The 135415-nt window shown below is 39.2% G+C and overlaps 4 protein-coding genes across 4 annotated transcripts; 2 read left to right on the top strand and 2 right to left on the bottom strand.

The window, feature by feature from the left end:
* Positions 1 to 4361: 4361 nt before the first annotated feature.
* On the bottom strand, positions 4362 to 12173 carry dkk3b (dickkopf WNT signaling pathway inhibitor 3b). The gene is made up of 7 exons (XM_053319315.1): positions 11979 to 12173; positions 11227 to 11352; positions 10916 to 10996; positions 6011 to 6103; positions 5138 to 5282; positions 4835 to 4985; positions 4362 to 4623 (listed from the first exon to the last, which is right to left on the bottom strand). The coding sequence occupies exons 1-7, from the start codon at positions 12171 to 12173 to the stop codon at positions 4599 to 4601; spliced, it is 816 nt and encodes a 271-aa protein (XP_053175290.1). The 3' UTR covers positions 4362 to 4598.
* Positions 12174 to 12662: 489 nt separating this feature from the next.
* On the bottom strand, positions 12663 to 19827 carry LOC128359490 (dual specificity tyrosine-phosphorylation-regulated kinase 4-like). The gene is made up of 14 exons (XM_053319983.1): positions 19705 to 19827; positions 18221 to 18610; positions 18026 to 18134; positions 17757 to 17926; positions 16858 to 16994; positions 16612 to 16749; positions 16309 to 16447; positions 15669 to 15753; positions 15361 to 15533; positions 15206 to 15266; positions 14980 to 15094; positions 14701 to 14807; positions 13766 to 13903; positions 12663 to 12676 (listed from the first exon to the last, which is right to left on the bottom strand). The coding sequence occupies exons 1-14, from the start codon at positions 19825 to 19827 to the stop codon at positions 12663 to 12665; spliced, it is 1899 nt and encodes a 632-aa protein (XP_053175958.1).
* A 22119-nt stretch (positions 19828 to 41946) lies between these two features.
* mical2b (microtubule associated monooxygenase, calponin and LIM domain containing 2b) lies at positions 41947 to 84617 on the top strand. Its single transcript, XM_053319982.1, has 35 exons — positions 41947 to 42210; positions 45265 to 45472; positions 48225 to 48341; positions 48915 to 49016; positions 49687 to 49842; positions 49988 to 50088; positions 53057 to 53314; positions 53437 to 53552; positions 55209 to 55335; positions 55550 to 55640; positions 57705 to 57852; positions 59618 to 59817; positions 62190 to 62275; positions 62665 to 62733; positions 62910 to 63044; positions 63927 to 64100; positions 64298 to 64579; positions 64692 to 64826; positions 65902 to 66339; positions 67206 to 67307; positions 67467 to 67559; positions 69587 to 69773; positions 69969 to 70042; positions 70660 to 70741; positions 75834 to 75995; positions 76742 to 76792; positions 78074 to 78193; positions 78380 to 78576; positions 78774 to 78949; positions 79133 to 79500; positions 80211 to 80371; positions 81979 to 82072; positions 82711 to 82816; positions 82936 to 83009; positions 84382 to 84617. Exons 1-35 carry the CDS (start codon positions 41947 to 41949, stop codon positions 84615 to 84617), a joined length of 5490 nt encoding a protein of 1829 aa, XP_053175957.1.
* A 2165-nt stretch (positions 84618 to 86782) lies between these two features.
* On the top strand, positions 86783 to 109294 carry parvaa (parvin, alpha a). Its single transcript, XM_053319536.1, has 13 exons — positions 86783 to 87052; positions 92505 to 92594; positions 92908 to 92978; positions 93451 to 93553; positions 97050 to 97190; positions 100010 to 100125; positions 100322 to 100380; positions 102819 to 102838; positions 102957 to 103018; positions 104219 to 104287; positions 104491 to 104592; positions 106616 to 106688; positions 108846 to 109294. The coding sequence occupies exons 1-13, from the start codon at positions 86917 to 86919 to the stop codon at positions 108920 to 108922; spliced, it is 1119 nt and encodes a 372-aa protein (XP_053175511.1). The 5' UTR covers positions 86783 to 86916; the 3' UTR covers positions 108923 to 109294.
* Positions 109295 to 135415: the final 26121 nt, after the last annotated feature.

Genomic DNA, 135415 nt, shown 5'->3' with positions numbered 1-135415 from the left:
CTTGGGTTATTCCTTTTTGTCAACTGCCGTCCGTCACCTACAGGAAATACATTAACAGCAGCATATGGAGGGTGTTGACTCAGAGGCGAGGGCGATCAGGACACATCTGTCCACATTATTCCAGTAAGAAATGACAAGTTCCGGCTTAGGGAACAAGTTGTCTCAACACCATAGAAACCACCTTTAAAAAGTCATCTACACTACTTAGATCAGACATGAGGAAAAACCACATGACCACAACATTAAAAGAACTCATCTTTCCTTACGAGAATAGGAGAAAACACTTGAATCTAGTAGGAATGAGCTGGAGATTGGCATAATGATAACTGAATGAGTTTAATACTTGTTGTGTGTGTGTGTGTGGTTTCCTGGACCAATCAGATAAAAAGATAGAAAAGTAGCATCTGACTGCAACTAACCAATCCGCAGAGCACTAACACACTTCAACTTTTTAATCAGTGTAGTACAGATCTAGCTGGGTGTGTATTGGTAGAAGTATTTAACCACTAACTATTCACATATGAAATGTAGCTTGTAGCGTTTCCCCCTCCAGCCTTCCACACCCTCCCCAAAAAAAGCCCTGCCCAGCACAGTACTGCAACGAGACACTCTAAAACAGTAACGTTCCGGATCCGGTGGGTTTCTACGAAGCAGATGTGCGTTACAGAGCAAGGCACAAAAAAAAAAAAAAAAATAGAGCCCGGCGGATCCCGTGATTCTCATTACACACAGCTGCCTCACATCATTACCAGTCACCACTTACCGTCCATTTGCACAGTGGGCGACGCTTAAAACCACACCGACTAATGTTTGGCTTTGACAGCCTTTAATGTGATTACTGCGAAGCAAGGGAGTAGATTAAAAAGGAGGAAAGGGAAGGGGAAAGGGAGGGGTAACATTAAATTAAAAGTGTCTCCTGTGCTACCGTCAACCTTGCTTATTTAGGTGTTTGAACTAACTGTCGGTTGCATGGAGGAAAGAGAGAGAAAAATAGTGAGATTTAAGATTACTGTTTAGCACCGTAGGGGGGGGGGGCCTCGGCGGGTGTGGAGATACAGTGGTGACTATTACTGCTGTGACATTTATATGTCTTTGGTAGCGAGTAACTGGGGAGGAAAAAAGATGAGTATACGGTTAATACACCTAAGTTGGTAGCTCTATCTGCGTATATATCTTCGAACAGCGCTACAGTAGTGCTGTGTTGAGCCGAGCCACCCCTCCTCTTCTTCCTCCACCACCTCCTCCTCCTCCTCTTGGCGCATCTCTTCCTACACGCTGTCACACGCTGTCACAAGCAACAACCACCTCTTTAAAAACCCGCGAATGAGCGCCACGTTTCAATAGCCACAGGGGCACACACACACAACCACCACACACGCGGTTACCGGGCGTTATTTAAAGGCTATACATACCCGAAGTGTCGATGTTTTCTCCGGCTCTGGAAGTTGGGAGTGTGTTGCCGTGTTAGAGGAGCAGCAGCAGCAGTGTGAGTGGAGACTCAGCAGGAAACCAGCAGCCAGGGCGGATAAATGAGCCGCCGTGACGTCAGCGAGGACAGATAGAGAGAAGAGGGAGGTCTCACTCCCCATAATTTCCCTTCACTTTATCAATGAATTAAAAATACTTTAGCACCACCTGATGTATTTTTTTTAAAGATATTAAAACTTTAAGGTTATTAAGCGACTAAACATACTGCATATAATACAAATTCTGGCATTGCAAAATGTAAAATGTCATCTTTTTTGTTCATTTTTTGTTTTCTATTGTCTACGTATCAGTTATCATCTGTAAATGAACATCTGTACGTGAAAATAAAAGGAGGTCTCACTCCTCACTATATTTCTCGTGTTTTAAAGATCCCCTCCAGACATGTTCTTATATACAGTCTATGGTTGTAAGGCGTGAAGTACTTGAACAATAGTTGTGTCTGATATGGTTTTCTGGTTAAAATCTTTAAAATCACATCTTATCTTTCTCCCTTATAAAACAAAAAATACATCTAAATCTATGAATATATGAATAATCTCAGAAGTGTAGTTACTGGACACAGGATGTCTCTTACTTCACATCCATCCATTCTTAGTGTTCGTGCACTGAAGGCTTCAAGTGTTTCCACATCACACTTCTTGAGGTTGAATAATGGACCAGGATTAGTTTCCAAACTATTTGTTATGTCAAAACGCTCTAAAGAAGGCCCTGTGCCAAATACACCAGTGATTTCCTATTGTGATGTGAGTCAAATGAACAATTGAAATGTTCCTCCTTGACAAATTCTTGACTCCAGGAAATTGGAGATGGGGGACTTTAAGAAAAATTGCAACTGGTGACATAAATCTACACGTGTACACGGGTTTCACTATTGGTGCATTTATTGTTGTTTTATTCAACTAGGCTAATCATTATTTGCAGAAACTCAAGAAAGACATTGAGGTAAGCTGTATCTTTTGTTGAGAGCTCAGAGAAGTGCAGGCACATTTATTTCGGTCTTTCATGTTGATCCTCACAAGTTACTTTAGAAAAATATATTGTTTGGATTCACTGAATGTGACAGGAGTCTGTTCACAGTTCTGTTTGATTAATTTGCCTTTACTATTTTGACCAAACTTTATAATCACAAATCCAAATTCTTAAGCAAAAAAACTGGTCAGAGCTGACTGTACATAAAAAACAATACATTTCATCAATATCTGAATGCACAAACAAAAAAGCTGTTCAACCTCTGTAAGCTTAAGATATGTATTTAACCACTTTAAAATATATAATACAACCTTTGTCCCCCTGGCATGTCTGTGATGGTAGACTCTAATTATATACACAAAGTGCTGTACAGTAAACTTGTTGGACACTTGCTTCAATAAAGCAGTATAAAAAAGGTGTAGTTCAGGGCGACTTCAAAGGGTACTTTAGGAAATATTCTGCTGTGAGTGAATCCAAAACATTCAAACTGTGTTTCTACTGAAAGAATTAAAGGTAACATTTTAGCATTTATCTATATCCCGTTATTGTAACTTGTGGCCACTGCATATTCAGCAAGTTGCACAGTTTCTCTTTAAAACAAACCCTCTTCTGCATTTGACCCATTCAAACTATTTTTAGCAGTCATGTCACTCAGTTTCAAGTATCAGTGTCTTAGTAAACATGTGAGGGGACCAAATATAAAATGTGCTGTTGGGCTCCAAACAAATTATTAATACTGAAAATTTGACTTTTTCACTGCAATTAAAATTATGTAAGAACCCTAATTAAAAAATTGGATTTCTTTAAGTTTTCTTTTTTAATAACATGATATTTCAGGAAGAATGGTGAAATATATCATATTACATAACCTAAATCTATATTATAATGATATCACTAAAGAGGCAACCTTGTTTGCCAAACACTTTTGATTTGTCCTGCTACTTGTCCATTCTACAGGTTTCCATGTTCAGCTGTCTGGAGGATTGTGTGAGTAGAATATTTTGTTGAAGATATTTTGCATGATAAGCATCAGCTTTCAGATGCAAAGACAAACCTACCTATTCAAAATGTACATGTTAAAAAATAACAAGACTGATGAAAACAACATTGCAAAAACTAAAATAAAAAATGAAAATGTAGTGTCTCTTCATGGAAAAACACACAGTGGATGAATCCCAAATATATTTTCATACTGAAGTCATGGTTCATTGTTTTCAACAGTTTTGCTATCTATAAGTGTGTGGTTGTGTGTGTGTGTGTGTGTGTGTGTGTGTGTGTGTGTGTGTGTGTGTGTGTGTGTGTGTGTGTGTGTGTGTGTGTGTGTGTGTGTGTGCGTGTGTGACAGAGAGAGAGAGGAAAACATAGATCTGTATCAGTTTGCACAATGATCATGTGGGTATGAGCTTCATCCTGAATATTGTCTTTGTGTATTTACATGAATCTCTCTCCTCTGTGTGTGTGTGTGTGTGTGCGTGCGTGCGTGTGTGTGATAACCAATTTCAGTTGACCACTATTGTGAGGACATTTCTATGCTGTGAGGACAGTTTGGCTGGTCCTCACAACTTCAAAGGGCAATTTGAGGGTTCAGACTTGGTTTAAAGGTTAATGTTAAAATTGGATTGAGGATCAGTTTAGGGTAAGGGTTGGGTTTAGGTATTTAGTTGTGATGATTAAGGTTAGGGTAAGGGCTATGGAATGCATTATGTCAACAAGTGTCCTCATAAAGATATAAAGACCAGCATTACAATGTTACATTGCCTGACACACAGAAAAGAGACAAAAGTGTGCCCTCTAGTGTTCCCCACTGTGTTCTGCAATCATTCACTCAGCCAAAAAAAAAAGGAAAAAAAAGAAAAGAAACACATCTGTGTCAGTGAATACCAAAATATAGCTTTTCTTGGCTCTCAGTCAAAACTAAAAACAAGTCTTTTATTTCCTTTATGATATATGTGATACACATTGGTAGTAAGGCATAAATTACACAGTGCAAGTCCTGTCCTGAAGCAACATCCTATTGTTTTATGAACTGCCGATCAGCAGGTGGATGTTCCTCGTTGAATGATCAGTAAGGACGCTCGTAAAGCTTCTGGACAGAGTAATTGGTTTAGCATAACCCCCTCATGCTCTCTTCATGTCCAACACTACTCCCCACAAACAGATCCACGTCTGTAAGAGGAAAAAAAGCAATTCAGGGAAATAGAAAATTCACTGAAATACTTTTGATTGCTTATAAACTTTGGTGGTTATCTCAAGTTGTATGATGTGTGTTACACATCTCTAAAGTGAAGATTCACATAACACTATATAACCTCAACAACCACACTCCTTCACTTCTGGGGATTTGTACTGTAAATGATACCATCGTGTTTGCTCTCACCCGTGAGGTCGGCACTGGAGCTCGTCGGCACAGGGGCAGTGGTCACGGGGACCCTCCAGGTCCCAGGCCAGCATGTCCATCAGTAGGTTGGGGTGGTTCAGACAGGACTCACCCTTCCCCGGTTTGGGGTTACACACTGGAAATAACAGCTCTGGAGAAAGCGACGGAGAGGAGAAGAAGATAGAGATCTCATAGATAATCTCCTACAATGTGTATTTTAGCTCGTACTGGATATGTGGGAGATTACATTAACTGAGACAGGATGACTCTGTCATTTCCGGGCAAGTCACTGTTGAAGCTCACCTCGTTGGAAGGCACAGCAAAGGTCCAGTCTGCAGTCACTCTGACCCTGACAGATAGTTCCCTCTGTACCTTTGGTGGCATTGACAGTGCATTGGCCCCATACACACATCTGATCTGAACAACACTCCTCATCCGTAGTGCAGGGCTAAGTGGGTACACACATTCAGATATGCAAACAGGTATTTAAAGCACACATGGTCTGTTGCTGCATTAATGTATTTCTATACATACTATGGATCCCTTTGTTGTATTTCTCATCAAAGGCACCATGTGTAGCTTTTTAACAGTGAGATATTTATGACATTATTAATGCTGCTTCACTATACACTTTAGCTAACCTTGTTTTCACAATTTTTTGCATTGTTTTGAGACTTAATTGTCAAAAAAGCACATTTATATGACTTTATATTGTTTAGGATAGCCGCCTCTACACAGATTATCTGATGCTGGATTGCTTTATTTTAGGGGCCACTTGAGGAAGCAAACTTGTTTAGCTCAGTTTTGGTCTCCAGAAAAGTCTTTTTAGCAGCTGAATGCTCCATTATTTTTACTAGCTAGTCACCAACTTTTGATAGAAATGGAGTTTATAAGAGCTGCGAGACTCACTTAACCAAACAAACAAAACCAAACAGTGTGTCAGCTGGAAAACCAAAACAATGAACTGAGAGGTTCAAAAACAGTCCACAGAGCTGAGGAGCTGAGGAGTCAGGTGATATTTCCCTGTAGGTTTGTCACCACGAGTCACACCTTTCACATTATAAATAATCATAATCATACATAATCGTTGAAATAAAAAATACTGATCAGTCTGGTTTTAAGTAAAGATTTAAGTAAAGAAATATCCACAAAAGACAGCACAGACTGAATGCATACCATATCTGTTGGTATGCAGGGCAGGCACTTGGAGTTCTCAATCCCATACAGGCAGTATTTCAGGTCACCACAGTCTTCATCTACCATGCACTCCTGTGGGTTTAGAGATAGTAACAGTTGGCTGAGATATACATATAATCAGTGACAGAACAGAATTGAAATGAACAGTGAATCACAGTAAGTGGGTTGTGCAAGGCTGTAGATGGGGACTCCATTTACATATTACCACTGAAAATCATCAGTTTCCTCAATGACGTTATTGTATAGAAAGAAAAAATGACCACATACATTTTTGACTTTGGATGAGTTTCTATTTGTTATACATTAAGACAAAGTGATTGAGTATAAGTAAACCATCAGCTCATCTAATGACTGTAATATACCACACCACAAAGAGGCACTCAACCAATGTAATTATGGTTCACATTTTCCTTCATCGGTTGTATTTCTATTCCTCTGAAGTCCAACCTAATGAGTTCCTAGTGTTTGTTGATTTCTAGACTTGTGTTTGTGCCAGCCTCCGTCTCATTTCCATGGAAACTGTTTGATGGACAAAATCAGTGACATCTGAATGGAACAGAAGGGCTGAATCTCAACTGTCGTCTCTCTTTTACACTTGGTTTCTTTCCCACGGTGCTGATAGAATGATGATATCATTTCCTGGGCCATTGGCAAAGAAGGACAAATTGTTAGTCGAGTAAGACCTGCATTATGGCTGCATTGCATTCTTCTCTGTTACAGCTACTTACCAATACTTTGCAATGTGGATTTTTTCCTTTGACAAAAACTAACTGACTATTAAGTTGGACCACTTGTGGAATTCTGATTTAATAAGTGTGATTCAGGTCAGCTCCTTTCCAGTGGAGAGAGGAAACAGTGTCTGCCAAAAACAGCACCGGATTGTGAACTCCCCATTTTGATGTTTTTTTAAAAATATCTTTTTGTGTGTGCAGCCTCTGGGAAATCAGCATTGAAACTGAGCCAAGTCCCTGAAACAGTAATATTGAGGCTGACTGGTCTATGTCAAAGTCAGAGACAGGTTCAGGAGCCTATGGGAGAATTTGTTTAACATTACACACGGTTGCACATGACGATACATCTCTGTAAGTATATTATTAGTTCTGTGATGAGTCTTCCAAAATATATGCTTACTCATGGTGCGACTGTGTGTCTCAGATGTAAACACAGCAACCACACCCATGGAAACATAGGCATACACACAAATTGTTTAGAGGACTGGGTTTCTCGATTGTTTCTCTCATGAACACATTCAGTCTCCTATAAAAAAAAAGTGCTTTCCGCTCACTCCCACCTCAGACAACCCCCTCCCCACGTCAACATTCTCTCCTCTACCAGAGACATACAGTATTTTACAGCACCCACTGGAAATATCATGGAAAGTACAAGAAGAATTTTAACTGTGCTGTTGTGAATATGTACGTCTGCAGAAATAGAGATGTTATTTCTTTCTGTTGCAGAGACACACTGAAAGCTACAACTAGGGGCTGCACTACCTACCATACCCTACAATTAGCTTGATAAATTCCAGATGAATACAGCTGGTATTAGTTTCAAAGGGCCAGTAGCAATCTATTACTGCCTATAAAAAAATATTTTCCGCAAATTACTTGGCAGAAAAAAAAGGAAAAGAACTGTAACATAGTCTGCTCACTGAGCTATAGACTCCTATAAACATCTCTGTGATTTGCAGCTGCAGCTGGCCAAGCTAACCCCCAAATTTGCTATAAAATTAAGCAGCTAACCCACATTTTGAAGTTGGCGGATGTTACATTGATGCTGTTCATTCACACAAACCACCACATGAATTATTATTATTTCTCATATGATACTGAACTCTGACGTTTAGAGGACTGAGCCCATGGCTGATATTTTGGCTAGCTACCCACAGTGAACAGTTTTTTTTCACCCAGCTGCATGTAGCTAATTTTGATGTAGTTTTGGGTTAAACCATCATGGAAACTGTAGATGCAGGGAAAACAGTCAATATTCTGGCAAAATGAATCCAGAGTAGGCTATATGTTACATTGCAGGCCACACATAGCGTTACCAACATAAATCTTAAGGGGGGAAATCTAAACGCTACATTTTATGTATTATTTAACATCTCACAGATGTTGTACCCTGAATGAAAACATGTTTGAACCCATTAAAATACACTACAAAATGTATTTCTACAGACTGTGCCACTGCTTTCTTTGTTGCTGGATGTTCATTAGCTAACATAGCTAACAGCAGTACAGTCTTTGGAAATGTTGATGTTAACTACTCAGTTCAGATGTGATTTAATTTTGACTTTTAACTTGACTCGTTTTTAACTTGTTTATTAATTAGATTGTATTAGCTTTAAATTATGAATAAATATGAGTATTTTTTGATCAAGTTTACACATCAAGTTCAATGTATGCTGGCCATACACCAATCTTCGTTTTGTCGAGATTGGTTTGGTCATTTCTCTTGACGTTCCGCTAAAATCAATCATGTTTAATATTATTGGTAGTTTTCAGCTCATGCAAATAGTGAAGTTAAATGACATGAACATTGTCAATAACCAATTGGTGCACTCTCTCCAGCACCAAACAGGAAACAGCAAACTGGGTGAACATGGCGTGGACGCCACAAGAACATGAACAAATCTCAGTTCTCTTGAACTGTGGAAAATTGATGGAGTTGTGGAGTGAACAAAAATGTCTTTTTCATGTGTCCCCCAATTTGTACCACGAAAAAAACAGACAATAATTGCTGCTTTCAGAACAAGCCACTGCACACACAAGGGCAGCTAAAGCCAAAGGCTGCTTCTGTTTCTGCTCCACTGTTCAACAGTTTTTCTTACTGTAAATTTCACCAAGAGCAAGATGGGAAATTATCTCAAAAGCAATCTTGTTGTAGTCTTGCAAATAGTCACCCTGTAAGATCCCTAGTCATTGCCAAATATCAGTCAATGACTCAAAACTCAGTGACTTATTACACATTGAGCCTCATGCAAGAGGACATAAACAAATGACCTCCTATTTTCATTTGTATCTTTGATTGGTTCTTATTTCGTTAGTACCCATTGATTTCTGGGATTCACCAGCCTTTTTTATGTTTGCTCTTCTCTTAGGTAAGATAAGGTTTTACAAGTGCTTGAGAGCATTTAAGAATTGAAGTTTATTTAACAGTATTATTAAGTATTGCACACAGCACAACAACTGCCCTTATATAGAGTTTAGGGGGTATTACCTCATCAATTACACGCCTCCAATTTAAGATCAAGTGGGATCCCTCATTCAGAACACCTGAGTAAGAGTACATTTGGATGATTACGAATGTTTGCTGCACCTGGAGTTGACTTCTTTTATTTTTTCTCTTGACAGAAATTTAAAAGAATGTTGCTGCTTGAGGCCCATTGTCTTTAGATGTGAGAGTGTGTCATTAGCTTTTTAAAAGTCTTTTTAAAGTATTCTAGAGGCTGGTATCCATTAGTCATCATGGGGAGCACATACTGTGAAAACATTTGTACCATCTTTGATCTGGAGGGAGCTTTCTGAAGTCTAAGAAGACCAAGATAGTCACCAGTTATCTCAGTTTGGGATTTGAGATTACAGCTTTTTTCTTTCCTTTTCTTTTTCTTTTCTTTTATAGAATGCCTACATTACAACCCATTTGTATTTTCAGCACATTTTATGAGCGCATGTCTTTGAAAGGAGTGCATGGCTTTATTTACAGCTTTCCACTTTCTTTTAGTTATGAAACATTGATCTCGTCTGAATCATAATGATGAAATACAGAAAATACAAAATGTGTGTGTGAAATGTATAAATATGTGAAATGGTAATTACTTTTCAATAACAGCAAAATATAGTTAAATGAATATGTGGTTAAATATAAAGCAAGTACATAGTTGGCCAAATCTCCTTTTACCTTTGAATCACCAGACATTTCAACCAGATGTATCGCAGATTTTGCTTGGACATCTTTTAAAATCACCTAAAAATGTACTGATATTTCCTATAAAATAATACCAAGTCAATAATTACCTACACAGTAACTTCCTTGAGTTCAGTGTGATTTAGAGCGGGGAAATTTCTACATGTATAGTATTACAGTCAGTCGTTTTAGAAGAGTAGACTGTATCCTGCCTGGCTTGCAGGCCTGCTTGCTTCCCTGGCATTTTTTTCCAGCAGCAAACTCTATTAACATAACCACTTTCTGTACAGCTGCCAGGAAAGCAAAAGATCAAGACCACCGTTGTAAAGTAAAATGGCAAAACAGGCAGCAGGCAGTGATAATGACCTCAGTCCTCACTGGTCTGCTGTTGGATAACGATGAAAAGTATACGGTCTGTCTGTTTGCAGGATGATCTCACTCTTTATAAAACAAATTGAGACAGTACAGTCACAGTTTGAGAAAAGGACTCCACCTCTCTGCCTCATCCTAAAGGAACCATGTGAAATTTTACAAAACTGAGGGAAAATGCCTACAAAAAGTAAGCCAGGATAAATACTGAGGTTAAATTTAGCATTCTGGGTTTTGGAATAAAAAAACATATATGACTGATGCTTGCTGGAATGTGATTCAACATGATAATGGCTCCACTAAAAAAAGAAAACATTTGGTTGAAAAGTGGGGCAGTTAGATTTGTGTCTCTCTCTAAAAACCAAACACAGGTTTCTGGAACTCCTGAGTCAACAGGCTGGAATCAGCTAGAAAATTAGACACGCATTATCACACTGCTGCTGCCCTTTAGCTCACTAATAGATCTGATCGATTATTTTGTGCAAGTCTAATGTCAGCATCAGGTTGGAGTGAAGCCAAATTACTCAGATGATTACAGTCCACAATACAATATTGGCTCCGTTGTTTATTTATCATTCGTAGACTGTAGAAGGAAGGCTGAAGACTCACGTGATCCACACTGTTCCACTGGCCAGTGATCTCCACATGGATGTGTGACATTTCAGTCTCTCCTGTTTTATTGTTAGTTTCCTATGACAACAACAAAAATATCCACAAACAAAAAAACAGTTAACTACCTTAAATAGAAAACTATTACACTGGGTCTGTTTTATTTAATAGCCTTATTTCTAAGGCACAATCAGTCTGTGTGTTACTCATATGCTCCCATTCCTAAACCCACTCCAAAATAAAACAGTGTCACAATATAAAAGATGTGAAGAGTTTTGCATCAGTGCATCTACACAGATGTTAATTCCTACCTTGTCAGTTCTATCTAGGATTCTAATGCTTCTGTCTCCGTCCTTTAAAGTCTTCTTTGTCTCATTGTGGTAGTTAAGAAGCACATCCAGCGGCATTAAAGATGATTTTGCACTCTCAGTAGTTATCTGTTGAATTGAATGTTAGGATACATCAATCGGTTCATAACACCTATATAAAATACTGCATGGCATCTTCATTTTGTTCAAGCATTCATTTTCCATATGGAGGAGATCCTCACAGCAGCTGGAACTTGACATGCAGTTGATATACTGCTCGATATTAATATCAATTTCTCAGATGACACTGAAGGAAACCTTCCCAGTAGCTCATAAATGATCAAAACCAGACACAGACAGCTGGGACAAAAGCAGAGTAATAAGACCTGTTGAAATGCACTTCCAGGGGGGAAAAAAACAGTGCAGCCTCCCAGGAGTCAAATCAAATATAATATCAAAAATAATATGTATAGACACAGTGCAGTAAAGCATCTCATCCTCAGTGAGCACACAGGATAATCTAAGTAGCTGTGGTAGAGACTATTAAAAGTCTTTAGACATAATGAAGGTCAGACATAAAGCAGACATGGAAACTATGTGTAGTGTTGCAACACATACCTAAACATGGTAGTCAACATTAAGCTGACCACCAAATAAACAATAAACATGTGATATCACCCACACTGACACTAATTCATAATAAAGTGATATATACACTGTATGTAAAATATACAACACAAAAATATGACGCAGACCTGGTCCACCGCCTCCTCCAGTATGTGCTGGGTATCCTCCATCAACTCCTCCACCTCTCGGAACATGTCGTTCAGGCTGGCCGGACCATGCTCCAGGGCGTCCCGCAGGATCAGCGTCCCGCTCCGCGCCAAGCCGCCGGTTGCCCACAGCAAGCACAAGCTGAAAGAAACCGACAGCAGCATGATACCGGACATCTTTGCTTCTCTGTCTCTCTATCTCTCTCTCTGTTTCTCCCCTCCTGTATGCGGAGCAGTGTGACGCACGGAGGGCGCACAGCCGCACACAGCTGGATCCGTTTTATTTGGAAAGTCTGAGGAGGGGTAGGGGGGTGGTGGTGGTGGGGGTTATAAACTGGAACGAATGAGGTTTAATAGCGTGGAAAAAGTTCAGATTGCTTTTTAAGAGGTCAATGTCAAAATCAAACGGATGAGGCTTGAAAATAGGACGCAGTTGTGAAGTGTTTACTGTAAAAACATATGTTAAGAAGATCAGATGTCACATGTTAAGTGCAAAGGTAGATTCACCTTTAACACTGGACACAATCTATTCATCATACACCCCCATAGGACCTGACAGGATCAGTCTACAGCTTTATGCGCAGTTTTGTTTTGTTTCTGCGTCCAGAATAAAAAGCTAAGGGGATTTTGCAGAGCGTTTCGTGGACATTTCCCTACAGAACTTTTTTAACGATCATTTCCTAGACAGGAAAAACAGCACGAATGAATCATGCAGAATTCCTGCAGGAATCCTGGAGGACTTTATCCTGCAACAGCATTGCATTAAGACTTCCTGCATAATGCCAACACATTTGCACCTGCAAGATTTCAACAACACCGAAGCATAAAGTATTTAATATTTCACAATCACATCAGTATCTGTGAAATGTGTGTAATTACTACTAAATGTAATCTGTTGTGCAGGCAGTGGTTCAATAAAGTCACAATAACATCCACATTACAGGATATTCACAAGAATATAACATACATCTAATAATAGACATTTAAATAAAATAAATATGGATAAATAAACATGATTTTCCTTGTTTTGCAGAACATAAGTATCAAACCTATTTAGATGTTATTTATGATAGAAAGTTATTATAGGCTATTAATAAATACAGATACCAAATTATGCCTTATGCCAGATTTCAACATGTAATGTCATTTGAACTTGGGCAGTGATTACATTTGTCCACACAACATAAAAAACTGTTAAGGAGTACATTTAAACTTAATTCCTAGACAGAACTTGTCATAGTAGGAAAAGTACAAGTGTTACCAGTAACATTAACAATGGGGTCTATTCAAGTGTGACTGTGAGCCACTATCCACAATACCAGGACCCTGAAACTGAAGCAGCTATGTCAAATTCAGCCATCATTAGTTCTATATTTTACACCTGTGCTTTTCCTACTGTGACATGTGAAAATGTCTTATTGACAGTTTGTAGGTTTCAGTATTTGTGTGCTGCTGGTACTCCAGGAGTATTACATCGCTCTGTTTCTATCTCAGTTCATGAGTTTAGTTTTGATTACAATAATATCTTAATAAATATACATAAGTAAATTAATACATATTAAAATACTCTATAAGTAGAGTTCAACATGAATATTTTAATTGAAAAACTACAACATTAGTCTTGACTTTTTTTTACAAGAAGCAGGCATATTGATAATCATAGAGTGTATATGGGCAATTTAGAATCTCCAATTCACCTAATTTACAACCACTGAGCCAGTATGTCATCTTAAAAAGATAGGAAATAGAGGCATACATATTTGGCTTACCTTTATACATCCTGAAGTGGTTGGTGGATAGCACCTGCAGACTCCATGCAGGCCTCCACACCAAAGAGAATGAGGAGGCAACAGTCTCGCACATTTCGCACACAACAACCCCTACCCCGCCCCCCACAATGAAGGCATCTGTGTACACAAGTGGAGAAAAGCATGGAGTAAAGCACTGCTAGTAAAGATTAAAAGTAGAGAGAGCCAATCAAAATGATAAGTGTGACTTTAGTGATTGTTCTACATACCTTTATTTGCCTCTTAATTTGCCCCCCAGCTTTGCTTTGGCCGTTTTCTTGATCGGCGGCAACAGTGGTAGAGGCGTTTTTTCTCTTTTCAGCAAGACTGGCTTAATGATGCTGACAGACAATGTGTTTTCTGTGTAAAAGTGGACGAAATAGTTAAACAAACAACAAATACAACTAAATGAGTACATAAATAACATGATTTTGAACAAGACAACCACAGCAATGCTAACGTATCAATGTATCAATTTCTATAGTAAGCTTTTGAGACATTTCACTCAAAACCAAAAGTCAAACTCATTGCCAATTCAACATGTAGATATATATATATAAGTGAACATTTTGACCTGCTGGTAGCACTAAGTGAAAAGTTAAGGAATCACCAAGGTCATGCGATTTCATCCTCTGGGGAAGATGAATGTCTTTACCAAATTTCACGGAAATCTATTCAATAGTTGTCAAGATATGTCGCATTGAAGGAAAAAGCCAGGTGATGAATGTCAGCTGACCATAAGAGTCATATACAACCTATTTCCTAATCTAATCTCATGGCAATCTGTACAGTACATGTTCAAAGGTTTCTGTATGGGCCAAAGTGGTAAACCAATCAACCGACTGACATTGCCATCCCTACAGCATTTACATTGCTGTGAGAAAAGGAGCAATAATTGTTTAAGAGAGTTGACTTACTTGTGCTTGTTGGTTCAGCATCTTTTACAGCTGCAGTCTTGTCTTTCTTTTGAATCCATGGATGCTGCAAGGCCTCTTCTGGTGTTAGGCGCTTTCCTGGATCATATCTAAATAATGAGGTATAGGCATTAGATTGACAAAAATATATGCAAACTGTGATAAAAACAAACAAACAAATGAATTCAGACAATTCTACAAGTGTTATATTCATATTTCTACACTGCTTTTTTGAGGTGTGTGTGTGTGTGTGGGGGGGGTGGGGGTGGGGGGGTTACTTACTCAAAGCAGCGTTTAATGAAATCCAGAAAATCAGCATCCTGAGAGTTCAGTTGTTGGTGCAGAGTGCGGTGGTGGAGCCTTATGTCTGCAATCTTTAGTGGTACTCCATCAACATCTGCAACAAATTTTAAAGGTAAGTTACAAGATATCCTGTAAGGTACAACATCATTATTGACCCTGTTATGACAATAAACGGTCAAATGATTGCTTGAATGCCTTTGCTCACCAAAGAATTTCTTTCTTTTGGGTGAGTCCACCAGCAGTTTAGTAGGGAAGACACCCAGAGTCTAAAAGAATTGTTCACACACTTTGCAATGGTTCATCTTGGATAACAATGAAATATTGAGTCTTACAGGCAGAATTATCTCTCAATAACATTACCTTCATTATAGAGCTGAAATGTTCTGCATTGTTATCACCACAAAAGAGAGGATGACCACGCATGAGCTCAGCCAATATGCAGCCCAGGCTCCACATATCCGAGGCTGTGTTGTACACTTGGCCAAGAAATACTTCCGGAGACTTGTAATACAATGTGTAGATGAGGGGTTGATCTGTGGAGGAAGATGTAGGAAAGAGATTCATTAGATTAGATGGTCTGCAGTGTTTCATTTGCTTCAAATATCAAATATCTGCAAAGAGCAACTCTACAATAAACACACAATGTGAATTTAAAAATGTAAACTCACCTCCGTATCTCATAAAACAGCTCCCTCCAAAGTCAGTTACTGCTGCATGGTGGACACTGCCCTTTTTTTTGAGGAGAATATTTTCCTGAAAATGAAACATGCATGTAGACCATTACTTTACCTATAGTACAGCAATGTATTCAGTATGATGACAGAGGATTGCCTTAAAGCCACTATGTGTAGAAGTAGAAAGTTAACAAATTTGGCACCCCCCATTGGTCAAAAAAGGCTACTGTGCCTCTTTTCCCCAGCCACACAGAATGAATGGGCTGAAAGCCACACACCAGCTTTCACCAGGATGATGACAAGCTCATGCCATCATAATTTTAAAGATGCTACAAAAATCACACAAAAAGTTTACACATGGTGGTTTTAAGTGAAAGAAAACACTCTGACCTCTATGTATCAATCTATTTTTCCTTCTTTTAAAATCAATTTTATGTCTAAAAATCTCATTGGAGCAAACCCATTTAACTGCATGGTTTTACATCCTCAAATTAAAAAATCACCAAAGTTATTAGAAATTGTTCTTAAAAACAGACATTATTGTAATGGGAATAAAAAACAACAATCATAGTGATAAGGTTCAGATATCCCACACTGTAATATGCACTTTTTTTTAAGAAGAAGTGGTTCCTACTGGTTTTAAGTCGCCATGGATTATCTTGTTCTTTTTGAGTGTCTGTAAACACTTCAGCATGTCTATGGCGTATTTTCTGACTTCCTTCTCATCAAGGCCCCGCTTGTTGGTCTCTTTTAAGGCTTGATATAAGTCCTTTCTGCAAGTTAAAGTCACAGGCTTCTTGTAACTGTTGTTCTCAGAGAATCTGCACTGCTACTCACAGTTCATGTTAGTAAGTGTTTCCCAAAACTGTTCTGTGATTGAGTAAATTGGCCTGGTCATAACAACAGAAAGTGAACAAAATGTGTTATATGAACTTACTCTAAGAGCTCAAAACTGATGCAGATGTGATTGCGGAAGTAGAAGTGATCCTTCATTTGGACAATATTGGAGATGTCCTCATCTGTGTTTTGCAGGGTTTTTAAAATCTGCACTTCTGTCTTTCCCAGCACGTTAAAACTGAAAATAATTGGACCACAGCAAAATATGACCTCACTGACCAAGTGGACTGCACTTTACACCTAAAGTATTAAAGGTACTCTGTAGAGTTTGATGAAGATGTTTTACCTGAATTCGTTTCGAATGACCTTGATGGCCACCACCTCCATGGTCTTGTGGTCCATGCATTTGAGGACCTGTCCGGAGTAGCCTACTCCAATTTTCTGCAGTACCTCATAGCGGTAGGCCAAGTGGTCATTCATGACCTATGGATTAAAAGATTCTAGGTTTGCCAAAATTATTATGGATTTTTTTTTAAAAATGTAGCACAAAGACCAGAAGACTGGAAATGATGCAGAGACCAAAAAGAGCTAAACAGAGATTGAATAATGAATTTAGATTCACTGGATGGAAACACAACACCAAATGAAGGCTGAAGTTGTATGTGTAAATTAGCAACAGTTTGCTAATGTGTCAATAATAATGATTTTTAAAAGGTATTGAAGGATAGGATGAACTGTGGTGGAAGTATAGTAACAAAGGAACTTTGGCACTAAAAAACTGAAACTTTGAAACATATCTACTTGATTTGACTCATTTGGATGGCTGAAGCTTCATATTAGCTTTAAAATACATTTTTACACAGATTGAGGACTGTGGATTTTGTTCCTTGAATTGTAAGTGATGTGGGACAAATCCTCTAATGGTCAGTATTAACAGGAGGAATGATTACAGCAAGAAAAAAAACTGTTGATGTTTCTTTGGGCACCTGACTATCGCTTTAAGACAGACTTGAAGAATTTTGGAACTACCCCTTAATTGGCCAATGTTGTGTTTTCAGCTTCACTGCCCCCAAGTGGCCAAAATATTTCTCTCCAAAATATTTGAGACTAGAAAGTCATTAATTGAGGAATCCTCTTATTTGTCCCATTATCATGTGTGAGTTACCAATAATAGTGAAATATAACAAGATGCTGCTTCAAAGATTAAATGTTGTCCATCTGTACAGTGAAGAGTTTAGTACTTACTACTCTGTAGAACCCCTCCTCATTGTCAAAGCCAAAGTTGGTGGACTTCTTATCTTTGTTTGAGTATCGACTTTTATGGGCTTTCTCTCCCAGGAACCACACTTGTTTGTATCCCTTGACTTCTTCCAGCTCATAATCTGTCAGGTATGACTTGGACTCTCTCAGAACAGCTGTAGGGGATAAACAGATATTTGCTCTCATGCTTTCTGAAGGAAATCACAAAACATTCTCAACTCAGGGTTAAAAAAACAAGTGGAAAAAGTTCTTACTTTCAGGGGTCAGGGCTGTTCTTTCCACAGTGGGCTTCTCCTTAACCTTCTTCTTCTCCTTGGGTTTACAGACCTTCTTGGTTTTGCTTTTCTGTATATTCCCTTGTTGCTGGTCACATAACCAAGCAAACATATTGAAAAAAATATCCTAAGAAATGTCATGCTGATACAGGTAAATGAACTAGTGGGACATACCTGAATAGCAGGGTGATGGAAGGTTATTTTCTGGGTGTGGGCTTTTGGAGGCACACTGTTCTGATGGGGGCTGAACATCAGTTGTGTTTTCTTAGGGTACTTGAGAATTGGTGGCAGGACAGGTAGCTCAGTGCTGCTAAAATCCTGCTGGGTTTTCAGAGAGTCCTTTGTGATTGTTGGCAGGACAGGTAGCTCAGTGCTGCTAAAATCCTGCTGGGTTTTCAGAGAGCCCTTTGCGGCTGGTGACAGGACACGTAGGTGAGTTTTCCTGAGATCCTGCTGGGTTTTTGGAGAGCCCTTTGTGATTTGTGGCAACACTGTCTGTTGGGGATTCTTTAAAACATCTTCAGTGACGGCCCGCCGTATGATCACAGTGCCTTTTCTGGCATTCTATAAAGCAAAAACAGAGACAAACTTCAAGATATTGTGTGTAGCAGTATAATTGCATTTGTTGCAATTGCACAGTTACATTTGGTGCATTTGTTACATTTGTACAGATTTTAGCAGTACAGTGGCACAGAAAACAAGCTATTTTATGTCATCTTTTGAAAGAGTTCTGTTGTTTTATTTATATCTTGCTTTAAAATTCATAGTGCAGCACAGTCATAAAAAGTAGCCTGCTTCAGAAAATTTAACAGGAAAGTTGCTCTAAAACAAAAAATTAAAGATTTATATTGTTCTCATCTGTCCTTCAAAACAGTTAATTCAGCAAAGACAGGTTGCTGTTAAGTTTTTGGGTTTTTTCCAAATTTAATCTTTCAGTGCTTTGAGGAGCACAAACAAAACTCAGTTTCTTCCATTGGTATAGAGTGGGAGCAGACATTTAAATGGCATATATTTAAAATCTTCATTATATAAAACCAATATAAATCATGTTTTTGTGAGCTGTAGAATCCAGAAAAGCAACATAGAAAATGTAAAATGTACAACTGAGTAAATTCAATACTTAATGTTTTTAAGAAAAATTACTGAGACATCTGGTAACTTTGATCATCATTTATCTACTGTAGTAGGCTATTAGAAGTAAAATTGGATATATTGTTCATTTTTTCCCTGCCTGGTTTCACTGTGTTTTCTGGGTGCATCAGCCTCATTAGTCCTGTCCTGTTCTAGCCAATCAGCCTCCTGTCTGTTCACCTGATCCCTCATTAGTTCTGTCCAGTTTTCATTTCAGTCTTTGTTGAATCATCTGTTTGTTTCTGAGCTACAGTTTTTAATAGTTACAATAAATAGCTGTGCTTTATCTGATGTGTCCTTGACATGAGCCCATCTGCCTGCACTCCACTGTGGTACATTATGAATTGAATTGTGATTAGTCTACTGAAGTGTATAATAAGCATTTAAATGTTATAGTAAGTTGAGGTGGAGCTGGTACCATATGAATTGAAGTAAAAAGAGTGAAAAGTCCTTCATCAGAACATCTCATTAATCACATATACTATCATCATCAACAATTGTAGCTTTTAGTGAGAAATCAAACCAACCTTGTCTTGTTGTATCATGGGTCCGGCCATGTTCTCTATTTTAGGTAAAAGCTTCCCAGGTGCCTGTTTGTCAGCTCTGGTACAAATCTTCTTCTTGGAAACGTTAAATACGTCCCGAAACATGTTGAATGCTTTTTAAAAAACAATATATTCACTCTCCTGTTAATCGGAAACAAGTGTGGATCTCTCTCACTGAGTTGTGTCTAGTAGGTAGTCAATGGAAGATGTGATGAATTCCATGGTGCAGAACTTCTAATGGTGGCACAATGCATGGCATCACAGACACACATTCTATTCTCTACATGTGTGTTCCATTCAGGTCTGATGTCATCAGGCCAGTGACACCTGTGCATGAGTCTGTGGGAATATACTGTTTGATTTCCCCATTTTCCCCATTTCAAATGTTTTATAACATTTTTTGTAACATACTGTATGTCAGGGAAACAGCCTATAATCTGCTCAATGTGTTTACAGCCACAAAAGCAAATTGAAGTTGTTTTTTTATGTAGCTGGGAGTAAATATGGTTCATTGACAAATAGTTATTCTTTATATTCTAAAGTAATGGAAAAAATAATGAAGTACAAGATTGCTTATTACAGTAAATCAGTGGAAAACAATTAACAGTACAAAATAAAACAAAATAAATCAGGCCAAACTGAATCAGTTTTAAGTAGTAAGAAAAAACAATCAACTGTGGAGACAGAAAAGGGGAACCAATATATAGCATATAAATTGGTTGCACACTCCTTAAAAAACAAAATGAAAACCTTAGTATTACTCAACTGTGAGCACAATATAAACTGAAATAATTCAGTCTAGTGGTGCAAATTGAACAAAAACCAAATGACACACATGAACATGATCAGAGGTTTTGGGCCTCCAGGGCAGTTGATTGATATTTTTCAAATTGTTGGTGGGTTCCGGGGAAAAAAAGTGATATTCCTGTTTGTAATGGCAATGTGTCCTTAACTTTAAAAAAAAGAAAGAAAAAAAACAAACAAACCTCAAAATCAAAAGGCCACTCTAAGGAATGAATCATACACAGGGGGAAAAAGAGTATAGTCCAGGCAAGCATGACATTTCTCTTGGTTTATTTTACCATTTTTGCAAGCAAACAGATAAAGAACAATGACAACCATAAACCCTATACCCTAAACCTATAGAAATAAATTCACCTTGAGTGCCCAAGCTGCCCAGTACCTTCAAAACAAAAGCATCAACCAGTACTAAAATTAACTCAAATGATATTATTATAATCAAACTAATTCAGCTATATTCCTCAGAATAAAACAACAACAAAAATACATAAATGAAAGTTTAATCATTAAATCTAACAAGAACAACATATAGCTCCAACGCTGTTCATTTGCAGGAATATTATTGTATATAGCTGCAGGTGTTCTCTCTGTTCATTTGATTAAACACAAATTGATTTAGTAATATACACCATTTAAGCTCCGTATCAGATGAAATAATGAGTTTAAAACTAGATTTTAATGATGTTTTAATTCCATCTAGCTGCTTGCTGGTATTGTGCATGCTGACTCACTGTCATGACTTACTGAAAAGCACAATTTATTAGTAACAGTTGTTCTTTTCCTACTGTGATAAGTCAAGATGTCTGCTGTGGAAAAGGGTAATTCACCAAATAGCAAGCCCCACCTCGAGGACCTCATCATGTCAGTGGGGATTATAAATGAGTGGAGCATATTCCCAAACAGATTTACAGCTAATCAAACTCAGCTGACACACAGTGATCCTGGGGCTTTTGAAATCTGTGCCCATTTTGCTCAGTTGGTAATCCAGTCTTGAGTAAGAACCTCCATCCAACCTCATATCATAGCTTTAATGGCATCAACAGAAACATGTATTATAAATGAATATGTGATAGATTTTTTTTATTGATTTTTCTGAATTTTTAACAATCTGTGCTTCACTGTCACTGGATAAATATGCTCTCGGTTGCACTCTTTCAGGGTGTCATAGTAGCCCTTTACCACCTGAGGGCAGAACAGGACAAAACATCCCAGACAATTTCAAATATGAAGAGAAGTGCATTGTGTGTGGGCTCTTATACACATGCACACATGTCTGTGCTACTTGGATGTTTGCCAATAATTAGCCAGGTGTTGAGGCATTTGCTGATAGAATAATTCAGCCTGTTCTTATATTTATAGTGCAGCAATCATGCAGCCTCACACATTCCTTGTAAACCAGCCAGCAGAAATAAGCAACCGTTCATGCATCGCTCACATATTACAGTGTCAGGTATGCAGTGAATCTATCGTTATCTCCTCACTTTCTGTATGAGTGAGATACACAAAGCATGTTGAACAAGACTGCAGTTGTTTTTTTTTTCATCTTGGAAACCCTCTGACCTCAGTAGACAGCTGTCACTGAGCAGTAAAAGGCCCCACCATCCTGCAGCTGGTGTGGAATAGGGAGTGTTTCTGTGGTGTTATGGCAATTATGCAAGGAACAAGGAGAGAGTGTGTAAAAGTGATGTTCACACCCATACTTTCCTCTGTGTGTGTGTTTGTGTGTGTGTGTGTGTGTGTGTGTGTGTGTGTGTGTGTGTGTATGTGTGTGTGTGTGTATGTGTGTGTGTGTGTGTGTGTGTGTGTGTGTGTGTGTGTGTGTGTGTGTGTGTGTCTTCCTTGTGTTGTTTGCAGATGATCCTACTCACATCTGGTCATGAGTTGCATCCACAGGCTGGCACATAACAAACATAATTTGATTTTCCTTGCCAAGAAACTGAACAAATCAACACATATAGGCGAATATATTTATAAAAGAACACATTACATTATTAAAGAAAAGGCTGTTATTCAAAAATCTATCATAAGGGAAGGGAGTGTTTAAAAACTGGTTTAATCTAATTTGCTACAAACAATAATTTTAATATAATGTAATATTAATTTAATTCAAATAATAATAATAATTTTCCACCAGCTCAAATTGGAGTCGGGTTCTAATTGTATGCTGCATGCCTTTACAGACTGTGAAGCGCTGCCTTTTTCAAACTGTGCAGCAGAGTCAGCTAGACACAATCACACACTACTGCACCGGACATGAGCAGATTAACTTTCAGAATAAAAGTGGGTTTTACATGACAGCCTTATTAGATGTTCCTAATGTAACTGAACTAGCCATCAAACTGTATTATTATTATTTTTAACAATATGAAGTGTTGTTACTTTATTATATTATATTATTGTTGTTTAGGAATACATTAGGCTGTACGAAATAAAACATTGCTTCACATTGTCAGTGCGCCAGATTTGAGTTTCATAATGACAAACATGGACATGAATTATTTAATGGCCAGTTTATATACTTTTTCTGTGTGACAATTTAGGTTTATATAGCAGCAGCCCTGATGATAGTTTGTTAGGTGTGTGACAGAATCAACCACTAACACAATGGATTTAAAGTAGATCTGGATTCATTATATGGTACATCTCTGTTTGGAACAGGGATGTAATCTCTACATTTAAATCAGATTAAGATAGAAGGATTAAACTAGAAACAATTAGCCTAATTTAGTTAATAGACTAAGTAAGGTGTAGTCGCTTGTTTTTTAACCAGCTAAAATCTTTCAACTACATATTTATAAAAATGAAACAAAAGTGTCAGCAGTCACATTTCTCTTGATGCGTTAATAACACACATGACTCATGGGATATGTAGTTGATTGCCAATAAGATGCCTACACTTTACTGAACATTTATTTATCTTGACAGTTGACATGCAGGCAATCTCTATTTTCATGTTTTAACCTTTCATAAAGTAGAAAATAAATATCTGCAAGTCTTCCTGTAAGCTGTAGCTAGCTTAGTTATGCCATTGAGAACATTTTCATTGCTGAAAATAAGTTATTAAAGGGTCAATTTTATAGCTCTGCCAAAGTAAAAGTAAGCTACCTATATGTGACATGAACATGGTATGAAAACAAATTAAACAACTCTGAATCTTTACAAACATATGCATTCAGACTTTATTTATATTTATATCTCTTACAGATATATTTTGCTGGGTAGAAACTATGAATAAATTAAACCTCACTTCCTCTCACTTTATTAGTAAGAAGGTAGTTTTATACTGTTAAAAACACTAACCGGAAGTGTGCTGCACTCAGACTTGACGCAGGTCTACAACACGGCGGTCCGCACTCACACTGCCGCTATCATGTGAGGAGCTGCTCTGTGAACGACAACATGAGCGTGTCAGTGAGACAATAGTGAGGAGACTTCATACTGTGGATAACAAGCAGCAGGACTCCGGCGGGACCGCTGTCATCATACCTAGTGTTTATTTGTGAGAAGTTGAGCCGCACACTTCTCTCTGAGCGTGACTGAACGACTGTGCGCAGATCAGGTATGATCTTCTTACATGCTTCATATCTGACATTCAAGTCACGATACTGGCAGACAAATTACCTTTCTTGTGTTGTGTCTTGTGTGTCATGCGTGTGTGAAGGTGTCTGTTATGTGAGCGTGCTGCTGGTGACGGCTGTAACTGTAGACAGAGCGAAGGTGCAACAGGTGACTTGGGCCCAAACAAAGGCTTTACTGCTCATTTGGTTTTCAAAAGCTCCTCCGGTTTATGATGAGAATTAACAACTAATATGAACACAAATACTTTTCATATTGGCGCTAATTTGCTGCAATTGACGATTAATAGGGCTGCAACCAGTAGTCGATGAATTGATTAGTTGCCAACCATTAAATTAATCGGCTGATGATAGTCTTTTTTTGATTTCCGATTAATCGTTTTGAGTCACTTTTTTCCCACAGTAAAAGGTCTATCTTTTCTTAATCTAGCTTTTCAAATGTGAATGTTATCCGGTTTCTTTATTCTTATATGCAAGGCTGCATTAGTTCCCCCAGTGGACCCTGGGCATTGAAGCTCATGTCCTCCAAACAACTTTTATTTTATTCTGATTGGATAACGCTGCTGTTGGGTGGAAACCTTGTAACTCACATTTAAACTCACATATTTTGTTTTTAGACATACTAGTTTCCTGACAGTGACCATAACTATCGACCTCAAGAGAATAGGTTAAGCCTTGTGTTGTATTTCTGTTGAGTACCTTTTTTTCCCCTCCCATCATTGAGGGCCCCTTTGTGCTCAAGGGCCCCTGGTCACTTGCCCAGATTGCCTGTTTGGTAGATCTGGCCATACTTGTATGATAGTAAACTGAATATGTTTGGGTTGTGGACAAAACAATTTGACATTTGAGGACATTACATTGGGTTTTGAGAAACAGGGGTCAACATTTTCACCATTTTTCTCTACTCAACTAATTGATTAATGGACAATAATAGACAGATTCATAAGTAATGGAAATAATCCCTAGTTTTAGCCATACATTGTAATGATGAGCTGTGACTAGGTGTACTATAAGCCATAAAGATGTGACTGGCGATAACATTCATACTCCACCGATAAAAAGTTCAATTTGAACTTTCATTGCATGGTAATATATAAAAGGAGAGGGTTGGTTCTAATGACTTTATCACATAATGGAGCAGTTGCTTGGGTAAACCTCACCTATTAAACAGCCTGTGAAGTGACAGACATCAGTGCAAGTAGATAGAAGTTGTAAAGGAGCCTTACAGTTTCACATTTACCCATGGCCTTTGGTGGCACAATGTTGTATCACAGTAGATTTTCCTTCAGAGGTTGAAATGTGGTGCATCTAAACTTGAAGTGCACATCAATAATCAACTTACAGTGATATTGTGTGCCTGCTTTCATCTTCCACTTGATTCCTGTGTGTAGCAGGTGGCGTCATGTCCTCCAAGACCTGAAATCCAGTCAGGCGAGAAGGCTCATCTCATCCTAGAAGCCCCCAGTTGCTGTGGACTAATGTTTCAGTAGTAGGATAAACTTTCACTCAATTTGCACTTGAGTAATATAATGGATTAGTCTTCATTAGAACTGGATCAGCATCCAAACTTAATGAGTGCTTCCCCTTTTTCTTACGTAACCCCACCAAGCAGTGCTGAGGCAGAATACCTTCTGTTTGCTGCCACTGGTCTGAAGGAGCGAGCAAGAAATGGGAATACAGTGTTCATACGCTCAGAATGTGTTTTTGTGGCACTGTTTATGTACATGGATTATGGATTTGCTGTAAGTAAGCATCAGGAAGAGCAATTGTTGCAAGTAGCTTACTGTTGATGAATGTGAGTGTTGGTCAGAAGCAGCTTGGTCAGCATAAAGTGCTGGGGTTAGAGGTCCTGGACTTGGACAAATCCTTGCTTAATGGTGGTTTTAAACTGAAGTAATTGCAAAACATCGGGAGACTGGTAAAGGGTAGTGAAAATGACCTGAAGGAATCTATGAAGTCAATGTGCAATTTTCTGATCAAATTACGGCAAATCTGCAACGGTACAAAAGACTGGACTGTCTTGGCTCTTCGTCACATTCAAGTAACATTTGATTCACTGCTGCTAACTTTTTCATAAATGGCAAAACAGTTTGTCTCTGGTCTTGGTTGTCACGTTCGTGGCCCTGTCAGAGACTCCTTTGTGTGCAGAAGTCATAACTGAACTGAAAACTGTAACTATAGTATATGGAATTTCTGTTGTTTTTTCCCTTTCATGGTTTGATCTTAACTTCCTACTGTTGTAGCCAACCCTGGAGATGTTAATCTCACAACATTTCATGTTCCTACTTATCTATCCCATGTTGCCTATGGGACAAAAAAAAAACGTTGCACAAGCTGTCACTTCCCGGAATGAGTGGTTGACTTATAAGGGGCTGTCACTGCATATCAGCCCAGAGAGAGCGACAGCAAGACAAAAATACACCAGGGAGCAGAGTGTCTCTGTCACTGGTTGACCAGATGGGCTGCTGTCAGATGAGAAAGGCCAAGTTGAGCTCTACTGGGTGGGAGGATTTTCCAAAGGTTAGGTTGAGGAAAATAAGTGAAAAGTAGGAATACATGAATAGGATAGTAGGGTGACTGAAATGGGTGCTGGGGTGAAACTGTAAAGTCTATTTTTCAATGGATATTTTGGGATTGTACAGTTCTCACACTATACGAAGCTATTTTTAAAGTTCTGATTTCAGCACCTTACCAAATCTATGAAACATATGTAAGGCGAGTGAAATGGTGGTTTGCAGATTACAGACTTAATTAATTCTTCAATTTTAACATTTAATCAAGTGACTGAGTGATCTGAAAGCATTGCTCATAACTCATCAGCTCTATGGGGATTTCTAGTCCAATATTGTTGGGTCTCATGGCTCTCATCGATGCCAGCAGGCTATTGTTTCTGGATAAAAAGCACAGATAAACATGATGTACTCAAACTGTCTGCGCCAAACAGCAGACAGATGAATATAGATTAGCTGGTGAAGAAAGTAAAACGTCTAGCAATTTAAGGGCCCTATATTTTTCTCAGGACATCAAAGCAGAGTTAAAAGGGGAGTGAATATTGGACTTGCATTCATCACGTGGTCAGAAACACTGCTCTAAATGAATGCTAATGCTGCTCTGTATCTGCTGGATGTGTTGCTGAGATGTTAGCCATAACAACTTGATAAGCTGTTGAAGTGCACATGTCATCATCAGCCTGTTTCTATGTTTTTCTGCCATCTGGTGGCAAAAATTGATTAATGCTGCTCTAAAAACACACATTTTTTAACAATTTTGTTTTCCAATGTATAAAGATGGATGTACTAAAGCGTGACGTCACCTATTGCTTTGCATTGGAGCATTTACGAAGCACAGAGTTACGAGTTGTGGTCTGCCCCATCTTTTCCATGTGGAGCCAGGACTTTCCAAATAAGGAGTGTAGGATGTTTCCTTACCTCAGACCAAAGCTAATACTAGCTTAGTGGGAACAATGAGCTGTGCACACCTGGGCTAATGTTAGCTAATTTAGCTAAATTCTATAACAGGCCAGGTATCGCTATCAAGCAACATTCAACTTACCTCTTGTGGCAATGGTTGGACTTATTGTGTATCTTTTAGATCTTAATGGAGCAATCACCTAAATTACCACAAGTGCTCTTTCAGAAAGGACAAATTTAGTGATAATGACTCATTTTTTGTACTACTTCAAGAGAGAGGTTAATGCTTTTTAAATGAGAGTCAAATGGAGCCTTGAGACCAATTGAATTAATATTTGACTGCCCTCACATGGCAAGTTTCTCTGGTGTCTCCCACTTTTTTGCCCCTTGAACACAGTCCTTTAATTAAGTAGAGGTATTAGTTAGTTAGAAAATGTGATCAATGAAGACCAAATGTAGAGCTGTAGTTGTATTGTTTGCACCTTGTGGGTGCAGCAGAGGATAAAGCCAAGGTGCTGATTTAGTTGAAGAATTCAGAATTCATTTTTAGGCTAGTGTTAGCAATATTTTTTCAGTTCTCTATCAATACAAACAATTGATGTCATTACGAAACATATAGCTGATGCCAACAATGCCTATGTAGTTCCTGTAGATAAACCTTTCCTTTTACAGTCATATTGGTTTAATTGGTGTTTACTAGACATGTGGACACTCCCCTTATAACCTTTGTACCAAAGGTGAGAATTGACACTATGTCCTTATTAGTAAAACCTCACTCAGACAAACAGACCAAGTGTGATAGAGTAAACCCTTAAAAGAATTCTTTAACCCCAGCTCAGAGATTTGACTGACTGTCAAACACAGATATTGTTATCTCATTTTCTATATTTGTTACGTTAGATGCAAACTGTTGTTCAAACTCCATTTGGAGCTCTTGGAGACGGTGTCATTCTTCACCTCATCAAGTAACATTCAACGTACCTCTTGTGGCAATGGTTGGACTTATTGTGTATCTTTTAGATCTTAATGGAGCAATCATTCCCTAAATTATCACAAGTGCACTTTCAGAAAGGACAAATTTGGTGATAATGACTCATTTTTTGTACTACTTCAAGAGAGAGGTTAATGCTTTTTAAATGAGAGTCATATGGACCCTTGGGACCAATTGAATTAATATTTGACTGCCCTCACATGGCAAGTTTCTCTGGTGTCTCCCACTTTTTTGCCCCTTGAGCACAGTCCTTTAATTAAGTAGAGGTGTTAGTACATTAAAATAGAGCCTCTTGCTTTAATTGTTGCTTTCAAAATTGGATATGTGGACTATTTTTGACATGTTTGCATTTAGTCAGCCATCCTTTGTATGGGTAAGGGTCTACTTTTTTAAAGTGTCAGTCTAGTAAACATTTAGAGCTTTGTGGCTAGCATAGCCAAGCTAACGTACTTAACCTGGGCACTCCAAGGGTGTAATGCTTATTAGCCTGCAAAATCTTATACTTCTCAAGGACACATGGGTCCAAATCCCACCCCATAAGGTGGGGTCTTAAATTTAATCCAAACCAACATGAAATCCAGACAGTCTATTGCATTGCAAAGCTCTAGCACAACCTCCTGTGGGGACTGGACTGTTGTACAAGACTGTGCACCTGTGCCTCTATTGATACTTCTAGTTTTTCGTAGTAGTTCACCTCCAGTGTCAACCATTCTTTGCATTATAAACTTCACACAGTTGGGATTTACTGCACAGCTGTAGGTTTGTCAGCTCCCTGAAGAACTATTTTGTACAAAGGTGATCGCTCCATATGACTGCTTTTATTGATTCCTGTTGATCTGCACATGCTGACATCGTACTCATGCCAGTAAGACCAAAAGCATTGACTGCTAAATTCAAGACGCCCCTAAACTTGCTTCAGCTGTATCGTCCACGTGCAGTGTATTGTGGACATACTGCATGTGGTATTTTGTCACAACAACTGCTTGCAAGTTGTAGGCTAAATTCAGCCCCAAACCTCTACAGTGTGTGGTGTTAATACTATGAGGATTAGGAGTTTGATTTCAGGGCTCACATGTACCAATTAAAGCTTATCTCAGTACAAGCAAACATATGGCGTTCAAACCAAGCAGTGTTTCTTTAGATGAGGTTGAGTGAGTCTTTAAGACATACCACATCTTTGATAAGTTTATGATAAGCCAACGTGTAGACCCTTAAATCTAAGTTATAGACCAGGACTTAGTGTGCACTAGGTTTAGATTTTATAATGGTTTTCAAATACATCAGACTGATCTTGGTCTTTTTTGTTAAAAAATTGTACTTTCCTGTCCAAGAACCATACAGACACTTGGATATTTAGGGTGGGATACAAAAACATGGATATTGGACACTTCTCATTATAGGCTGTGATAAACAATTATGGTGGGATTTTTCCTTGCTGCTGTTGCCAAGTGCTTGCTCAGGGGGGAATGTTAGGTCTCTTTAAATTAAATTAAAGAGTACAGTCTGGACTTGATCTATGTGAAAAGTGCCTTGAGATAACTTTTGTTGTGATTTGGCGCTATATAAGTAAAGATTGATTGATTGATTGATTGATTGATTGATTGATTTTTATTTTTTTTTAACATGAATTGGAAGTATATCTTTGGTGGTCTGAAATGTAGTCATTCTGCCAAGAATCATGGAAAATGTGATCAATGAAGACCAAATGTAGAGCTGTAGTTGTATTGTTTGCACCTTGTGGGTGCAGCAGAGGATAAAGCCAAGGTGCTGATTTAGTTGAAGAATTCAGAATTCAATTTTAGGCTAGTGTTAGCAATATTTTTTCAGTTCTCTATCAATACAAACAATTGATGTCATTACGAAACATATAGCTGATGCCAACAATGCCTATGTAGTTCCTGTAGATAAACCTTTCCTTTTACAGTCATATTGGTTTAATTGGTGTTTACTAGACATGTGGACACTCCCCTTATAACCTTTGTACCAAAGGTGAGAATTGACACTATGTCCTTATTAGTAAAACCTCACTCAGACAAACAGACCAAGTGTGATAGAGTAAACCCTTAAAAGGATTCTTTAACCCCAGCTCAGAGATTTGACTGGCTGTCAAACACAGACATTGTTATCTCATTTTCTATATCTGTTACGTTAGATGCAAACTGTTGTTCAAACTCCATTTGGAGCTCTTGGAGACGGTATCATTCTTCACCTCATGGTACGTACAAACAGCATTGTGTTTACATTTAGCGTGATGTGAGCCCAAGTTGGTTTTCTTGAATAGATTTATGTTAGTGTTTTCTAATACATATTATTTGTAACTGTAACTTGATAGTGATTGTAAAAGTGTGGTATAATTTGCATTGTTGAGGGTTGAGAAAACACCTTTTTTAGATATTTTTGAGCCAACATCCAGGATAATCAGTTTTGAGGTTGAACTCTGACTGTTTGAAGTTTGATTAAATTGTAGAATTAGAGAGAGATAATGCCATCTCCACTAAATCAACACTAATGAACTGTGTTTCACTGCTTGAAAGTCTTTTGTTTTGTGGTGACTGTCACGAGAGTGTATTTTTGTTTCTTGTTCACACAAGAACTGGTCTGTCTGTAGGTTTTGCTGCTGCCCTCTGGCCATGGTAAATAAACAGGATTGCAAATTGACTAATGCTTTTCTCTCTTACAATTTGTACAATGCGTTTCATTGTACTAATGATGTTTTTTTCCTTTTAAAAGAATTTTGGGAAGTACAACTATTCAATTGCTAGCCAAGAGTTGAGAAGATAGATACCACACTTATCTGAGAGTGCTTTTAATCTTCTAGTCTAACAACAGTTTCATTTCTCAAAATGTCAGTGTTTTGCATTACGTAAGCATTGTACTGGAGTGGATTTGAGAGCAGGTGTTGTGGATACCAGATTTTTAGAATTGCCATGACTTTGCTTTTCCTCTGTGGTGTGAGATTTCCATGCATTTGAATTTTTGCAGTGTGAGAGATTCAGCTATGCTCGTTGAATTGACATCTGATGAACCAAGCAAGTGATTCAAATCTTTCTTCTCTCTTCCTCCTTCCTCCTTCCTCCTCTTTATGAGCTGCCTTCTGATATCTCAAAGAGACCAAACTAGTACCAGTTAGCTGCTGAGTCTTTACCATTTTGTAGGATACTTTACAAAAAGTGCCAAAAACAGACATTGATGCTCTTTTGTCTTTGCTTTCATATTTACTGTATTACTGTACATAGCATCTCAAAGAAAAACACATGGAAAACTCCTTAACTCCAAAATTAGGCTCTAGTTGCGAATATATTCAGCTTGACCAGGTAAATATTGATCCAATCAACAAACTCTTTGAGTGTGTTGATGAAATGACTCTCCACATAGATAGATACTCCTGAACCTTAGCCTCATAAACAAAATGAAGCACAATTCAGCAGCAGTGTGATCTGTTCCTTACCTTTTTTGACTGGTTTTGGGGGATTTTAGGTGAAATTTAAGCACATGTTGAGAACAGCTGTCATGTATTTGTAATCTGAAGCAAGAAGACATGAACTCACTACTGAACTTATACTGTTTCCTCATAGTTCTTTGTCAGTGCCACTGACACAACAAGTTTAAAGGCTGTTGCTAACTAGATGTGAAACTAGAAATAGGATATGACTGCGCTTTACTCCTTGAGACGTTCGCTCATAAAACTCAGCTGTTCTCTTTAGGCTGTCTTCGTGTTCAGAGTTGTTTCTATTGTGGATGTCGGAGCGTGCACGACTTTTGATCTTTCAGTTCTGTAAAACACTTGAGCAGTTTTACTAGGGAACGTATTGTTTTCTAGTAGCCACAAGTTCCACTGTCTGACTCCAGCCTGCATAGTTTACTCAGAATTTCTGGAATATCAGGAATGCTCAACAGAAAAATGGACAGACTAGATCACCGCAGATGTTTAAGCTGTTTTAAGTTGACTTACAGAAATAGCGACTCTCAAATTGACATATGTTTTTGATTCTTGTGACAGAAGTTTTAAGAACCACTTTAAAAGCCACCACAACTTCCGTGTCAACTGAAAACCACATCAGCAGGATGGATATGTCACTTGATGATGATTGGTTGCTTGCAAAACAAAACAAAATAACGCCCCTCTCCAAATGGAAATGTATTCAATCAAGCTAACGACACAAGGCTAAGGGTACTCTATTCGGTACTTTTACATGAATTACCCACTCCACTGCTCTGCGGTGTCCCACCCAGGGAATAACAAATATGCAGCTTGATGAGAATTTTGTTCCCTATTTGATCCCATTATCTGAAGGTTAAGTGTGGGTGTGTCCCTCTGAACCGTGGGCAAGTCTGATCTGGCTTATAGATATTCACTCATGAGCTTCCCCTCCGGAAAGACCGTTAGCAGTGTGAGCAGTCGACCGTTTTGTTTGTATGTTTTTAAAATCTTTGTTCATTTTTGTTTTATTCAGAAAGAGAAAAAAAAAAGCGGAATGGGAAACAAGTCTCATCATGATGTCATCATGCAGTTTCAGCAAAAGATGGTACAGACACTTATTGCAATTGTTAACTTTTAATTAGTTAACGGTATTAGCTTTGTCATTTCTGGGTCAGGAAGCAATATCGGACACTTAAGGTCAATGTTTGAATGATCCTCAAGCTTAAGGATTGCCCTAAAATATGGGATGCTAAGAGCGATTCATGGGCTTAACCCTTCTTTTGTCATTGGATCAATTTTGACCCGGGAGGACGTTAACTCAGAAATGAGGTATAGTTTCATTTAAATGAAGCCTATTGACCATAATGTCCAAATATATGTGTAAAACCTGTGGTAATAAGTTGGAATGAAGTTGGCTAAAAAGGTCTGACACAGAATTGGGTGATATTTTATACCTTATCCTTATAAACAGTCAAACCAGACCAGATCAATTTTGACCCGAGGACAAAGATTGCATGGTCAATGGGAAGGAGTGTTAAATACAGGCTGGTTTGCTCAGGAGAGGTTGTCTTCAAGTTTCACAAGTTCTTTGGTTTACACTCACTTGCCATTTTATTACAGTAGGTCCGCCCAGCTGAAGCTATAACAAATGTCCGGCAATAAATCCCTCAAGGTTGTAATTTAGATAGTAAAATTGATCATTTAAATAGTTTTAGTGAGGTGTTGATACCATGTTACAGTGATATATGAAGCTTTGTTAGTGGCACTGTTGAATAGTATTGAATTAAACTACAGTAAGTCATGGATCAAAAATGCCTCTTCACCAAACTGCATCAACAAAAACTGAACATTATACTGTTTGGCTGTTGTATTACAAAGCTTCTGATTTGTCATAATTTATTTGCAAGATTGAAATGAAATAGAATTCACTTCATTGTGGTTCACCACTTTTGAAACCAAACTGATTCCTCTGGTTACACACACTCAGTATTTTCATTGTACTCTGAAGAAGTAAAGACTGAAGCAGTCGTAATGGAAACAGATTAGATGTTGTACCTTATTCACTTTTAATCTTTCTCAGTACTTGATGTAATATGGTTCATGGTCAGAACCACTACAGTGTGATCAGTCTTTTGTTCTGTGGTTTGTTTCTGAGGAAAAGGCAATATGCTCACACTTCACCTCTCTTACATTCCAGCTGTTCATGTTTCCTGTTTTCAGAGGAAATCAGTGCTGCTGGAGCTAATCAGCATCGCATTCAAGAGCAGCCCTTCTCCTAGCCACGTCTGCAATCTCCGTGGTCAGATTTAAATTCCATAAATTTCATAACTGAAGCATCTGCAACAGTGTTGTTTGTCTGTCTGAGTCCATCCCTGCCTACACAGTTTCTTTCTTCCTTCCTTTTCTCGCTCTGTGTTTTTCTTCTCTCTTTCTTGGCATCTAGTCTGTCTGGGCAGGAACTTATTGACTCAGCTTTGATCCCTCTCTCAGACATACACATGCACACACTCAGACACAGGCTATTGACTTTACACAACAAGTTCTGTTATGTTGTAAGTGATTCACTTATCAAACAAAACTGTCTGTACATTAAGAAAGCCTTAATGGTAATCTTTTAGTTCCTTCAGAATACTGTGCTTGTTTATATCAGAAATGTTGACATTTCTTTCAGCTTGTCAGAATTTACTATCTTCACATAAATATGAATGCTCAAAAGGTCTGATGTGCGTGGGTGAGGAATATCAACTCTATTATTCCTGGACTCAGTTTGGATAAAGGCTAGAAACTATTCAGCTGGGCTCATCCAGTTGATTTTTTTCTCTAGTTTGCTTTATTAATTCATACTGCACTTTTTAATGGTCCTTTCTTTGCTGCCAAAATGTGTATTCTCAGTGCTCACACTACATTTTGAAAGCTCTCGATACGGTGCCCCCCCCCCAAATCATTGATGATTCCAGTTGAAGTTTTATTCAAAAAAGATAGCTGTGTGCTCTAAAACCAAGCCCCAAGGAAAGAGTGCCGGGCTTTGAAGGTAGTTTGACATAGTAGCCAAACAGTTTAATTACAACGTTGCGTGATGCTACTATGCCCAAAAAGACTTTTCCCCATACATTGTGAAAGAGGTTTATAGTATATTCAATTCTGTGTATCCCTGCCTCTACCTCAAAGGTGAATGTAATAACTTATACGTCTTGTTGACGATGCCATCTGGAAATTAAAAGTGTTACAAATCCCAGTTTTTCCTGTTTTTCGCAATGAAAATACTGGCAGGCTTCATGTGTCGTAACATGAGGTCATTTTGTTATTTTCATGAATGAAGTATCTCTTTCTGGTAACCCAGTGACATATTTCTCCTGCTCTACTTGTCACCTGTACACACCGGCTCCTTGTGCCTCAGGCGACTTGCAATCTGATATCCATATTGTGTAAAGTTACAAACATTAGCTTTAACTCCCCTCAAATGACTTGCTTCCCTTTGCAACAAAACAAGGGTTGGCATGTGATACTGTACTTTGTGGACAGTAGCAGATGCCAACCCTTGTTTTTGTCTGTAAAATATAGGATTTCTATCTCTAATTAGATCTTTTGAGTTTGGGAATATGTTAATGTTGTTTGCTGCTAAGATTAGGAATGTGGTAGTATCACAAATTTGAGACTAAAACTATTGTGGCACAAAATATCACATGATTTTTCGTTGCGGTAATGATGGTATCAAATATTGTTGCCGGTTACCATCACAATATTTCATCATATATACGTGTAGTAAAACGAGAATGTACAGGCTTTAGATTTTTTCTTTACCAATGAATGTGATTTTTGTGTTGATATGGTTTCTGAAGACCAAATACTGCAAGATGCATCCAACAGTATGTAGTGTAAAGATCTCTTTGCTTAGCCACTGAGACAAAGCTTTGATTTTTCATATCTGAGAGCATGCCTACAATTTAATCACTGATGCTAGACATGCTCTAGATAAAAACAAGTTGATGGATATCCAGATAGATTTTCATAATTATTTCTGTATGTTAGAGAAATAATTGTATGTAATCAGGCTAAGATTGATGACATCTTGGGCTGGGCAGAATGGACACATGAACCCACTGAAACGGCTGACTTTATCAACAAGGCATCCACACAGTGTTCAGGAATAGATGTACATTATATGTGTTAATAGGTTTGCAAGAGCGACAGACACATGGCACTATATAATTAAATGTACCCTGTGGAGTCATAAGTAGGAAGCTGTGAGTTGGAAAATTGATGTTGTGCAATTACTCATGGTCATTACAGACATGAAGGCACTAATGATCAGACTGTACTGGCATTGACAAATTAACCCCAACCAAGCAGAGTGGTAGGAATTTTCATATGTTCCTTATGTGGAATTGTTTGTCACATAAAAAAATGTTCACATCAAAATCTGCAAGAAGTTGACACAGAGGAGCACATTTTTCGGCAGTAATTGACAGGACAACATCACTTTTCTGTGCTTCACAAAATCATTACAGTAATTCTGGTCTTCTCAGGGTTAGCCACGAAAAGCACTTGGTCAGGTTTAGAGAAAGGTCATGGTTAGGGTTAAAATGATCACTTTAAGGGTAGAGGAACCTGTGGTGTGGGCAAAAGTTACTACTTCTTCTAAAGGCAGGCAAACATCCTCATTGTGGCATCAATAACTACCACAGGGTTAAGGTTAGGGTACAATCATAGTTAGGTTTTTTTTGTTGTTTTTTTTGTTAAATGGTCCAAGTCGTGGTTGGACACGAACAACAGTCTCCTGTGTCAAAGTCCACTGTTGAGTTATAGCGTCCATCCACCTGTCCTCTTCTCAATAAGAAAATTTGTCACAATGCAAACACGTCATCTTAACTGCACCACTGCTCCTTGTCATAATTATTACGGCCACTAGGTGGCACCTGTCACGGAAACGTGACCGTATGTTGTTTTTGGGGTGACTGACATTATGACCTATTATGTTTTTTTTCCTTGTTTTTCTGTGTTTGCATCAGTTGTTAAACAAGTACGATGCTACCTTTTTGTGGCTCCAGAGAGAGTTACGCAAAATCTGATGAATTACCTTATATGATGCCACTTGAGTCAGCATCGGTTGGTGCTGAACACTACACATTTGAAAAATCTAGGGGTGTGGCGTTAGAAGGAAGTGAGGTTATTAGACCTCTGTAGCTGCTGCTCATCTCTGCTTAAGGCTAGTAGCAGCTAATGTAGACACAACTAATATAGCACACCTAAATCTGCACAGTCAAGTGAAACCACTTGAATTGCAAGTAACCACTTGTGGGCAGTAGACTCCAGTGACACCTTACATTAACACTTTTTATAGGATGATATTCTTAACATACTCTACATATTTATCCTTATATGTTGTTAGCATCGTGTTACTGCATGAACAGTTCTTGCCTTTCATATTACACTATCAGAATGGACACATGAAACTCACTGAAAGTGCTGACTTTATTAGCTAGACATCCACTCAGTGTTCAAGAATAGATGTACATTATATGAATGCTGAGTGTTAATAGAATTGAATGCAGGGTGACAGAACACACCGCTATGTATAGTTTAAATGCACCCCAAGGTCCTGTGGAGTCATGAGTAGGAAGCTGTGAGTCATGACAGTCATGATCACACTGTACCGACACTGGCAAAAGAACGATAGAGCTCGTCACATTTTCTTCATGTGCCTACGTGTGATTGTTTGTCTTTTGTGCAGCTGAAAACATGCCTGGAAATGCAGACTGATCTAAAGATACTGAGACCGACACCCACAACACACACTCACACAAACATACAAATGTGGAAAGAGATACCAAATTAACCACTTCCTGTACTCAGACTCTCACCATGCACCCTGCCAAATGCAGATATATACAGTGCAGCTTCCAAGACTTGTTATTGTTCTCATAGCATGTTAGCTCTGTGTATATCAGTACACACTTAACTGTATTTATCTCTTGACCTCGTGGGTCAGCAGTGTTTTGCAGTATATCATTCTTGGACATCAGAGCCAGACATAAGTAGGGCAGTTGGTCTCAGCGCTGGTAGCAGGATGTTATTCCTAAACAAAAACCTTGAATTTCCCCGTTTCCAGCACACTGGGTCTCATATAGCTCTCAATGCATCAGAGACATGTATGAGATCCAAAAGGATGAACAATCTTGGAGAGAGATACAGGGCTCATTTTGCTAAGGCAATCTTCAGTAAGGCATTGCACTCCAATGCCCAAACATATCTTTTAACTAAAGACTTCATTGTGGACAGATGAAGTCCAGTTCTCAATCAGGTGTCCAGAAAACAAGGAACAAATCTTTGGAACCTTTTATTGAATTTGGGCAGGGCATTTTTTCATAGCATGAAAGGTCTCAGGGTTGTGTGTGTGTGTGTGTGTGTGTGTGTGTGTGTAAGTGGTGGGGCTATGTAGTAATTGAGAGGCCTCTGTCGGCTGCCAAAATGTTAGGTAGCAGAGATCTGAGACCCCCTCTGAGCCACTCAAAGACTTAAAGGGAATATGTGTGTGTGTGTGCAGGGGGGTATATGACTGGCACAGAGTAAAGGGCTGGCCAGATGCACAGTGCAGAATGCACTTTGCCTTGATATGACGCACACTTACACATAGTGCACATCCACAGGTGATTTTGTTTCAGGCCTGTTGCAGATTGTGTGTGTATGTGTGTGTGTTATGCATTTGTTATGCTGATCCTGTGTGTGTGTGTGTGTGTGTGTGTGTGAGTGAGAAACGGTATCCTTTTCCCAGGACAGCAGATTCCATAGCAGTAATAGTGAGAATAATGCTGCAACGCTTCCAGAGAACAGGATCAGATCTTTGACAGAGGAACTGCTTGGCATCAACTTCAAATAACTTGAGGGTCTGTCGTTGGGTTGAGGTGGGGTTTAGATTAGGTAAAGCATTATCTTCAGACTAGGAAAGTGTGCATTTCCTGAAGAAAATGTAACTGTGCCTGCTTACACTGAAAATTGCAGGCACAATGTGAAGTGTATTGCAGTTTAAGTTGAAGCAATTAATGCAGTTGAAGTGTCGATTTTATGCACAGAAAGGGTTTAAAGTGTAAATTGTAAGAGCCAAAAGTCGCTAAAATCAATTGAAGTGTCATTGCTAGCACATGAAAGTTTAGTTTTTAAATCAAAGCCTTTTGTCAGGGAGTTGTCAGTTCATATGTAAACATTGAAAGTAGTTGAAATGTCATTTGGCATCTAAGCAATATAAACAGTTGTATGAAAAGCAGCGTAACTGCCAGGTACAGTGATGAAAGCTGGTGTGTACATGTGAAGAGGCTAAAACCAACAGAAATGTAACTTGATGAGAGAGCACTGAAAGCAAATGAACTGTCATGTAAGAGATGAACACAGCTGAAATATCAGTTGAACTGTAAATGATGTGATGTGATGTGAAGTGAACTTTCAGTTGAACTGCTAGAGATAGCTGAAGTGAGCTCTCTGAATAGTTTAAGTGTCAGTTGGCATGAAAGCTGTTGAAATGTCAGTTGGAGTATTTCTTGAAGCAACTGTCACTTTAGGAGTAAAAGCTAGTTGAAGTTAGACCTCTCACAAGAACTACTTTTTTCAGATGATATATTGTCTCTGGAATAATCACGATAAACAATATTATTGTCATTTCAAGATCATTTTATACCACTGATGTAACAATAATATAATAGCATAATCATGTGGTAATATTGAGGTAAAAAAAATGATCAAGGTCATGTCCATGTATCATACGATAAGTCCATACAGTATATAGACATGTTGATAATTGCATGGCAGGCTTACTGTAGATGAGTGGAGGGTAAAGGCAGTTGAAGTGTCATCTCAAAAGTAGTCTGTTAGGCTAAGTAGTAAAAAATAAAAGCATTTGAAATTTTAGTTGAAGAAAGAGTTTTAGAGTGTGCATTGCTGAAAGTCTTGTTGGTCACCAAAACAAGAGTCAATCCATCGGTCACTGTTATCTTAAAAGACTGGGTCCACATTTGTGAGCATTTAAACACCCCTCTCTTATAATTAGAACCTCAGGGAGCCAATGCTTTCTTTCCAGCATCATCAAGAAAGCAATTCTAGTTGTTTTTCCATTGACCATGAACAGGCTATTTTCTGGTATGTTGCTGCTGTTTAACTATTAAGCTCTGTAAAGAAACTATTTCAACTAACAGAGCTTCTTACTTTCTTTTTACAGTGCAGATGAGTGTCTTGCTTTGAATGTTTCCAGCTTTGGGATTCAGTTGATATCCACATGTACTGTGATTCTGCTTGGCTTTAACACCAGAAAGCCCAGTGGATTTGAATGCAGTACTTGTGACCCTGAAAAGGTTGCTCAAGTCACGTTTCACAATAGTTGCTCGACCTTTCAAGTAAGATAGAGAGACCAACGGCACCAGGAATCAGGAAATTTGTCATATCCCAGGACGCAGGGTGATGGAATGGGGAAATGATGTTCTCCTGATAGCTGTAGGCTGTGAGTCTGGACCAGTTTGTACTGCAGAGCGACTAAAGATGTTGTCTGCTGTGCAAATCTGCTGCATATCAGAGTTGTTTCTTCTACATTTTGTGCCTCACCGAGTTGCTGCTTGCGTGATTGACTGTGACTGCGTGACTGTGTGAGTGTTTTGTCTGTATTCCTGCAGACGCACTGTTCCTCCCATGACTGCTCAGCTGAACCCCTCCAAGCACACACTCGGTCATAATCCTATCAGGCATCCAGTTGGAGCTGGAGGAGGAAAATATCTTTTGTTTTGGGGGGGAAAAAAATATGTGCAGCCTAATTAATGACAGTTTGAACTCTGCAAGCTTGTTGTTGTTGGCTGAAGGTGTGTGCCTGTACAGGGATGTATGGTCAAAGCACCGTGTGACCCTGTGTACCCCACGCAGAATGCAGCACGCAGGCGGTCTGGCTATATGAAGCAACACGTTGACCTCTGTAGTTTATTTCCAGTGCGAGCTGAAGACATTCCTCACATTTGGAATGTGATCTCTCCTTTATATGATTTCCACCACACAGTGCATGTCTTGAAACTGTGCAGAAGATAGTGCACATCATCACTGTCTCAGACTCTATGTGAGTAATTCCAGAGCCTGATAAGAAAGTGAAAATTGGATTGGATTCAGAATTATTTTATTACAGCCTGAAGTTGTTTCAAATGGCTAATATTCAAATATTGGTGCTGATAATATCACATTCAACATAAACTAGATGTCTTTGTCTGAAGAGTAAAACAGGACAGAGTAAATTAATTAGAGATGAGTTTTATTACATTACTTTTTAGCAAAAAGTGAAAAGGAGGTTTTTGTTCTTATGCGTTTGCCAAATTGAGGTTGAACACATTTGATTTGATTATTTACTTATGGCTTTAACAATAGGGTTGAACTGAATTGACAATGGTCACTAGAACTGTTTGTTTCATTAGTTGCATCTATAGCATATGATACTAATGACAATCAATGTAAGGGCTGCCACTAACGACTACTTTCTTTTTCAATTAGTTTGTCTGCTGGTTATTATCTGTGTGAATATTTGGGTTGGTAAAAAGTAAAAAAAAAAAATCATGTCAGTAAATTGCTTGTTTTGTCTTGTTTCTTGTTTTGTCTGATCCACTGGTTATCATCATACAAGTTAAACAAAAAAAAACAAACAAGGAAGTCCTCAGAGCTATTACAGCCATTATTTTATTGCCCTCAATAAAATAAGTCAGGTGAACAGCAGTGTTATGAGTGGGATAATGTCTAGAAGGGTTTAATTTCATAAAATATTTTACTTCCCAGCTTCCTGCAAGACCGATCATCTGATTTTTGATAGGTTTTGTTTCCTGCCTGTCCGTGTCTCTTTGTATCTAAAAGTGTTTTTTATTATTCCTTTCTTTCAGAGCCAGCTGAACATGGCAGCCACATCATAGAAGTCCAGTTCTGACAGTGTGATCGAACAGGATAAGGAAAGAGTAGAAGAAAACGAGAGAGAGAGAGTGTTGAGAGGAGATTGGACCCAGTTTGCCATCAGAGCAGATGGGTGAGACAGAAGATGAGCGTACGGCTCAGGCCAGCCAGCTCTTTGAGAACTTCGTCCAGACATCCACATGTAAGGGGACTCTGCAGGCCTTCAGCATCCTCTGCCGGCAGCTGGAACTGGACCCTCTGGATTACAGCAACTTCTACAGCTCACTGAAGGCTGCAGTCTGTTCCTGGAAGGGCCAGGCTCTGTGGACCAAACTGGACAAAAAGGCACAGCACAAGGTGTACAGCCAGAATAAAGCCTGCCAGGGCACAAGGGTAAGAGTGTGAGTGTGAATGACATGGACAGTAACAGAGTATGAGGCTGCTAATAGACCATACAAAACCTGCATGGTTCAGTATCTCAGCAGCTATAATTTGCTATGAGCAGCCACAACCATCGTTGAGGTTTTCCATGGGATAGCATGGTGCTGTGAAAGGTTTTATTTACATTTAGATAAAGAGAGATATAGTCCTGGTCACACCTGGAAAGCAGGGAAGCAAAATTCATTGGTGCATCTTCTGAAATATTTGGTTGTAGAAACTTGGTGAGGTAATAACTTTTTCGTAAAGGACAGCTGGGCTTGTGCTGGTTAATCACAACGGCTGTCCAACCTTCTTTCTATTTATTCTTAACTATATTGTTTACACCTCTCTGCCATATTGTTTTACGAGGATTGTGCACCATTTCACTTAGTAACTGTCGCTAACGCTACAATTTATTCAAAAGAAGTATATGTAACCAAAGCTAATATCTGTCTGCAAACTATTCCTTCTTTCTGGGTTTAATAGCTTCCCCCATTTTGGAGACAGTTAGCTAATGGCCAATGGCTCACATTTGCTGGGCAAGCTTCACCAAAGTTAGCCTCAGCGCTAAGAATTTGCGTTGAGTAAACGTAAACTTGTAAATAAATTCACTAGTCGCAGCCATTTCATTATGACTAATTGACTTAACCAAATATATTCATAGTTTGTTGAGTAGACCAGTTGTTTTGGAGAATAGTGCGGCCAACAAAGTTCTGAGACAAATACATTGTATTTCCTTTAGCTGCTCCAAAATAAAAAGCTTTGCTGCTGGAAGAAGCTTTTAATGTGAATCAGCAGGATTAGCAGTAACTTAACACAGCTGTAAGAAATGCACCAGAAAACAGTGAAATATGTCTAATATCTGACAGTAGCACAGGTCAGTGCACTGCTGTGAGAATAAGCATGTGTTCATGCTTGCTACAGAACAATGCACCTTAACCCTCCCGTTGACTGTGCAACTGTTGTCCTCCTGGGTCAAAACTGACCCGAGGACAAGAGAGTTAAGCCGGTTTAACTGTGGAAAACAGCCTCTGTTTGTTATTGTGAAACACAATGAGGGGTGGTTCAGTCTGGGTAGCATTATTCAGCTTGTTTGTTATCAATCAGCAAGAAACGGATTATTATAAAAAGGTTGTGGTGTTGGTTGTGGTTAAGGTACTTTCTCTTTCCTTTCTGTCTCCTATTGCGTAGAGCATATGTGCCTCTTTTAATAGATCATCTCAGACCTAATTGATGACTAATTGATAGAACTGCTATAAAATGACAGACATTCATCACAGCCCTGCTTAATCTTTGGATAAACCTTTTTACATACTATAATATAGCTATTTGTTCACCCTCACTAAAGACTCCATCACTGAGGAATTATGTTTATATTTGTTTAATAGCCAATTAGCAACTTTGCCAATAGGGATTTGTATATTATGTAAGTAGATTATTGGTGTAATTATATGCAAATAATTAATTAGAGCAAAGTAGTAATACTAACTTTGTGAATTGGATTTGGAGCACATAACTTGAGCTAATTCTGTTAATATAATTTATGGATGAAGTAATATAAGCTGTTTATAGGGGATACTGCATGTTAGTAAAACTGAAGTATATGGTTTAAAACTGAAGCCTAAAGACAGGATATTTCATGTGAAAAGTGTCTTATTTTATATTTTATGTAATGTGCCGGTCTACTTTTATTGGCTGACCAAGTAGGTCAAAGTATTATAAGGAGTACGTTCAGTTTAGTATTGCAATGACTTCATATCTGAAGGAAAAGATAAGACGTCCAGAGGGGAAAGAGGCCAGAGACTCTCAGAGGGGAGATAACGGGGATGGGGCTGTCCAAAAATAACAGCTAGCTTATTATCCCACACATTTTTTGGAGAGAAACTGCTATTTGGAGACCGTTGACGGGCCTGTAAGCTGGGTGGGCAATCTGGTTTTTATAGAAAATTGGGGCAGATGAGTTGGCACAAGTTTTGGGTTAGGCTTCTGACATTTTTTGTCTCTGGAGCTGTACACGACTTTGTTTAACTTATTACAGCTGAATCACTCCTTCATTTCCTTTGCGTGTTACAATTGGGGGCATGATGTGAATACTGACGTCACATCTCATCAGTATACTTAATTCTGTCTTTTTCTACTGTGAATACACCACGTACACAAGGCCTGGTTAGATTTAGTATGTCGCCTGGAACTAGGACACAGTGTTGTCTGTAGTTACTACATGCTTTTTTACCTTTTATTGTGTGCTCTCTAACAAAAGCTACCTACAGCAACTTAAGTAGATTTTATGTCCTACTTTCGGGCAATGGGGCCTTCTGAAAACACAATACTGACATGTAATCACCTGGCCCAGTTGCAAGCATGTTAGCAAAAGTTGGCCATTTACACATTCAGGAGTCTTGTAGTGTGTTTCTGACTTACGTGTGAATATAAATCCATTATTCAGCCTCATTTTACAGTTGACCTATGTTGGTCTTTGCCACCTGCTGAGAACCAAATGTGGCTCTTGAGTGCTTGAATGCTCCCTTATGTTCACCTAACTGTCTGTCTTTTATTTGGTGCTGGGCAGGCAGTATTGACATTGGGTTTACCAGGGCTTTGTCCCCCCTGAAAACGGCTGCCTACTGCTGCTGAAAACTAGGTTGGTCAGAGTGGTGATAGAGAACCAGAACATTGAAGTTGTAGGCTGTAAAACAAAAACATTAGGAGTATTATAGCATTATTATCTTATGACTATTTGTATGGACTTTCTTACAGCCTGTCAATGCAAGCGTTAGGGTTAGGGTTAGGGTTCAAAATGCAATTATGTAATCTTGTGTATCTTTTATTCAAATGAGGTACTCAATTGGTAGTGGTAGGGTACTTGGATTGGTACTGATATCATCATTTTTTAAATGATACCCAACCTTAACCTCCAGGTTCTTCTTCATCAGGCCTCCTTCTATGTCAATGTGATACTTATCGATATGAATTGGACGAATCTGTGACTCTGCTTTGTGACATTAAAACAAACCTCCTTCTCATCAGTGTCTGATCATCGGTGGGGGTCCTTGCGGTCTGCGGACAGCCATTGAGCTGACCCTGCTGGGCTGCAAGGTGGTGGTGATCGAGAAGAGAGACACCTTCTCCAGGAACAATGTGCTCCACCTATGGCCCTTCACCATCCACGACCTCAGAGGTCTCGGGGCCAAGAAGTTCTACGGGAAGTTCTGCGCTGGCGCCATCGACCACATAAGTGAGTGTTAATTTGTGTTGTTACAGCAAAATGTTATTGGCGGTCACTCAGATCATTCAAATACTCAAAAAACTCAATATTTTCTAGTTGGAGAACAAACTGGGGAAGTTGACTGAAACTAAAGTCTTCCCTCTTCCTCTTCCTTTTGTCTTCCTGTTACTTTCAGTGCTCTGGAGAGGAAGAGAGAGCCATAACTTTCTTGCCTAAACTAAATTCAGTCAGGAACACTCTCGTCATAGATTAAACATTTATTGCGACAAATAGAAATACAGTCTTGTTCGCTGCTGTTGACCCTCTCTCTCAAAAATGCTCCCTGGATAAGCTAGGTTTGACCATGTTAGTACTCTAAACCACAAAAGGTGGATGTTGAGGTGGTGGAGGCAAAGCTTTGTCAGCATCAATGTGAGTGGCAGCATTGATGTGGCAGGGCTAAGTGTAGAAGTGGATCACATAAATGGCCTTGTTGTGAGAATGCCTATGATTGGTGGGTTTGGTTCAATTTGGTTTGGTTTGGTTCACTTTAGTTTAGTTCAGTTTAACTTAATTTGGTTTAGTTTAGTTTAGTTTACTTTGGTCCAGTTTAGTTTAGTTCAGTTTAACTTAGTTTGGTTTAGTTTAGTTTAGTTTAGTTTACTTTGGTTTGGTTTAATTAAGTTTGGCTTGATTTAGTTTAGTTTGGTTTACTTTAGTTTAGACTTCGTTCAGATTATTCAATTCTTCATCATGTTTGTAAGATGCATTTTAGTCTTTCTTTTAAAGTTCACATTAGTTCCTGCATGAACTAATGTGGCGCTTAATTTAAATTAAAATTTTGGGACTTAAAACCAGAAAGATTGAGAAACCCTGCTGTACTGTGAAGTCATGCTTATTCCAGCTTTAAAAGAGATAACATGCAAAGTTTCCCTAAGCCTGCCATGTAAATAAGGCCGACCGTGTGTCAAATCACAGCTATGCAGATAAATGTGATATTGTGCGGCCACAAAAACAGAGCTGTCCTTACAGAAGTGGCTTTCATTTCTCCTCTCTATATTTAACAGTACAGCATGGGGGGGGGGGGGGGGGGGGGGGTTCACTGGCTAAATGACGCTGTGTAACCTACTAGAGGAGTTTTTCCAGCAGCCTCCTGTTTGCTGTAGTTTGTTTCTTCAGTCTGTATCTCCCCAGTGGGATGTTTCCATTGGCACTTCTTCCTCTCCAGCTTTAGTAATTGTGTCATGTATAAATATCTAGTCTCTCAAACATGAGCTCTGCTGACTGTTCATAATCCTAACTTGTTATCAGCTGTAGGTGCACTCATGTCTTCCAGCTTTTACCATGGCCAAGAAAGCACCTGAAAGCTGAGCTACAGTGTGTGTGTAAACTACTATATTAAATCTGTGAAATAGCTTGTCTTCTGTTCTTTGTTGTCACTTGAGTAAGTTTCTATAGTCTTCTTTGTAGGGATTAGTATCCATGGTAACTGAGAGCTTTTACATTATGGATTCATGTTAAATACACTTTCTTGTCAATGTAAAATGCAAAGTTTCAGCTCTTGGTTACATTCATTCAGTCACAGCAGGCCACTGACTCAACACTGACCTCATTTTACCTTACATAAAAATAACTCCAGTGTGGGAAAACTGTTTTTAAATATCAGAATAAAACAGCTGAGCAATGTCAGACCCCCTCAGCTGAGTTATTGAAATCAGTATTTGGAGAGAAAAGTTGAATCAGTGCATCCTTTTTGCTCTAGAAGAATGTAAATACTTAAATATAGATATATAAATACATTGACTTGGGTTAAAACATGTTCTTCACAAAAAAAGTCATTCAAATGTTTTAGCACATTAGAAGTCAGTTGGAGACATTCTAAAATGTCCAAATTGCAAAGTGACAAAACCTTTAAAAGTACAAAAATATTCTTGATGATTCATCTTGAAATTGGTGGCAGTCACATGATGATGATGATGATGATGATGATGATAATGATAATAATAATAACTTAATTTATATAACACCTTTCTTACATAAAGTGCTTTACATCTGAAGCAATAAACCAACAGCAAACAAGTACATCAAGTTAAAATCAACATCATAGGTTAAAAAGAAAAAAAGAAGAGGGGGGAAGAAAGTTAAATAGATTTTTTAAAGAAACTAAATAAAAACAAGTACACAAGTTGCATAAATGTATCCAATCAATTGTGATTTGTAATGAATAGCTAACCGCACCCATCATAAGAAATCACACTTGACTGAAACTTGAAGAGCAATTATCTTAGCAGGAGGTTTGTGTGGTTGTTTTTAAAAAACCCCAATTACATCTGTAGATTTGCCCAAGAGTAAGTATGTGAAATACACTGAAATACTGTACCAATGACTGAAGTTTTACAGTCACAGCTTTAAAAGAAAAAAGCTTTAGTAGTACATTGATGCTGCCACCACCTCCATTGTTTCCAGTATAATGTAGATTTGCTTCATCTTTCTAATTCTTTCCTTTATTTTAAGTTATAATTGGCTCTATTTAGCTCGGTCACGAGGCTTAAGAATGAGAGCAACCTGTATCATATGATGAAGCCTCAGCAGCAAAGTTACAGAACACACACGTCACTGGGTAGCAGTAACAAGTTGCTCGCTGTCTGAAAACACACATACTGATGTTTAGCAAACCACCTTGAGCAAACTGTGGTTTCGAAAGCATATTTGCTATTTTGCTGCTTCGCGTGCTGTTTGGACACACACTAATATACACGGGTGTGTTTTGTGTCTGCTCCAGGTATCCGTCAGCTCCAGCTGATGCTGCTGAAAGTCTGTCTGATTCTGGGCGTGGAGATTCACGTCAACGTGGAGTTCGTCAAACTTCTGGAGCCACCTGAAGAGCAGACTGACAACAGTGAGTGTGTGTGTGTGTGTGTGTGTGTGTGTGTGTGTGTGTGGGGGGGGGGGGGTTATGTTATCTGCGTGTTTAAAGGCTCTCATGAGTGGCAGGGACACGCATGAGGGAGGGGAACAGAAATTCTCTCCTATAACCAGCAGACGCTCCTGCATATCTCAGCTATATATGGAAAGCACACAGCACATGTTAAAGTGATCAGACATTTTCCTACAGATGAAGGTGATTGCAGTGGCAGTATTTAAAGCAAACTATGTGGAAAATAATGCAAATCTATTGATAGTCTGCTGATTGCTACATTTTGGTTCCACTTTAAGTTTCCAGGGAACAAGTAATGTTGCTGCTGTGTGGCAGTTGAGAAATAACCACATAAAACTTGTGTGGTCCAATCAAATCAGCTCTTCATCATTATATGTGCATCAGAGGCCTCTTGTTTGTATCCCCCACTGTCCTCCAAATGGAATGGTCCTCCATCTGTCATCTGTTTTTTCCTTTTCTAAATGTTCACTGACACACACATGATGATGAAACAATCAATCTCAAGTTGTTGTTTTTGCGGTGTCCTTTCCTCAGGTCCCGGGTGGCGAGCAGAGGTGCGGCCCAGCAGCCACCCAGTGTCCAACTTCGACTTTGACGTGGTGATCGGAGCTGACGGACGCAAAAACACGTTAGACGGTGAGATAGAGAGAGAGAGAAAGAGAGAGAGGGAGGGAGGGAGGAGGAAACGTGGTAACAAATGGGATTTTGTGTGACGGTGGTTTAAGTGACACTATTTTTCTTTAGGATCTCACTTTAGGCTGAGACAAGTTTGTCACTGACCCACATTTGTAGGACATTTACCCTGCAGTCAAAGCTGTATTTGTTATATTTTTTTACTGGGCTTGAGGTGAGGTGTCGCAAAGCTGCTTTTCAGTAAAGCATTTCCTGTTGACGTTTCCTGTTGACATTTCCTGTTCAACTGGAATCTTGTGTGTGTGTGTGTGTGTGTGTGTGTGTGTGTGTGTGTGTGTGTGTGTGTGTGTGTGTGTGTGTGTGTGTGTGTGTGTGTGTGTGTGTGTGTGTGTGTGTGTGTGTGTGTGTGTGTGTGTGTGTGTGTGTGTGTGTGTGTGTGTGTGTGTGTGTGTGTGTGTGTGTGTGTGTGTGTGTGTGTTGTTTTATGAAATGTCCGAGAGGTTTGTTTGCTGACGCATAAAATAACTGATTACCACTTTGGTAAACAGACTCTAGAAGTATTACTGCTGAGAAACTCCTACAACAAGATTCAGCAGCTTTATAACTTTTAGTCAGAATCTGCATCTCTCTTAAAAATATCGCTGCTAAAGTTTTATGTCTCTTGTCTCGGCAGGTTTTGCCCGCAAGGAGTTTCGCGGCAAACTGGCCATCGCTATCACCGCTAACTTTGTCAACAGGAACACCACAGCCGAGGCCAAAGTGGAGGAAATCAGTGGTGTGGCGTTCATCTTTAACCAGAAGTTCTTTTTGGAACTTAAAGAGGACACAGGTGAATGAGGGGAAAAAGCCAGTGTGCAGCCTGCTTTCCTTTGTTTAACCATACAGTGATCTCTGTTTGCTTCTCTCACTCTTAATTGCTCCCTGCCAGAGCCCTAAAGTTGTCCTCTGTTGAGTAATTCTTGTCATGTTTTCAGGAATTGACTTGGAGAACATAGTTTACTACAAAGACAACACCCACTACTTCGTCATGACGGCGAAGAAGCAGAGTCTGCTGGACAAAGGCGTCATTATACATGTGAGTTCTGTCACGCACACGCAAACATAGCAGTGTTTTTGGCATTAAGTTTTGATTTAGAGTACATTTTTAATTGATTTTGGTCATTTCATCATTAAAGACAACTCAGTCCAGGCCTGTTATGATAACTACTTTTGTTGGATGAAATTGTCTCAGAAATAATCGCAATAAACAATATTATTGTCATTTGAAAATCATTTTATAGCACTGATATAATGATAATATAATAGTATAATAATGCAAATGGGGCGGGGGGTTGGATTGGAGAATGGGAACTACACTTCAGTAAAAACACAGACTGCCATTATGGGCCAGGACAGAGTTATTCACCTTTCCATAAAATGAAGGTAAGTACCTTGAGGAATGGAGGACACTACTTGCTTAGCCAATGTGACATGAGTCAAGTGTGGCAATACTGAGTTCAAAACAATTATCAGGGTCATGTCCATGTATCATACAATAAGTTGATATATAGACATGATGACGTTGATAATTACGTAATTGTACGATAAGTAGATAATTATTGTGATAGGCCTAAGTCCAGTTTCTGTAAAGTTTAGTGTCATGTTCAGTTTTTATGTCTGTAAGGCAATGTGTTCCTATGTGAAGTTCTAGCAGAAAAGGTAAAGAAACATGTCACCCTGCTCTGTGGTGATGCAGTAGAGTCATGAATATAGTTTTCATTCCCAAACTCTGAAAAAATGTCATTTTCTGAGCTTAACAGACTGTTTCTATTATCTGCCTTTATCCACTTAGTCATTGTATCCACATGACTGATTTTCTCTGATTATGTATCACAAATATCAATGCGTAAATATTTTGTGAAAGCACCGATAGTCATCCCTACAATATTGTCAAAATATGGATATAGGGGTATTTGGTCAGTAATATCAGCATCCTGCTACACAACACAAGATCCACAGACTCTGAACAAAAACTCACATTAGCTTTCCTGCTGAATTCATATTTTTCTAATATTTTTTAATATTGTTCCTCATGTGGTTGATAAAATTAGCACCGGAACACACACTTATTGACCCCCCCTCCCACACACACACACACACACACACACACACACACACACACACACACACACACACACACACACACACACACGGTCCACAGGATTTAAAGCCATCTCCCAGAGTAGAGGACAAATAGTTTTTTAGGTAGACAGGAATGTGTGTGCTTGCCAGACTGGTGAGCAGCTAGCTTTAGCAGTGAGTGATGGGCCTCCATAGGGTATAATAATGAAATAGAGCTCTAATTAGATGCATGCTCTCTCACCTTTCCTCTATGTCCCCTACAAACACACACACACACACACACACACACACACACACACACACACACACACACAGAGAGAGATGAGTCAGAGGTTTCCTCTCAGCGGGGGTCCATGTGTCCTCTCCAGGGATTAGACAGTATAAATGAGGTTATTATTATGGCATCAGGGCATAGACAGGATCTTATTAGGTAGAGTGTTTTTAACCCTCGTGCTGAACGTCTGCCCAAGCAATTATCTCTATACACACACACACACACACACACACACAGAGATAGATATATATATATTCAGGAAGATGTGGAAGACTGTCTATTTCCCCTCTTTATCCCAAACTCACACAGGTGTTGAAACCAGGCCTCATTGTTCCCTCAGAGCTGTGGGTCTCATCTTACATTGTGCAGAGTGTTTTCTCACTCCACTGCGTCAGCTATGTAACAGCGTGCCCACATGTGGCCAAAGCTTCAGAGGCCTCATCACTCATAATAGCTTGCTGATACAATAAACTAACTTATTTTTATACATTGCATCCCTCAGTCTGGACATATCAGTTCCTTTATGGAGAAATATGAACGTCTTTGATCTTGTTTCTATGTCCGAGCCGCCATGCAGCTTCTCTGTAAATGTTATTTAGATGAAGAGCCATGGGATAATGATGCGTCTCACTCTGGTAACAAGTCAAAACAGCATGACAAAGTTATTTCCCGGGTGACTCAGAGGGTAGATGGCATCATTCATGGGGGGGGGGGGGTGACATGTTTAGACTCATCACTCACTACTGTTGACTTCACACAGTGGCCTGTGACAAAATATTGGCTACTAGTTTGCAATTCAGAGGAAGGAAGTTAAAGCAAACTGCCTTCTTATTGCCCTGCCGGTTTTGAAAAAAAAAGAAAAAAGACAAGCTTGACCACTAAGTACTGCTGTTAGGCTGAATGCCAAATTCCCTAATGGATTATATTTGACCTAAATTCTTGCCTAAATTAGGAAGCTAATCTGGGAAACTAAAACACCCAAAGTCAAAACTGAATTTGTCAGGCTTTTGTTCCAGACAACAAAAGAACAATTATGACAAAGACATTTCCTGTTTATTTGCTGGTTTTATGTAAGTGATCAAACCAGAGGGGGAGGTACAACCTTTTTACTAAGCATAAAGAGGTAGATACCCAACCAGTCTAACAAGAGAGCAAATGTTACTTTAATCTGTGTAAAGCTGATTTTTTAGGCCCATGAGCATTTGAACTGTGCTACAAATAGATTATAAGATTGGTATGACAAATCTGTTTCTTATTAACGCATAGCATTTATTTGGAGTTGTATTCTGGCCCCGTAACAAATGGAAGTGCACTACCAACTCACCTTTTTAGTACTGTCCTGGTTTTTAAACTCTTAAATGCTACCTTATGTTCACCAGCTAGTTGCCAGATGCTAGACTAATCAGCTTTCTAGCTGAGAAAAGCTGCCTACTGTGTCTAGAGACAGGGTTGATAAGAGAGGAGTCTGCTGGCTGGAAACCAAAACAGTCTATACGAGGTCACAAGTCATTGTAAAGCTGGACAACTGCAGAGTGCAATAATGATTCTCTATGGTTTTGTAACTATAAGTGATTACTGCATCTCTAAATAATTTGATATTGATGTATGATCTCTGCCCTAAACCCTCCTCTTCCTCCCATCCATATAGGACTACATAGAAACAGAGCGTCTGCTAAGCATAGACAATGTCAACCAGGAAGCGTTGCTGTCCTACGCCCGTGAAGCAGCTGACTTCGGCACAAACTACCAGCTGCCATCACTGGACTACGCCATCAACCACTACGGGCAGCCGGACGTGGCCATGTTTGACTTCACCAGCATGTACGCGTCAGAGAATGCCGCCTTGATCAGGGAGAAACACGGTCATCAGCTAGTGGTCGCACTGGTGGGAGATAGTCTGCTTGAGGTATGAGGTATCAGCAGCGATGGGGGTTGTTTGTTTGTTGTCATGGTTGTTTGATACTCTTGTTCTCTGGCTTAACTGAGGCTCATTAATGTTAACACTGACATGGTGCTCTATGCTTGCAGCCCTTCTGGCCGATGGGTACAGGTTGTGCTCGGGGCTTTCTGGCAGCCTTCGACACAGCTTGGATGGTGAGGGGCTGGGTACAGGGCAGGAACCCCCTGGAGGTACTGGCCGAGAGGTGTGTGTGCTTATTTTTCACTTCCTGTAACTTCAAGTAAGATAGACTTGTCTGCCCTCTGTAATTTTCTTCTTTCATTGGATTTCATACAGACAAAAAGACTGTTGAGGACAGTTAGTGAGTTTGTTTGTTTAAGACAACCATAGCAAGATAACTTTGCAACTGGACAGAATCCTGTGACATTTACATAGATATGTCTGTATACAGAAGATAACCCCTGATGTTTTAGTGACCTTCTGACATTCCATTGTTGTTCCACAATCAGACTTCAATTTTGACTTGTGCACAGTGAATATTTAAAATCTAATGGCCAGATTACCATGATATTTACAGAGGATGTCCATGCTCCCCAGAGAACGAACCCTCTCCTGATGAGACATTCCATGATCTCCCAACTGTCATGTCAAACTGTAAAGTTTGTTTACAAGATATGTATAACTCAAGGCCAGATTGCTGCTGCAAAAAAATAAAAATAAAAATAAAAATAAAAATCATGCTCCCTAGAGGGTTATTTTAAAAAGTATTCATAGTGATCCTATAGGCCTTCCTCTCGCTTCACCATCAAGTGAAACTTTACACCCATAATGGGGAGATAAATTGTAATTCCAACTGAAATTAAGTTGCCTCCTTCCCCTCCCCCACACTACATCAAGAGGGGGAAAAAAGAGAGAAACAAATCAAAAAGGAGATTTTTAAAATTAGTTTCTTGATGGTGATCCATATCGTTGCATTAATCCATCAGTAAACCATTACTTCAATCTAATAGCTTAATTTAAAACCACATTTGCATAAAGCAGCAATATCAGCATTCAGCAGAGCAGACGGTCACACCGAGCCTGACAGCATCCTGCTACACAACACAAGATCCACAGACTCTAAACAACAAGTCACAAGTCTTTTTCAGTTTAATGCAATGAGCTGTGTTGTGTTGAGAACAATGTTGACAGAGCATCAAAATATACATTTCCAAATATTTGGACAGTACAAAATAACATTAATTATATATATGTATATAGTGTATCCTGTACATGTATTTTTTGTGTGTGTGTGTGTGTGTGTGTGTGTGTGTGTGTGTGTGTGTGTGTGTGTGTGTGTGTGTGTGTGTGTGTGTGTGTGTGTGTGTGTGTGTGTGTGTGTGTGTGTGTGTGTGTGTGTGTGTGTGTGTGTGTGTGTGTGTGTGTGAGAATGCGTGTGCTGTGTGTGTTTAGGGCAGCCTGAGGACATATCTGTCAGGTTTAGACATGTTGTTGTATGTTGTGCAGCAAGATATGCCTTGTCTCCTTCTCCTAGGAGTTTTTTTGAATTTTTATCCTTATCTAATTTACAAACATAAACATGTCTTGTCCTGCACTTTAGCTGGATGTGCACAGCTAACATCAGTTTGAAGACTAGAAGCTAATTAGCTGCTCTGCTGCAGAACAATAAACATCATATAAACATACCTGCAAATGTCACTTTAGTTGTGAGTTCAAATAAACCTGTCTTGTCCTCACTTGTAGTTTTAACGCTTTGATTTTTTGACAGTAATGTTTTATGCCCTCCACTTAATCTCATTTCACCCGGTCTTACACAGATCAAGTGGTTCCAGAGTAGTTCTAGAACCTTTGAAGCTTCAGTATCATAAATCTTCAAGTTATCTCTTCTGACCCTCCTCAGGGAGAGTATCTACCGGCTGCTGCCTCAGACCACCACAGAGAACATCAGTAAAAACTTTGAACAGTACACCGTTGACCCCGCAACCCGCTACCCCAACCTCAACTCCAGCTGTGTACGCCCCCACCAGGTCAGTCCCATACACATATGAATGAAACTTGACATTAAAAGAAAGAGTTTAAGGGTAGTTAATCTGTACTAACTGACAGTAGTATTGTATTAAAATGTCTTCTCTCAGATGTAGAATCTGAATCCTACTGTATCCTACAATCAAGAGCATATCTTTCTTTATATCTCCTATGTCTTTCTCTCTTCCTCATCTTATCTTCCTTTCCGTCTCTCAGGTGCGTCACCTGTTCATCGACGGCAAACAAGGCTCATGTCTCCGGGAACGAGGAGGCCCCACAGGTAGATCAGTCAACCTGTCCAGAAGAGGTGAGATGCAGACTTTTTTTTTCCTTTTTTAAACCCTAAATACAAACTGAAGAACTAACCCTGACCAGCATATTCTGTGTCACTGTGCATGGAAATTATGAGATTTGAAAATGATTAATGATTCTAAAAATATATGATCTGATGAACACAGGTTTGGAGCTTTCCACTGTTGCTAAATTCAGTATTGCTCATTGAGTATTGATGTATGTTGACAGAGCCACCCTGGCATGGGGGAAAAGCAATGATGCAGTCATGCGTAACTGGCTTTTCTAATCATCACTAAGACACTGAGTCTGTCTCAGATATAATATATAGAAAATGAGCCATCAGGCAGTTAGTGAGTGACTGGTTATACTCGTCGACTGCAGCTGGACTATCTCCAAAACTCAATCTAGAGGGACAGGTTGTAGAGTAGTTACATTTGATTTTCTTTTCACATTCACTTCATTGTAAAAGGGGACATATCATACTTTTTGTGATTTTCTGTTATTTTTATACTGTAATGTTGTTGTATATCTATGTTAAACATAGTCAAAGGTCTAAAACTTGAGGTGACTGTATGTAGAATGCTGTCTGCAAGTCAAGATCCAGGATTTCAACCTGCTCTGAACCTGTTGTTTGGAAAGTAACCTCCACCTCCTCGTCGCAATGACATCAGATTGTCTGTAGCCTTCGTTGCTATGGCTGTTGCTAAGGCTATTCCATGTGTTGTTTGTGTTACCCTCTCATATACTTTGGATTGGATTCTGGCTTGAACATGTACAGATGTGTTTGAGAAGTTTCCTTTTTGAGTAAAGAAGAAGAAAAAGAAGTGAAATTCTACTACAACTTGTTTGTTTACATTGCCTCTCCAGCTGCTGGAAATCTGCTAAGGGGCAGTTTACAGTAGCTGGCCAATCAGAGAATAGAATGAGTTCATCAGGAATCAGTCCTTAGAGAGACAGGAGCCAAAATGGCCTGTTATTAGAAAGAGGCTGAACTGAGGGTCTGCATAAAGGACGAGCACAAGATAAATACACAGTTTTTGGAAGTCGTGCAAAAATATTCCAGTTGCACCCCAGAATCTAAATATATATGTGGACCTGGAAATTTGCATCATAGGTCCATAGGTCCTTCCTTAAGTTATTATTTTACAGGGTTGACCTTTAATTAAAGATAATGACATTAAAAAGGGTAGACTAAAACAATTATTTCTATGAAGAAAAAAAAACATGGAAATAGTTAGACTATATAGGATCAACCCCTTCAACCAATAAAGGAATATAATATAAAGGGTTGTGCTGTCTTTTTACCATGTTTAAAGAGAAGGACATCATTACGATAGTACGGTATACCTTTTGTATAGTGTTCCTTCTGCTGTAGACGGATTATAGACGCATCCAGAATCTTCAGACAAAGTAGTAAGTGCTGGCAAGTCATCAGACAGGACGGTGTTCTAGTTTTAAAGCTCCCCGTCATGTTGAAATGGTAATCTGATCATACTGTGAGTCACCATAGAGATTAGACACATCCACAGCCCCATAAACACTGCATGAAAGCTTGCTCTCCTTTATGCTTTAAATTAAATGCTCAGTTACAGTTTATAAATGGCTCAGAACAGACTCCAAACCAGCTTTGACAAAGGCTTTGTAATCATAGTAAACAACTGAATATGATCTGCCAGGGGGAAAAAAAGATTGACATCATAGTGAACACACCCCCAAACCGTCCCGAGAGGAAACTTTAGCCCTATCGCAGGTACAGGCTGACACACCTCGTCACAGACAATACGGCTGGATTACATTACATCACATGAAGGTCAAACATGATGCCTCACAGACGTGTGCTGGCCTGCTCTACTCTGCACCAGCAGGGATAGGCAGATACACCATAGCAGCATTAATATATTTTTGGGCCACTTGGGGGCAGTAGAACATGCTGGAAACACAACATTCACTGACATATTATCATCTTATAAAGTTCTAACAATGGTATCAGTGCTGCCCTAACAATAAAACAATAATCTTTTTGATAACCGTATCACCTTGATGACCGTATAACTGATGTGCCGTTTCTCTCCCGCAGAGTCCGAGGTGCGTCCGAACCGGCTGCTGATCTGGTGTCAGAAGCAGACTGAGGGCTACCGAGGAGTCAACATCACCAACCTCACGTCTTCCTGGAGGAACGGCCTGGCACTCTGCGCTCTCATACACCGCCAGAGACCTGAGCTCATGTAAGAAGAACAAACTCTAACAAAGAAACACAATTATTCAAGCCTGAAGCACTTTCTGTTGGTTTCTGAAAAGTCACATGTGATATATTCAAGAAACCAGGTGTGGTGGAAACTTTCAGTTGTTAATCCTGAAATGAGAACTGAAAGCTTCCTGTTTTTTCATTAAGAGACTTACCATCAGAATCAAAATACTGGTTAGACATTAGTTTGTTATTCAGGGACTTTCCAAAGTTACGGCTTGTATCCTGTTGCCCTCACATTAAAATATTACACAGCATGAATTTACCCTCATCTCAGAATAAAACGTCTTTTAACACTGTGACTCTATGAACTGTGTAACTAAATAGCAAAACTGTTTTTTTAAATTCTTAAACTCATTACTTATGTAAAAGTTCTTCCTGTTCTCAGAGATCATGTATCACTTTGACTCCAGTCCTGTGTTACGTGTTGCTTGACAAATGAAAGAGCACACTGTGATTGATTTGAATTTGCATGCGATTTGATTGAAAATTCCATTGATGTGAACTTAATCGTTGATCAATCTCATTTAAAAACCAGGTGCCATCCACTATTTCCACACTGACCTGCTTTATCCAGAATACTTAACATGTGTTTGACATGTGACACTGTGCTGAAAGAGTCTGCTCACACACAACTGAGAAAGCAAATAAGTGTCGGACAGATTGGTTGGAATGACATCATATCTTTGTGACTAGAGAACGAGCACTCCTCAAACACGTCAGCTTTATTCTAGTTATAACAAGTAGCTGTGATATGATCTGTTCTCATATAGAGATGATGGGATGTTTGGCTGGCTGGTGTTTTTCCAACATCCCAGGTTTTATCTCCCATGCAGAGAAGTCCTGGTGGTCCAGCACTCTGGACAACCAGTAGATGGAGGCCATTCATTTTGATACAAAAATGTGTCATCCCCAGAAGATGAATTGTAGTAATTTAATCCACTTTCTTTTCAACTCGTGCCACACAGTTTAAATGTTCCTGTTATCCAAAACTTCTGACCAATGTTTCCTATTTGGCAAACTTAAAAAAAAGAAAAAGACATTTTGGGAAGACCTTTACTGCCCTTCCTCAAAAGCAATCACCTATATTCTCTAGTGTGTTCTCATGTGGCTGTGACTGTGGGACAGAGCAGTATCTTGTTCAAGCCAACCAATCAGAAATGTGAAGCCAGACAAAGACATGAATGAGCAGCAAATATGCATATGTAAAACCCAATCACAGATCCCTATTATTTGCCCGCAAAATGATTTGACTTGACCATTTAAGTTAGTTTTTTTTGTCTCTCAAAATACAATTTACAAGAGTCACATATATGCTCATTGGCACTTGACATGATCTAGTGACTTTTCAGGCTTTCTAAATATAATATTTTAACTCTCTAAATATTTCCATATTAATATGTCTATAATATTAGCATGCTAACAAGCTTGCATACTAAATGTCTTTTGTCAGTTATTCAAATCATTAGCCAAGATGAATGCTTTAATTATGTACAGCTTTCTTTAATAGACTATTTCATGCATAAATCCTGTAGCAGATTTACTTGAATCTTTTATCTTCTTGCTCATTTACACAATGAAAGACAACAGGAAACAACCAGGTCATACTTTAGTAGTTAAAGTTCTCCATCTTTTCTTCTTTTCATCTCATCTCACCCTCTTTGTGTCATACCTGTCCTGAGAAAGTGGAGGCTGTGATAAGAAATAAAAACACTCCTCTCACTCTCACATTCTGTCCATCACAGTGACTTTGACACCCTCAATGAGGAGGATGTGGCGGCAAACAACCAGTTGGCGTTTGACGTGGCTGAGCGACAGCTCGGCATCCAGCCAGTAACCACAGGAAAGGAGATGGCTGCGGAGGCAGAACCAGACAAGCTGCTGATGGTCCTCTACCTCTCCAGATTCTACGAGGCCTTCAGGAACTCACCATTAAACAACAATGGTGAGGATCCTTCAGTACTCTCCAACACTGCATGTTAGTTGCTGGAAATTAAACACTAAATTACCCATGTGTGCCAAATACTGTAGATTGTATTGGACCTCCACTCCTGCTCAGCACTGGAGCACCAGCCTGCTAGAGACTCAATCAATCAAATTTTTATTCTCACAAACTCTTAAATGTCAGGTCAGTTGTCACTAAGGCCTTAAATCTAAATGCACAGAACTGAAAGGAAAACAATTTAACACAACACAAGTATAAATTGTCATTTTCAAAACTATCACAGAGTTGAGTGAACAACCCGAAAGTCCCTCCAGAATATGAAAACTGGATCCAGCCATACAGAACAAACTGACGGGGACGTGCCTTGGCTAGCTTTGCAGTGCACTGTTGGATACAGAACTTCACCCTAGACACCAAGAAATGTGTAATACTATACCTAACCAAAAGAAGCTGTGAAAACAGGACTACCATTCCCTGCTTCCTCAAAAGAAAGGGAAACATAATATTAAAAAAATAAAATAAAATCAACTCTGTGTAAAGCTATAGCTAATGTTCTAGAGATTGAAGGCAGCTGTAAGACAGTTCAGACAAGTTATTGTAGGTCTTTTTACGCAATCAGTCTTTTTGGTATTTTATTGGTTTTTCAATTAAGGTCACATTGCAACGATTGCGTTAAACTGATCCACACCACCATAACTCATTTCAGTGAATAGTTACAAGTCAAAATAATGGCCAGCTGGCATTTGTAGCAGTGGAAAAACAGGAAAAGAGATGCAGGAAGTGTGTGTGTTTGTGTGTATGTGTGTTTGTGTGTGTGTGTGTGTGAACTATGGACCCAGTTGAAGTGACTTGGGCTGTGGGACTATTTTATCCACTGCTTGAGATACAGTTGCACGTTACACAACCCTCGCTCAGTGGTCAGGTCAGTTCCTGCCAGAGACATGACTGGTATGTGTGCTATGTCTGTGGAAGCCGTATCCAGTCGCTCCAGCGTAACTCCGGAGGCCCTCGGCTCCAGTCACACCACCACTGTAAGCTCCAGCCTCAGCCACGTTTCACTTTCATGTTAATGTGCCGTAGACCTCCGCGTCACCTGCACTGCTGTCACCACAGAGAAAACCACACCTCTGAAACGCTGGGAAAATGATTTACTTTCACTGAGGCCCTTTCACAGTCCATTTGGTTTTAATTAACTTGCTGTGCTTTTAGAAGCTTGAGAAGATCAACGCGAGAAGTTGTTTTTGTGCCTTCCATCCAAAGTCCATCTTAAAAAAAAAGAACTGTCAGGTGTCCAAGTGAACACGAAAGGTGTTTTCCTCACTTTAATCATTCCTCCTGTTCATACTGGCTTTTAAAAACCTGAAAAATCGTGAACCCATCCTTTTAAACTATTTAAAAATGGCACAGGTAATGCATGGTAAAGGTTCAGTTTCACCAAACGGCTACCTACCTGTCAGTTCAGCATGCATAATTAGCTATTAGCATTTATCAATTTTAATTAGTTAAAAGTTAAAAAAAATAGGTGCGGGGGGGGCGGACGTTTTAGGGTGTGGCTACTGGTGGCTAGTAGCTCCAGGCTACATTAGCCACTACTAGCATAACGTAATGTAGGCACTGGGTTTTGACAAAGAAGGAGAATGTGTGGATTCAGAAAGATGAATTCTCTGATCCTGCTGCATCAAGTGTTTTGAAAACCTTTTTAGAAATTGTCCATCAGGATTCTGGCAGTGTTTTAGGAGCACAATGCAAAATCTGTGAAGAACCGTTAGCTCTGGATGCAAAATGCTTCATGCTACTTTTGCATTGACATAGTTTTTTATCAGCATAAGTGTGGCACAGTATAAATTGTCCTATATCTAGCATCTGGCATGTCTTCATGGTAAACGACAGGAATGTCATACTGTATATGCTAACATTATTTTTTATCATGCTAACGGTATTTTGGGTTTTGGCCTTCGGTGCTTTTAATTTGTGCAGCCTGTTGTCGGTCTTGGACTCACTTACAGTCCCTTTCTCAAGAAGGGATTTTCTGTATTGTCTTGGTTAGCATTTTTATTGCTAGTAGCTATGTTTTTGACTGGAGTTCCATGTGTCGTGTTAGTTAGGCAGGCGTCTATCAACGTGAAGTGTACCTCCAAAAGAAAAACAAATGTTTGGGCCATGCAAGGACGATTCCCACAACAAATTCACTCGACTGGTTTCCAGCTGTTAAATGTAATTTAATACTGAACATGTGTTTTCTACCCTACTTTGCGCCCAACCTCAATTGTTTGTATAGTCTACATCTATTAGACTGTTCAGTATGTTGTGTGTGTGATTAAGTTGTTTAAAATCCATTGTGCTGAAAGTTTAAATATGACTTTATATTCCAGGTTCAAAAGCACAAGATGAGAATAATGAAGAATATCCGGCTAAATCCAACCATGCCCTTCCTCAGCCCAGGAAGAGGATACCCAGGGTACACTCAACTTTTATTCTTCATTTTCTGTTGGTTCTCTTTGTCTTTTTCTCTGTGACATACATTTGATGCTTTCATTGAGGATTAAAGTCTTTCCATTCATCAACAGTGCACTACTTACAGTCACTGAAGTCCTGATTAGATAAGCTACGGCTAACACAGAGGAACTGTTTGTAATAGATACGTTATCCTATAATGAACCCTAACCGCCAATCTGCACGCTGATTAGAGGGATTCTTCATGTCTGCTCACGTGATTGGCTTACAGTATCAACTTTAATCAGAATAAATTTGCTCTTTGTGTGTTTGGACAAAGAAGATGACTTGTAAGATAGAGATTTATAAGATTAATGTTGCTGTGAATTCATATTTATTGTGGCGCTGTCACAGGATGACAAGAAACTGGAAGATGACTCCGTTAACAAGAGACGACGAAAGGGCAACCACTACCTCACAGAGGTAGGTGCAACAGTATATTAACATTTCTGATCACAAACAAAAGTATAATAGCACCTGCAAATATTCCAAAATAAACAGTTTTTTGTAAATATACTTTGTGATATAGTTTATGCCTTTTTAAATGATTCTTTCCTTCTCTCTCTCTTACATTTCCTGTGTCTTGGTTCTGCCATCAGTTATCCTGTCACAGTGCACCCCCTGCAGGTGAGGAGGGAGAGCTGCGGGAGAATAAGGTTCGCTCCATGGCAACTCAGCTGCTGGCCAAATTTGAGGAGAACTCCTCGACAGCAAACACACACAGCAAGGTGAGAGCAAGACAGTTTAAATATAGTCAGATTAAATGATCAAATTCCACATGAGTGCAGGAACAAGGATCTTATCTTTTATATGAGAACCCATTTTTGGCTGTAATATTTACCCACATGCTATTCAGTGTTATACCTTTGTTTTAGGGCTGCCATCGACTCGGGTTATTTTCACTATTGATTAAGTAGCTGATTATTTGATGTATTAATCATCATGTAAAAAGAAAATAGTTAAAAAATACCTGTTATATCTTTTTGAGGCAAAGAAATTCAGCTTACTATCACGTATCACACAAAAAGCTGCAATCAGCAAATATTTGGCATTTCTGCTTAAAAATGACTAACCAATACCCAACTTAGCAATACAGCTCTACTTTTTTGGGGGGGGATCAGGGGAATCTAGCCACTGCTTCTTCTTAAAAGGTCAATCCTAATATGTGTAGAGTAGAACAATCGACACTCAGCCTTCTATATCTCCTTTGGACTTTAATTTTGGATTATAAAATTATATTACACACAGTAGTTGCACATGATTAATTATGCTGAGCATCTTTGCAACAAATGTTCCCTTGGGGTGAATAAAGTTTGATCTAATGGTTATTTTAGTGTGTATTTTAGTGTGATCCTGGTAGTGGATCTTGGAGCTTGGTGAAGCACCTCCATCGTCCTACTGTTCTTTTAACGTCTATGTTGAATACCTTTTCTTTTGCTTCCTTTCACTATGAATATAACCTGTGGAGCAGTTTTGATTTGGTTAAAACATGGATGCTGTATTTGAATGTCTTAAGGCCTTTTCCATTCCTTTCCTTTCCTTTCCTTTCCTTTCCTTTCCTTTCCTTTCCTTTCCTTTCCTCTCCTCTCCTTTCCTCTCTGCATCAGTCTGACGAGGACTCATCCGATCCGTCATTTTCTCCTCCTCTGTCTCCTGCCTCCACCCCCCTTCTTCTCTCAGATGAGGAAGAAGAGGAGGAGGAAGAGGAGGAGGATGAAAACCCTCGCTTTGCAAAGCCCAAGTATATCCCCCCTCCTCCTCCTCGGCCTCCACCTCGCCCCAAGTGGCAGGTACGCTCCCCTCTGAACACCTGATTGTGATTGGACAGAAATATTGACTAGCCACAATTTGTAGCCCCTTTTATTTATAACATCTGACATTTTTTAGATGAATCACACATGTCCTCAGCTGTTCTCTTCTTGTATAACTATAAATCCATATTCTCTAATTTCCTCTTGCTCCTCATGTCTTTTTTCCCTGTTTCCAGCCTTCCGTTTACCTCCGCTTACTGGAGAATCCTTCTTCTGTGGCTCAGCAAAGCACTCTCCTCTACTCCCCCAAACCCTCTTACGCTCAGAGCAGCTACAGTCGCTCTCCTTCACCTTCCTACTCTAAGAGCCCGTTACGCTCCCCAAGCCCAGATGTTACTGAACAGCACTACCCAGAACGCACCACTCCCGACCTGATAACCAGTCACTTCTCTTGTCCTGCTCCTTCTCTGTCGGGTATCGATCGTCCCTCCAAGAGGTCGGAGGAAGGGATGCAGCAGGTGAAGAGCATGAAGTATACAAAAGTTATAGATGGCAGGGAAATTTTAAAAGCATCACACTGCATTTCAAAATGAACTAATGATGAAGAAAAATGTTCTGCTGTCCCTGCAGAGTAAAGCCCAGAAAGTGTCTACTAGAGAATTTACTAAGAGGAGCATAAAAGAACGAGCTGTCCTCCTCTCCTCCTTGTTTCCTGGGTCCAAAAAACCTCCTTCTACTCCTCTTTCTCCTGTCTCTGAAGCACAGGTCGGACTTTTTAAAGGACTGTAGCATGCTCATGATAACTGTCTAACAAGTGTGCATCTTAGACTTGAACTGAGGGCAGTTGCTTGTATACAAGAGGGCTTGCTGGTATTTATTATCACGTATCTCTTCAGATTGGTTTTCTTCTTCTACTTGCATTAACTGAGAGGTTTAATATTTATTTTGTGGTGTGCTTGGCTGCTTGTCATGGTTTGCTGGCTTTGCTGGTTGATACTGGCTGACATAGTTTCAAGTGTGTTTTAACAATGCTGTGTGAAGCATTAGATTTTGTAATCTGGATCTCAGCATTATCCAACGCACTTTCCTTTCTTTGTTAGTTTATTATATAAGAAAGTTTAATGTTGAAACAAAAGATAACCAGGCACTTAATTATCAAGCATCTCATAGTACGAAATAGCTCGGTCACAATAACTTTTGTTGGCGATATATTATCCCAGAAATAATCTTGATAAACGATATTATTATCATTTGAAGATCATATTATACCACTGATATAATGATAATATAATAGCATAATAATGAACGGGTGGTGGGTGATGGGATTGGATAGTTTACATCATTTTTGTATGTACAATACATGTAATCAAGAGGATTGTATTGGGCATTTTTGCACATTTAACATTAATAGCCTAGTTAAAATAGTATTTGACATTTTTGACACATAAAGCCAACACTAAAGGGGTGATTTATTTCTGCATTATTCACAACCACAGAGTGTCAGAAAGCAATACATCATCATAATTATTAATCTGAGACCACAGCGTCACACTATCTCATTGGAGTAGACCTGCAGGAAGCTTCATAAATAATCCTTTGTTCTCCTCTGAGGTTGGAGTGTTTCTAGTGAAAGATCCAAAGAGTCACTCTGAGATGCTTGATAAATACAGGCCATGTTTCAGTTGACATTAATTTACTTTCTAGAAGTTATTTTCTCTCTTTATTCTACTCGGTCTTTAATTTCCTACTGACTCTTCTTCTGTAGGTGGATCAAACTACTTCTTACCCTCCTTCCTCGTCTCCTCCTCCTCCTCCTCCTTCTCCTTCCTCTGTATCTAAGAGCTCAACCGTCTACCCGATGGTCCACCCTGTCCCTGACCCTGCTGCCCAGTCTGGTTTCTCCTCTGTCCCCTTTCATACTGCTGGATACAAGAACAAGAAACACTCGTCTCCTCCTTCATCTTATACAGACTCTGGCAAACCAGAGGAAATTGCTCTGCGTGTAGATTCCTCCACATGCAACAAAAGCTCTATTCATCTGTCTTTATCTTACTGTGATGAGAGCCAGGAGATCACATCTCTACTTTCTGAAATTAACTGTGAAAATGGACACGACAGCTCTTCTCCCCCCCCAGTTTCTGCGATGCAGGAGGAAAAGTGTGCAAGGACAGGTTACAGTTCTCAAGACAGTCTTGAAAACGAAAAAGACAAGGTCCATAAAACTGCTCAGGAGATGCTTGACGACAACAACAAATACGATGAAAATGGTGACACAAAGGTAACAGATGCCATATGACACGATGCCTGGAGATAAATAACCTGCAGACATGTGTGTAAAAATGACTGCTATCCTAAAAGTGAATTCTCCCCAGTTTAAGATAATAATGATATTTTTTTATTATTGAGTTATGCATACAAATATGACCAGTCTGCATGAGCTTACAAGTTCTTAATATACATTGTCAATAATTTACATATAAAACATAAGTAATTGGTTCACAGTTTTTAAAGTCTGTCTTAAAACAGCTGTCATGTGCTTTCATTGACACGTTTCTCTTGCTGTAATCAATCCTCCTGTTCATACTGACCATTAGAAGAACTTTTCATAATGCACTTACAATGGAAGTGATGGAGGCCAAAAATCCACAGTCTGTGCAAAAATGTATTTAAGAGATTATTTGAAGCTACTATGAAGCTTCAGCCGTCCAAATTGGACAAATGAAGTAGATATCTTTCAACATGACAGTGTTTTTAGTGCCAAAGTCCCTCTTTTTGTTACTATACTTCCCCTGCAGCTGAACAGGAAAACATCCATCAAGACAGAGGGATTTTTTTCCTAAAATGGCTGTAACTCTGGAAGATATTCCCTTAATTTAACTCTCACTGCTGAAGCCTTATATTATCTTTAGATGAACCTTTTTAAACACACTTACATTATCACTTACAATACAATGGAGGAGACCTTCTAATAACCAATGTGTTCAATGTTCATTTGGGCACCTGACTGTTGTTTTGAGACAGACTTGAAAAACTGTGAACCCTTCCTTTAGAGATTTAAATTAACAGGAAGAATTGTTGATTTTAATTACTTGAATGGACTGTGTATTCTTACACAAGTGATGTTCATTCTGGTGTCCATCGTAGTACAATGGGAGCATGTCTCTTGAGAACCCCAGAAGAATCACTAAAAAGTCAGTTGTTCGATCTGAGAGTTGTCCGGCTGGAGCTCCGAGTTACATTAAAGAGGTACTAGTGAACAGCTTGGTCTAATTCCAGGTCCATTCATTGAAATGAAATCCTTCTGGTTTCCCATCTTTCCTCTTTTTAATCCTTCTCTCTGATTTCTACTTCCTTCCTTCTGTTTTTGTCCTCTAACCCTCTACGTCTCCCTGGCATTAACATTAGCGTACAGTTGGGAAGGTATCATCAACCATAGATGCTAGAGCTCAGAAACTGGCCATCCTGTATGAGACAGACCACAGGCCCAGTGCCACACCGGTAAGATGCATGTGGATGTTGCAGAAAAGAATCAAACTCAGACTTAATGTTTTTTTCTTTTGCTGTTTTTGCCTTTTTATGAAAGGAAAGAAATGATGCATGATGACAGTTTTCTTCTACTTCCTGACATTACACTTTAGTCATAGTAAAAAGCAAAGGAGAAAAAGAACCTCCATTGTCCAGCATCCATTAAGCTTGGAACAAAATCATTTCATGTTATCTTACTTATCCAACTTGAACTGTTTTGCTCCCAGGTTTGACAACAGGTTATCTGCCTTTACAGGCTCTAGTTCCCTGGCCAGGAAGAGCTCCTAAGGCTGGAGGGGTAAATCATGTTCTGCTTTGTCTCTACAAGGCAAAGCAACAGTAGCTAGTGTGTTTTGAAGCTTTGTCTCATTTCTCTGCGTTGTGTTACCATTTCACACTGCTACAGAGGACTGGTACTGGTAGTGTTTGCATAATGGCAGCTTATAGACACATGCATGCTGTTACTAACTGTTAAATCATGTTTAACCACTGCTTGGTTCAAATCTGCCTACTGGTATGAAAAAGCTTGTTAGCCACATGGTGGTTAGATGAGACGAGACGATGACCAGCTTGATGCTCACACAACATGCCTTATGGTAGCTTGTTGAGGGTCTAGAGTTGGGGTCTAGTGAAGCAAGGCATGACAGTGGTTCACTTGCTCCAGTGATTTATGGCCAATGGTCATTAAAGTAGCCGAGGTTGAAATATCCTGACCTCTAGTTCATGGTATTGATCAGTCTCCAAAAACCCTCTAGTGGTCATTTCCTATAAAGACCTTCGTCTTCCATGTTGCACACCTCCAGTTTACAATGCTGACTTTCTGAAGCTGTAGTTTTCAAACCCAATCCTTGAAAACTCTCATAGCATACTATCTTTGACATAATTAGGGTTATTTTCCTGGACTATAACATTGTCGGACTCATGATGGTATCAAAACTGATGAAGCAGAACCAGAGATATCGCATTTTTTATTCCCTGTATTCTTCCTCCTCATCATAGATTGTAAGAAAAAAAAGGATGTAGTCACTGTGACATCACACAGTGTTTGTGAACTATTTTGAAGCCTCGAGTTTAGCTATTTGACGGTCACCATCTTGGATTTGAACATCACCATGTTTGATTTTTGGAGCCAGGAGTGACCATACTTGCGGGTGGAGCTTACTCTAGCGCTAGCTGCTTGCTTGGTTAGCACGGTGCATCTATGGTTAACTGATAATGCTAATGCTAGTTTACGCTAGTGAAAAACAGGCCTAAAACCTATAAAAATGAAAGTGCCCCTTTTTAAAATTCTTTGTATGAGACCATAAGTCCACCTAATGAGTGCATTTTTTCTTGCTCTGTAATAACATTGCCTGTGTCTCATATGAGATTTCAGATACTAAATTCTTACTGGCCTCTGATTTGGCCTAATTAGATTTTTACATTACATTTGAAAGTTGAGATGATATCTGATACTTGTAGACTTTATGATGTTGTCCTGAGCCTTAGACAGCCCATTTTCTATACTGATATGGATCACTCACTGCTCTAAAGTCTATGTAGAATAATAACCTTACCTATGTTCAGATTTACTATATTGGCTCATTTTATCTTTAACAAAAAGAAGTTTTCCATGGTAAGATTGTCCAATGTGAGGTTTTCCACAGTGGAGTTTGTGAATTATCATGAGGAACTTTACTTTGAGTAAAATGAGCCTCAAAAATATTGATATGTTACTATATAATGCTGATTCAGTTTGTCAATAGCACTTTTTTTGCACAGTGCACCTATACATACAACAAACTGCAAATCCTTTAAAACAAAGTTTCTTGTCCTTCCTGACTAATTTTACTACAGTTATGTCAAACACTGCTTTTAAGAGTTTACCTCCCTTTTATATTGCTTGGTGACTACTGGAACATGCAACATGTGTGTTTCTCAGGCATCTCTTGGAAACGAACTTCTTAAAATACGTCAACATCAAACATTTATCTAACATGTCCTGGTCTCTTCTCTCTCAGTCTGTGATGCGTAAGGCCTTCCCTCCCGGACTTGGTGGCAGCGATACCTGCCACTTCTGCTCCAAGCGGGTATATGTGATGGAGAGACTGAGCGCTGAGGGCTTCTTCTTCCACCGCGAGTGTTTCCGCTGTGACGTCTGTAACTGCACCCTGCGTCTCGGTGGGCACACCTTTGACTCACAGGAGGGTATGTTGTAACTATGGATGCCTTTAATTCACTTAAAACACATTGATCTGCAGGGGAAGTTTAATCATGTTGTCTAATTTTCTGGTTGTCAGAGGATTAGTTGGGTCATTAAAAGTTTGACAATTACATTTCATAATTTTGTTTGTACTCACCTTTAAACCAATGGTATTTACATTTTTTATGCTTCTTTAACAGCAAAGTTCTACTGCAGGATGCATTATGCGCAGCGCCAATCCAGCACTCACCTGGGCAGGTTCAGGGGGAGAATGGTAAGGAACCCTACAGATGTTACATACAAGCAACAAAACTAATGAGAAAATGCTTGCTTGTTGTCACTTACCTGCTACATGATGTGGACCTGATGTTTTTGATGACAATAGAATTTTTGGCACTTTATGTCAATAGGCCACCTCTAAAACATGTTTATAATTGTTGTATAAAAGCATGCTTCTAATTTTGTTTTGATCCAAGAAATCCACCAATAAAATACATTGTTTTTTAATGAGTTATTGGCCAAAAACTGAAAAATGTGTTATTACTAGCCACATGGTGGTGCTATTGGTAGCTCATTGGATTATGTGAAAGGAAAAATTATAGGTAACCTTTGTACCGATTAATATGTCTTAAGTGCGTATATATCATTGGAGATATTAGATGTGAAAGCTGTCTACAAGTTTCTGTTGATCCCTGTGGAAAAATGTCATGTATGTTTCTGCAAACTGTGGAAATAGTTGTGCACCAAAAAGAGTATGCAGGATTACAATAATTGTGCTATTCCTGGACAAATTCATCTAGTGTGTTATTCCTTTGATGTGTAATAAGAGGTTGTGTTGTGTGTCTCAGTATCAGTGTATCAGTTTGCTTCTGTGTATCTTGATTCGTGTAGGGTGACCAAAGCCGTGGAGCGCCCTCGTCGGTGGACGGTGGGAGCTTCTCTGCGACAGGCAGCGTGCAGATACAACCCGCAGGTACCCTGGTTTCCTTGCTTAGGCAAAGCCTGAGCTGGCCGAGGCGTGCTAGCCGGGCCGTGTGTGTGTTGCCTCAGAGGCTGTTGGGAAGTGTGTGTGAGACTCTCACAACTGCGGGGTCCCACGTCAGGAGCTACTCACATGACTATGTGTTCCTGTTTGAGCTGCTGAGCCTTGGTTGTCCCCTGCTCTGCATGATGCACGAGGTGCTGGGACAGATGTACCAGGAGCCCCAGCTGGCCCAGCAGCAGCTCGTCGGCCCTCAGCTCATATAGGAGGTGGATTAGAATTTCTATACTTGGATTGCCCAGCATTGATCAATCCAGGGTTGATTTATAAAGTAATACTTCTGGTACCAAATATTATCAATACTTCCTACATTCAAAGTGTCCATGGCCATTTAAGTTCTATGTTTTTCAAGACAAAAGTGCTTTATTAAGCAACTTATATAGTATATTATTATGATTCAGATTATTATAATGGTAATTATTATTGTTATAAAAATGCTTCAGTTGATGAGCTTCCACCGATTGTAATCAATGCCTGGTGTGGCTGCACTGTGTGAAATCTGATACAGTGTACAGCACAGCAGAAGGCCATTTAAAGCATGCTGTCATATAGGTACTCAACATATATAGTGTATTAAAGTAATGATGCTGTTTACTGAGGTGAATTCAGGCAGTAGGCCTTGTGAACACCTGCCACTCAAATCCTCTGGTACATGTTGTTGATCTTCAGGGTCTCCTGGTGTTGTACCCTGTCGAATGCACCTGTGACTCACACGGGCTTGTTCCAGGCTGCTGAGACTGTAGACATCAACGTACAGATGTAAATAATAACCTTATATCACACAGCTGTTAGTAGATGAATTTCAACATTTAGGACAAGGTTCTGGAGAAATCTGTGATCCAGTGATCTTTGTCTCTCCCAGAGCATCTAAATGGATGCTCACTAAAAGTCTGATTATTTTTTTCCATTCTACGCTCCAGACAGACTTTGGAAAGAGTCTGTTTTGATAAAGTGCCAAGGATAGACCATGTGGCATCTAATTGCAGTCTAGTAACCTGGAACATGCTCTCTGTCTCTAACCTTGAAAGCCATCTGGACTGTGTTGGTTTCTTTTCAGTGTACTAAATGTGTCAGAAATTTCACGTTTTTTGTTTTTTTTTTGTTTTGTCTTTTTTGATGGTACACTGACTACATATTGCATGCCGCACCTTGACTCTGCACCACAGAGATATGCAATGGAAATGCCAAAACAGTATTTTTTTTTTTCAAGAAATGTAATTGATTTTTTTTGGTGATAGATTCTAGTATTTCACTTTTGTTATGTATTGTGTTACATTAAGAGAATGATTTCACTTTCTAAATTTAGGGCTCATTATTTATGTTTTTTATATTTCTAAAACAAATATGGAAAACTATTTTGAACATTAGAAAATTGGATTTGATTGAGTTGATTGATTTTTTTTACTTTTATCTCACTTTAGAATTTCTAATGAGAAGAGAACCCTTATTTAAATCCATGTTCTCTTGCAACACAGAACTAAACTACTTCTAGATGCATTGAGACATCAAATCTGGTTAAAATGCAGTTTAAAACAGTCCAGTTCCTTTAATAAAAAATCAAGAACATTTCTGTAGAAAAATAATGAGCCTTATTTAGAATTATTCCAAGCTGTTTTTTTCCCATTTGCCTCACATACCAGTGGTACTCACTTAAAAAAGCAGAATCCACAAAATCTTGAATATTCTTGACTCAGTGAAAATATTTCACTTTGTTCACTTTATTTCAAAGTATTACATTTGTTTTGGTTGTAATGTTTCATATTTTTTGTTGCATATTCAATGTTGTAAATGCTGCCTTAAGGTACAATCAATTCTCCTGGTTTGGTACATTTGGTATAATTGTGCAGAATTGGGGTTAATTCTTAAAATGCACTGAAGCATTGACCTGTAAATTGGCCAGTTCTGGCTTATTAGTAGTTACAACTTATTAATGCCTACCATACTATTTCTTATCATTCTCAGCACTCATTATCTTTTCTTTGCATCTTCCATTTTCCTTTTTTTTTATCCCCACATCTCTTATTTCCTACAATTTTTCCCCCTCAATTCTTTTTTCTCTGTTTTGTTCACTTCATTTTGTTCAGTCTGTTTCAAGTTTCCAATGCTGCACCCTCTGATTGGCTGATTCCTGCCAGCGGGGAAGGTGACAATTGGTCGGCTTCTGTCATAAAATTTTGTCATTTGGCTTTTGCATTGGCTGCCTTTTTATAGCTCCGCTCCATCCACCTAACCCAGACTGCCCAATCACAAAGCACCATGAGTAGGGCATGCTGTTGTCAGTAAAGGTGTTATATGTTGCATCTTTATACAGGAAATAGAATTCCAATTTAATTATTATATATCTTTGTTAGATTACCATAAAAGGAATGCCCACATGTAAAGTCATTTTTAGACCTATTTTTAGTTCTAGCATTTCTATTCACATATTCACTTTAGATATTAAATATAATATTACAAATGTATATTATTATCATTATCATTATCATTATCATTATTATTATTATTATTATTATTATTATTATTATTATTATTATTATAATATATATATTATTCATTGTCAACAACATTTCATAATGTTGCAAGCAAGTCTCATGAAACCAAAATCAACAACACGCTAGTCCGTCTCATTTCCCTGCTACTACCCCGTCTGTGGACAAGCAGCCCTAAGCACATTTGTTCCAAAGATATAAACCTTTAAAAATGACACACAGTATTGTTTAATTTTTTAATTAATTTTTTTCTCACAAAAGTCTCATTGATTTCATGAAACAGGTGGGCACTGTAGGTTTTAGCTTACGACACTCAAACAGGAAGAAGTCGTGCATTTCTTGGGAACTATTTACAGCGGTGGATTAATACACATTTAGTTGGCTAGTTAGCATTTCCAGCATCTAGTGCAACAGTGTGACTCACCGATGTGTTTTTAATAGCTTTTGGGTGCCTTATGGGAGCCTTATTACAGAGGAAGAAGATACATCAGACTTTAGATGCACAGACAACACTTGTTAGTAGAATCAATTCTTTGTAGGTTTTGGCCTTTTCATGGGATTTGTTCATAATGGAAAAAATCATTCTCATTCAATTTAAGGTAAAGTTATTGTGACAAAGTCTGAAAGCTTAATTTGCTATTAAAGACCAGCACCACTAAATAGATCATAACCAGCAGATTTCTGAATTGAACCTGGCGGTACACATCATAAAGTCTAGTGTAGAGTGGTAATGGTTCAATGATGCACACATAGCACCTTCTAGTTAATTTGTTCATCACTGCTAGTTTATGTCCGTCGTAACATCTGAGGTAACCCCACTAACGCTCATGCTGTGCTGTGTTCCTCCCTAACCTCCCTAACACAAACCATCCATCTGAATTCCCCTTGAGTGACTGGTTGATTTTCTCTATGATGCACCATCATCAGCAGCCCTCCTTCTTCTCAGCCCAGTTTGACAGTAACGTATGTGTCCACATGTCTGTGGTCTGTCTGTGGTTCCCTCTGTTACAGAAGGAGGCCTCCCCCCCTCAGAGCCCCTCTCCAGATCTCTCTCATGTACATCCTAGACTTTGCTCAGGAGATCAGCCGCCCCATAGCAGCTTTTTGCACATTGCCAGATACGTTGTGTTGGCTATAATGTTTTTGTATTGTAGTTGTGTTTATGATAGGTTTCGAAGCAGCCTGCCAGCCTTGTTATTTGTTTTCCACAATGATAATTACTGTAAAATTGCTTAATTTATGATATTTATAAGCTGTATATATATATATCCAAAAATAAATCCCTTTTGATTACATAAATTATTTGCTTCGTCGTTTGTTGCCAGTTAGTTGAATTTAAATCATTCCAAGAAACCGTGGCTCAGACATAATTGAACAGTTCCAATGGCTATTGACATTTTAAATATATTTCCATATGCTTTAACCACAACATTAACAACTTCATGAAAAAAGCTTCTGTCAAAGCAAATCCTTTTTCCCACCTTTGTGCTACGTTGATCTAACATCACCCACACAAATCATGTTCACAATCACAGCTTTTGTTAACACAATAAATAACACATGCTGAGAAGCTGGACTAGCTTTAAGTGTGCAGGGGATTTAAAGGGAGGCACACAGCATTGGGGTTGTACAGCCCTTAAAGGCAAAAAACAAAACAAAACATGGCTATATGCAAAAGCGTGCCTATATTTAAATACTGTCTAGCTAAATTGAATAGAATGACTGCTAACCTGAACAGAACTGAAGTGAATCACATTTTCTCTCAGCTTCCTGATTGGCTCTGCAAGTGGGTCTTCTCTGTCCTTTCCTCTGGGTTTGGTATCCACGTTATCTGGTCAAGTTTTTTGGGTATTCAGTTTGCTGTCACTTTACATCACACGCCATTCTTCTTGTAGGCTCTTCTGACAAACATTAAGCCAAACCAAAGTGGGAACATCAGTAGGTACAAATGAAAGAGTCTCATTAATAAAGACTGGTTATCTAATGGCCAGATATTCTAATTTCTTTGCTGTGATCAAGTGGAGTCATCTTTGGAAAGATTCTGTACAATGTTGACTTCATTACTCTGTGAGTACTTAATTATGAACATGTGATGTTTTTTGTTTTGTTTTACTTTATCTGTGCTTGTGTGTGAATTAAGTTCAATTCTGTGATGTTAGATAACTGGAGTGGATTTCATTTTTTTAGCCACCAGCATGTGTCATTTTCAGAAGCAGACACTATTTGTTTACCAGTTTTTATTGTATGAAAAGTACATTAGGATTAATGTGCTGCATAACAGGAATCTATTTGTTTAGTGTAGTGTTTGTGTAGCTGACAGCCATTCTTATACTCACTACACTGATTCCTTTTGCTAATATAACACTGTATACAAGCAGTAGAGTAATTGTCTACCTGTTATATTAAAGTAGATTTCCACTGAGACAGTATGCATGCTACAGGCTACAGAGCAGTTAATTTCCACTGTATTTAGCAGTTAGTATTTCTTCTATGTTAGTTAATGCTTAATGCCCATGCACTGTTTTTATTTGCAGGTGGAGCATCCAGCTTGCATTCAGATCAGCTTGATAAAGATCAGACAAGCAATCCTGAAGACACAGAGATGGCCGTGGACGCTCTGGATGCTTCCTGCATTGTGAAACCCACAGCACAAGATGCCACAGGGGCCAATGGCCATAACCAGGACAGTACCAAAGGTTCGCATGTGGCCTAATGTCCAAGCTCCCTTATACTTCCAAGATATACAGCACACATTTATAATATCAAGTATGTAAATATTGTTTATCCTTGGTTGACCCTAAGGAAGGTTACTCTGTGTCTCTGTTACAAAAGCTACTATGCTTTCAGTCCCTGTTATTACTTGAAAACATGATATCCCCTGAGGGAGAATCTTAAACTGGCTGAACTTTAACTGGTGACCCTTCTTGGTAAGCGTGTGTGTTTGTGTTGGAGTCCCTCCCTCGGTTATGTCTGGTTAGATCAGGGAGAGGCTGACATACTGTAGCCTTTCTCCCACACTTAGCTGAATGTTTGTTGTTTTATCTCAGCAGCAGTTTCCTAGCACTGTACACTATGTCCACACACACTTGTGCACATGGAGGAACAATGTAAACTCATCGGTCGTAGTTTTTAAAGCTGATGCATTGGCATGAAGTGGGATAATGAATTGTAGTATATTGTAGTGGTAGTACATCATGTTAATCAATAATAGGTGACCAGCATTAATCAAATTAACATATTTTTTTTGCCTTATACATAAATTATTCTGTATAGTTGTATAATCATTAAAACAACATTTATGGACTTGTACATTACTTACTAGGTTCTTATTTTTACTTAATGTGAAACCCCATTTGTTCAACCATTGAGCCAATCTTCAAAAACTTCCTAGTATTTAGTCTGCCTGTTTTCATATTTTGCCTGCTTCTACCTTTTTCTGCAGATCACAGTAACGCCAAACAGAATCATCGCTGGAAACGGAAGATTAGAGCGAGTGAGTCCCTCAGGTTTTTATATAGTCTGTCTCTGCAGTGCTTCTTCTCCCATCGTCAATTAGATTTTCCTGCCTTGTAACTGTATCTGCATTCAGGTTTGATGGAGAACTGAAGCTCTGTGCCTGCCTGGTTTGTTTCTACGGACAACAGATAATTGTAATTTGGTTGCCTTACTTAGTTTGTGCAGTGTCATCTTAGGTATTTCTTGAGCTTCCTGTACTTGTCTAAAGTCATGTTCTGTAGAATCATCTCAGGATTTGTTACAGATTTCTCAGCTACAGTCAATAGAGGCTTGGATTATTAATCAGATTTGTTTGTATTTCCGTGACATATATGTAATACAAAAACTCAGTGCAAGAACTGATATAACATCACTGTTGTAATGCAGCATGTGTGACACCAGAGGTCAGTATTGTTCTCTTTTAAACACATGAAATGAGTCTGGTGAGCTGCAGGAGGTCTTGTAGATGTTCACTGGTAGAGTTCTTTAGTTCCTGTGATTCACAGACCAAACATTGTCCTTTCTGGCATTAGTCATATCAACTTAGCTTTATTTTTCCAGGTGTACCAGGAACAATTGTTCTGTCTTTAACATGGTTTTTGTCCACACAGTGTAGGTTTGCCACATAGCACCGGTTAGTCATGCAGAAGGCCTTTCACCTCTCTCTGTAATTTTGTATCTGTGATGTGAGCTTACTACTTCAGTGGTTGTATTTTAGTAGAGGCACCACAACAGCTTTTATGTGTATGCAAGTCTAAAGTTGTTTTTCAAATGAACACTTTTACGCTGCCTTTCTAATCTTCCTACCACTCAAAGCACTTTACAGTACATGTCACCATTCAACTATTCACACACACAATTCATACACTGATTGCAGAGACTGCCATGCATGGTGCCAACGTGCTCATCAGGGTCTAATCTAATACTCATTCACACACACATACACACACTGCTGGCACAGTCATCGGGAGCAATTTGGGGTTCAGTATCTTGCCCAAGGACACTGCAACTGGAGAAACCAGGGATCAAATTGCTGATCTTCCGATTAGTAGACTGTTTGTCTTTGTTTCACATTACTTGGTCAAATTAACTGCAGCACTTATTCTACACTTTTTCTTAAGTTCAGTTAAGTTGAAATAAGCTGAAATAAAAATGAAAATAACAGGTGAAGTTTTGAACCAACAATGCCAACAATGAAATTCATGTTTGGGTCTGAAATGCAGCTGAGCATTTGTAGTATATTGGAATAACATCCCTGCTGTTGTGCCTGTGTTTGCAGCGTTCCCGTTGATCTTCATCAAGCCCTTCCAGAGAAGCTGGACACTGAACAAAGAGGGACCAGAGACTGTCCCTGAAGCTGACTCAGACTTTGAGGAGATCACTTCAGCAGAGAAGCAAAGTGTATGTTCAGTGAAATTCATTGTTAATTTCAGAACAGTCTTACTATTGAGAATAATGTAACGTACAAGGTCTTAGGGTTTGGTCCTACGATGCTCAAGTTACATAGATATTTTCAAGGACTTTGTATGAATAAATAGATTTTACCATCCACTGATAAGATTCCTGTTCTATCAGAACTCTCAAGACAGTTGCAAGACTCCTGCGGTAACCCAGAATCCTTCAGAGGGAAATGAGAAGAAAGAGAGCTCATCCACCCCAAAGAAACGCTTGATGTTATCTCTTTCTGAGAAAGAGAAGCTTCTGAACTGGGACATGCAGGCCACACCAGAGGAAACTCCGAGTAACACAGGCACCAAAACCAAACATCAACAAAAAGACCAGGTTGAGATTTTACTTATTTGTTAATGCACCATATTCAAAGAAAAAGTCTGCACATAAAAGATGTTTCACTTTGTTATCTCTCGCCCCTTTTATTCAACAATACAACGGTCCAAAGACAGTGATGTGAGCAAGATAAGAGGAATTATTTCCACATTATATGTTGACCGCATTTTTCCTGTCCTCTGATGTTTTATCAGGTACAAGCAGAGACAGAGGCAGATAAGCCTCAGACAGACTCGGGCCAAGACGGAGAACCACCTCAGAGCCAAACCTCGGCCTCGTCCCCCTCAGCCTTCCAGCTTATAGCCAACGCCTTCAGGAGGACATTTAGCATGTCCAATCCCTCCAGCAGCTCCAGCACAGCAGTCACAATGTTTGTACTATATAATATATGTATATTTATCCGTAGTTTATTTTAAGCATCACATCAGTGCTGCTGTTGGCAAATTTTTCAGTAAAAGACCACCCGTTCTATCAGTCCAAAGTCTTTCTTTTGCTATTCATGTCTGAATTTTTTGTTGTTTCATATCCTGATTTGGCTTTCCGTTTTTACTAGGAGGACCAAAGGTGATGGCCCCCGCAAACAGAGGCCCATGTCAGAAGGAACATTCAACTTCAGTTCCTTCCTCAACGCCAGAGCTACAGAGGAGAAGGCCGGAATGCGTCAAGCTCGGTTGGCGTCTCTAGGAGCAGATCCGTGGGGGGCCGGGCGAGACCTTCCTTCTCTGCTGCAGCAGGTGTCCCTTAAGAACCGTAGAGATTCTGATGGGGCCTTCTCTGACAACAAGGCCTCGCTGTCCCGCAGGAGGGTCGACCTGTTCTCCTCCCTGAGACTAAGGAAGAGGGAGGCATCAGAGAGTGAGGGAAAGGACGAGGAGGCTCAAAAGGAAATCAAGACAATCCTCACCAACCTCAGAAACAAAGGTTAGTGCAGCAGTTCCCAGCTTGTTTTGCTTGAGATCCTTTAAAGGTACATTAATAACATTTGGCCACTTAGGGGCAATGCAATAAAATGTAAACACAACACTGACATATTATCACCTGAAGTGAACCGAAAGAGTAACGTTGTAAGCTGTAAGACACAAAACACTGAGTTGAAAGAAGTTAAAATGTTTCATAAAGCTGAGAGGAACTGCTAACTTGGGTTCGTTAGGGTTTCATCACTGCAAGAGAGACCTTTCACATTACATGTGGTCATTTGATTAATTGTTAGTAGAGTAGCTTTAAGGGACCAATGTGTAGGATTTAGTGGCATCTATTCCAGGTATTCCATTAGAGATCATTAAAAATGCACATGTATCATTTGTGCTGAAGAATTTACCCTCAGGTTTATCATGTAGGACCTTACAGGGGCCACAATCACCAGGTTGGGAACCACTGGGTAAGTTGGTTTAAATGAGAAGTGATAAAAAAGGAGTTTTTTGTTTGAGTCCTAATGGGCTTAGAAGGATAAAGGAAAAATATCGACCGACAAGCTTTTTATTGAAGTAATGATATACCATTTGTCACAGACAGAGTCACACCATAAAATATCATCAATTATTTTCCACAATAATAGTAATGTAGTGACTACAGTTTCTCAACTATTCTCACTTTGTCATGCTTTTGTTTGTCATGCATTTTTTTTTGTTTAGCCTCCAGTCAACAGAATCTGGAAGATGCGTCCTCTAGTGATGATGAAAATGAAAACACAGCATCTAATCACTTGTATTCAGAGAGACAGAGGATTAAGCAGGAGAAGACAGTGGCTCAGCAGGCTAAAAGAGACCAGCTAAAGAGGCTTCACAGAGCTCAGGTAAAGATTGATTCTTTTAAGAAGCATTTGTGACACTGTGACTCTTGGTGTGGCCTGACAACAAATGTTCAGTGATATATTGCTCCTAGATTCTGAGAAGCTCTAGCAAATCAGCTAGCTATGGTACCACTCAGTATGTGATCGGTGGAACTGCACCAAACTGGCTTCTTCCTAGAAAATATATCTGCTGTTTTACAGACGTCTCTTTCACAATGCAAGTCTGTGGGAAAAAAGTGTGGGGTCATATTATCACTATTATCATGTGATTACATAGTTTGGCCACTATGTCAAACTGGCTTCAAAGCCTGGCGCTGTTCCTGGGGGCTTGGTTATGCACCGTCCTATTCCTTAATGGAGATACGCTACCAAGAGTTTCCCAGGCAATCACATAAAGGTTGACTCATGTTTTGGAACAGTGCTGCACAGATGCTCCCAAACACTATTGATTTCTGAATCAATGGATATTTGGTTTTATTTGATTTATATTAAATGTTATTTTTGGCCTGGCGGGGATTCTTGTTGGCTTGAAGGTATCTCAGACCGGTACAATTATTGGGGAAACACGTTTTAAATGGTAAGTAAACGTTCATTGAAGTCAGACCTAGCAGTCTCCATTAGGTTGGGTGAGTTTGAAGTTGTGAAAAACTTTGTTCATCTGTCCCTCCTGCCGCAGGAAATAATGGATTAATCTGGAAGGCTATTGACGTAGCACTTTTATCCTCATGAAAGTAACAGGTGATTATACCACCAATGAGAATTGGGTCGGATAAGAGCATATCCACCAACTAATCAACCAGGAGACTACAGCCGTAAAAAAAATTGACTAAAATAAAGATTATCTCCTAAATACTTAACATGTTATGTCACAGAAGGCTGGATTCACTTATAATGGCCAAACAATTTCCTCAACTCCACACACACCCAAATACTGAGAACAAGATATCTACATGAGGAAGTCCCTCAAACGTTAAAAAATGTAAACAGTTGTTTCTTTATGGAGTCTTCTTAATGTGAAATGATGTGTCATACAGCTGTAACATACAGAAGTTTCAAAGTCTATAAATTTCACTTTTCTCGCCTAAAGCTATATCTAGCCACATGGGTAGTTTTGGTAATAAGGTTTTGAGATACCTGTCTGAGTGTCCTGCTGTACAATGGAGATGAATGCAATTTTTCATGGAAAAATGACAACAGGAAAATCTCTTTCCAGAAATGATGTTCTAGTTACTCTGAATAATTCATTCACTGGAACTGCTTTCTACCAAAGAAATAGTCCCTGTGAAAATGGTTGATGGTGTTTTCTCTGGATTACCCAACACAAAAGGGACACTTTCTTGGAAGAGATGCTGCAGCTGATTTTTTTTTAGCACCACAAATGAAATCTCTTTCAACTCCTTTGTATAAAGAGAGAGAAAAAGATGGCTCACATCCTTTAGGAAAGAGTAATTTGGGTAAACCAACACACCGTACCCCAAAAAAATCTCTTGCTCTGGGGTTTTGCAGACATTTGCAGAAGTTAAGACATAACAGTTACATGGTAATGATCTCTATTAATCATGTGTAATTACATCATGTGCCATATTAAGTACCATTTTTGCATCGTTCAGACGATCCAGAGGCAACTGGAGGAGGTCGGAGAGAAACAGAGAGATCTGGAGGAGAGAGGAGTGGCCATAGAAAAGATCATAAGAGGAGAGACAGGTACTGAATAACACACTCACACTCATAGGCCTGTCCCTAAGAAAGGAATTTGACCCTGAACACGACAAAGCTATACATCTACCTGCTACTTTTAGTGACAGAATTCTGACCACCAACACCTTTCTTCGATCTTTGTCTACAATACAGTTCAATGGAATTCCACTGTGAAAGCCTCATTGGTGTTTTTCCTCTAAATGGCTCTTCTCAGACCATTTAGAAAAAAGCATTGCCTTGTAGTCCCTGTCTGGTTAAAAGCCTCTACAGTTAATGGCTGTACTCACAATAGACAGTGAGACTTCATTGTTGCCTCATCTTTTTACTGTACAGGGCTTTGTTTGTGTTCTAGTAAATAGTGAGGTCTTGGCAGTTCGAGGCTAAGCAGTGTGTGTGTGTGGTTGTGGTTTGATTCCAGTGTGAGGTTTCTTTTTGTATGGCTTTACATAATTAATGTATAATTCTCTTGTGCTTCCTCTTTTCTAAAATATGTTTCCATCCTTCCTCTTTTCATCACTGCTGCGGTCATACCTCCCTCCCCCTCTTCCTCCTTCAAATCACTACCAACCCTCTTCCGTCTCAATCCTTTCATGCTTCCTTCATCATCCCTCTCCTTAACCTCCTCTATCCCTCAGTCCCAGAAGAGTCTCAGACCGATGACGGTGACGAGGCTCAGCTTTATCAGACCTGGTTTAAACTTGTTCTGGAGAAGAACCGATTAGCACGCTACGAGTCCGAACTCATGATCTTGTAAGTGACCACATCTGATAACACAGGGATGAAAGACTTGTTCACAAAAACGTCAATTTCATTACTGATGATGCAGTTCCTATCACTCACTAGTAGAGGTCAATTTTCTCACCCCTCAGTGCTCAGGAGCTTGAACTAGAGGACACTCAAAGCCGACTACAGCAAGATTTGAGACGCAGAATGGCGATAGAAGGTAAGGTTGGACACATACAGTGGGATCCAACAGACTGTGACCACATCCAAAATCTTTTCACGTAAACCTGGAAATAATCAAAGTTTGAGGATTCAGAAACATTTAAAAACACAAGAAGTTATAATATTTCTAGCAGGTCATTGCTTATTAAGCAGTGTTATGATAGTGTGAAAATGGCAAAGTAAAAGTGTTAGAAGTCAAATTGTTATTCTAAGCAAAGAGCGACTTTCTCAGCATCAAATCATGGTTATACTAAAGGTTTCTTGCATGGATCTCTACAATTATTTGCAGAAACTAGATTAGTGGTATCCAAAGGTGCACTGAAAATGATCACATTAAGTTTAGTTCCCCAAGAGATAGAAATGCAACTTCATCACAGATACAGAATTTGCTAAATAAAGAATGCAAGACTCCAATCAGAAGAAGTACTGTCAAATGGAGACTGTGTTCTACTAGTCTCAAAGGAAGAGTAACAGTTTCTAAACCACTTCTCTGGAGTGGGAATAAGGCCAAATGCTCAGGATGGGCTAACATTGACCAGCATTTCACTGTGGAGGACTGGAAAAAAATCCTAGTTACTGATAATCCAAGTTTGAGATTTATGCTAGTAACAGAATGGTGTATGTAAGGAGATGAAGAGGAGAGAGAACGATACGGCAGTGTATCAAACTCACAGTTAATGATAATATAATGGTGGGAATATTGAAGTCTGGGGGTGCTTTGCATACTTTGGAGTTGGACACTTACACCAAATGGAGTACACCCAGACCAAGGAAAGGTACCACTCCATTCTTCAGAGACATGCTGTCTGTTTGCACCTTTTGTGGAGAAGGATTCATTCTCCAGCAGGACAATGACCCCAAACACACCTCAAAGCTTTCAAGAACTACTTGAAGACCAAAGAAGACCAAGAAGTTCATTACTGTCATGTACTTTCCTTCGCAGTCACCTGACCTCAACCCTGTTGAACATTTATGGTAGCACATGAAGACTGAGAAAGCCCAGCATCTTGTGACATCACTAGAAACTCTTTTGGCTCATTGTCACATCATGCTGGGATAACATGGGTCATCAGGTTTTGTACAACCTTGTGGAGTCCATGCCAGCTCGAGTGTATGTTGTCATTAAAGCAATAGGGGGACCTATCAAATACAAAGATATTCTGAAATTTATGTTCATTTATCAAAGGTTCAACTTTCCCTCAAATTGTTAATTGTTGGTATTACATTCAAAACAAATGTGAAATAGATATATATCTATATATACCTCAGACTTTTGGACCCCACTGTACAATCTGATAGTCAGAATTAAAAGTACTCAAACTGTACTCAAACCTTCCTAAATTCGTCTCCTCTCTTTCACTTCACTCCAGATACAAATAAGAGCGCCTCTGAGCTGCAGGAGGAGCAGGAGATACTGTCCGAGATCATGAGGACGGTGGAGAACCGAGACATATTGGTGTCTATCCTTGACGAGCAGAGGCTGAGGGAGAGGGCTGAGGACAGGGACCTGGAGAGCCTCGTGCTGTCCAAAGGCTACGAGTTCCACTGGGCCCAGGAGGAGGACAGCTGTGGGCAGGAGAAGCTGGAGGAAGGGCTTGAATGCTGAACGCCTCAGTGGGTGGTGAGGAGAAGGATGGAATAGGAAATGGTAGAAAAGTACTGTAAGGTTTAAAAGAAACAACCATGGTAGTTGGTGTCTGACTCATAAAACTACAAATCTAGAAAACGTGGTGTGATTGGAAATTTTTATAAAAGTATAGGTGTATATTTACCCTGAAGAATAGCTTGAGGTTTTGTTTGGTCTCACACTGTGCTGGTATGCTGAGCTCAGAGAGGTACAATGGAAATAGAGCCCATCTTTGAAACTGAGCTACTAATGTCCTGACAGCCATGAGGCCTTATAACATATCTGCCATGAAGGTTATTTGACCTCTGTGCTAAGAAGTGTAATTGCTAATCGCCCAAGCTGACACTGACCTGGACCTGGATGTACAGTATGCTATAAACCACTTCTAATAATGTGACTGCCTTTTAAGTGTATGCACACCTCATTAAGCAAACTGCCTGCCTAATCAACAGCTGCTTTCTGTGGCGGCTTTCCTTAACACAGGAATGGTTTGTTATTACTCTAACACTGTATACCCTCACTGGATATCACACGGAATGACTTCACACTTTTCCTGAAGTGTCAGTGTTTTCGCACAATGTGAATTGTTTTAAATTTATGTCCTGAGATGTGCTGTATGTAATTCATTGTTAGTCACTTATACATGTGAGTTGAAAGCTCCCTTGTTAAATATTTTAGTTTTTTTTTTTTTCACTTGCGCTGGAACACTATCAAATAAAATTCAGTTGTATTTACACCCAGACTGGTAAGATGGACTTCTGCCAGGTGGCTTAAAATTTCACATTTTTACTCTGAGTTACTTGCTTTCACTGAAGCAACATAATACAACACTGTGTCCAGGGGCTACAGAACAGCTGCTGCACACTTTAATGCATGTTGCACATCTGGCCATACCCCATTCGGCACCTGGTGTGACGTCATCGACTGGTCTGAGATGTAACACACCTGAAACATTTGAATTCCTACAGAGTGGTTATCTATCCTGATTTAGTCTGTGAATAACTACTGTCAGTAAAACTGTGATTGTTTTGTTTTGCCGCAGGTTTTAACCTATCGTTTATGGGCTGCTGTAGAGTTACCTCTGATGCCCATCATGAGAAGATCATTTGTTTACATGTGTTTTTATCCCAGGAAAAGCAACTATTCTTACTATTTGGTTCCTGGGCTTTAAATGTTGTTTGTTTTGTGTTGTAAATAAACAAACACTGTATTAAGAATAAGTTCTGTTATCATGATTTTAAAAAACTGCAAATTGATGTTATGTTTCTATATGTTTTGGTTTAATGCTGCTTCCTGTCTTTAATTGAGAAGAGACTTTAATAAAAATGAATTTAAAATGTTTCACATTAAGATGGCTTCATCATTTTGTTTTTCAGAGAGGTTCGAGTTACATTATATCTAGGGCTAGGCGATATGGACAAAATCAAATATCACGATATTTTAGACTAAATACCTCTATCGATATTACAACAATACTGTAGAGATGACTGTCGATGCTTTCACAAACTATGAAATCTTTGATAAATAATCTCAGTAATGTGGGTATAATTAAAAAGTGGGTAAAAAGTAAATAACAGAACAGCTAGAACAGTCTGATAAGTTCAGAAAATTACATATTTTACTGTAATGCAGCATTTAAAACTCTGATGACATATCGCGATATTACGATATCCAAACTCTAAGATGATATCTTGTCTCATATCACGATATCGTTATAATTTCAATATATTACCCAGCCCCAATTATATCCATTGTAGCATAGGCACACTATCAGTCTTTATCTTGCACAGCACACACAAGTTAAATATAAATTGTATCAGAATGGACAATTTATTGCTTAGTGAGTTAAGTTGAGCTTTTTTTCTCCATACATTTTTTGAATCAATTTATTTAATTTATGCGTCGGCATGCTTGTGACCAAAAAAGTCCCACAGTAAAAACTTCAGCGCTTCATGTATTCAGCACAGTGTGAGGTACATGTTTATTTCCACCTTTAGCGCCCTATCCCTCTCCTCCTAGTGCCCTCAGCCAGCAGCCCGACCGCCGAGCCAACCCCTCCTCCCGCGGCCTGCCCTCAGCCTCCGCTCCCGGTCCTCCTCCAGAGAAGGAGGGGCCAGTCACTCCAGCCAACTTCAGGAGAAAATGTCTGGAATTCCGTTTCCGCTTTAGGGAGTGGACGGTGATTTTTTTTTCCTATTTACGAACCAACTTTTATTCCCACGGCAACTCAGATAGTTTTAAGCTAACTTTTCCTGGATATTTAAACATCGTAACGACGATGGCCTCCTCACCACAGAAGTCCCCTTCCTCTCCGAAATCTCCGACACCCAAATCCCCGTCTTCCAGAAAGAAAGACGACTCTTTTCTGGGAAAACTTGGTGGAACTTTGGCGAGAAGGAAAAAGGCAAAAGAAGGTAAACGGCAAAAGTTAGCAAAACAACGAACAAAAAAGTAGCAGAACGGTGGCAGGTTTCGCGCCACTGCTGTTTTTACGAGAAGAATATATCACTTTATAACTTTAATAGAACGATAATTTCACCTCGTAGCCGACAGCAGTGCGAGGTTAATTCCTGACAACTACTGCACACACGACTTTTAAACAGCCAACACATTTAACACCGACTTACACTTTAAATTCAGCTTTAAACACTATTTAACCACATGAATGATCCGCAGCGTGTGTTTGCTTGTGTGTGTTTTTGGTGGCCGCGGGCTGTCTGTCTCCATGTAAGGTATCAAACCCGCTGCTAGTGTAATATGTGAGGAATGAGGCACAAGTAAACACAGGCCCGTCACACACTGAGTCAACCTCCTGCTCTTACTAACACTGTGCCAGTCTGAATAGCAGCAGCAGCAGGAACATACTTGTCTTTATACAAAAGGATAAGATGCAACAGTAGCAGCACATACAAGTGAGATTTAAAGTACAAACATACAGTAGGGTCTTAATGTCTGAGAGCACTTTCCCATTGAGACCCTACTGTATATATGAGGACATTAAAATGAATGTGAAATATTTAAAAGACAGTTACACAAAATAATTAAGCTAGAGTGCACATATACACACACAATATAAACATGTTCAGTCAGAGGTTTGAGTGGAAAAAGTGTCATAATGTTTCAATAGTTTATTACTGTTTTGTTGTTTGCCTGACCAATACTGGATTTTAGGGGCGGATGCCAATACTGATATTAGCCAACAAAACAATTCTGATATCAATATATTGGCTGATAAGGTTATATGTACTACAGAATACATTATATAATCACATTTTTTGCAATGATCCCTCAAATGTGGTTAACAAATACTTGTGACAAAGATATGCAATGGATTTTGATATTACAGTTTAACAATACAACTGTATTGTATAAAATGACATTAGTGAATCGAAATAGTAAACACAGCTGGGAATGTAATAATTATAATAAGCTATGAATAAAAAAAACAAATAAAATGCTGCCTATATAACTTTAAAAAGTTAAAAAAAATCAACATTAATGCCGAAACCAAAATATCTGTGATTAGTCAATATCAGCCCATAATATTGGCTGACTGATACATTGGTTCTCACCATAGCTGAAGTGGCCTTCCACAATATGAATTCATTCAAATATTACAAGCCAAAGAATTAAACTTCGATGTATCTCATTGGGGAGGTTGCTATCCACAGCACAGTCAGAGGTCAGGGTCCACAGCTCTGGAGGGTTCACCATCACTTCCTTTCACCCCACCTCCCTCTGTAATAGTCCATAAACCTCGCTGCGTTGCATTTTAACTACCAAGAATGCACTATAAATAAGAATACTCCAAAAGCCTCTTTTTAAATGTTCGGTGCAGTTTACAGCCGCGCAAGGGTCGCTTTGGAAATGCGCTTGGCTTCAGCGAGCCTGACATTCATTGCTAAAGGCCAGGTTTTATCATGGAATGAGAAAGGTCTCTTTCAATTGGATGATTACTTTATGTCATTCAGGGTTACCATTGCACAGCTGAGCCCCATTTTTTATGTCGTCTGCATGCAATCACATTACATTCATACCACACACACACACACACACACACACATATATACACTCTTGAGTGTGCTGTGTAGGATGTCTGCAGTGTGTTCTATGATTTGATGGAAAAAAAGTGGGCTTGTTGCACTTGTGTTGATCATTGATTAAATTTGAGTCCGTGTGACGTTCATGGCAGAACGGGAGTAACTGCCAGATAAGGGAAAAGAGAAAAAAGGGGGGAGTTAAGATGAGAATGGGAATCATATAGGACAAGGATGAGATGGTATGAAGAGAACTGAGAGAGAGGAGAAGGTCAAGAGGTTCGACATAGCTCTGCGCAGTGTCCGCTGCATTCAGATGAACAGCAGCTCTGTGCTTTGTGATCACAGCACAAGCAGGAAATACATGCACAATTCTAAATCCTTTGTGAAAATACAGCCGATGTAGACTTGGGGGGGTCAGGTGTGGCTGGTATAGACTTGCGAGGATGAGCTGCAGGGGAGACGGCTGGTCCTGCTAGCCCGGAGAGGATGCTCAAGACTGGGGGGGACGGAGGCAGACAGACATGGGCTGTGGAGCGCTCTGCCCTCCAGGTAGGAGACGACAGCGGCAAGTGCTCCGTCTGTCCCCGCATGCAGATGACGCTCAGTCAGAAAGCATGTTGACGTGGCTTTTTGTTGTTAGCCTTATTTAACCAAGTGGACACAGATACCTAGTCTCATTTACAGCATGGAGGGGGGGGGAGTGATACGCAGTGAGCCCCACAGTGCAGGACACTGAGGATGCTTTGAATCAAATCTGCACTGAGCGAGTAAAGAGTGTTAATGTAGGTGAACGTGGATCTGATGCTAACAATATAATAATAGCAGACTTGACATCCCAGTATGAATAGCAGGAAGTGAGTCGGCTGAGTTAATAAGCTTGCACATGAATCTTAGCCACCGTACTTCCTCACCTTCATCACCCAGCACAGCTTTCTACATACTTGCTTGTCTTTAAACAGCACAAGTGACACTAATGCAGGATTGTGTTAATTGGTATGGTGGTATTATATAGCAGCTATACCCCCCTCAGTGAGAGTGTGAACTGACAGCAGCTATTAAAGGCTTTTAATTCCCCCTTTTTATGCAGATCATTCTACTGAAGCAGTGATCTGTTGTTCATTTTTGTTCTCTCTTGTGAAAGTGATCCAAGATACAATATTTGGCTCTCATTTGGGATTCCCATAACCTTAAGTGACTCTGTTTTTCTTTTAATGACTAATATGAACAGGCGGAATGATTACAGCCAATAAACCATCCAGCATGTGATCATTGTAGTAAGACAGACCTTTAGAGGTTTAATGAATTGTAGAAGACATTTGACTACAGTTCATTGAGATACTTAAAAGTGTGGGATGATAATGCCAAAGAAATGTTCTTAAAAGATATATTATATAGAGGTAGTGCTGCCTGCAACTGATTATTTCATTACTGATTCATCTGTCGCTAATTTTTATCAATGAATCGATTAGTTGTTTGGTCCATAAAATGTCAGAAAATGTCAATCACTGTTTGCTGCAGCCCAACAGGATGTCCTCAAATGTCTTGTTTGTCCACAACAGTCCACAAGCCAAAGATATTCAATTTACTGTCAGAGAAGACTAAACAAACCAGAACATATTCATATAAGAGAAGCTGGAATCAGACAATTTTGACATTTGGGAAAAAAAGACTCAAAACAATCAATTGTCAAAATAGTTGGTGATTCATTATATAGTTGGCAACCAATCAATTAATTGTTACAGCTCCACTCAAAACTATATCAGGGCTTACAGATTCATAGAGACAATAATTCTCTATAATCAAAGTAGAATGTGAACATGAGCTTGACCGATATATTGATAAACCGATATTATGGGCCGATATTGGCCTGTCACAGATATATCGGTATCAGCTTATATGTTGCAGAATTTTACGTTTATTTGATAATTTTAACATGGTTTCTGCTCAGTCTTTTCAATTTATAGTATTCTATAATTCTTAAATTCCCAGATGTTATTTCATACAATAACGCTTCTTGTTAAACTATATAATAAAAACAGAATAATAGTGTGAGGGTGATTTTGGTTTCTACTAAATGAAACATAGATAGATGGACATACACAGAGAAAAGCAGTTACAGAGCAGCAGGTTAATGTTCCTTTAATCTACTTTTTGTAACATTTTTAAAGAGGAACAGTTTAATGTCAGATGGGAAGATCCATTCCATAATTTGGTCCCCTTATATCTAAATGTAACCTCTGCAAGTGAGAACTTTAGGAGGATAAAGATCTGAAGATTGATGAGTTGAGTGAGGACGAACCTGTGAATGTGTGTTAAAGTAAGCAAATTCCCTTCACTTGGATGTATCTAATGAATAAAAACACATATTGCAATAGAGAAGTAGCTGAGATGTGAGACTCTGAGTCCTGACTCTGCTGCACACAAACAACAAGAGAAGCAATGAATTTGTTCAATTTCATGTGTCATTTTAACAACTGTCAGGAAAAAAGTGAAGCGACTTGTGATGAAGTTGAGTAGAACTGGATATTGTGTCTGGTGGACTGGAGTGGTGGTAATGCTGGGGAGAGTGAGTGGTAATTTATAGGAGGAAAAAGAGTGAGGCACTCTATAGGAATATTCTCATACACCCGTGTGTGATGGGATAGGTGTGTGTGTGTGGATTGTGGATGGTGTTGATTAAGAGGATGTTGTTCCAGCGAAGGCAGAGAAAATCCACAGGATGTGCACTCCATGCCCTCAGTGCACACACACACACTCACTCACACTCATACACACTCACACTGATACACAGAGAGAGATCAGCAGTGATGGAGCCTCCTCAGGTATCTAACACACTGAGCACTGAGAAGAATGGCATGCTGGGCTTCTATAAAACCCGCTGAGAAGCAGGAAGCAGTGCCGGTCTGTGTTTGTCTGACATCAAGCGGATCTCCGTGCAGGCTCTCCTAATGGTTGTTTGTGGAGTCATGGGAACATTTAGGGAGTCATCCAAACTACTGCTGAAAACCGCCAGCAATTACAGTTCAGAGCGGCGTTTTGTCTCAGCTGATCTGCACTGAGGAGTGATAAGCTTCACAGGAAGACATTTAACTAAATGCTCAGCTCATGGTTGAATGAATGTTAACTTTTGCCGCTTTACATGTGCTTTCAGCTCTTTTTTGGACAGTTTAAATAAATTGTGTAAGTTAGTCATTGAGCAAAACGTTTCTCAGTTTTATCATTGCACATTGAATATTTTTAGGTATAAGACTATTTACAAAATAAGTTATTTGAAAATGTCACTTTAGGCTGTTTGACCTTTTTATAAACTGATTAATTGATTGATTGCAGATGTAATAAGTAATCTATAATTACAATGAACTCAGGCACTGTATTTTTTTTTTTGAGTTAACCCCTAATTACTGATTAGAACATCAAATGTGTATTAATCCACTGCAGAAAATAGTCCCCCAACAAATGCACAATTTACTCCTGTTTGAGTTGCTAAAAACTACAGTGAAATGTACAATGATCTGTTTTTAAAGATTTAAAGATAAAGACAACTTCCGAAGGAAAGAAGGAGTTTGAGGTTTCATTGGATTTGTCGACAATATAAATCTAGAAGAACGGCAGTCTCATCCTAAAAGTCTGCATCAAAATGTAATATTAATTCAAGGAGTTGTATCTGTGTGTGTGTGTGTGTGTGTGTGTGTGTGTGTGTGTGTGTGTGTGTGTGTGTGTGTGTGTGTGTGTGTGTGAATGTGTGTGTGTGTGTGAATGTGTTTGATGTCAACTGCAATTTAAATGAATGCCAATATATAATGCCTCTTGTGCCTCTTTACCACAGTGTCTGAGCTTCAGGAAGAGGGGATCAATGCCATCAACCTTCCTCTTAGCCCTTCTCACTATGAGCTGGACCCTGAGGACACCATGCTGGGTAAACAGCTGCACTCACAGACCCTGTTACACATCAAGTGGTAGACTTTTCACTGAGCATTGAGTACACATTTGATTTTATGTTTCACTTAGTGATGATAAATATACTGTTTTACACTGTTAGACTAAATAAAGGGCACGCCAAATCAAGTCGTTAGCTGTAACAAATGGTTCATGACAAATGTGTGTACTGTTACATCTTTTACAATACTGAGTCAATGAGAAATGTGTCTGTTTGGGTACAATCTGTCATGTCTTACCAATGTTCCTCACCTTAGCTTTAAACTTTTATCCCATTTCTACTCATCCATTAGAGGAGAATGAAGTGCGCACCATGGTGGACCCAAACTCTAAGAATGACCGCAAGCTGCAGGAGCTCATGAAGGTAAGGTTTGACTCTTTTTTTTGTGTCAGACTGTCAGAAAGCTCAGATTTTGAACACCAATTTATGTGCCAGATGGACATTGGTCCTCAAAATATGGTTGAATCAATACTAGTATGAAAAGTCAAAAAGCCCTTGACAGACCTACACCCGATGGTTTGTTACACAGAACCATCTGTCATCCATGAAAACAGTTAAGAAAAGGGCAGGTACTTCCAAAAAAATACTTGGCAGGTGATTGGATGAACCATCTGTCTATCAATGTCTTACCTTGTGAGGCCTGACAGCTGCCTCGCAAGCTAATGAATGACCCAGCTGAAGCTCAGATCAGCTCCAGTTCCAGTAACATCTGTGAAATGATTTTATGAGCTGCAGTATTTAGTTCTGGTAACCACATCAGTAAATGCAAAGGAAGCAATGTAATAAGTTACGCTTAAAATACGCTTCCTCCTTGTCTTCTCTTCTACCCACGTAGGTGTTGATCGACTGGATAAATGATGTTCTGGTGGGGGAGCGGATCATTGTGAAGGATCTGGCTGAAGATCTGTATGATGGGCAGGTTCTGCAGAAACTATTTGGTAAGGAGTTGAATCTTGGATTTGACAGAGAGGCTAATGATCAAGTTATTTAGTTAAACCTAACTAAATGAATGCAGGTTAACACAACAGTCTTACAGTAAATCCTACCTTCATGGAGGTTATAATGGTCAGCTTTTACTGGAAATGCAGTTTGAGAGGTGTTGAATCAACTTTATGGAGAGACTGTAATTGGTGTTAAACTGAGAGGTCTTTCTTTTTTTTTTGTGATCAACTTTTTATTGTCTTTAGTCACATGAGTTATTTGTACACATAATACATTTCCCAAGGATTTCACAGACAATAGCGAACAAACTAATCAAACAAAGAACTATGTACATACCACCGTTGCCTTGTAGAGTTAAAATAAAAAGAATAAGAAAAGAAAAGAACAAATATATTTAGAAATAGAAATGACAGTACCATAAGTTTTCCAGGTAGACTAAATATACACACATACAAAAACAAAATGAAACCAGAATGAAAATTCAGACGGATATTACATCAAACCTATGACTACATGAACTTCCTGCATATATATAGGTAGACTCAGTGAGTAGACTTTTAGTTACATCAATTACTGGTATGAGATAGAGTGTGGATCTGAAAGAAAACCAATAAGGGTGATCCAGGCCTCCACAGAGGATGCCCGGGCCTTGTGAATTACAGCCAGTGATTTCTCTATAAGGGCGATATCTCTGAAGTGGTTAATCCATTCTTTGACTGACGGAGGCTCGGTCAAGAACCATGAGTGGATAATTGTCTTTTTGGCAGCAGTTAAACCTGCAAATATGATCTTCCTGTGAGCCAGCCGTGTATTATCTTTAAGAACTGAATCATCATTAAGCAACAGCATACTAGGGAGTTTAGGAATTGGAAATTTCAAAGCCTTTTCCAAATTTCGATAATTCACATTATCCCAAAAATCAGAGACTGGAGGGCATTCCCAAAATACATGAAGATAGGTACCTACGGTATTTTGGCTACACTTGCTGCAGTTAGGGCTGTCTATAAGTTTAATTTTAAAGCGCCGATAAGGTGTGAGATAAAATTTATGTACAAACTTGTAATGTATGAGTTGATGTGATGGGTTCTTGGAAGATATAAATATATTGGACCAAATATTGTCCCAGTCAAGTTCTATGCCCTGACCCTCCAAGTCACGAGCCCAGACCTCAGTCACCCCAAGAGTTCGGGAGTTTTGCGTTGCTAGATGATTGTAAATATTTGATACTAAGCCGGCATAGGATGTTTTAAGCTCAACCCAAGTACTTAGTGGGTGAGAAGGTAGGGGTGTGTCCCAGGGTACTCCATGAGCACGAATTGCTGATCTTAGTTGGAGGTAGAGGAACCAGGAGAATCCGGGCAAAGAATAACTTTCTCTCAGCCTTTGAAATGAAAGTAGACCATTTCTATCATACATGTCCTGAAGAGTGCGGATTCCTCCCGAGAACCACTTATCATTAAAATAAGAACCAGAACCCTGTAGTAGACTATAGTTAAACCAGACAGGGGAATGATTACAAAGTGTAACGTTACAACCCATATGCTTCTGGACATCAGACCAAATTTGTAATGAGTTGCCAATAATGGGTCCGAACATTCGACGTGCCAGCTTAGGTTTCATTCCACAGAATAGTACATCTTCTAGCCTGTGCGGCTTTACAAATTCCTGCTCTATCCGTCGCCAGGATATATCTGCTTCTTCGTCGCGCCAGGCTGCCAACATCTTGATATGAAAGGACCAGTAATACAACTTGAAATCAGGTAAAGCGAGACCTCCCAAGGATTTTGGGTGTTGAAGGGTGCGGAGCTGAATGCGAGGTCTTTTGCCATTCCAATTGAAATTGCATATTAGGCTGCGCAATTCATCAAAGTATTTAGCTGGTGGGGGGACAGGGATCATAGAAAAAAGAAAGTTGAGTCTTCCTAAGACATTCATTTTAACTATTGAGACTCTGCCTTGCAGTGACATTTTAAGATTGGACCACCTGTGGATATCAGATGATATTTCCAGTTTGATCTTGTTATAGTTAGTATGTGAGATATCAGAGAATTGAGTTATAATCAAACCCAAATATGTGAAAGTAGAGTTATGCCACTGTATATGTGGAATAGCAGGTAGCGTGAGCTGTCTCGCTGCATTATTCAGTGGGACTAGAAGGGATTTGTCCCAGTTGATTTTATAACCGGAATACTGACTAAATTGAGTGAAGACATTCAGTATTTGAGGTAAGGATCTGCTGATGTTTGTAAAGTACAGTAATATATCATCCGCGTACAGCGAAATTTTATGTACTGTCGCTTTAATGCAGATAGGTGAAATACTGGGATTTTGCCTAATTGATTGTGCCAGTGGCTCTAGCGACAACGCAAAAAGCAGCGGAGACAGCGGACAGCCTTGACGGGTGCCGCGCTGTAGGGAAAATGGTTTTGATAGCACATTGCCTGTTTGTACCACTGCACAGGGATTAAAGTAAAGTGTTTTAACCATTAATATGAATGTTTTCCCGAATCCAAATTTCTCCAGAACCACCCATAAGTATTCCCAACCCACCCTATCAAAGGCTTTTTGTGCATCCAAACTGAACACAGCCGCCGGGTCCGCAGCCGATTCAGATGCATGTATAATATGGAAAAGCCGTCTGATATTATCCGATGCCAACCTCCCTTTTAAAAAACCAGTTTGATCATGATGAATTAACTTGCCCACAATTTTCTCCAGTCTTCTAACTAAAACCTTGGCAAACAGCTTTAATTCTGTTGTAATAAGAGATATTGGTCTATAGCTTCCACATCTCAAAGAAGGCTTACCTTTTTTTAAGAGTACTGTTATAAGTGATGTGTTTTGATCACGATGAAAGGAGCCAGTATCCAAAGCAAAATTTATTGAGTCCAATAGTAGTGGTCCAATAAGACCCCACAATTCCAGAAACAACTCTGGGGGCAGGCCATCAAGACCTGGCGATTTGGCTCTTTGCATCGAATTGAGGGCTTCTTTAAGTTCTGGCAGGGTAAGCAGTACTTCGAGTTCTTTTGCCTCAGAACTTGTCAGTGACGGTAGATTTAGCTCTGAGCTCTGACAGATATGATGTGAGGGCAGTCAAATTTGGGATAGATTCAACAGAATAGAGATGGGAATAGAACGATCGAAAGGTATCATTTATTTCATCTGGATTATGAGTAATGGAACCTGATATATTCTGGATCGCATTTATTGTGGAGAGCGAAACTGAGAGGTCTTTCTAATATTTTGTCCCCTTCTCACCCATTCAGATATCTTATTTTAAGAAAGTAGGTTATAGGCCTGTCATTTGCTGGTTGATACTGACTGACATAGTTTCAAGTGTGTTTTAACAATGGTGTGTGAAGCATCTAAAATGGAACAATTTGCATGATGTAGGTGGTGTATTAGATTTTGTAATCTGGATCTTTGCATTATTCCTTTCTTTGTTAGTTATTCATCTTAATGATATTCATGTGTGTGTTTGTGCTTCAGAAAAGCTTGAAGGTGAGAAGCTCAACGTGGCGGAGGTCACCCAGTCAGAGATCGCCCAGAAACAGAAGCTGCAGACTGTTTTAGAACGCATCAACGACTCGCTCAAACTCTCCACCAGAAACATTCGCTGGAATGTTGACTGTAAGTAACCTGACGCTGCTAATACAACATATATGTTGTTTTTCTAGTTAATTTAAAGACACAATTAATACCTTTTTACATACTGTCTTCTTCTTAACATACTTTTAAATTCAGATTTCTTGATCTTAACAATGTTTGCTGCTACAATACAGGAGTTTTGGTCTTTTTCCATTAGTTCTCCTCTTTAAACAAATCAGATTGTTGAAACAGTGATCTGTGATACTCGTCATTTTTTCTGTAGCTTGCATAGCAAACCCGCTAAAAGAAGAGAGCTGGCATGGAGTCACAACAGCATGATAAAGATCTGTCATCCCTGCATCACCCAGCATAGATCAGCTGCGATTACAGATCAGACCTGCATGCCATAAACTAAACAGAGAAAGAAAAACAGTGATAGGTCTGTTGAGTACACTGTATCTTTAGGATTTACATGTAGGGACTTAAATGTATGCACATATGTTATTTAAATGATGAATGAAAGACAAAAAAGAGAGTCCTTCAAGTAGAAATGGAAACTCTGCATTTTAATGAACACACAGTGGAACACACACTTAGCATTTAAACGAGCTCTGTATGGAAATCATCAGTGTACACGAGGAAGTAGGATTAGCAACTGTTTCCAAAGCAGCATTAGAGCAGATTATATCAGTTGACATTAGTTTATTGCAGATACATATAACATATATACGTCAGCAGATACATGACAAGCAAACCACAGTATGGAAATGTTGAAGTCATTTAGACACAGTGTCTCAATTACATGCTGTGGTTTGTCCAGCAGGGAGCACTGACAAGTTAGTTTCTCAGCTGTAGCGTGTGTGTCCTTGTCACAAGACTCATTTAAGATATCTATTAAAATATACAATATATTGGTTTTTAAATACTTCTAAATCAGTCTCTATTTGCTATGTGTAATTTGAATTATAAAAGGCAGCAACATAAAACTTTGAATAGTTATAAAAATATATCGAAGTATCTATTCATTATTTTGAAGGGTCCTTCCTGCTCTTGAAACTAGAATACAAAATAATGACATGCCCACAGATTGGCAGCACTCTGATTGGCTAATAATATTAATCCACATTTGATGTAGGTGTGTCAGCTGTTGTAATATGTTTAAATGAGTAACATCTGTGGCTGGTGTCATGACATGCGTTGGCCGTGTTCATTTACGGGATAATACATTTCAGATGGAAAGTCGCACCAATAACGTACAATAGTATGTTTTTGTAGATCTATATTTTAATGTATCATTGTAGGATAAGTAAATCAAGCTCTCAGCATGAGTTAAGACCTCTACTTTAATGGATTTATGTCAGGATGGATTGAATTTATATGCTTCTTGCAGAGCCGGAAGCTTTCAGATGTGGAACAGTGAATATAGCCATGCATGCCAACAGAGCTCTTCACCTCTCCTTCCACGGCACTCCACTTTATCTGGGAGTAATGGCAATGACTATAAGGCTCCCAGCTCATCGAGCCTTTTACTTACATCATTAAGTGTAGCAAACATATATGTGAGATGTAAGAGAACAAGAGAGAGAGAAAGAGAGAGAGGGAGCTTTAGAGTAGATTTATCGTAGGAGTAAGGTAGAGAAACAGATGTCATGGTAGAGGCGCACAGAAAAGATTTAAGATTTAACACAATAGATTGTTGTGAGAGTGCTGCGCTACAGAGAGGCTGTATCGAATGAGTTTATTTCAGACCAAATAATAAGAAATTCTTAAATGCAGCTTCGGCAAAGGTTTGTCCTTGAAGTTCTATTCGTCTGAGATGTCTTCAAAAATGCTAAAGAGCTCGGTGAATAACGTGGAATGTAATTGATTTTGCTGCCCTTTTATTTCTGGAGCTTTCTTTTAATCAATTCACTTTTATTCGTCCCTACTTCCACCCCCCCTCGCCCCCCATTCCAAAAAGCTCAGAGAAACACTCGCTCCTGATGTAACTTATTAGTATCCTCTTATGCAGCGAGGATCTAATAGGTTTTATGAAGGCTTTTAGCTTGCTCTCTGTCATTTGCCATTGCCGCGGGGGTACAATCAAAGGCTTGCTTTAGACACTTAATTGATCCTGATTGTTTTGTGTATCCAAAGGTAAATCCTATTTGTTCAGTCTCATGGTTCGGCTGACTGAAGACTCGCTCGCTCAGTATGTCTGACTGAACAGGCTCTTTATGTTTGAATGTATGCTGCAGCAACTCACCACAATATAACACAATTGTCCTGTCTTTTGTGTCCTACAAAAACTGGTATTTATGTGGGGTTTAAAACATTTTTTTTGATATATGACTTCAAGGTAACTTTTGGCATGTTGTTTTTGTGTTTACCATCGAAGGCACGTGACCTTGCCACATAAAACGTTTGATTGGATTGGAAATAACCGAAAATATGTGGTTTGTTATTTGTCAGCCTAAAGCCTAGAATGAGGTATTCACACAGAGTTAATTAAAACAATAAAAAAAATAAAGACCATAAAACTGTTATGATGTGATTTAAAGAACCCCAATAAATTGATTTGAGACATTGTAACCCTCTTGTTGTCCTTGGGTCAATTTTGACTTGGGAGGACATCGGGTGTTAACTCAAAAATGAGGTATAGCTTCTTTTAAATGAGACCTATTGACCATCATTTCCAAAGATTTGTGGTAATAAGTTGGAAGGAAGTTGGCTAAAAAGGTCTAACACAATATTGGGTGATAATTAATGTTTTATAAACAGTCAAAGCAAAAGGGGTCAGTTTTGACCCAGGTGGAGGGTTAATGAAACAGTTACTATACACTATGTGTTGATTTCACACGCTTGTCTTTCCCCTACATTAGCGGTTCATGCCAAGAGTATAGTTGCCATCCTGCACCTGCTGGTGGCGCTGTCACAACACTTCAGAGCACCAATCAGATTGCCAGATCACGTTTCTATCCAAGTAGTGGTCGTCCAGGTGAGAGTAACATTGGTTTTTGAAGGCCGTTTAGTGTGCATGTCCAGTATGTGATATTTTGTTTTCTTAGTTTTTGTAACTCCTCATTGCTTGAATTCTTTCTTCTTCTTCTTTTTTTTTTTTAACATACAAATCATGTTCAGTAAAATAAAAAAACCCACACATTTACATCACCCTCCCTTTTCATGTCTTTCAGAAAAGAGAGGGCATTCTTCAATCCAGACAAATTCAAGAGGAAATCACTGGCAACACAGAGTAAGTTGGCCTATTTTTACACCTCACCAGGCATGTGTTGCATTTAAATGCAGTGTTGACAGACATTAGTGCTGGTACAAAATAAAACATCTGGTGGTAACTCCGTGTGAAACCTTGTATCTACATTAACAAACTCACATGCTGTTTTAAAGACCTTTTGAGTATTTTTCTACCGTGACATCACATATCCTTTAAAATGGTGTAGATTTACCTTGCCTGCCTAATTGAAACACTCGTATCCATGTATGAATTATTGATAGTTTGCACACATAAAAACATCAAAGTGAAAACACTTATTTTCAATGTGACAGTTTGAGCAAATGAAAGCTGTGTTTTTTTGGCCGGGTTCAAGAAGAGCCTTTGGATCTGGGTCAGCCTTCACGAAATATGTGAAGACTGTCCCAGATCCAAATAACACATCAAGTGCTGGGCATAGTTACTGACCATGCTGGTGGCATGACTTTAAGGATGGCAGTGTTAGTCTATTGGTTTGGTCCAGATTAAAATATCTCAAGAATTCTTAGATGGATTGCCACAAAATCTGTCACTGACATTCATGTTTCCCCAGTGGATGAGCCCTTAAATACATCAGCATGTTCATAATGTCAGTCTGGCCATATTAGCACACTATTCAATTCTCGTGCCAACAATACCTGGATTTTGGTACTTTCTATTGGTTAACAAATGTTAAATGTAGACAGATAAGCAGCCATACAGGAACCCTATCAAAATAAAATACAATTTAAAACAAAAGTGGGAATCTCAGCAAAAATTTGGCTCTCATCAGTGCATGAGGTGGTAAAATTGGCCCCTTTAATCTTTGGCTCAGTTTTATTTCACGCAGAAGAAATTCTAGGGAAACAACATGCATCACTACAAACTGCATGAGAACATTCTCTGTTCTCATTACGTAGTTGTGTCTCGGGTTGGAGAAAAAAAAAGAAGATCCTGAAGAAGGTTCTCTGGCCAAATGAAACATACCTCCTTGTACTAGTCCAGGTTGGACCTTAACTCACTCTCCAGCTAGCTGCTAGCATCTGTTGATTTCCCAGTATGTAAAGCACACCTGGCACACCAAACTTGTGGAGTACAGCTTGTTTACCAGAGTCCATCTCTTGAAAGGGTCTCGTCACAGCTGTTTTATGATTGCTGTGTTTTAAATCTGCCCAAATCAATCACACCAAGGACCAAAATAAACTGGACTAAATATTCAGGCTTGAAAATGACCCAACACATTCGAGTCGGTATCACAAGTATTGAGGTTTGATACTCAGCCGTACACGACCGCCTGTCCATAGAATTCACAGCTGCAGTGAGACTTGAAACCAAAAACCTGGTACATTCTCCCTCTGCAAACACAACCATCACACAGCTTTAAATAGACTTTTTTCTTTTACATCTACAAGAAATATTGTGCAATTGTTAACAGACGACCATTGTATCTGAACAAGAGATGTGATGGCACCCTTAGCTGAAGAATTACTATTGAAATCACACACACACACACACACAAGCTCTCACACACTTCCCGCTCGCTGTGAGGCTGTCCTGCAGCTTGACAGCAGCGGCAAGGGAGATAACAGCAGGCCAGCACACACATTTTGTCATGGTAGATAGATACACTGTTAATAACACACACACACACACACACACACACACACACACACACACACACACACACACACACATGCATGCTAAGGCTCTCACACACACTCACACGGTCACAGTGGAAATATGGTTATTACCACACCACCAGGACCGTTGCCCAGACCTGCCTGCGTTTGCCATCACAGATTACACCATGAACATGTGTGTGTGTGTGTTATAGTGTATGCGTGTGTGTGTGTGTGTGTGTGTGTGTGTGTGTGTGTGTGTGTGTGGGTGGGTGTCAGCGCCTGCCATTTCTTGCTGGCCTGCCCGCTGCGATATCTCTTCCTCGGGGACACTCACACTGCAGCGTCTCCCTCCCTCCAAAAACCACCTGACCCTTTCCAACAACAATATCCTCCAAAGTGCTAACATTGTAATAATGGACAAGAGAGGCCCTCCATTCCCATAGAAAAGGCTCCATGTACACCGCGGCACATTTTCATTCATTGTATTAATACCCAGCAGTAATGTTGTGCTGTTGAGATTATTACATTGTGCTATAGTATGTGGTCATTGTGATGATACCCAGGTTATTTGAATACCCGCGAGGTACACCTGTGTTTATTGTTAATCAAATTATGATACCACAACTACGTCTATTGTTGACGCTCATTTCTGAGACATAATCCCTCCATCCTCCACATTCCTTTGTGATTGAATTGGAAGCACTCGTTTTTTCATTATCTCTATGTTTTCTATGAATATTCAAGTGTGAAATTGTCAATAAGCAGAAGCAGACCTGTGATTTGTGCATCTGACATATTCTGGGTTTTTTTGTCTTTTCGCAGAGCTTTCTCTGGCAGACATGGTATGTATTTATGAAAGAAGATTCTGTTTTCACAAATGCTCACATATTATTGTCAGCCTTTGCTTTGTTTTTTTTTTGTTTAGTTTTATTAATCATTCATTTTACGGGTTCTCCACAGAGCGCGACGCCTTCGACACCCTCTTCGACCACGCTCCAGATAAGCTCAATGTCGTCAAAAAGGTACGGAGGCTCTACATTTATCTGTCATGTCATCTGTCACCACCTTGGGGACCCACTGGAGTAATATCTAAATACATGAAAATGGAAACTATACCCAGGAGAGCCCTTATGAAAACCCCACAGTAGTAGTAGTAGTAGTAGTAGTAAACCTTTATTTATACTCAAGAGATCATTGACAATGACATTTAGACAACTACAAAGACAGAAAGCAATAGAAAAATAAAATAAAATCAAAGAGGAAAAAGAATAAATTATTAATAATGATAATAATAATAAATACATAAAATAAAATACAATCATACAAAGCAATTATAAGTAGATGTTGGAATGGTTAAACGTCCAAATGGTACAAGTGTGTTTAATTTAAGCAAGGGCTGTATTTTGTTCCACGAGTCAGGTGCACTAAAGCTAAAAGTCAGTAGATCAGGTTTGGTAAAGTCCATCTGGGTGACAGAGCTAGTCCGAAAGGTAATGAGGGTTTTATAGATAAAAAGCTACCAGTGAGTATCACAGGACCGTCCTACATTACTATACAGAATACAATGATGTGTACCATAAACATCTCCAGAAATGACAGAATCCAGAGGTTTGACGGTTGAAGAGGATGTATGTCTAGAAATGAAAATCATCATAGTCCAGCACTGCCTCGATAACCCCTACCTAACTAAATGAATAGATTGTTGTGGTGTGGGTGAAGATCTCATCACTCATGCTGAGTACAAGGGAATACTTTTGTCATTCTCATCGCAGACACCAAAAAAAGATTTAAGGTAGATAAGTACCCGTCTTTACACAGAGCTTATAGTGACTGGGATCAGGGACCAGAGGAATCAGTTACTGCAGTCCAACACACATCATTTACAAGTTCTAATAACTGTCAGGAAATGCCAAAATCCAGTCAATATAATGTCTCAAAGCAACCTACTTTTTCATCAAAAGTCACTTTTCTTATAGAAACGTGATTTCCTTTTAAAACATAAAAGAATAGTTATCAGTTTGTCCTTGAAATCTCAGATGATGTTGTTTTGTCTGACAGTGACCCTAATGTTCCATCATCCCTCCAGACTTCATGCAACTGTTTAGAGTGCCAAGAAAACTAACCCACATGTGTAAGAATTTGTGGAATGTCTTGTGTTTGAGATGTCACCAGTTTTGTGATGGATACTCTTCTTTGTGTTTTTTTTTTTTTTTTTTTTTCAGACACTGATCACATTTGTGAACAAGCATCTGAACAAGCTCAACCTAGAGGTGTCTGAGTTGGACACACAGGTACTTCATTCACACAAGAAGATCATATAGTTAAGCTCTTTGTTGTTGCAGTCAGATAATTCTATTGTTGTTAATCTCAAATTCTGACAGCAAAACATATTAAATCATTTTAATCTGTGTATTTTAATCTGTCTTTTGTTTCCAAATCTGTTTGCCATTTTTATTTCACCACCTGTGTTCAGTGAAGTGTGCCGCTGTCTCAGTTTGCAGACGGTGTATATCTGGTGCTGCTGATGGGGCTGCTGGAGGGATACTTTGTGCCACTCTACAACTTCTTCCTCACGCCAGAAAACTTCGACCAAAAGGTAAAAATGTTCGTTAGTGAGCTGACTCGACAAAAATAAACAGCAAAACTACAGTAGTGACATGTGGAAACTGTATTTACTCATATTTTGTGAAAAATTCCACTTCATCTCAGTAGATCAGAAATAAACAGTAACTATAAATAAAAGTGCTGACTCTAGCTTTAAGGATATTTGAGTTGAACATTGCAGGAATTGAAGTACACCAGTTAAACTAAAGCTGACACTGTATTCTCATTTTTTCATTTCAAATCCAACGAAGAAGCCAAAACAAAAGATTCTGAATCTTTTTTTTTCTCTATTTCCGATTGAATTTCTTACATTAATTGTTATTTAGTCTTTATCAACATAAATATTAGAGCACTTTCTTGCTGTGTTTTGGACCTGTATTTGGTAGCTCAACCACATAAACCAATTCAATCTTTTTCTTTTGAAGATCCCTAAAAAACAAGGCTGCGACCCATCTTTAGTCCTGCCCTTATAATTGAAGAAAACACTCTTAAATCAATACTCCATTTCTGAGGAGTCTCATGCACAAGGAGGGATGAGGGAGGGAGGGAGGGGTTGCAGGACTCTATCCTCTATAGCTTGATAAATGCCATCCGTTCTCCCCAGAGCCCATTCAGTGCGGAGCCATCTCTCCTCTCAGTGGCCTCTGTAGTACTACGGTATTCTGAACAGGCAATCTGCGGAGACACCACACTAGCCTTTTGTTTGGGTCTTGGCCAGCGGCCCCTGCCAAGCTGCGAAACAGAATGGGCACCGGTGCTACAATGTACACAACTACACGCACACACACATACACTCACACACACACACACAGATACTCCTGGCCCCGGAAGAACAGGCACCAACCCCACAGCATCTGTAATCTCCTATTGCACAGGGAAACACTGGAGTGGCTTAGGGGCTCAGCTCTATTACTGCATGTGTGTGTGTGTGTGTGCGTGTGTGTGAGGGCCTCGAGGTCTATCGATGATTCACCAGGGGTGGCCTGTGAAAAAGCAGCACGAGGCATCAAGAAAGTGTTCCCGCTCCTGCTCAGTAGATCTCTACTTAAGGCTCATTCTCTTCTTTTCTTTTTTACTGTATTAAATGGCTACGGTTGCGCTTTTTAAAAAAAAAAAATTTTTTTTACCCTACACACAATAAGCTCTTGTTGGGCAAAGCTTTTAGTACTTCACAGCGGGGCGAGCACACACACACACACACACCGATACAATGAGCAGAGAATAGAAAACATCTTTCAATTATATCTCTCTCCTCTCTTTCTCTCTCTCTGATTGGTTTTGGTCCCCTCATGCAGGGTTTTTTTTTTTTTTTAATATAATCATTCACAAGTCAGAATTGCGTGAACGTCTTTGTGCTGGTTCCTTCAACACAACAGATCATCTGCTCGAGGTCCTCGTCTAAATGTAATGTGACTAAAGATCGAAATAATTCCACCTTTAAACAGCCACCATTATTTATCACATCTGCCACTATTGTCAGTTTCTTGGAGAAGTGTTACAAACCTCATATCTTCCAGCATGTGTGTTTCTCCTTCTTCCAGCTGGATAAGGAATGATAATAATATAATAAGTGCTCTCTGCTTACATGTAATCATAGCATCGAAGCTAGTACAGTGTTGTTACGACATGTCAGATCTGTCTGTCAATGCCAGTATCACTTCTCTGGAGTTAGGAGGCTTTTGAGTGGCACCAGTGACATGTATCTATTGATAAATGAGGGAGCAGAGTGTTTGTGCAGCTGCTGAAGGCTTATGGTCTTACAGAACAGAGCCGCGTTGTGTTTGCAGACGCAGGACTGCGGCAGCACGATTGAATCGACCCCCAGGCGCTCCGTTTCCACCTTCTCTTATCAGCCAGGAGCTGTGTGTGGAGTTGTATGATTTGTACTTTCCCATCTGTACCTGCATGTGTGAACTTTATGTTGATTGGACGTCAGCAGTGTTTGCACAGCGGCGAACCCGTCTCCATTCGGAGTTGTCGCGTCTCCCCTAACAGACCATTCACTGTCTCCACAGGTGCATAATGTGTCTTTCTCCTTTGAGCTGATGCAGGACGGAGGTCTGGAGAGACCAAAGCCCCGGCCAGAAGGTAGGACGCACATTTACAACAACATTTATGCCTCATCATGCACTGTGAATAATGAATATCAAAAGAATGAGATGAGTGAAAATGTGCCTGAACAGAGAGAAATATCATTTAGTCACATTGAATTTAACATTTTACAGTAGTGTTTGGTTAGAATTTACTGGATTCCAACTTTTTAAGACTTTTGGTTGTGGCAAAAAACACATTTTAAAGGTGCAGTAAGCCATGTTTGTATATGAACAGTGAGTCAAAGGATATATATATCTGATGTGAGAGGTGACACCTGTAGTGACAAACCCACAGAGAATTATCACCAGACTCTGCAGTTTCTGTCAGCTCTTTGAAGCCTTTTGAGAGTTTTTCTGTACACTGTTTTGGATTTACAACCTGCTACTTTACTGTTTTGTTTCAGTCCAGAGTCGGCACCAGTATTCAGTGAAAAAGCTCTTAGTCCCTTTATACCCTGCAAAAAAGATAAGATTAGATGAGATATACCTTTATTAGTCCCACGATGGGGAAACTTACACTATTGTAGCAGCCAAGTGGACAGTAGGAAAGCATCCATAAAAAGAATAAAGAACAATAAATGATAAAGTGCAAAAGCAATAAATAAACAACAGTAGTAAAAAAAATAGTAAATAATAGTAACATTATGTACAAAAGTAATATTGATGTTGAGTGATAACATACCTGAGTTGAGATTGTTATTATTATCTAGATATGATTCAATCCAATTACATTTACACTTGGTATTAATGTCTCTTCTGTGTTCACATTGAGATGTGATTACATGTCCTGCCTAAAGGAGCGGTCTGTAGGATTTAGTGATGTCTAGCAGCGAGGTTGCAGGTTGCAACCAACTGAACAAACCCTCACCTCCAAACCTGAAAACCCCGCTCTAAAGCCAGTGTTTGGTTTGTCCACTCTGGGCTACTGTAGAAACATGGTGGTGCAACTGTTGCCTCTGTGGAAGGGGACATACTCCCTATGTAGATATAAAGGACACATTCTAAGGTAATAAAAACACAAAGATTCTTGATTTCAGCTGATTAAAACACACTTTTATTCATTCCACTAGATGCCACTAAATTCTACACACTGCACCTTTAAAACAACCAAACTCTATTTGTGTGCATCCAAAGAAACAAACAAACAAAAGTAGTCATCTCATCTTCATTCCATCTAAGAGTGTCTTGAATACCCATAGCTTTCTAGCTAGTAGCTTAGCTTACTGGCTAATGGCTGCTACCTCGCTGGTTTGGAACAGTTGCGCACGATTATGAATTTCCACCCGTGTACTTGTATGTAGATTGACATCACAATTGGATTTCTGATTGTGTTCAATGCAGTCACAATGAACATCTCCGCTGGTGGTTTCACTGATGGGATCACAATCTGTCCTCGATGTGTCTTGGTGCTTTTACACCTGTATTGTCATGTGGTCAAACAGCAGTCCGATCACCCAGAATGCTTTTAAATGCAAGGTGTAAAGGGGTCTCTGATAAAACCGCTGTACACAAAGTTAGCTAGAGAGACAGATATTCATCTCAGGAATCAGTGCAAACCAAAACAGAGCTGAAGAGATATTTAAAATTGGACAATGTCTGCTTGATTTGTATTTTTTTGGTTACATGTGTGAAACAAACATAATTTAAAAGAAAATCAATTGATGCAGCTTTTAAAAAAAGGAAGGAAGGTTGAAACAATAGAGAGAGTGTGCCTCCAAACATCTACTAAATATAGAGGATGTTTGTAAAATCAGGCTGAACTGAGGTGATTGTTTTTGTTCTTGGATGTTCTTGATCAACAGGTCATATTCAGCAAAGTGTTGATTTTAATGTTTATTCAGAATAAAAAGGCCTAGAAAAAGACAATAACAGAAAATAAACTCAAAGGTTCTAAACATATTTGCAATGTTGTGTCTCAAATGGATTTCCAGTCATCATATTTCAGCATCACAGCACAACGACCTAGTGAGTATCTGCTCAATCTTGTTTGCTAAAGAAAATATGGTGGATACACAACATAAAGCTACATAAAGCTGTAGAAGGGGCACAAATAGGACCGTTTGCAGTAGAGGCTCTTTTTTTATTGGACCTTATAATACACACAAGACCTAAATTGTAACTGATCACACTCTTTCTTCTTCTGTTCTTTCAGATATAGTGAACTGTGACCTTAAATCAACCCTGCGTGTCCTCTACAACCTCTTCACCAGGTACAGGAACGTAGACTGAGCGCCACGTTGTAGCAAGAGGGAACACTTTTTTAACCACGGACCACACGCTAAAGCTTCAAACATTTTCATTCTAATCATTTTAGAAATGTGTTGTTTTTGTAGGAATGCATGCGTCACATTTAGTTCCCGCTGGATAATGTACCGCACATAAGTCTTAAACTTGTTTCATACATTGTTCATGTCACCAGCCTAAATGTTTGGCTTTTATTGTAACCCAGGCATTGCAACAAAACCCTACAGACATATATTGATGAAATAAGATAGCTAATGTTTATCTTGACTCATAAAGATCATTCTATAACTTCTTTTTGTATAGCTATCACGAAGGGCAAATTTTTAGACAAACATTTGTATCTTTTAATTACAGAGATGTATTTATTGTACTTTTTTTTGATACACTCGTTCTTTCCCAGCGATTTCATGTCTCTGTGTCATTCATAAGTGCCTTTATTTAAACATGTGAACACTGTCCCCAATTTTCTTAACGCTCCAGATTTCCTTTTCACTGAGGAACATTTGAAATATTTGACCAAAGCTTTGTTGTACTCACACTGTAAAACACATAAAGGTTTAACTCAGCAGTAGCAGCAGCAGCATCCACTTAACATGTCTCTTTCTTGTATTTTTTTATGTATCTTGCTTTATACTGAGGTGCATCACCATTCTCCTTATAATCACCGCTCTGCAGGACAAATGAAATCTGACTGAATATTTGACACTAATCTGGGTAACAAATTCTATGTAGCGTTCTACTTCCAAGGCAGTCTAATTTCCTCAAACAACAAATGCAATGATGATCAATTGTTCGGGCTGCCAACACATTTTCTATCATGTATCTATTTATGTTTTAACACATTACATCCAATAAATCGTTCAGTCCCAGAATGAGGCTGCTTTTTTTTCTTCTTTTTTTGCCTCTCAAAGGAAGCAAAGAGAAATGCAACAAAACACAAATTGGGGTCAGATTGGTTCCAATTTTGCCCGCACAGAAAGACAAGTGAACCTCCACAACAATTTTCTGTTGTGTGTGTGTGTGTGTGTGTGTGTGTGTGTGTGTGTGTGTGTGTGTGTGTGTGTGTGTGTGTGTGTGTGTGTGTGTGTGTGTGTGTGTGTGTGTGTGTGTGTGTGTGTGTGTGTGTGTGTATTTCTAAATTGAGACACACTGTTGGAAAAGCTGTGCAAATGCTTTTTGAATTGGAGCTGACCCCTAATGTAGGTTGAAATAGATAGGACGGTTACTGAATGGATGTTTTTTTCTTACTCATGCATTCCATGGTAGCTTTTTTTTAAAAGTGTGTGTCTGGGAGGGGTATTGATGTGTGTGTGTGTGTGTGTGTGTGTGTGTATACTGTATGCGTGTGTGCATTGACGTATTATTAATTATACAGTGGTATTGCAGTTTTCTCCAGTGATTCCAGACATTGCAAAGACAGATTCACATTTTCGATTGTGCCTGTTTTAATTAGTTTCGTGTGAATGAATCCAGAGATCCCTGCCTGTGAATGTGTGTTTATAGTCCCCATTATATAAAGATGTGAGTCTCTAAATCATAAAGTGAATAATACCTTTTTAGATTGTAACATATTTCAAGGTGAGAACATTGTATATAGACTGTAATTTATTCTCCCATGGAAAGAGTGTTAAAGAGTTCAAGGAGCTCTTAAAAACATTCTCATTCTATGTGATGAGAGATGGAGGAGTTATAGGCACATGTACAGTATGCGTGTGTCAACTAAATGCCAGGAACGCAGCAGCAGGAACGTCGGGTTCGAGTAACAGTATCCGGTGATGATTGCCCTCTCAGATGCTCTCATGTCAGTCGCAACAGATCCTGAGGGATCCGAAACCATGTTATGATCATTTCCTCTCCACTCCCTCGCCCAGGGAACAATTCAGCTGCTCTAGTTATTACCTTGTTACATTATTGTTATTGCATTATTGTTACATTGGCGCTCTGTACGAGGATCACATGGGGACACAGCTGCATTCCTCTGATTGAAGACACCACAGTAATGGAGCGATGGATGACAGGCGCTTCATGGACGGGAATGGTCTGAAATGTTTCACCTGTTACCAGACATTCACTGTGACTGGAGTCTGTTTGACATTTTAGAACAGAGGTAGGTGAATAGACCCAGCTTGCTTTCTAAGTTGTCTCTGCATGTTGCACCTGTTAGCTAGAGACCATTCAAACAAACTTGCTAAGAGAAGATGCTAATTTATGGCCGCAATCATTATGCCTGTCACAATATCGACTTATCGTACAATACCGTCATCATGTCACGTAGCATAGCATCCACTTTCCTATCCCACCCCCCACCCCCCCCCCTTGCATAAAATGATCTTCAAGTGACAATAATTTTGTTTATTGCAATTATTTCTGAGGTGATATATCGTTCAACAAGAGTAGATATTGTAGCTACTGCTTTGATTTTTTTGATACAAATCTTATTGGCTATATCAAGTTTTACATATAGTATACATACTTCATACTATGTCTTTAACTGCACTTTCAATTGAGTCTTGGTTCTCACAGTAAGTAAGCATCAATGCTAATTTGAGCACAATACCAAAGCTCCCTATGTGCACTGCAGTTGGCGCTCACCTCTGACCTCCATATGAACCAAGCGAGGCAAGAGAAAAGACCTCCCTTCCTTTCCTTGTAAGGATCAATAAAGTATCACATTATTATATTATGTGGCATTAGATAAGAAAGCCCCTATAATGTTTTGCCAGTACTCCACTTAAGTAATGTTACAAAGTACAGCAGAATGGTTTTATCAGTCGTAAGTGTATCAATGTTATGTGTTTGCGCGCTGACATTTTTTCCTTTTCCTTCATTTCTTACACATTTGCCTCCAGTCATTTTCTAAAAATCTCTCAGCAGCAACTGTCTGACTATATTACTTTAACCTTCTGAGAAGAGACAGGACGTAGAGAAACAGAAAGGCAGAGAGGAGGTAATATCATACATTATAGTCCATTATGTTTTCATGTGTATATGTGCTCTCTCTTGTGTGAAGTCCTCTTACAGTGAGAGCTCTTGCTTATCATGATGAGTGCCAGTAGCTACTAAAGCTCGTTTCTATATATGAAAATATATAGGAATGAAAATCTAATGTAAGTGGGTCACATAAGTAGATATCTATGTGTCAGAAGAAGGTCATGAGACCCAGAGTTCACATTGTACCTATGAATGAGCAGTTCTACACATAGTGAGTACATGCACATGCAACAGTAGGGGAGAACAGGGTTGTTAGTCACACCTTTTACTTTCCTTTGAATTCCTCCTTTTAATTCGTAATGAAAGCCTATAATGTCAGGTAGGAATAGAGTGGTCTTACTCTCCTTCAGCTGATTCTGTGCAAAGGATATGAGCCGTCAAATATGTCTTGTGTACTTACGTAGTCACACTTATGGGGTTGGTTGTCCCTATGTTACTTCAATGGAGAAAAATAAAAAATGACTTACAGTCTTACATTTTTTTCTAAATGTTTAGTTTCATTTAAATGCAACAACCTAATACATCTCATGTACCAACAGAACTTCAACGGGAAAAATCATTCCTATAAGTGCATTTTTTTGTCCTTATATAACAATATTGTGCATTTTCATTCCTCTGACTGTCCTGAGATTTACATCTGGAGGAGTCTGGCCCTTGTTTGTGTTCTTGACAAAGTTCCTGCTCATTTTGCTATCTTAAAAGAATGAAAAGACTAGATATATCACACCATACATGTATCTGCCAACATGTGACAATCATCCCCAAAGAGAATGTGACAAGCATCCTCAACTGGGATTTCTTGCAACCAGCAAAGCTACCAGCCACATGTTTTGGCGTAACTAAGAAAATAACCTACCTAACTGTCGCTCTCTCTTCATACCTACTTCTTCATACCAGAAATTACCTTGGAAGTAACATTTCACCTAAATTCTGAAACTTTCGGTGCCAAAACTTTTTAATAGCACCCTCTAAAACCGAGATCTGATGAATGTGACAACCAACCCCCTTCTCCCCTACCTCAGAAGTTGAGGATGAACCCAGTTGAGTTTCTGGCTGCCTGGACTCATTTACGACTCAGTAAAGATTTGGCTCACTCATCTGATCACCTGTTGAGGAACAGCCGACTACATTTCATCCTACTAATGATCAGTGTCAGACTTTCACTTTGATTTCAGTGTTTATATCAAATCCGTTATCAATATGTTTTTGTTTTATGGACCTGCAAACATGGCAGAAATGTATCAAAATTGTGACTCTAAAGCCACACTTAAGTTACCTACTGAAGCACACTGCTGCTTTGAGCTAAATGCTAAGGTTGCACGTGCAAAATACAACAAAATGTGTTTTTATCAACTGGTATTGCTATCAGTGGCTAACCTGACTAGAACTGGTTTTCTGACTTCTAAACTGGAACGATTTAAACTCGGGTGTGACGTCATTCCCGGCTCCAACTTCCGAGGTAAATGGAACGCAGCATTACTATGTTCACCACCATCTCAGTTTAGTGTGTTAGCATGCTTACATCTGCTAATTCACACTAAACACAAAGTATAGTTGAGGCTGATGGGAATGTGATTAGTTTAGCAGATATATAACTTAAAAGTTCGACCTGATGATGGCGCTAGATGGAAAGTAGGGTATCACTGAAGTTATTATAATTCATTCTGCAAGCAACATACAGTAGATGTCTGTATTTAAAACCAATAGTTATCAAGACATTTTGCTCAAAACCAAAAATTGTATCCACTTGGTGGTGCTAAAGGGACAGTGAGACCATCCCCAAAGTCCCCCAGGTAGGATCCATCCTCTGAGGACCATGACATTTCATGGCAATCCACTCAATACATATTTCAGTTGGTGGTTGGCTGAAGGAGAGACCAACATTGCCATCCTTAGAGCTAAAACAAACCTAGATAGGGTGTTTACATGCCACACTATCCAAGGGTTCTATCAGAGTATGTAAGCTAGCATATTGATGTTCTTCAAAGCCATGATAAGGGCTTATGCAGGTTCCAGAAACCATTATATGTTGTGATCTTTACAAACACATAACTGCACCTGATAACTAAGACACGTTCACCCTTCATCCCTGGTTGCTGCACACGCTGAGTACCACTTCATCAGGGAGATCGATAAAATGCTGCTTATTTTAGTCAACTTCACATCACAGAAAAAGACGTGACAGTTGTTTTACTTTTAGACCAATTTGAAATTTGCTTTGAATATGAGTCTAATCTGTTCCCACATAGTCAAACAGTGTCCAAATCTCTTGACAGCTATTCTTGATGAATGAAAGCGTAAGACAGATGTGCCTGTAGTTCTATAGTTCATCCCTGGAACATATGTCCTGCTGTTGTTGACCTTTAGGGGAGGACTGCAGGTCTGGTCGCTGTTTCAAACACAGTCCCTGATCACCTATCATGCACATAATGACACTAAAGGTAAAACTGATTAGATCAGCAGGCCCCGGAGGCAGCAGAAGAGTGAAGGCGCTTGTGACCTCTTTTGACTAGTTCATTCATTCTCTCTCTATCTCGCACTCTCTCTCTCGCTCTCTCTCTCTCTGAGCAGCTTGATCAATGCCGATCATGGAAATTGAGCCCTTAAACCTCAGTCCTGTAACTGCTATCTTTCATGTCTGCATGGCTCTCAATCCACGTGTCAAATAAATGTCAAAAATTCAAAAGGAGGCTGGTCTGTTCCCCCTGTCTATAAAAGGGAGCATTTAAAGACACAAAAGCATAGGAGGCTCAATGTACCCGACGTCCTGTGTTCAACCGGCACACTCCATGTGCCGCTCTTTTTTTTTTTTTTACCACAGTATACACTTTTGGGGTTTCATTGTGAGGGTATTGTGTTCAAGTAGACAGTGGAACAGTGTGAATAAATGTTCTCACGCAAGGTGTGTTAGAATCAAAACCGGTTGTATATCATGTTATATAAATGTATATATAACATGATTCCCATATAACTTTAGTCATTAAAAAGTCAACAATAACACTGATGTTAAGCTCCCAGCTTTACTAACCCTTTCTGGAGCTTTTGACTGGCATATTTTATAACTATGCTTTCTGAGGTTAACAATAAAAAGCTATAAAAAATAAAAAAAACACTATGTTGCTTATACATACACTAACTGATGTGTCAATTAACTAATTAATCTAACAGAAAATGTTTGCTAAAGGTTAAGGTTAACAACATTTCTGTTTGAGTTGTATGTCTGTCAACTTGATGAATGTAAGGTGAAACTAACCCAAAACAGTAAAAGTGCAGACTGTAAAAAAGACTCACATTCTGTACTACATGGACAAAATGAAAAATGCATGTTCAACATAGCAGTGGGAGATTGGGAGAACAATTTGTCCACACACTCTCTGGAATGTAATAATTCAGAGCAAGGGGAAAGAAAATACAGACTAACTATTTGTAAGAGTGAAAAAGAAAAAGTGAAAGTGAAAACAGAATATCCCATAAATGTTCAGTTAACCCTTACATACTGTTCACATTCTACACCCTCGCACCACACATCTGTTTTGAAAGCACCAATAGGAGAAGTGACTGATCAATAAATGTGTGATTGAGTGTATTTTTTAGGTTTCACACCACTCACCTACTATCACACAATGTCATGTCATGATTGAAATGTGTTTTGTTGAAAGTGAAAATAACAAGAACTTTCTGGAAGTGTGGGGTTTATTGTAAAACCATTAGAGCCATCAGTCTTCACTACATCATAAAAAGAAAAACTATTAACTGCTATCTTATTAAAACTATTAACTATTCATTTAACAACAAGCCATGTCAATAGATACAGCTCAAATTTGACCCCAACAGTGTGTAAGGGTTAAAGGCACACTCTGCAGGATTTACCTAAACATTTTTTTTTTAAACTCATAGAAGATTATCCCTCTCCATCATCACTTATGACCCACTATACATGTGCAGTGGTGTATGTACCTACAGAGATCTCTGCCTGTGTCTTCTTGATATTTTATGGGTTCTCACTGCTTCTAGGCATTTGGACAGTGGGTGTGTAGTCCTCCGCCAATAACAGCTTGTAGGATTTGAGGTTGGGACTCGTAGCATAGCAACCAGGTTACGTTGCTGTCTCCATCTCTCTCCTGTCTCCGCTCTGCTATCTGTCTCATGGATGTATAAAGAGCAGCAGGTCTCTGTTTGTGTCTGTTTGAATGAGGGCTGAACTACACACACACAGAGAGCGGAGAGGCCACAGTGGACAGAGTGAAGGTCTGCAGTCACACAAAATCCACCAAAGAGACACCTTCCCACAGGGCTGGGCAGAGGTGTGGGTGTGTTTATTTACTCTTGAGAATGTAACTACTGTAAAACAATCTGAAAATAACGTTTTATTTCTCTGATTCTTGCCAGCTCCCTCTCTCTCTCTCTGTGTAGAACCAGGAAGGAGGGATCAACTTTGAACGCTGTTTACAAACGCCAGCCAACAAATCCTGCGTAGTACACCTTTAAAAACCCAGAATATGTTTGATACCATCATTTTCTCATAGTTTCTTGTTTGCTGCAGATGGCAATAAGGCCTTATAGGATTACATCATCTCTGTGCATCTGATGTATACTTGATATGCAAACTCAAGGTGGCTCAAGGAGGCAATCAGCAGGACCACCTCCTCATTTCAAAGGTCCTCCTTCTATCAGTAGTGCTGGCTTGATTAGGCTGATTGTTCTTGTTGAGAATGAGTGACGTATCACCTTGGTGAAACATGTTTACATTGCAACGGATTACTTCATGACTCCTTTCCTTACTGCCTGACTGTCCCACAAATATAACATATTACATTTATCACATTATCTAAAACCCTGAAAAAAATATTATCAGGGGCCACAATGGCTCACATTATAGATTATTGTAGAAGATATGATATCTACCTTTTATGAAATACATTTCTCAAGGGTACTTAATGTGGACAAAACATGACCTACAAGGTAAAACTGCTTTGCTATCTTCCATATTCAGTTTCAAGGCAGCGACTCACAAAATAAAGTGAAAAAAAAAAATAATTCATGAATAAGCAAACAAAAAAAGGGTAGAGGGGAGCAATATTCATGAAGCTCAAGGTCTCAGTCAAAGTCCTAAATGCTGTCCGTCAGGTTTTTCTTATGTTCCAGTCTCATCCTGGATGATACAATGACTCAAGTCTTCTTTATCGACCGCGCAGGTGGTGGAGTGGTTAGAGCACATGCCATTAGCGCAGCCGACCCCGGTTCGAATACCGATCAGAGGTCCTTTGCTGCATGTCACACCCCTCCCCCCTCTCTCCCATGTTTCCTGTCGGTCTACTGATAAATAGAGGCATCTATGCCAACAAAAAAAAAAAATACTCATTCTTTTTCAATTTCAAATCCATTCAGCGTGGCACGCTGCAGCGTTACCAAATTGTCAAGGCCAAAGTTCAGACAGTTTTTCATTTTTAATCACTTTGTCTATTTGTATTAATGACACACTTGTGTTGCCAAAATGTAAGCTCTCCTTCTTTGTGATATACAAGAAAACCACCAACAGCAGATGAGAGGAGGGGGCGTCCTTGTCTTGAAACCCTTTCAATGAAACGCGGCTTTTAGAGCTGAGTGTAATGGTGAACACAGCTGCGGCTTGGCACCTTCTCATCGTAGCAATACATCCCAAAAGATACTTCAGGGAACACATACATTCATGGACTGGTTCCAGATCTGCAACACACATGCAAAGAGGATTAACAAACTCCCCTGCCTCCCCTCGATCATATTCGGGTGTGTATAAAGCTTGTACTCAGGCTGGGTCCTTCAACTTTGAACAGCGAATGTGTCAATCATGTTTTAGATATTTCTCAAAGTGCACCTCAGAAACATTTGTCATTTCTTGGCTAAAAATGACATTTGTGACACCTGATTCTTCTGTTATAGTATGTGTTTTTGTCATTCAGATATGCAGTACCTTACCTAAATGTTACTGTTCCAACAGGTGAGTTGAAAACTCTGCCTGGCAAATAGTGAGGAAAGGGCCCCCAGTTGTCACAGGCTGACAATTATTCTTATTTTCAGGTGATTATGCACTAATTAAAACATATTTAGATGTCACTAAATGACATGAACGCAAGTTAAGAAACCACAAAACACAGTTCACACAGTAGCTAATGCTAATGCTAAAGCTAAAGACAGTTAGACAATAACTCACCTAACAAAAACTTTGGTTTATGAATCGTGATCATGTTGTTACCATGAATACACAAACACACATACTCTCTCTCTCTCTCTCTCTCTCTCTCACACACACACACACACACACACACACACACAACACATTTCCTTTTCAACTGTCTCTTAGATTAGGGTGGGACGTGAGGTCTACACTGAGGTTGAGGTGAAGTTTAGGTTTATAAACAACTTATATTGTAACACCGGTTAAAATAACTACAGGGACTCATACCTTCTGATTAACCCTTTCATGTATATATGCATATATTTCAATAAATGTATAAATAAACATATTGTTGCTTCACTTTCTTACCTACCTGCTAGCATTACCATGCTAATAAAATAGCTACCTAGCTAACTAATTCATCCCACAGCAACAACATTAACAATTGTCATTTACATACACCATCTCATTCACACATGGCCTAACATGTGGATCTCATTTCAAACAACTATCTGACGCAACTACACTCATGGATTATACACTCATGATAATTTACATACACAATCTTATTCACAAATAGCCTAATGTGGCCTTCGTTATGTGGATCTAATATCAAACAACTATCTGACTCAATTACACTCATAGATTATAATTTACTCAACTGCATAAAAAAGGCACTTTAACTTTAACTTTTCAGCTGAGTGACGTGAGAACGATCGCCAGTGAAAGACACTAAAGAAGTCATTGGAGGTTACAGGTACTCATTCTTTCTGCTTTCTACACAATCTTATTCACAAATGGCCTAACTGAGCTTGGTTGTGTGGATCTAATTTTAAACAACTAACTGACTCAACTACTTTCATAAATTATCATTTAGTCTACTGCATAAAAAACACAATTTACATATTTACTTTTCAGCTGAGCGACGTGAGGACAGTCAGCAGCAAATGAGACTGAAGAGATCATTGGAGACACCTGCAGCTACAGGTACTCATACTTTCCAATTAACCCTTTAAGACATTTGCCTGTAACCAACATGTGGTTCCTGGTTATGTAGAACTAATTTCAGACAACATTCTGACTTTTAAGGTCAACGATGAATGGCAGCTCAGCAGTGGAAAGCAACAGACAAAACCAGAAAGAGGAATCAAAACTTGAGAAGAGCATGGACAGCTCCACACCAAATCACACATGCACTTCCATTTGATACACCTCATATGGATTTAGTCTGCATTGTTTCCTGCACTGCTGTTATGTTCCCTTGGGAGACATATAATTGCATGTATTATATAAATTCTATATAAAGATGTACATATCTTCTGTCAACAATTCATAAACCTTTGTAAGGCAAGTTCTCCTTTTGGTTTCTTTGTTACTCTTTACCTTATATGTAGTCACATACATTTCTATGCTTCACTTTATCTCTGTGCCTCATCAGTTGGGAGTGGGGGGGGGGTTACCAGGGCACAAGTGTGTTTGGGACACATACTTACTGTGAAATATACATTCTTGTCACTGCTTTAATCTATGAGTGTGTGTCTTTTGGCAAGTAAACATGCTGCAGGGCCCAACGGGCGCATCGTTCTAGTTACAACTAATTTGAAAGGAGTACAGGGAATTTGAAGGATTTAACATTGGTTGATTTTGTGGGGAAGAAATCAGACAAAAATCCAATTCAAAGCACAGTATTTTTATATGTTGAAATATTAGTCAAGGGCAAATAAAAAAATTAAAAGGTGAAATGTTTTGTTAACCTGCTATAACCTTAAAATGAATGTGACAACATTCAATTATGCTAGACATAGTCAGGTTGCTGTTACAACTTTATAGAAAAGTGACTCATGGGCCTATTTAAACTATAAGCCAGCATGTTAAAGGTGCATGGTGGAAAGTGTTTTTCTACATTTAACCCTCCTGTTGTCCTCAGGTCAATTTTGACCCAGGAGGACAACAGGCGTTAACTCTGAAATGAGGTATAGAATCTCTAAGTGTAGCCTTTTGACCATAAATTCCAAATAAATTGTGTTAATAAGTTGTAATGAAGCTGACTAAAAAGGTCTAACACAGAATTGGTGATCATTTATACCTTATACTTAAACTGGGTCAAAACCCCCGGGTGACAAAAGTTGCACTGTCAACGTGAAGGCACTATGAGGTTTTAGGAATCCCAATAAGTGGATTTTAGGCATTTTAGACATTTTCACCCTCCCTTTGTCCTCGGGTCAATTTTGACCCACGAGGGCAACAGGCGTTAACTCAAAAATGAGGTATAGTTACATTTAAATGAGGCCTATTGACCATAATTTCCAAAAAATCTGTGTAAAACTTGTGGTAATGAGTTGACTATAAAGGTGTAACACAGAATTGGGTGATCATTTATACCTTTATAAACAATCAAACCAAACTGGGTCAATTTTGACCCCAGAAGACAAATGTTTTGTGGTCGATGGGTAGAAAACAGGATTGTCAAGCATTCAAAATGTGCTCTCAGTGAGTGAGCAGGTTGAGCATTTGGTGCATAAGGGTACTTTCACAGCTTTCATGTATAATATGACTATGGAACACTTCATCACCAGCGTCAGCATACTGTAAATGTCATCCTAAAAAGCCTGTGGGATCTGGTCAAACCCACGTGGAGGGTCCACACCCTCATTGTTTAGATCACTCTCCACAGACCACAAGAGGGCTCCTGCTGACATTTAGTCTCTATCACCACTGACACACTGAACTTCCATCTTTTTCCCCCCTCTGTCATTTCACACACGGAAAAAACCAAAATATGGAATTATACACAGATTGAGATGGAGTCACAGATTAGAAGGTTCCAGTTTAAAGCAGCGCTGCCCCAAAGTAGAGCTTGTTGGACACGTTTGTCCCTCCACAAAATTATTTTTAGCACTTCAGAGAGTCTCGAGGGAGTGACAGTCTATTTGGACCTTACGCTCAAAAGCTGTGCTCTACTACTCAAACTAGATCTGAGCAGTGACTCTGATCTATTTCTGACCAGTGGTAGGAGAACTACTCAGATCCTTTACCTAACTAAAAATAGAAATACAGCATTGTAAAAATACTCCAGTTCCAGTAAAACTCCTGCATTCACAATCATACTAAAAGTACAGAGGTGTTATCAGCTAAATGAACCTGAAGTAACTGGGTTCATAGTGCCTAAACACTACACACAGTATATGATAGGATTAGAAGATTATTATCATCTCATTTTTATTATAATGTCAGGTATAGCTCACATAACTGTATCTTGAAAAAGCAAGAAAAGGTGGATTATTTGAGAAGTTCACATCGTCACATTTTCCGTAGAAGCTTTCTGCTCATTGATCTGATTTTACAGTAGCCGCTTTCCTATTTTGGTTCACCCTTGTGCACTTCGTAGTGTCTAGAATAGTCTCTAAATGTGACTGTAAGCCACCTGGCCATCACCAAGGAGCGTTGAACGTGCTGAAAACGTGCTGCTAGTAACCAAAGTAGAACAAAGTAGCTAATTCTATCTGTCTGTAGTTAAAAACTGGCCAGATAGGCTATAGTAGATTTTTAGCTTTTTTTCTGTGAAGTGCGGGTGAGAACGACGCTGTGAGAGAGAACCAGGAGAGTAAAGCTGTGGGCTGAAAAAACCACAACAATGATCTGAAAAACTGTAAAAAGCAACAGTAGAGCTGAGGGGAAGTACAGTCAGATGATTATTCACTGTGGGTTTGAAACAGCAAGAGCCATCTATAAGTGAGCCACTCTTAATATAACAGCATTGAGCATTGTGCTTTAAATTTAGTAACATTTCACCTCAATGAAAACGGCACAGTGATAATAAATAAATAAATCAATAAATCATAAGCTTGTAAAGATTTATATCACCATCTAAATAATGATCTAATGGTATTTTTTGCACTTAGAATCAAGCGTTTGGCCCTCGATGATGAAGATTTAGGAGCTCGGCCACAGACAGCGTTAATAAAACATCAGGAAACCAGGTGAGGTCACATTCGGGGTCAGACTGTTGACCCGGGGGTCACCGAGCTGAATGTTTTACCAGCCTGTTCTGTGTTTGCACGGTTCAGAGTCTGGAAATGAGCCACGCATGCCCCCACAAAGATATCCACAGAAAAAACCCCTCTCCTGTGTACAATCCACATGTGACTCAGCTGTGTTACGCCGCTGTGTTTGTACGCATCTGTGAGAATTTGTCTTCCACACACAAACACACACACACACACACACACGCTGCCATGTGGAATGCTGCAGTGTATAGGCTGGCCTGGGCCGCCGTGTCGGGTTGCAGTAGGTGTTCCAGTGCTGTGACCCTGGCATATCTGTGTTTGTTTTATGTCACGGCCCCTCCCTACGGGGGAGATGACAGTCCAGCAGTGCCTGGGGGGGGGATGAAACCTGAGATAGGCAGAGCTTTAGTAGTAAACAACAACTCCTTTATGAGGCTGAGGCGGGCTGCCTGCTGCATTCAAAGATCTAAGAGAGAGACAAAGATTCTCTGGTGAGGGCAGCGGCTCCTAAATGTAGGGTCCTTCAGGGCGGTGGGTTGGGGAGGGGGCGGTAGCAAAATTGATTTCAATGCTTGTTAATTTCAAATTATAATAAATCTGGGTTTAGCTTGAGATAATGAGCTAATCAGCACAGTTGTAACAAATATCTAAATGAAGATTCAGAAGGCTGACAGCGTACATTAATACTAAACTCAATCATATTTCATTTAAACACAAGGTTAAACGCTAACCTGCATTTTTTGGTAGTTTTGACACCTCTTATGTTCATTAGGATTTTAGATGAATTCAGTCCATAAATCTGTCATGCTTTTACCTCAATGAGACGTTAACATTAGTGAGCAGCAACATAACATTAAAACTTAACCCTTACAAAGTGTTTGGGTTCAAATTTGACCCATTTTAACATTTGAAAGCATCAAAAAACCCACATATATTACAATATTTAACCCTGAAATTGAAAAAAAAAAAATTTAAATTATCTATTGTTGTGCAGCTAGTATATATATTTTACTCATAGAGGCTGTTAAAGGTTATCATGAAGCCTTCACTTTCAATTAATTAACAGAAATGCGGCTGTAATGTTCTTATTTTAGATATATTTTTATTACAATAGTGTCAAATCTAAAGAAACCATTAACACAAAATAAATGTCTGGTTTAAAATGTGGTATTAATTATACAGGAATACTTAAGTCAGGTCAGAATATGAACAGTAAGGGTTAAGATGCTACCTGCTAGGCTAATAACAACAAGCATAGCAACATGTAGCAAGTAAGCAGCAACAGTTGTATGTGCAATATTAATTAAAGGCAATCTCTACCACTAACTATTATTATATTGTATGTGTATGTTTAAGTATGGAGGCTCTGAGGACATAATAAGGATAACACTGTTAAATTAACTTTCAATTAAAAGGTGTTTTATTTTTACAAATATCCACTAACTGTTTTAATATCTTAAGGTGACATGCTGTGTTTGCATATTTAAAGATCATTTCAAATGTCATTTTACTTTTATTTTTTGACACTTTTGGATATTTTTGAGGACTAACTTCATCTTAAATTGATTTTTTTTTTCAAAATAAAAGTTTCACATGCAACTGGCACATATAGCTGCTGTCAGTGTGTGTGTATGTGTGTGTGTGTTTGTGTGTGTGTTTTTGTTTGATTGGCTGTCAGCTGCTTAGCTCGAGCCATTCTCTTCCTCCGCTGAATAGAGTTTGGGCGCTCCACTCTTTTCTTTTGTTGTTGGACGCAGCCCATACAGTCCGGCCCCTTCCCCCTCGCTCTCTTTCTCTTTCTTTTTTTTCCACCCATCCTCCCATCTCTCTCTCTCTCTCTCTCTCTCTCTCTCTATTTCATCCATCCAGGGTGACGCCAGTCCCTCTCACCCCGCCCCGTTCAACTCAGTCCACTGCGTTCATTTCATTCCTGCTCCCATTCCGCGCATATTTCGCATCCTTGGAGAGACGCTGCGCATTTTACGCACTCAGCGCGCCCGATCCTTCCACAAACCAAAACCGAGAGGAAGACCCTGCAGTTGGCGGAGGGCTTCCCGATGCTGTAGCGACTCCAAACCCCGGAAAAGTGTGGGAATTAATCCATAAAGAGACGTATGAATCGAGGTAAGTTCCCAAGGAGGAGTCCCCCCCCCCCTCTCTCTCTTCAGCTTGTAGCCTGTGCGTCTGAAAGCCCCCGGACGTTTCGCTTGTTTCTAAAACCCTGAAGTGGTCACTGAAGCTTATATTAAAACAAAATCGGCGACGTCTTGAGCGAAATCGACACACATGAAATCCTTTTAGATGTTAAACAAGTCAAACAAGATTATTAACGCTTTTCCGTGTGAGCTCCAAAGAGAGGGATGTCGCTTTCACTCCAGTTTTATCCCCCCTTTCTCCCGATAGAAAGAAACCTTGCTTTCTAATCACTTCTTTTCCTTGTCGTACTGAACTACACACTCTAATCTATATCCCTAGTGGAGTTGGGTTCATGGATCGAGCTGTATGTGTGGCGGAAAGGATGAAAACATGATTTTTTGTAGGTTGTTGTTGTTGCTGCAGCGCTGGGAGGCAGCTTAACAAAGCTGGGAGTGAATGGGGGACTTGTTGCATCGGCGGGGTTTTTCTCTTTCCCTTCACAGCCAGCCAGGCAGGCAGGCAGGCCCTAGTCACAGGAACAGGCCATAGGCTGATAACATGCACACAGTCCGTGTTTACCCAGCGCTCAGAGCACATTATATGCTCAATGAGAACACGATCACACAGGCTGCTGGTGGATTTGTCATTTATCTCTATACTCCATCACCACTAGAAAATGAAAAGAGGGTGTAAAACTCATGTTTGAATGTGTAGATTAATACTTATTAGTTCCAGTGTGTAGACTAAAATGATAGTGATTGATCACTTCTATGAAAATATTTAAATGAGTGTAGTTTAATTTAATCAAATATGTCAAATCATGTATTTTTCAGACACTTGTGGTGATTGTGGTTGTAAGATCACTTTTTTGTTCTTAGTATCAACGCTCTGTAATATTCAACATATGGGCTTTAGAACTGTGCTCATGTACTTCCTTTTATATATTGATTAAAGGACTGCTCTTGTCCTTTATAGCAAGAGATCTGTGGCATTACAGGCCAAACCACAATGTAATTATTGGAGGAAAATTATAGCCTGTAGGATAAAACATAGTAGATGCATTAATTCTGTAACAGTAATCTGTCTGTTGGATGAAGGGATGAGAGGAGGAGTGTGTTAGATAAAAAAGAATTTGAATTCAAGATCATAGTTTTTTTTTTTTTTTTAAAGAGTAGATGTGGTTGAATTAAAGTTGTCAGTTAGATAATACAGATTTTTTTTGCACACTTGGTAAAATAATGACACAGGTAGTTTATGGTTCAGGTGGTATTCACATGTATTAGTGTTTTTTGTTGAGTTTCAGTACAGAGATGCAGGTAAAGATAGTTCTGGTTATTGATTATACTTTTTTCTTGAAAGAAAATGTCAGAAAATATTGAAATATGCTAACTAAAAACAAAAAAAAGCACATTTATTTATGTTTTTACAAGCTGGAATCAGAACATTTAGAGTATTTTCTGCTTGGAAAATGACTGAAAAAGATTAATAAATGTCCAAATATAGTTGAGTCTTAATTTTCTGAGTCGACTGTAGCTCTAACAGCGTGACATGACATTTATTCTGCTTTTAAAATATCACTGAAAGCAAATCCATGTGAAACTTTATAAGGTTTATATGTACGTGAGTTCATTTTGTGGATGAAGTTGTGGTCTGTCAGTAGCAGCTGGCGACTGTTTTAGGAGATTGATAAATGAGGTGTAAAAAGTAAGTGATGCTCCACACTAACGTATATATCTGAGATCTTTTTATTATTGCTGAAAAGGTGGAGTTCAAGAAATGATACAAATTCATTAAACTTTCTATTCTTCCTTAAGAGTGTCTCCAAATGACAAATCTGGCAGTTGTGAAAGTGTGTGTGTGTGTGTGTGTGTGTGTCATTGTCTTAGCAGTGTCTAAGGCCTGCGAGTGTACAAAGCTTTGTCAGTCACTCTGGGCAAACAGCCTCCCGTCGAACCCTCCACTTTCCTCCCTTCTTCCCCCAGTCCCCCCTCCCTCTGTGCCTCTCCCTCTCCAGTCCGTTGACATCTGTTTTGAGTGCCTCGTGCACCTGTAGAGACCGGGGAAGTGTGTGTGTGTGTGTGTGAGAGAGAGAGAGAGGGAGAGAGAGAGAGAGAGAGAGAGAGAGAGGAGGACGAAGGGAGGTGCAGAATGCAAATCCAGGCGTTTGTTCAGGGCCTAAGCAACGCAGACTGACTGACTAACGACCATTTGGTGTGTGTGTGTGTGTGTGTGTGTGTGTGTGTGTGTGTGTATGTGTGTGTGTGTGTGTGTTTGCCTCTTGCTGTCCAGGCCAGGCAGGCCTATTGTTGCAGCAGCAACAGGCGTCGGTGGATGAGGACGCACCATATGGCCTCTGTGTGCTTTAGTCACAACCGCTGTGTACGTGCACATGCTCTTGTGTGTGTGTGTGTGTGTTCATGTACTTCACCAATGCTGTGACAATATGGTGGAGTTGCGAGCAGCGGGCTGCTCACCGCCTTCCTCCTTGTTGTCTCATCTGTCGACTCATTTCGAGACAGGAGGACAAAATCCGGCACACATATTTTATGGAAACTGGGATTAAGAGGAGTCATCTTCCTGGTTTAAAATGATTTCTTGTGATGACCAGATGTAGTCAGACTTTGTACATTTTTTAAAATTCAAAGTTTTTTTTCTCTTTTAATAGCATAATTAGTTTGAGTCATGCTCGGTGCAGATTCTGAGTTGAGCGTTTGAATGAATCAACAGGTGATACAGTGAATCCTGGAGATGAAGGGATGCTTCTAGCTGCGTTGCCGTTGGTGTTGACGGCTTGATGGAACGCCAAATGGACAAATGTCGTCTTCTTTTAAACAAAAACTTCAATTTAAATCTAATTTCAAATCAGTTCCTACAGCTGCAGTCGCCACTTTAATTCCCCAGCTTCTTTTTTTTTTTCTTTTTTAAATGTCCCAGATTACAACATCTCCTGTGTTTTCTTTAATATCTGCTCATAAATGTGACAGTATTCTTCGAGTCGTGGCAGGAGTTCATTCAGCATGCGGAGAGATGAATTCGGTCAGCGTGTGCAGCAGAGCGGGATGTTAAGAAAAAAAAAAAAAGTGAGTGTGTAAAAGAAGAAGGGGAGCCTGAGCCTGTATGTAATGAAATTTAGGGAGCGGAGCCGGTTTATTAGAGCAACAATGCTGAGTGTGTTGGGGGTGAGTTGGGGGGGGTAAGGGGCAAAGGGGTGGGGTGGGGGGTATGGGCAGGCTTTGTTTAGGGGATGGGGGAACAATAGGCATCCTCCTGGGTGGGGCGGGTGTGCAGGGGAGCAAGGGGGGGTGCTAGTTTCTGGCTGCAGGAGGGCCAGGGGAGCCTGTGCTGGCTTGTCTGACTGGTTAGGTTCCCCCCCGTCTCTGCTCTCATGTCCTCCTCGTCTGTCTCTGACGTCCTCGCTGATACAAAAACGTCCTGAAACACACTACTGTCTCTCTGTTAAGGTCTGAGTTGGACATCTAATGATTTACATTAAGATGCTATCACCGTAATTAGCAAATAATAACAATAATATACCATATAGGTGATTCTGTAGTATATTATTAGACAGTCATTATGATACATTAGAACATATTTCTATTTATTATCTAGATTATAGACTTATTAGTTATACATAGTTTTTTAAGTAGCTGAGATGAGACTTCATGCACTCAATCACAATCTTTTCCTTTATACATATATACACGTGTAAATGTTCAAATGTCAAACAGCCATTAACTGTATGAATGGAGTGTCTACAAAGCAACACCTTAGTGACAGTATTATGAACAAATATGTCAGGATAATAATAAATCAACAAAGTACCATAAGGTGTCATATCATAAGGGCTGTAGCCAGGATTTCAGAGAGTGTCTAAAGCATTCTCACATATGGATTTTTAATAGTTCAATTATATTTTCTCCAAGTTTTATTAAAATAAAGAAGATCCAGTGAAAGAAAATGATTTGAACATCAAAAAGGTTTTTAACTCAATCAAATCTATTTTCTGTGTAATTACCAGACTACATAGTTCTTTCCAAAAAAATGACTCTCAGGAAATTATTGGGAAATTACAGACCCATAAAATAAAGCAAACAACTACTCACTGTTTCCCAACATCAAGGTCTAACCACTCTCTCTGAGTTACCAGGAATAAGGAATAAGCCTAAGAAAAAGCACATTTTATAAGTACAATACAGCTGCCACAAAGTTGCCAAACACCCACATTTCCCATCAAAAATACACCCATGAAAATGTGTCTTTTTAAACTCTCCAGTGTTTTATAGGTAACAAAACTGCAGAAGCATGGACAGGAGACGCTTTTTCAAAACCCTGATGTTTCTCTTACAAACACATTCGACAAACATCTGCTGTGCAACAGTGTTACAAAAGAAGCTTTTCTTGCCTTTAACTCTCTCTAAGATCTTTCTTTTGTGTGTTCGACTCTAACAGATACACATTATAGATGCTGCTGTTATATTATTCTGTTTGTGTGTCAGATGACTGAAGGAGCATAAAAGACGTTCCTGTTAGTTTTGGTTAACAGTTGGCAGAAAATCAAATCACTCGGTTTATGGAAATGTCCAAAAAAAAGGAGGAGGAAAATTGCTTTAAATTAATCAGATTCCTCAAAAGAAGCAGAGGAACATGATTTCTACCCAGATTTTTATAAACCTGTGCACCTGAAGGTCTTTGCTGTTTGCTGCAAGAAGACGCTGACTGTAGTTTAAAGTGAAAGTAAATCCTCATGAAAGAAACACACTGGAGGAAATCTTCCAGGAAAATACAGTAAAGAAAAATGTCAAATATGCCACAAACACACAAAAAACAGTGATTGTTTTGCTTTGGTACTAACATTTTAAAAAAAATTTTTATTACTGCTATTTTTTAACACATTTTTGAAATTATTACCCCCAATAAATCTTACAAATTTTTATTTTTTTAAAAGTAAAAAATTTTACTTGCATACCTTTTGTGGACGTCTACCTATAGGCACAGATGGGTGAAAGAAATAGGGGGAAGCATTACCCCAACAAGTTAGCGGCATACGTTTAGCCTCAGTTGTCAAAAAGCAATATATTTACACAAACCATACTACTTAACCTTTTTTTGCCTAGCAACAATAAACTAAAAGTATAAAGATAGTCTTTTGTCTGTTTTTGCCTTTCATTGTGGACGACGCACCTTTAGAAACACCTTTTTTTTCTCCGTTAGCATGAACACTGACTCAGTCTTTTTAGCTTCTTTGGTAACTTGCACCAGAGCAGATAAACCTATCAGAGCAACAAACGCTCCATGGGAAGTCTGAATCAACCTCATGTTTCCGGACCTCAGCAGGGAGCGAGCAGGAAGTCTAGATTTCAACTACTTCTTGCTTACTTTTCCCGGTAGGAGGAATTGACATGATAAACCCTCTGCAGAGCTGAACAACAGCTCACTCTGCTCTCTGATACTCCCGCAGTGGAAAAAATGTTTCCCTGCTGTTGTGCTCACGACCTCAGTTTTTTGTCTTCCGCCAGCCTGACAGTGATTACTCACTATTGTCTGTTCTGTAGTCCTCTGATAACATTTCTACACTCGGTGTTGAGCGTGATGCATTATTCAGACACTGCTAAACCAAACAAGTTCTCCCTGAATGAAAAATTCAACAGCTCCTGCTTTTGCTCAAGCTTGTAAGATGTTATGGTAATTTAGCTGACACTGATTGGCCTTTTTGTTCTGTAGATGCTGTTAGTAGCTGTGAATGAAAGGAGAAAATACGCCAAAAAGCTGAATCATGTGGAATTTTCCGAGTCAATAACTTAATTCCTCACTTTAAAGCAAGATTCTAACATTTGAAAGATGAAACGGCACATTGTATTCTCTTGTAAATACAAAGTGAAATTCATAAGCAATAAAAGACAGTTGTTCAGTTCAACACACTACATTACATTAGCAAACGTTAGCTAGCTATTGTAGTGTTTGTTTTATCCATTGTAAAGCATCCTTGGGTTTGTGAAAGGCGCTATATAAATCACACCTATTATTATCATTATTATTATTAGTGTAACTGACATTGCTGAGTCAGTGAAGCTGACTTTACAACTCTTCTCTACTTGTACTACTGTTACAACATATTTTAGCATTTAGCATTATCCTGTAATAGTCACTAGTGGCCAGGAAAGTTTAGTTTTAAGATAAGCTGCGCTGTTCAGACTATTCTTTTGTGTTGAGGATGTTTCATCAGTGTGAGCATTGATTGTCAGAGTTGCCCGTGAGGTGTGTGGGTTGTTCATGTGCTACTGAGAAGCTCAAATACTTTGAGAATCAGCAGCCAAACAGTATCTCAATTCACTAGCTGAGGAGGGCAGAAGCAACAGTTCATACGCTCTATTCTTATTTTAGTGTTATTTTCATTAGGGACCGAGCCAAAAAGCAAGAGGGCGAGAACTCCAGAGGAGTCCTGCCCCTGCCTGGAGGCAAGGACTCTGTTGTTTTTTAAGAATATTTTTGTAATGTATTTTTACAACTGCATATTAAAGAATAACTCAATTTTATTTTATAAAATAGTCTTTTATATTGACTAAAAGAAGTCAGAATAGGCAAAAAACAAACAGATGATTAAACAGAAATAACACAAATTAGCATATTAGCCAAAACTAATTTTGGTTAGCAATAATTGTGTGCTATATGCTACTCTTTGCATACTGTTTTTTGTAAGTATACACAAAATACAAATGATCCTTTCACAATAACTACTTTTGTTGGAAAATATATATTCTCTCAGAAATAATCGCGGTAAACTATATTGTTGTCATTTGATGATCATTTTATACCACTGTTATAATGATAATATAATATAGTAATGCAAGGGGATGTGGGGGCTGGGATTGGAGAGTGGGAGCTACACTTCTGTAAAAACACAGACTGTCATTATGGGCTGGGAAAGAGTTATTCACCTTTAATTCCATATAAGCGGCGCCACTCACTTCCACAGTCTCCTCTCAGGACATACACAGTGAGGAATAGAGGACACTACTTGCTTAGCCAATGTGACATGAATAGCCTCTTAGCTGCTAATGTGAAGTGTGGCACTACTGAGGTCAAAAAATGATTAAGGACATGTCCATGTATCATATGATAAGTCCATATATAGACATGATGATGTTGATAATTACATTATTGAGAGATACGTTGATAGTGTAATGATTGTGACAGGCCTAAATACACATGCTTTATAGGTAAAAGTTGTTATAGCTTATAGGGAATGATATGATACAGGATGTGGACCATTGGAAACCATTTATTGTAAAATTGGGATCAGACTTTAGAACAATAACATTAATCTATCGACCTACCTACCTGGATAAACTGTTGACCTGTTTATGACCTGTAGGACTGTCTTGCACATGATCTTTGCCCCAGTGAAGTCGCCATGTTGCCACTTTTCTCTCACTTTTGTCTTATTGTTTAGTATAAGTACATGTTAATTACCACTGAAGCTGGTGTAGCTCTGCTCTATCCTGGTCCGGGTTGAAGCTTAGTTAGAGATTCAGTTCTTGAATCAGAGGAATAGGAAATGACCATACCATGCGGATAAAGACAGTTATATCCTTAAATAACCTTCCACACACTAGCATGTTTTCGGGATGCACAGCCGCCTCACTCTCTGCCTCCTAACCTGCATCTGTCTAAATAAAGCAATACCCAAGTTTTAATGGACCACAGATGGAAAACACAGTTCAGGGGCTAATTCATTTTGTGTGTGTGTGCGTGTGTGTGTGTGTTTTGGGGAGTGAAGATGAGAGCAGAGCCTCTGTTAGATGGAAGAGGATGTAATTGTGGCAGCGAGATGGATAGATGGACTCTTCATTCATGCAGCCATATAATGTTCCTTTACTAGGTGTGGAATAGGATTCATACACACACACACACACACACACACACACACACAGAAACGTACATGTGTTACTGTCCCAGAACAATGTTCCAGAGTTCACACTTATTAAATGGTGTTGGTATTGCTGTAACCTCCCCAGGCCTCTCGTTCTACTGGTAGAGGATATTGTCTTGTGTGTGTGTTTGTGTGTGTAAGTGTGTGTGTCTACATGTGACAGCGACCCCCCCCTTCCCTTGTAAACCCCACCACCAGGAAGAGGCCAGATAATGGCCCTGCCTGACTCAGCAAAAACTGGTTGAAGAAGAAGAATAACAGAGGAGGGGGGGGGGTTCCAACTAAACCTTTTACCATCACATTTCCAGGAGGAAATAAACACTTCACTGTACCAGTGTGCAATCTGTGACCAATTACTGTGTGTGTGCATAAATGGTAATGCTCCTGTGAGAAGAGATGGTGAAATAATGAGGAGTGCACGCTGTGAATCACAGCCTCTTCACCACTCATAAAGCAAGTCTCTCACTTTTTCTGTCGTTCTCAAGTGTGTATTAGCGCCGAGTCAGAATAAAAGAAGCTTTGCTGGTTTCTTTTCACTGATGCTGCTTTTTAATTCGGCCGAATGAATATCTGTCTTTGTTTTATTTTTTTAAACATAAAATTGGGTCAGGACTAATCAAAACAAACTCGAGACTTTCATAGAGGTGATTATTTTTTCCCCAGTATTGTGCAAGATGAACTAATCAGTAATGGATTAATTAAAATCGTGACCATCTGAACTGTAAAGAGAGAATGCAGAGATGTGCGTCACCGCCAAGACAAAAATCATGAGTAATGGAGTACAGACCGATTAAAGTCTTCATTTAAAATGGAGGAAAAAGAGATCAGTTGGGTCTGCTTGGAAAGTATTTGAGCAATTTGACTGATCATGTAGATCATCTATAAAACTAACAGCTAGTCAGCAAAAATGAACCTTTTTCAGGTTAATCTCTCATCAGGAACATCATTTAAGATATTTATTCATTTAATAGATTCAAACAGCTTCATGTTCACCGTTTTTCAATACACAGTATATAATGCATCTTTTCCTTGACACATTGTAGATAAAAATCCACCATCCTACATCGTTCTTCATGGTGGTTTGAGGTAGAGAGATGAGCGCTGCACTCAGCCACAGTTCAGTCAAAATTAAGCTGAAACAAAATTAAGCTAGAGTCAAATTGGTGGAAATTGTCACATGATTGGTAGTTGTGTAGCTTTCTGAGATAGCATCTCTTCTTTTTGTTGACCTCCGTTTACATCTGAGCCTCTTCACACAGACTGCGTCTTGTCTGATTGTATCACAAGTAGAAGCCATAGTTAAAGGTGTGAATGTACCTACAATGCATTGAGGATGCATTGACCATGCTACATTTAGAGGTAGTCAAGGACACTTGTCTTCATATGACCTTGTGTGTAGTTCGTGTTCCCAGACCAAACTGAAGGATGCCCTTGTTTTAATGTGCATCAAGCACAACCAGTCTCCTTAACACAGTTTGATACAGTTGATTTGCTGATGCCAAACAACAGTCATGAAGTATTGAGGCAGGTACACGTGGTGGCATACCAAATAACTGCCACTGTTATTCTCTCGAACCTGGTCTTCCAGACCATGGACAACTGTGCTGACCACTCAGCCAAAGAATTAAGCCTTTGGCCAAGAGTCAGTGCATCTAGTGATCTGGCTTGTTACTCTCTGGAGGTCACAAGCCTGCACTGTGACTAAGTGTATTTTATTTAAATGTGTTTAGCAATGATTAGTGTTTACCACAGATGGAAAATCAAATGGGAGTGTGACCATAAACCTACTCGTCTTGTCTTGGTAACAACTTTTAAAGGTAACATGCAATGTTTTTGAGCACTGTTAGTGCTATGGCGCACTTTTTTTTAGAGATGCAGTGATTTGTTGATTATTCATTAGTCAATCAGCAGAAAATTAACAGGTAGCAAAAACATGTTTCATTAATTATTTTAGAAATAAATTGCAATAAATCACATAAATCAAATGTAAATATGGCTCTCATACTCTTCTGTGACCCAAACCTATGAGGTTTATGAACCACACAAATAATTGATTGATCAAGAAAATAATTGGTAGATTAATCAATAATAAAAAAATAATCTGTATTTGCAGCTCTACTATTTTGATAAATTTGGTTTGTGTGAAGAAGCACACAGGTGATGGCTGTCAGTTTCATGCTGTTCTGCTGATCAGCAGTTAGCTATAATAACACACAGGAAAGAACCAGAGCAATTAACAGATGTGGGGGGGTTGCATGTTGTAATAAGTAATTTTCCACAATTTAGACATTTAGCATGAAAAACAAAAAATTCTAATTAATCAAATTATTTCATTGTATTGTCCAACCCTACAGTAGAGAAATACACATAAGATATGTCTCATAAGATGCAATTGAGAAGGTAAAGTTTAATGTTAAACATGCACAGGTATTTTTCTGAGATTCAATGCACATTTGTTGCATTGACATGTATGACATATTTTCATTTGATCTAATGTCCTGTTAATGAAGAGAAGACATATTCATCATAATACATAAATTAGACAGAGAAAGGGAGAGGAGGAATCTGTTTTATGCATGTCAGATGTGTTCCCATAGTGATTGGTGAGTTCGGGGACAGACAGTACATCACCCCCATTGGACTCATATACTTAAATACATTCTGACTGTTTGAATAACATGAGGTGTACCTGAGTGATCTTACCTTGCAAATGATGTGTCTGCTGTGGAGGTTGTTAAAGCAGCAAGATAAATGAAGCACCCCTGAATCTGTTCAGATATTGAAAGCTCTAGTCACATTTGCACACAAGTAAAAAATGAGTGGCGTATTTGATGGTCCTTGATCCGAAAGAATGAACGAGAAACAAGAAAGAATATCACCTCGGATGCAGAATAATTCCATTTCAGCCTTAAGGGACCATTAAAACATGGCAAAACATTGCAAAGTGGAACAATGTTTGCTTTGAGGATTATGAGAAAATCCTCTTGTATAAAAACCTGTGTGTGTGTGTGTGTGTGTGTGTATGTGTGTGTGTGTGTGTGTGTGTGTGTGTGTGTGCGCGTGCGTGTACATGTTGGAAGCAGTTAAAACAGATGCCATTGAGTGGTCCAATAGAAGAGTGAGTGAAAGGAACTGAGTAGCTCGTGATAACACTGTCAACTTATACCAACAGGACCCCCTGCTGACACACACACACACAAACACACACAAACACACACGGGTCCCTCTGGTAATGCACACACTAAACATCTCTTTCATTT

This window comes from Scomber japonicus, chromosome 5 (genome assembly GCF_027409825.1).
Source record: "Scomber japonicus isolate fScoJap1 chromosome 5, fScoJap1.pri, whole genome shotgun sequence".
In the NCBI taxonomy this organism is placed as follows: Eukaryota; Metazoa; Chordata; class Actinopteri; order Scombriformes; family Scombridae; genus Scomber; species Scomber japonicus.
This window is presented reverse-complemented; position numbering and strand designations above follow the sequence as displayed.

What these genes read in the sequence shown, in the direction of transcription:
- dkk3b (XM_053319315.1), bottom strand. Translation starts at nt 12,173, where the DNA reads ATGTCCGGTATCATGCTGCTGTCGGTTTCTTTCAGCTTGTGCTTGCTG. An exon ending in AGTGGAACAGTGTGGATCAC is followed by an intron (nt 6,104 to 10,915) that starts GTGAGTCTTCAG and finishes CTAAACCCACAG; the next exon opens with GAGTGCATGGTAGATGAAGA. An exon ending in CTCCAGTGCCGACCTCACGG is followed by an intron (nt 4,624 to 4,834) that starts GTGAGAGCAAAC and finishes TTCCTCTTACAG; the next exon opens with ACGTGGATCTGTTTGTGGGG.
- LOC128359490 (XM_053319983.1), bottom strand. Translation starts at nt 19,827, where the DNA reads ATGTTTCGGGACGTATTTAACGTTTCCAAGAAGAAGATTTGTACCAGA. An exon ending in AACAGCCCTGACCCCTGAAA is followed by an intron (nt 17,927 to 18,025) that starts GTAAGAACTTTT and finishes TATCCCCTACAG; the next exon opens with CTGTTCTGAGAGAGTCCAAG. An exon ending in CTGTTTTATGAGATACGGAG is followed by an intron (nt 15,534 to 15,668) that starts GTGAGTTTACAT and finishes CTTCCTCCACAG; the next exon opens with ATCAACCCCTCATCTACACA.
- mical2b (XM_053319982.1), top strand. Translation starts at nt 41,947, where the DNA reads ATGGGTGAGACAGAAGATGAGCGTACGGCTCAGGCCAGCCAGCTCTTT. An exon ending in ACACACACAGCAAGGTGAGA is followed by an intron (nt 63,045 to 63,926) that starts GCAAGACAGTTT and finishes CAGTCTGACGAG; the next exon opens with GACTCATCCGATCCGTCATT. An exon ending in TCCAGCACAGCAGTCACAAT is followed by an intron (nt 78,950 to 79,132) that starts GTTTGTACTATA and finishes CGTTTTTACTAG; the next exon opens with GAGGACCAAAGGTGATGGCC.
- parvaa (XM_053319536.1), top strand. Translation starts at nt 86,917, where the DNA reads ATGGCCTCCTCACCACAGAAGTCCCCTTCCTCTCCGAAATCTCCGACA. An exon ending in CATTCGCTGGAATGTTGACT is followed by an intron (nt 97,191 to 100,009) that starts GTAAGTAACCTG and finishes CCCCTACATTAG; the next exon opens with CGGTTCATGCCAAGAGTATA. An exon ending in TGTCTGAGTTGGACACACAG is followed by an intron (nt 104,288 to 104,490) that starts GTACTTCATTCA and finishes CCGCTGTCTCAG; the next exon opens with TTTGCAGACGGTGTATATCT.